At 37.9% G+C, this 144,179-nt stretch overlaps 2 protein-coding genes across 2 annotated transcripts in view; both read right to left on the reverse strand.

Moving 5' to 3' along the window:
- Positions 1 to 22,565: 22,565 nt before the first annotated feature.
- On the reverse strand, positions 22,566 to 61,688 carry Vsig4 (V-set and immunoglobulin domain containing 4). Its single transcript, XM_059251107.1, has 9 exons — positions 61,557 to 61,688; positions 58,770 to 59,126; positions 50,023 to 50,085; positions 48,901 to 49,050; positions 35,878 to 35,940; positions 34,726 to 34,875; positions 25,950 to 26,051; positions 23,604 to 23,625; positions 22,566 to 23,293 (listed from the first exon to the last, which is right to left on the reverse strand). Exons 1-9 carry the CDS (start codon positions 61,642 to 61,644, stop codon positions 23,059 to 23,061), a joined length of 1,230 nt encoding a protein of 409 aa, XP_059107090.1. The 5' UTR covers positions 61,645 to 61,688; the 3' UTR covers positions 22,566 to 23,058.
- A 22,933-nt stretch (positions 61,689 to 84,621) lies between these two features.
- Positions 84,622 to 144,179, reverse strand: part of LOC131899552 (heat shock factor protein 3-like) — a 66,707-nt gene continuing 7,149 nt past the window's right edge. The window contains exons 2-12 of the mRNA XM_059251042.1: positions 140,439 to 140,547; positions 114,004 to 114,128; positions 105,258 to 105,382; positions 98,895 to 98,970; positions 98,603 to 98,664; positions 96,628 to 96,712; positions 96,293 to 96,423; positions 91,810 to 92,028; positions 88,992 to 89,085; positions 85,903 to 85,963; positions 84,622 to 85,219 (exon numbers count right to left, since the gene is read on the reverse strand). Of these exons, the coding sequence (XP_059107025.1) occupies positions 84,909 to 85,219; positions 85,903 to 85,963; positions 88,992 to 89,085; positions 91,810 to 92,028; positions 96,293 to 96,423; positions 96,628 to 96,712; positions 98,603 to 98,664; positions 98,895 to 98,970; positions 105,258 to 105,382; positions 114,004 to 114,128; positions 140,439 to 140,547 (1,398 nt within the window). The 3' untranslated portion in view covers positions 84,622 to 84,908. The remainder of the gene's footprint in view (positions 85,220 to 85,902; positions 85,964 to 88,991; positions 89,086 to 91,809; positions 92,029 to 96,292; positions 96,424 to 96,627; positions 96,713 to 98,602; positions 98,665 to 98,894; positions 98,971 to 105,257; positions 105,383 to 114,003; positions 114,129 to 140,438; positions 140,548 to 144,179) is intronic.

Here is a 144,179-nt window from a genome sequence, read left to right on the forward strand (position 1 = left end):
ATTTCAAAGACCTTGAGGTAGGAAAGAGTTAATAATGTACATAGCTGAGGCATCAGCAGTGTGGAAGTAGCATGGTGTCCACAAAAACATTGGATACAGCCATACGCTAACCTGCTAAGAGTTCTTTAAGTGGAACTGAAGGGAAATGGAATTTATTGTTCATCTTTATGTACTAGTCTTGATCTAGTCATTTTACATTATAACCAGGAGTTCCTGACTTGATGTTTTCATAGATATATCGCTCTATCATGTTATTTGCTTTTTTATTTTCATTTTTTGCTTGCTATGTACTTAATGAATTCAATCATCCCAAAGCCAAAAACATGGTAGATTATTTTCCAAACTATATAGAACAGATGCTGAGGTGTTTTGGAAGATGAAATTCTTCTGCCACATGTTGTCTAATCAAGAAGCAGGGTTTTCAAGTCTTGCTGAATATAACTAGAATAGGATGAAGTGTACTAATCCCAACCAAAATTTAAGTGAACCATTGATTCTTTCCAGGAAGAAATTATAAAGTTATGGATGAGGGGGCTTTGTAAACACAGAGGGTGGACATTATCTGTTGATGCCTTTGACAGTATGATTGCTTCTTTAGCTGTAGAAAAGTTGTTCTTGGCAACTGATGTTTCTAGGAATAGTAGAGACTGCAGCGTAGAGTTGTGGCTAGATTGACCCTATTTTGTTGGGGACAAAGACCTTGGAGTAGGATTGAATATGAAGTCCAAATCTATGTGTCTTTCTAGGAGGAAACCTGATGTTTCAAATGTATTTCAATTTGTTTCCAATAGCCATCTTGCTACTCCTGATTATATTAAGCCTGCCTCACCTTTTACGTTTTCTTGTTTTTATATATTTAAAATTAGTGGAAGCTGTACCCAGTTATGACTCTAGGCTGAGGCTCAGACTCAGCCTAACACTCATGCTAATATTGAACTCGACTGAAAGAGAGGAAAGAAGAAGGTAAAGGAGAAGAGGAGAGAAAATGGAGAAACAAAAGGAGGACAAGGTAGCATAGCAGTGAATCGAAGAAATAAAGGAGAGAACTTGAAATCAGACGAAAGGAGAAGATAACCTCTCTTTTTGTCCAGTAAGCTCACCAATTTCACCTCACTATGGCATTTCTCTAGGGTCCAAAAAATTCTCCGTAGAATAGCATTTCAACTTGGCAAAAAATAAAAATCCAACAATGGGTAGCCAAGGTCATCAAATTAATTTGCTCATCTGAAAGCCTGCAACTTCTTTGAATCTTTCAGGACCTCAAAGCTAGAGGAGCCAACAGAACTCTTTGTACATGGGGCAGTGAGCAACTGAGATCATCCTTCGACCCATCACCCCCACCCACAGAAAAAGCTTCCCTGTGAGAGTTTAATCAGCAAAATCATCATATAATAACTTAGTCATCTGAAAAAGTCCTGAAAGAGATAGAAAGTCTCACTACTCAGAGCAGGAAAGAATAAGGCCTGGTTGATATCAGACATATAATTTAAGGTGGAATCTCTAGTTGTCTGATTGAATGTTAAAAAAATCATGGAAATATTGTTACTAAGATTGACTCAGCTGCAGAAAAAATATTAAGAAATGTGTGTAAGGTTTTGTATGAAGACTACAAAAAAAAATCCATGAACTAAAGTGGTCATTGTAAAAGACAAAAGACAAGTGATGCTGACCCCTTTTATCCCTTTTCAGTTGACATGGTTTAGAGATGAGAATTTGTTAAGCTCGCATAACCCCCACATTATCATCAAGCAACATTCCGATTCATTTGGCTTTCATAATACTTTTTTTCCACAACAAAAGAGAATTTGCTGTTTAGCCAACATAATCCCTGTCAGCTGTTAAAGGAATTTTTTTTTTTTAAAAAAGAAACCTCTCTAGATTATCTTTTTTTTTTTCCGTCTATGAATTTGACTTGCATGAGTCATCTCATGGAGTACGTTCATATCAGGCCCAGATGTCTTCTCAAAAGGACTTGAAGGTTGTGTAAAACTAAGTCTTGTGGTCTGTGGTTAGAGGTCTCTATTTGTGAAGTTCCATCTTTGCAGGGCATTTGTATCTCCAAGTTTTTGATGTCAAGAAGCCAAGCCTTTTACTTTTAGTTTTGGAAAATGAAGCCTAGAGAGTTTCCACAGTGGGTCAGTACAAAGCTCAGAGTTGTCCTGTATTTATCTTAGATAATTCTGTGACTAGACTCTAATCTGTCTTAGGTCCTGATTCAGAATCAGTAACTCTATGAGCTCTCTGAAAATTCCATGTTTGTTTACTTATTTATTTATTTTGGGGAGTTGGGGTAGGGTCTCATTATGTAATGTAGACAGGTATCAAAGTTGTTATCCTCTCGTTCCAGCTTTTCTAGTGCTGGGAATAGAGGCATGCAGGTAATAAATCAATTGAATTTAACTTTTCTAGCATCTTTCTAAGAGACTAAGGTATAATTGCAGCTTTGTTTTTTGACTTTAGATAATAGATTTCTTCTCTTCTGCCCACCCAGCTTTTTCTACTTTTTCTCTGGCTTTTATTTTGTTCTTTTCATCACTAAGGCTGATAAAAATTAACTCTGATTAAAGTTATATTTATATTTGTTTCTCATTGAAATGCATCTCACCATGTCCATGGGAAGAAAGCAGCGAGTTAGTTAGAAGACATCACTCATCAACATAGTTGCTGCACTAGTAGGTGAAAGTTCACTTCCAGCCTGATCTTAATTCTTGATCTTTCACTAAGAACTTCCTGTGTTCTATGTATGAAGTCTACAGAAAGAGACACTTGCTGTTTAAAGACTTTTCTACTAGGGTAGAATTGGAGCCACAGTCTTAACATTTTTACAAATTATTTGTGAGAGAGAAGAGCTAAAAATTTCCTAGATGAAAAGTAATTGAGAAGATAATTGAACTGAACTTGAAGAATAAACACAATATCATCTTATGACAAGATACATGTGAGGGGACCAGAAATCTCTCCAGATTCAGAGATGTGTGCATGAAAGTTAGATGTCTACTAATGTACATGGCATGTAGTAGTTAGAATATAGAATAAGTAGAGACAGATGAACATATAGTTTGTGGTAATAATGTGAAAAATCTTGATCACTTGACTGACAATTTCAGAATGGACAATGTAGAGCCATGGACTCTTTTAAAGCAGTGTAATTTGACCATTAGAATTGTGTTGTTTTAAAAGACCGCTCTGGCAATAAATGTGAAACATTAAGGATAAAGACTTTATTGGATGAAAATGCACATTATAAATCATGTTTTCCCCTTCATTTTCATCTTTGTTGTTAGAACCACATTGTCTTGCCCTTCCATAAAGCATCCTAGTACTAACGTCATCACCTCTTTTTAACATTTACTAAATAATTATTTTAGGTCAAACAAGATCTTTGTCCTTGAAGAAGCTGCAGGCTACTAATGAGGAAAGAGTGGGGACATAAAACATCACATGATAAGGTAAGCAAGAGTTACAATTGGAGAATCAAGATATTTAATGATGACCAAAGATAACATTTATAGTATGTATTCCTCCCATGTAGATAAGGCACACACGAGGATGAGTACGATTGTTTCAGAGGTGGTGATAAGGATTTGAGGACTTAGATACTTGGGGTATGGTCAATACTCAACTTGATCATTTTGATCAAGAGATAGAAGAGATAGGGACTCATGATTTGGGCATCAAAGGAATATTTCCCTGTCGATGTTTTGAAAAACATTCAGAAAAAGAAGGGAGTCAGTAAGCATTTAAAATATGAGAAACAAAAGGGCAAAAGTAAAGAATCATGTAAAATATCAGTATGTAGTAAGGAGATAGGGACAAAAATGGTTAGGGCAATAGGTGGATATGGTAAGTGTAGGTTCACAAATTTAAAGCTATTCTGCCTGAAATAAACTATTTTTTTTTGTCAAGGAATTGATGTTTACATTACATTCAAATGACACTCATTTGGCTTTTGATGACCAAATTGAGTCTGAAGAAAGGTGATGCTCTGTAAACATATTGGTGATTGTATTATTACATATTGTATATGTACACAAGTATCAAATTGTAACACTGTACACTATAATACATAAATTTTCAAAAGAAAGAAATAGTAGTTAATTGAGACATCAAGAGGAATTGAGACTCATAAAGTGGCTATTACCTTTCCTTATTAGGGGTATGTGATAATTCGATTATACTAGATTGAAAAGCAGTTCAGAAACGCAGATAGAGAACACATAATAACTAAATCATGGTATATTAGAAGGTGAGACAATGAGATAATATATAGAACTTGCTTTTTCTAAAATGATAGTAATACATTATCTGAAAAACGATATGAGTATTGTAAGGAAAGGAATTTTTAAATGTTGTCTATAGCTAGAGTATACTTATACTCTGAAATATCAACAGATGAAGGAGAAAACAGGATGATGTCTCAGAAGGGGCCTTTGTGTTGATAAAATTTGTGAGAACCCAGCCTGTGGAGTATTGAAATAAGATGAAAAGAGAATGGTGAATTCCAGTTCAGATACCCTTTTGATTCAATTAGGATGAACTGAAAGGTTCACAAGAGACACCAGAGTCTTAAGGCTGCAGCTTGCCACTCAGGGAAGAACATTTGGAGAAGTAGGATTAAGGGAGAGGAAATTGACTTAAACCGCAGCAGGCATGGTTCAGATAAGATGTGAGGATCAGCTTCCTGCCAGCAGAGCATGGCTCATGGAAAGAGAAGTGAGAGAATCTCATTATTTATGATCTCCACCCCCAAACTTAGAATCAATTCTGCTTTTGAAAAAAAGTTAAGGTCTCAAGTGGGGTTAGTGGAAAGGAATAGTGGTCCTCCCAAGTGGCATATGGTATGAAAGACAACAGGAGAGATGATTTGATATATAGCTCTGCTGACTATTAAAGGACTTGAAATGTGTCTTCATTTAGACGCTCTACAATTCAGTTTCATGATCTGTAAGAAGATCATAACAATACTCACCTCCTAGAGTGGCTTTAAAGATTGCAAAAGAGGATGTAAGTCAACCACACAGCAGGGTGCCTGACACGCAGCCATCTTTAGTTGTTGGCTCTCTTTTCCCATTTTGTCTCTCTACTTCTATCTACTCAGGGTCCTAAAACCTCTGGTTGCCCTTGGCCTCTGTCACCTCTTTTTCTATTTAAAAATTATTAATAGATAATGAAAAATTCATGGACTTATGGATTCTGGGGATTCATATTGTCTAGGAGCTCACTATCTCCAAGCTAGAGTCATGCTTGCCCCAAAGCCCTACAAAGCCTCTTATCTTTCCCATTCTGCAACTACTGCTAAGCTTTGAGGATACATCAGAAAACTTTCAAGATGCCCAGTAGCATCAGTGAATCACGGAAGTGGACCTAATGTGAAGTTAGAGGCTTTGCCAAACTCTGGAACTTAACTTTCCTTATTAGGGATATATGACTACTAAGTGCATGGTAGCTTCTCCTACAATTCCCATGTGGACACAGATTCAGGCTTAGGCCCAGCCACAAAGATCCCTTCAATGAGGGTCATAAATGGAGGACCCTAAACAAATCCAGATGTGTCCCAAGACATGGGATAAAATATCTGTTGCAATTGTGTAATCATCTTATAGCCTTGAGAACTTTTTCACAAATGTTACATAAGTGTGTAAAATAAGTAATGTTTATAGCCGGGCAGTGGTGGCGCAGGCCTTTAATCCCAGCACTTAGGAGGCAGAGCCAGGAGGATCTCTGTGAGTTCGAGGCCAGCCTGGGCTACCAAGTAAGTTCCAGGAAAGGCACAAAGCTACACAGAGAGACCCTGTCTTGAAAAACCAAAAAAAAAGTAATTTTTATAACTACTAATCATATAGAAAAGAAGTAATAATATTTATTATAATAACAAAATGAAGTAGCATGTAGGAGAAAAGACAAATGAATACATTTAATAATAATGTTTTATATGCATGTCATATTGCACACACATACAAGGTTTAGAGAAATTTACTTAGTCTGGCTCAATTTCAAGACTTAGGTTTTTTTGTTTTTTTTTTTTTTGGTTTTTCGAGACAGAGTTTCTCTGTATAGCTTTGCGCCTTTCCTGGAACTCGCTTTGGAGACCAGGCTGGCCTCGAACTCACAGAGATCCGCCTGGCTCTGCCTCCCGAGTGTTGGGATTAAAGGCGTGCGCCACCACCGCCTGGCCCAAGACTTAGTTTTAAATATTCTTTGGAAAAAGACTTTCCTAAACTCACACACTATATAAAATTCATTATCATTTTTTCTTATGATTGTAATTATTCTATATAACATATTTCTATTATGAGATTATTTGGTATCTGCTTCTTTTCCTCATTTAAATATGAATTCTAGGAGGCAGAATTCTGATTGTGCTTGTTGTCCTTGGTATCTATGTCACTCAGATCAGTTGACGAATCCATGGATTGGAGAGGAAGGCTCTGAAAATGTTTTAGTTAGGTCCATGTATAAGTGGGGATTCTGGTCCCAGAATAAAGAAGGGACTTTCCAAATTTCATGCCATAAGCCATGACATAGGTGAGCCTAGAACTCAGGCCTTCTGATACTCTATACTCAGTTGTTCTTAATGAAAAGGCCAAGATGGTATGAAAAGAGCTATCTAATGACTTACTGTTTGGAGGAGGAGCCGTTCAAATTCTTTAGTTCAGCTACTTCCCTGAGCCTTAGAGAAAGGGGGCTCTCCCACTATGTTTCAGGCTCCATGAGTGCAAGAATGGTGTCTGTTAAACTCAGCTTCCATTTGCAGTGTTAATTGCTTTTCCTTAACTGATTTTAGGGGTTCTTTGTTAAAGAGATGTTCTCATTGTGTGTAATACACACAAACATTTCCATCACCTTGTCATTTCCCTTTTGCTTTTACCTCTAGTTTTATACTTCTGTGTGTTATCTATGTCCCTTACTAAAATATAATATCAAGGGTGATGATTTTTAGTCTGTTTTTAAGATTATTTTCTTTTTAATTATGTGTATATATGCATATCTGTGTGTGGGTATGTGCATGTGAGTGGAGTTTTCTGAGGCTAGAGGTATAGGGTCCTCTGGAGCTTGAATGACAGGAGCTTGTGAGCCACCTGACATGGGTGCAGAGAATCAGCCTTGGATCCTCTGGAAGAGCAGCAAGAGCATCAAGAGCTCTTAAGACTGAACCATCTCTGCAGCCCCAGTGACTTTTAACTTATTAACAACAGTATGCCTTGTGCCTCCTACTGCTTTCCCTATGTTAGATGCTCAGTTAATATTTATTGGTGAAAAAGATTTTATTCAATTTCTTTGAAATCCCATTATGTTAGTTTGCTTTCTTTTGTTGTGATAAACAACATAACCAAAATCAACTTGGTGAGGAAGGAGTTTATTTTATCTTACACTTCCACATCACAGTTCATTATTGAGGTAAGTCAGGGTAGGAACTCAAGGTAGGAACCCGGAGACAGGAACTGAAGCAGAGACTGTGGTGGAAAGATTTTTACTGGCTTGCTACCCATGGCTTTCTCAGCCTGCTTTCTTACATGATTCAGGAATACCTACCTAGGGATGGCATTGTCACAGAGAGCTGTCCTCTCCCATATCAATAATTAATCAAGAAAATGCCTCACGGGCTTATTGTTATTATTACAGGAGAATTGCTGTGACAAACCTGACGAGTATTTTGGAAAGGATTATGGAAGGCTTTTCAGAGTTTGGATTAGAAAAGCTGTTGAGTGATCAGAGTCCAGTGGGCTATTCCGGGTGAGCTTAGAAGATAAGCATGCTGTGAGCAGTGCAGATGATGGAGACTTTGCTTGTGAAGTTCCAGAGGCAATGTCTGAGAGTCCCTTAAAGACTGTGTTGGGGCTATTGAATTATGAACTAATAAAGTGAAACCTCTGCTTTACTGAGACAATTGACATTGGTCAACTGAGGCTTAAGAATCAAGGAGAGACCAGCATAATTGAGGTAAAGCCTTCTGGGAAGTGTTACCTCAGAGTTAGCACACAGAAACTGTGTTCCAGAGGTGGCCAAGGCTGTACATCATGCTGGCAGCTGAACTTGGTAGTGTAAGATTCACCCAGGTTGTACTGTTTTTCTAAGCATGATGAGGTCATAAGGAACAGCTGAAGTTTGGCACTGTGTGTCAGGGTTGGAATCCATGAAGAGAGCCCAAGAGAAACCATTGGTGAAAATGTAGCCTTGGTTGCAGCAAAAGGTCCAGGATGGAAAATGTCATGGAGAGAAGCTGAGGCTTAGCATCATGTGGCAGGATTAGATTCCATTAAGAAAGCTTAGGAGAGGCTACTGGTGAAGGTATAGCCCCGATGAATTGGAGACCCTAGCATTTTGGAACTAAGAGTACCATAAGATGACCTTCAAAGACAGCAACAACTGTAGAGTAGAGTTGATCTGAGCCTAGGAGACAAGCTGAGCATACTGTGGTGGCTGTCTGTCCAAGCCCCTTGGAGGAGCCCAGAAGAGCATAAGTGAATCCTAGACCTTGATCACTGAGTTATTTACGCTGGTGGAGTTTGGTTTTCCTTTGTTCAGATTGTGATTGTGTCCTGGTTCTCTTTGGAATAATAAAGTTTTGAAATTATTTTGATTTTACAAGAACCCATAGTTGAGAGACTTTTGAGTTTTCAAGACTTTGGATATTTTACAAAGGCTTGAAATTAGAAAAAGACTTTGGATGATTAAAGATATAGAACTATTTTCTTTTGGCCGTAAACTAGTTTAATTAATTCTGACATATACAGACAAGGAATACAAGACAGCCATTTAAACCATGAGGTAGATTGACATGGATATACTGAGATGAATGGTATCCAATAAAATACATTGATAACCTAGGTGTGAGATGCACACCCATGATCCCAGCACTTAAGAGGTAGATGCAAGAGGGTTAGGAACTCAAAGTCATCCTCATCTATACAAGTTTGAGGCTAGTCTGGGCCATGTGAGACTATCTAAAAAACAAACCACACCAAAACAGAGAAGAAAAAACATTAATTGAATTTTTAAAAAAGCATCTTGGGCTTGAGATTAAACTTTTAAAGTGTTTGAATTTGTAAAGACTATGGGACTTCAAAATATTAGAATGTTTTAAACTGTGTTATTATTACTAAATATGAAATTTTGGGGATGAGCAAGAATGTAAAGGTTATGGTTCAACAGTAATGTGTTTGTGTGTTACATCAATTGTAGCTAGTTTTTATGAAAATGTAACACAAGCTGAATTTATTTTGGAAGAGGGAACCTCAATAGAGAAAATATCTTTTTCAGACTGGTCTGTGGGCAAACCTGTGGTACATTTTCTTGACTGTTGGTTGACGTGGGAGGAACCAGATCACTATGGGCAGTGGTACCTCTGGTCTGGTGATCCTGAGTGTAGAAGAAAATAGCCTGAGCAAGCCAGAAGTTAGCCAGCAAGTAGCAGTTCTCCATGGCCTCTGCGTCAGCTCTTACCCTGTTTGAGTTCCTGCCCTGACTTCCCTCAGCCATGGAGTGTGACCTCAGGATGTGCAATCTGAAATAAGCCCACTTTGCAAGTTGTTAATGGTCATGGTGTTTTGTTACAGCAATAGAAACTCTAAGACAGAGGTGTTTTACTCTGTTGAGGTTTTCTCTTTCCAGATGACCCTTGCTTGTATCCAATTGCAAAAAGTAACTGATACACTACTTATTTGGAATGGATTGCTTCCTAAATCAGTGTCAAACTGAGTTCTAGCAAATGGTTAGTTCCAGTCAAAATCCAAGGATGTGTTCTTTATTTTCATTCTGTTTCCTTAAAGGCACTACTTTTCCCTTCTTTCACTAAGAGGGAACACAAGAGAGATAAAATAGTTTGTATCAACTCAGTGATATGAGGAGCACTAACCCTCATCTGAATTAGTAAATACACATACATCTATGTGAGCTTTTATTGTAAATTCATAATTTTATGGATTTTGAGGATAAAGTAGTGTTATGATTTATGAAAAATCTGTAGAGTAATTGAATCATACTAATTCCCATGTTTATTACCCCAAATACTTACATTTGAGTATGTGATTTGACATTTGATCTTTGTAATTTTGAAATATGCAATATACTACATTTAAGTACATTTACACTCATTCCTTTGAGACTTTGCATATTTTGAATATTTTCTTCTGAACCCACATCCCCAGATTCTGTAAGTATCATTCTACTCTATGCTTCTGAATTCTACAGCTCTAGATTCTACTGGTAAGTGAGAATATAAAGTAGTTATCTTTTTGTGCCTGGCACATTTCACTTGGCATAATTTTTTACATTATGTGTTGGAAATAATGGAATTTTTTTATTTTTAAGGCTGAGTAGTAGCAGTATACATTTTAAAGTAATGCAATTTTCAAGGAGAAGAGAGACCCAAGAATTCTCACTCCTACACGTAAGAATAGGTAAGGAGCTATTGACCATTGATGGATGCTGGGAGAGGGAGAGTCAGGTGTTTTTTTTTTTTTTTTTAAGACCTTAGCCTCAGTTAGGTCTACTATGCTGTGGTGGATGCCCCTAGATCTATGAGACTGTGGGCAGCAGAAAATGGAATCTTTGGAGGGGTGACAGAGAGGGAGAGAAAGAGAGAGAGAGAGAGAGAGAGAGAGAGAGAGAGAGAGAGAGAGAGAGAGAGAGAGAGAGAGAGAGGAAATTGAGAGTGGGTGGGGTAGAGCTGGGGGGATCTGGGGCAGGAGTGGGTAGTAAATATGGTCAAAGTCCATTGTATGCATGCATGAAATTCTCAAAGAATTCACTGAAAACACTATATTAAGAAATAAATGCAATTTTCCCCTTCAAATATTTGTAATAGGTCATTGCATGTTGGTTTCTCCTTCCTTCCCTGATAAAGACCCTTTGGTGGGCCGCTGTAAGACACAGATAAGACTGTTTGGCTAGGACTCTGACCAAGAGCACAGTATGGGGAGAGAAGAGTGGAGTTAATTTGGCTTTCTGTTTTTAAACAGCTCTCTGGACCCCTTTTCTTTACCGTGCTGAGCATTGAACTCAGGGTTTTGCACATACTAGGCAAGTGCTCTAACGTTGAATTGTAACTACAGATCTTGAAATCCCATTTGATTTGCTTCATTTGTTTTGTCCTTTTAAGAATTAGGAAAAGTAAGCTTTAGCAAAGCTCCTAGACCAACAATCAGAAATTGAAAATTAGTGAGGTTCTCAGTATATGACTGCTCTTGTAAGATAAAAGGATAACTAACTAAAACTTAACGTTTCTCAGCTAGAGTTAATATTTTATATATTATCTATCTATCTATCTATCTATCTATCTATCTATCTATCTATCTATCTATTTTATTTACATTGCTGCAAGATTCAATTCATTCATGGATTTCCAGAAGCCACTGAAATCCTGCCTCTTCCATTTTCTAGTTGTGACATTACCTACATCATCTATTAAATAAGAATAGGGAGGTGGAGGTGGATCTGACAGGAGTTATAGGAAGGAGTGAATATGATCAAAATACATTGTATGAAATTCTCAACCAAATAATATATTTTAAAAGGATGATTACTATATCTTTTTCATTAGGCTATGGTAGGGATAGCATTAGACTAATATCTACACACACAGTTGAAACAGTGCCTCACAGTAACCTCACAAAAATTGTTTGTTATTGTGATTATAATTCAAAACATTTTTTGGCAGATCCAATGATTTACCTCATTATTCTAACACGTTTAGAGGTATCAGTAGCTCCATGGCCTTTTTCATCACTGCACTTTTTCCTTTTTGGTGCTTTGGCTGGAACCAAGAGTATTGGGTGTGTTAGATAAGCACTGAACTATGACCTTCAACCCTAACATGTATATTAAAAACAGTGTGTGATGGGGGTGTATGCCCTTACATTGCACAGCCTTAATCCCAGCATTTGGGAGTCAGAAGCAGGCAGATATCTGAGTTCAAGGCCAGCCTGGTCTATAGAGCAAGTTCCAGGGAAGCCAGGGATAGATACACAGAGAAACCCTGTCCAGAAAGAGAAGTGTGGTTATTAACATGTTGTGGCCACATTATATTTCTAGTAAATTATTGCCTGTTTTTACTGGTATACATTTATTTTTCCCTTGGTACCAAATGCAGAGCTTTGCATGCAGTTTGACACAACTTTACTGAATAAATTTCAGCTGTTGTTGATGAGTTAAATGCTGAAATTTATTTTATTGATAACACTGGCTGTGTATGGACCCTCAGTGAAACCTCTGTCCCCAGATTCAGGCGTAAAAGAAGTTCTTCAGTTTTGATCTCAGTGTGCCTTACACATTGCATCAGCCTGTAGGTTTCCTCTCACAGGAAGCCCAGTGCAATCCTGTGCAGAGCAATCATCAAGGTTGGGGTGGAATGTGTGGACATCAGCCATCTCTTGCACAGGAAGTGGCCATAGCTTTGCAATTGTCTTTGTGCTCTTTCTCTCTAAGGTTTCCCGAAAGAGGTGGAGGTGAATGACCAAGGAAATGAACTCAAAGTAAAAAGGTGCTTCCCTGGTTCCCACTTAAAGGTAAATAAGCTAAGGATCTTGGAGAGTAAAGGCCAGGAGGTCTTCTTATACATTTTGTCATTCATTTACTCACCTGATAGTCCTGGGGAAAACATTTAACCCCTTGCCTCGAGAAGACAGTGAAGGCTTAGAAATAGTCCTGACTTTGGGTTTCTAATAAAAATGGATACATGAGGACAGTAGGCTAACTACTGATTTTGCTTGAGGTTTTTAAAGAAGACTTTCTAGTAACAGACAGCATCATTTTTATCTCTCTATCTTTTAAGACATACCTAAAACCTTACTCTTCTGAGAATCTTTCTAACCTGTCAACTCTTCATCCCTCATCCTGGTAAAACTGTATATTTTAATCTATACTTCTGATGATACTTTATAGCTTTATCAAATATTTGCCACATTCTATAGAGTAGCACAGTTTCTTTCAGACATTTCTGTTTTCTTCTTTCCTGTAGCCTGAGCATCCTTGAATCAGATATGATGATTGAGGTTCAGCTAGTACATGATTATTTAAGGTCGTATAGTTAATGAATCACAGAGCTGAGTCGAAGGACTCTGTCTCAGTGTTCTTTCTCATCTAGTACTGAGTACATGAACATATATACAGAATGGGTCCCCACCGCTGCCTGCAATTTCTCCTTCTTACTCTTTTCTCCCCCCCCCCCCCCCCCCCCCGCCCGCATCTTCCTTTCTTCCCAAACACAGCTGTGGAAGACAGCGCCTCAAATAGGAAGTCTGTTTGACTTTCCGTTGCTCTAAAAAACAGCGTGGACAACAGCCATAGTAAAAGAGGCCCCCTTTGCTGGATGTGGTGACACATAACACAGAATCCTAGCACTTGTATGGCTGAGGCAGGGGGATTGCTTCAGTTTGAGTTTGGGGCTGGTCTGAGAAAGATCCTGAAAGTTCAGGATTTAAAGGGAGACTTTGTCTCAAAAATAAAAAAATAAAATGAACAGCCCCTTTGTGCTGTTGTTACCAACTTGTTGTGAGCTTGTGGGATAAAGAGGAACTCTCAGGTCTTCAGTACCCTTTGTCCTACTTTATATTCTCTTTACAGACGGCCTTTAAAAAAAAAACCTAGCTGATCCCTAATAGTCTCTTTCATGGACCTTGTATGTTGATGAAATGGACACCATTAATTATTCCTTTAGTGAAGTCATTGTCTCCAGAAGTATCTTGTTTTTTTTTTTTTCCGGTTTTTCGAGGCAGGGTTTCTCTGTGTAGCTTTGCGCCTTTCCTGGAACTCACTTGGTAGCCCAGGCTGGCCTCGAACTCACAGAGATCCGCCTGGCTCTGCCTCCCAAGTGCTGGGATTAAAGGCGTGTGCCACCACCGCCCGGCAGAGAAGTATCTTGTTTAGAAGCTAGTGGAGATGGCTGGGAACGTAGCCTCAAACCATTTGAGCACCTGTCTAGCATATGAGAAGCCATGATCTTAATCCCCCAAATCACACACATAAAAGAAAACAAAATAGCCAGTAAAATACCTTAACTGAGGGCACGCAAAAGGAATGACTTGCTGAACGTAAGTTTTCCAGAGTTAGTTGAGAGAACATAGTCCCTTCTTAGAAAAAGGCTTACTGCCTTGCTTCCCAGAAACTTAAAAGAAACACGAGTCAAATATGTCTAGAAGCCAAATCTGGAGACACTGTTCTCAGGGTCTAAGCTAATAAATTATTCTGGTGGAAGGAAGTTATTTGCAAGCTAGTGCTAATGTGAATGGATCCCTACTGTAGGCTATCCTCAGAGCCTTAGGCCCTGTAATCACATGAAAACACACAATAAATAAAGAGGATCAAGGATCGAGTCATTCATAAAGGAACATGGAATGTTTGAGTCAGAGAGGCTGAAAACAACAATGATTCCCGACTACGCCGTTTAGAGAAGGAACAGAGTTGAAACTAGGTCCTTACACTCCTAATTCTCAGGATATTTGCTTGAGTTTGAATGTTAAAAAAAACAACTTTATATGGCATGAACAGATTATTTACAGGAGCTTGAATCTTACCCAGAGCCTTATTTCTACTAGTTGAGGCTGAGGCGCTGCAACCATTGAAGCCTGTTTTAGGTAGATCTTGAAAACACGACAGGCTCTGTCCCCATCCTTTGTCCTCTGTGTCATTAGAATGTAAGGTGGAAGGTCCGAAATGAGTATCCGTCATCTTTCTGGTTGTGAATAATGACTTCCCAGGGCCTGCATACATGAGGCTTGAGCATACAACTCACTGTCTTCCCAGACTCTTTCGTTCCCCCTTTTCATCCTGAAGGTCACGTTGAACTTAAAGATGTAACATTATCTTTTATTTTATTTTAGCTACTTTTTTCTTCTTTGTGGTTAATACAATACATTTTAAAACATCCTAACATCTGGGGCAAATTCTGCCTTTGCCATTATTTCCTACTGTTGTTTACTTAGACACACTGTTTTATTTACAGTGTGTGGCAGAGAGTTACCAGCATATTCACTGCAATAGCTTGGTCAGAATATGGCTTGTCTCACTTGCTGTCTCTCTGGTGAGAATACAGACTCTCTGAGACTCACAAGGAGGGAGCAATATACTAGCAACACTTCTGAACACCTCAAGCCATGCCTGAAGTTCAGATCAAGCTGAACACTGGGAAGATATTCCAGGTGGTGGTGAGGTTCAGCTCTGATTTTGAACTCACTTTCACAGTGGAGAAATACTGAATTGCATGATTTGCAAGATGACCCAGTGGGTGCTGCCTTCTCAGGAGAACATCCCTTTGTGTTGTACTCACAGACCCCCAGGCCCCATGCAGCTGAGGCCTGGTAAAGCAGCCACCTCTACTTCCACAAAAGTGATGCTCTGAAGATGGAGCAAGTAGGTGCTGCCATTCCTGGAGACAAGGGGCCAGAAGTTTCTACATTCTCTATTTCTTAATCTTTTGTAAACTGTTCTATAATTTGGGATCTAGACTCACGGGAAGAACAGTCATGTCCAAAAGAGAACTAGCTTGTCTTTAAAAGGGGGTGGGGGTGACTCTGTCACTTATTTTGTGCTAGTCCTTGTAAATTGTGTAGCTGGTTCTGTCTGTTTACTTCAGGAAAGAAGTAAAGTGGTATTCCGGGGCTAGAAGGTCTTCTCACAGAATAAGATTGACATTATTTCAATGGAAGTGGTGTGGTGTCATATTTCAGATTTGACACAAATTTGGTTCAAATTTTAAGTTTTGACAATAGATTTCCATTAAATAATATCATAGCTCTGATATTTGAGGATTCCTTCAGTTGCTCTAAGGAAGCCGCATGGGCAGAGCGCAAAGGCAGCTTGTTAACTTCCTGCTTTCCCACTCGGTAGCATGGGAAGTCAGCGAGTGTCTTTCGAGGTTGGTTGAGAATGGGTGGAGACAGAGCAGTAGGGCGATTGCTGCATTAGCAACTCCTTTCACAACAGCTCTCTTTTGTCATTTTGTACCCAGATTTCCGTTGGTTAGCCTCAACTTTATCTTCCTCATTTCTGTTTCCTCTTCATGACACAGAGTCCTTCCGAACATGTGACCTTCCTGCTCACAACATAAAGCGCAGCTTTCCCTGATCTCTATAGTTCGGTTCATCACCTGTATCCCACGCCAATGACCACTTCAGGCATCACTTCAATGACAGGTATAGTATCCATTGTTTCACTTTGATTTCCATGCTGAGACAGTGCCTATAACAAGTAACAGTGATTTGGATATGCCTAACTGATTCTCAGATCATAGTTAGGGATGCAGGTCAAAGATGAGACAGGCGAAGTTCTCTATTGGCTGTCTATCCTAGAGCTTATGATTACTGAGAAGAGGAACAAGATAATTCCTAACAAATGATGGTGTTTAGAAGACAGTGGTGTAGAAGTTAAATGTTCTTCAGAGCTGGAAGTTAGGAGTTCTGAAGATCATGTTTTATTTTGTCCTTTGTCTATCACTTTTCTTTCAGTGAGTCGTTTCTGCATTCTAGCACTCAGTGTTGGAGTCTCTTTTTCAAAGAAGAGGAAGACAAAGATGGAGTGCTGTCTATGTCTTAGTCTCCATATCTCTTATTTTGAAGGTTATCAGCCCTCAGCTGGGAGCAGCAATGAGACTGAAGCTCGAACATGTACCTCTAAGCAGTGCTGAACACATCCTGGAAAGTTGGTGTTGATATGAATGGTAGGACTGAGGGATGAAAGTTTCTTTTCTAGTCTTCTACTTCATTACTCAAATTTGAGAATTTAAAAGTCACATAGAAGGAAGTTTGGAGTAGAAAGAGAACAAATATGTAAGTGAGGAACAGAGGTCTAGAGAGAAGAAAGAAGAAGGTAATTGCCCAAGGCTACACAGAACTTACCACAGCTCAGTCTAACCACAGGCCAGTGCTCTTTTGCCCTGCTGTAGGAGACTGAGATACCAAAAAGTAAGAGGTGCCCTGCAACTGAGGTAGGTGGATCTCCTTATATTGGAAGAAATCTGGATATTCGGGCATGTCCTGAGTACTTCTTTTTTAACTAATCTATTTCCTGATGTGTGGCTTATTCTGCGCACTTAGATCTTTTGGTAAAACCTCATACCTCTTTTAACAAGCTTATGCCCTCCATTTTCTTTCATGAAGACTGATCTATTCTTGGTCTCATTGAGAGCAGCCTTCTGGAGCTATCCAATGGAGGATTTTGCACTCTCATGGGGATAAATGATGCTATTTCGGATAATGACAAACAGAAGACTTTAAGAATTCTTCAATTAGCACCCCATGTAGTCATCTCTCTCTTCATTCCATGGGTCTGACTAACCTTTTTCAAATGAACTTGCTTTTCTTCTATGTACTCCTTTGAACAGGTGTGAACTAGAACATCAAGAGTGAAAATGAAACTGGCCTACATCCAGCTTAATGACTGACTCCTTCTATCAATACTGGGAAACAGTATTTATAATAATCTTTTAATTCAGTGTACTGACTCTTTAACCTCTCTCATACCTCTTTTTCAGGCTTCCTGGGGCGAATGGGGTCAGATAGGGCATTCAGGAGGCTATGGATACCTCTGGAGTGTCCAACTCTTCTTACAGCAGGTGACAGGCAGTGGAGATGATGACAGGAAATAACACCACCACCACCAGTCCATTACTCTTTTCTCTGCCCTTGTGAACTCAAACTCTCCTTAGAGTTTACTAGCTCCAGAGTCCGAAGCAAGGTCTCTTTAAGCACCTTTAGAAGAAGCTATAGAAATCTCATTAGACAATTTTCAACCACCTTGGCATGTAAGACTTCTGTCTCCATCTCTAGAGAAGACAAGTTGAAGCCTAAGAAAGACTTATCCCAGCTATGATTGGCTAGGATCAGTATCTAATTTTATCTAATTCTTTCCTCTGTACCACATGTGGCATGACAGCTGCTTTGCCAGAAAGCCACACTTCTGGGAGATGTAGGCTGGATTGGGAGACAGTGAGAAAAGTTAGGGAGTAGAAAAGACAGTTTGATCTTTAGCTTTTAAGTCATCAAATTGGAGTGATTGTTAACCTCTTACATTCAGCTAAGACTAGAAAAAACAGCATATTCTTACTGAAATACCATACAGGCAAGTTCTCCTTTCCTAGTAATCTTGAGATGTTTGCCACTTTTTGTGCCAGTGCTTAATACAGACCATCTATTTTTTTTCAAACCTACATTTAGATCTGGACAGGACAAATTTCGACACTGGCAAGCTGGCATTGTGAACAACAGGATTCATGTGATGCAAAAGACAATCTCCAACAAGTTCTAGGAGAGGCTCTCCTGGCAGCTTCCCTACTGCCCTAGTGGCTGTGAGTTCCAAGAGCCTAAGGCTGCCCTGCAAAATCCACCGCCCTCCTTTGCTCTTTGTTGCTCTTTTGCAGGGGTTATAAGAAAAAGACAGGAAAACGTGACAGTGAGGAAAGCTGAGGGACACAACTTACTGTATGACCTATAGCAAGTCTTTCCCCAAACTTCATTTTCTCATTGATAATCTTGAGTTGGTAAAACCAGATGACTTAGAAGGGAATTTTAATAGGATTTGTTCTTTACTATTTATGAGAAAGCTGGCTAAGGTCACAAGAAATTACTGTTTCAATTCTGTTAAACAAATTGTCAATCATTTAGTTCATGTTAATATTTATTTCATTTATTTATTTTAATTTTAAAAACACATTTTAGTCACTTTCTTTCTGTATAGGGGATCGAATACAGAGTTTTGTACATGTTAGTCAAATGTTCTGCCAATGAGTTTTATCCCTAGGCCTTTTGTTTGTTTGTTTGAGATAGGGTCATATTACATAGTCCAGGTTGGCCTCAAACCTGAAGTTTTCCTACCTCTGTCTATGAATGCTGATATTCAGGCATGTACTATCATAACTGGCTATAACCACAATTATGAGCATTTGCTACATAACAAGTACTAAGTTAATGACTTTAAATGCTTTATACATATTGTTACAATGACTTTATGCACATTCTTGTGGCTATAATTAAAAAAAAAAAACTAGGTGTCAGGGACATAAAATCATTTATCTAAGCTGTCCAGCTAGTTAACGGCAGAGCTAGAATTCAAGCCCATTTTTAAAAGTCAAAGTCTAGGTACATAACTGGGATAATGAAAACACAGCGTGAAGGAAGTCGATAGAAGGAAGGAACAAGGATATTGTCTTTGAGGCCTTTCAAATCAGGGAGGCAGGATGGCAACCAAACCATCCTGTTTTAGCTGAATAGAAGAGTTGACCGTGGCTTGGGCCACTGGAGTCTCCAGACAAACACTCAGGATCCCAGTTTTGTGATGGAGCCTTCGGCCTATTTTGCTCACTTACCATTTGCCTGGGGCTCAGAGGATAACTTAATGACCACATTCCTTCTCCTTCCAGGTGCACATCTTCCAGGATGCCCAGTGGAAGTTCCTGATCTGGCCTTCTGCAGTGTCACGCTCCGTGTATTTGACAAGCTGAGTTGGACACTCTGTGTGGTAGAGTGTCAGTTTGTCAAATACCCCAAGTGTGGCTCATGCCTGTCAGCTCCAGGCCCAGGACAGAAGAATAGCCAGCCTGCTGGCTATATATGAATGTTTATGAAACACCAAGCTCTCTCATGTTACTCTATGGTTTTTGAGGGAACTATAACATTTTGTCAGGGACCATAGGGGTAAGAATGATGCAGCTCTGGGGCCCAACAATCTGGGATATATCTATCTATTTACCTTGTGGGAATGCCATGGAATGCACAATGGTATTGAAAATACATAAGTGATGCCAGGAAGAAATGCTATTTGATTTATTATTAATGTCTTCTTTTACATTGCTCTTCTTGCAGCCTGAAGACCAGAATTTTCATACAAGTATCATGACATTTATAAGAAAGTAGGACATAGAAATCCACTTTCTTGCCCTTGGAGCACATCTTGACCTTACCTACATTTGATCTTTTTCTCTTTGCTTTTCTCCTTCTTAAAACACTCTTCCTGTTTCTCTTTGCACACCCAATTCTTCCACGTACTTTCAGACCATGCCAAATACCAATCTCTCTGGGCAGTTTTGAAAGTCCACCTAGACTTTTCCTTTACTCCTTGACTAGATACAGGTATGTGCTTCTACATTTCCTGCCACCCAACATATCCTCCTAAATTGTCAGTGAATTGTTCCAGGGTATATTCTTGAATTCCCCATTACATTGTAAGAGTCTAGAGCGTATTATATTTACTTGATTGCTGTCTTTCCTACCATTGTCCAACATTTTAATTTATTTAATAAAAGTTAACCAATTAATTGATGTCCTACTTGTCCATTGCCTTTGGGTATGTGGGTCAAATATCACCCAGGGTTTTGTGAAAAAAAAAATCAAGCTGTGGGTATTCGAATGCTATAGTGTATACAAGTAGTAACCAAATGGGATTTTTTTTTTCTGAGAAATAGGACTTAGGGCTGGAGAAGTAGCATAAGGAAAAAAATAGGCTCAGAGGGCAAATAAATTTTGGAATTATTTGTTTACATGGAACTTTTTAACAGAATTTTCTGAGCCTTTACTAATCTAATGCTGCACTGAGTGAACTTCTAATACAGAACTATAGAAAAGGATTTCTAATATCTATCTCCAGCGTCTAACATTTCATTATATATATATATATATATATATATATATATATATATATATACACACACACACACACACACACACACACACATATATATATATATATATATTTACATTTCATGATATATTGGCAAGTTTCTCTAGAGAAATCCCATACTTTCCCTCTGTTCTGGAGATACCTACCTTCACTCTAACTTTCCACTCACCGGCCAGCCACCTAAATGACAAGACCTGTCTTGTCACCCCATTTTTGCTTAGAAGAGCCTAAAGGCTGCCATTCTACATAGGAATGACTCACTGGTTTATCCCACATGGAAAAACATCTTAGTTTAGGGGCAAAGAGCATCTTCAGAAGACGTCTGCAGCAATGTATGCACACTGGTAAAAATCCATAGGTCTCAATTTCAGTCTCTGTCCTGCCCTTGGCTTGATGTATGTCACTCTGGACAAGTCATTGTTTCTCTCTGGCCCTCATTTCCCAATTTGTGATATGTGAATGCTCAGATCAGTAATCTTTAAGTTTTTTCAGATGAAAGACTAGGAGACATCCCTGGTGGTTCCTGTGTAGGGGCTTCCCTGAATTTGTGATTAATTTTACTAGGGCAATTTCAATAAAAATTCTCTCCTCAAGCCCAGTGGTTTTTTGTTTTTCAGCAGAATAAGATAAATGAGTGTTTTCAAAGGCTTGGGGGTCTGGACTCAGAGCTGTTTCATGAAGGAAGCTGAGGTTTCTACTGGGTGGGGCCCCTGTTGTGGAGGCTTGTAAGTGAAATGGAGAAGAAGAAGTTGTCCTTCTCACCAATTATGTATAGCTAGCATTCAGCAAAGAGGAAAATGCTGAGGTTTTAATCATTGACTTGGTAGCATCAGTGGGGGTGAAATGGGGAGGACTCTTACTTGTTCTTTTTGTGTACTATTTTGACTTTTGTAATCATCTTAAAGTGGGAGCAGCTCTTGTTGAAACCTGATCTGATCCTGTGCTTATGCAGAAAACATAGGCAACATAGTAATTCTCACGAATAGTAAGGAAGTTGATTTGGCATGAAATACATGGTGGGAAGGAAACAGTGCAAACTTGGCCCCAAACAATTTCTTTACAAGGGAGTTTGATTCAAAGGTACATAAATATATAGTCCTTCCCTTCCCTCCTCTTCGCCTCCCCTTCCCTCCACCTTCCTCTCCCCTCTCTTCCCCCTCCCTTCCTCTCCCTTCCCTTCTCTTTCCTAAAAAGAAAAAAGAATCTGTTACTCTTAACCCTTTCCACATTGTAAGAAGAGTTCAGGAGTTAGAAAAGATGACCAATGAATATTGTAACTAACTCAAAGATTTTACTGGTACTACACACATACTTTGAAAAGAAGAGAACTACTTCATATCTACATTCATAGTTCTGTGAGAAAGAAGTGGGGCTTCTTGCCAAACTTCCTGTTGCCCTGAAAAGAGTCACCAAGCAGAGCTCAAAGAAAGATGGAGTTGGGGATGGATGTTATGTAGAATACTATTTAAAAAAGATTGATTTGCTTTCGATAGGACTATCCATGGTGTGAGAAGGGAAGTGGCAATGAGTTCGGAGGTGAAAGACCAGGTAATCAAGAAACAACTGACAGCAACAAAAGGCAAAGGTATAGTTCAGCAGCCCTCTAATCCCAGCTATGTGGAAGTCTAAGGCAGCTGGCAAGCTCAAAGCCTAGAGAGGAAAATAAAGGCAACCCTGGGCAAGTTAATGAGAGCTCATATAAATAAAAAGTAAAGAGTACAAGAATATAGCTCAGTAGTAGAGAACTTGGTTAACTCAGGTTAAATTTAAATTTAAATCATTTAAATTTCTTGTAAAACACACACACACACACACACACATACACTTTCTTATAAAACACACATACACACAGAGCAGAAAGGTGTGTGATCTATATTTCTAGGGGTGCTTACCATCTTATTTAGTCTCATTTTAGGTAGGTTTTATTGTGTCTTGAGAGAAGACAAACACAACTGAAGTTGCTGTCATGATTAAACATTTATTAACACCAAAAAGAATACAAGGGCATTAGATTCTCAGTGTAGGAACAGATCTGTACCTTGGCCTGTGATTTGGCAATATTAACCAAAAGTCCTCTGGCTCTAGAGAAAGGGATTTAATCATGGACACAGATGGTTGCCTGAGTTGGTAGGACTGAACCTCGTCTGATTTTCTGGTGATGCCTTGAGGCATAAAGAAGAACCTCTAGTGCTGTGGGGATTTTTCTGGTGTTTGCAGAGGAGTTGTAGAGGCCCCAGGCAGAACATAGAAGGGCCCAGGGCCAAATCCAGAAGCTAGCTTTCTTGAGGTGCATATGGTAAATTCTTAGCCAAACCAAGATTTCCTTCCCAGTGGCCCCGACATTGGCAGAGTTGATACTTTAGGTTGTGTAGGAAGAAAGGAAGCAAGTAAGAAAGCTATGCTAAGGGCAAGAACTGAGGAAGTCAGTAGACCTTGACTTAGAGGGCCATTTTAGCAGATGTTGTCTTCAGTAGCAAGAACTTCATAGTTTCTGGGAGCTGTGTGAAACAGGCATGAATAATCATTGTTGATCTGGGTGATTATTTGGTACTCTTGGTCCAGGCAAGGCTCATCAGAATAGTCATTGATCAGAGCATGAGAATCTGCTTCATGACTGAAGTGTCCACTTGAGAAGGTAGTCACCCTTGTGGTTTCTTCAGAGTTGCTTGTCTCCCTGGCACACACCCTATGGATCAAGACCCAATTACTCAAGAGAAAGATTTGGGGCTTAGATCCTGCTTTCTAGCATCCTGCCTCCCAAGTTCTTATCCACTGACTCCTAGGATCATGTCAGATAGGGATTGTGAGGACAGAAAGTTGGTATACCTAAATCATCTTGTGCATTCATGGATACAGGATACAACATGAGAACATTCATCTGAGGGGATAAACCCTGAGGAACTCTGTTAGGACTAGTCTCCAGGTTTTCTGCCAATGATCAACAGAATTTAGGGCATGGAATGGTTAATAAGTTAGAAAAGGAGAGGGTATCTTACCTGGTCACTTCATAGACGTGCTCTAGAAAGCAAGGAAGAATCAGGTTAGAAATTTATATGTAGAATAGACAAGGGCCAATGAAACCTCAGTACCAGTCCAAAAACGGGGGAAGGAAACAGAAGAGAATTCAAGGTACCAGCTTTCTAATATTGAGAGATATTGTCACGAGTTGATATCCAGGGATATAGATTTGTCAGAGAAATGGAAGGTACACATGCTTGATCTCCTTCCCCTTTGCCATTTCTGACTTAGAACATCAGGCTGAAGATATTGCTCGGTGTGGTTAAAGGGAGAACACGCCAGACTGTTCTTCACCCAGGATTCTCATCAAAGAGTCTCAGAAAATTCTGTTGGGAACTTGATTGCCCAGCTACAGCCCAGGAAAAATGCACTGAATTTGGTTCCATGTCAGAGACCATAACCCAGTCCGTTTTCAAGTGTGCTGATGCTGATATTACTCAAGAAAGGGCTCAGTTGTGTGTGTGTGTGTGTGTGTGTGTGTGTGTGTGTGTGTGTGTGTGTGTGTGTGTGTGATTTATATCATATATTGGAAAAGTTGGTATTTCATTTAATTAATGAAATATATAATTACTTAAAAACCCTAAAACTAAAAGGGACCCAACTAGATAATCATTGCCTCCTAGTGTCTGTGGAGGAGAACTGTTCTCTATTGCAGAGGATTAAATTGGCACAAAGATGGATATTTCTTGATACAGCCCTCTTCCCTCTAGGTGCTTATGCTAGTTCAGGGTAGCAACTGGAAATTCATGTACTAAATTATAAGAAAGATAACAATGTAAATTATGGGAGTTTTGTTTTGTAGAGACCCACATTTCCATGCTTTATTTCCCCCGACTGGACTGGACTGGAAGCTTCTGTACTTCCAAGTCCGGTTTTTTTTTTTTTTTTGTCTTTATATACTCAGTATCTGGAATACAAACTATGCTCAGTAGCTACAGACTAAATTGAATTACTACTCTGAAGCTGTCTCTCTTAAAGTGAAACAGAAAGCAGGAATTCTGGGAAGGCAAACTAAGAAGGGTAAAAAAATAAAACACAAAGACACATTGTGTAAGCTTTAGTTGCTTGTTTGAATTCAGTGACTAGAAATAAGAATAAGTAAAAGTGACTACTGGATGGGAGGAAAATAGGGCTACACCCACATCATAGAAGGTCTTATTCCCTTGAGCTACGAGGAACTATGAAATATTTGGGGATATTTTAAGAGGCAAATAATCAGTAGTTACTCTCTTAACCTTAATAAGACTATGGTGAATGGTTTCCTTCAAATGGAGCTAGTATTTGTAGCCATTTGAGGAATTTCTACTCGCAAGATCATCCTGATGAATCACAGTCATGGTAACTGGCCAACATCATAGGTTCTACTTGAGACCCTGAGGAAGGAGATAGACAAGGCTCACTTCTATTTGATTAAAGTGATCCACAGCCAAAAAAGGTGTTTATGAGTGGAAGATGCTACAGAAAAGTAGACAAGATAATTCTAGGCAAAATGACTAGTGCAGGGGTACTGAATTATAACTTTTTCTTAGAAACAAACAATTCAATGCCCCTCAACTTTGGGTTTTCCATACTCATTAAATAGCTCTGACAATGCTGTCTTCATCATACTACTTCCCTGATCAAAACAATTGGGTTAATCTTAGGGCCATGGCAAGGACTAGTAAAGAAATTCTTTAGGCTGGAATTCAAAACCTGTTATGATTAGAAAGGAACCTTCACTCTCCCCTGTATTTCACTATCACTTAACTAAATGAATTTCCTTTTGTGATGATCCACATGCATTTGAAGTTTAGGCCTTTATACTTCTGTTCACTTGTTTTCACGTTCCTGGAATACTGTCCCTTCAAATATTGTCTTCATTCAGTATGACCTAGTTCCAGTTACACTTTTTGAAAGGCTTTGTTTATTATTCCAGCTCTGACTCTCTTCTACACTATTTGTTCAATATCATCTTCTCTACATTTTGAATCATTAATCTGTCTGCAATGTATGCTATTGGTAAATTCTATGCTTCAACTTTGAAATCCTCACATAAATTGCAAGCAACTTGAGGGCAGCTTCTCTTCTATGTTTATAAGATGATTCATTACAAAGATAGTTGTACTTGGCTGGGTACCCTAGATTTTTATATTCTGTGTCACGAGTCTTACATCATTATTTGCAAAGACAGTGAATACCTGTCTCTTTTTATTTCTGCCATTACTCTAAAACTAGTATTCAAGATCGTTGGAATGTTAGGCATACTGCCTCATATAGAATGTAGATGAATATACCATCAGAAAGAATGAATGAACAGAAGCCAACCGTCCCTACTTATCACTCACCTTGTTGGAATTTCCTGCGGCAGAACATGATATAAGCTATGGTGATAACCACTACGCAGCCAAGTGAGATGATGAAGATGATGACAATTGGCAGGCCCCTTCCTAAAAGACAAAATAAGACTAAGTGGTATTTGGTTAACGATGAGGTCAGTCAAAGGCCTTACCCATTGTTGGACCTTGTGCATAACAAAACATATCAGGCAAGATGTGCCCATGGTGTGATAGTAGCAAGACTAGTGTAGGATAACTAAGAGGTTTCTGATCGGAACTGAGGACTGCTCCACAGGAGGGAATATCATGCCTGGCACTATAATCCTGGTCAAAAGTCCATGTCCGGGGTGGGGGGAGGTGTGCCATGGGCTCTAGAGTAGAACTTGCTTTTTTAATTTTTGTAAATATTCCATTTGCTACCTGAACATTACACCCATAAACTTAGGCTTCTCTCAGTATTGGACTAAGAAGCTTATTTTGCATTTGATAGCAATCCATGCAGAGATGCATAACTGGTGAAAGTGCCGAGAAGAGACTAAGTGCTCATTTCTAGTTTTATTTTATGTACATTGGTGTTTTGCCTGCACGCATATCTGTGTGATGGTGTCATATCCCCTGGAACTGGTGTAACAGACAGTTGTGAACTGCCATGTGGATGCTGGGAATTGAATCTGGGTGCTCTGGAAGAGCAGCCAGTGCGCTTAATACTGAGCCATCTCTCCAGCCCAAGTGCTCACTTCTAAATGGCACATTTTTATCACACCCACCCACCCACACACATGGGGGTGTGCTCAAAGAACATCATGAAAGAGATTAAGAGCCAGACAATGAGGAAAAGTGCTGGGAAATGTTGTTTTCTGAGCATGACAGGGCTATTGCATTCATGAATTTATAGTAGTATGGTAGCTAGGGTTTTCTGCTAAGACTGATGTAAGATCAAGCCAAAAGTCCTGCATAGATAGTACACATGTTCTTCAGGCCCTACTCCTTACTGAAGATAGCTTCTGGAGGAGGAGACTCATTCTTTTTTCAGTATGTTCCCACCGAGGGCTTTCCCATACTCCAGTGGATGGACCCAAACTCATGCATATCTAGGTGGTACTGATCAGATTTAGTGGGTTATCTAAAGTGAAGACATGAAGTTAGCAGGGGTCATTTTGCAGAGTATATGGTGGAGCTGGAAGAGAGAAATGAGAGATGGGTATGATCGTATTTCATTTTATACATGTATAAAATTATTCAGAATCAAGAAGTTATAATGAAAGTATTGAATGTTTATATAACATTCTTTTAAAAAGACAAGATTGGGTGGGAATGGTGGTGTGTACTTTAATCCTGGCATTTGGGAGGCAGAGGCAGACAGATCTTTGTGAGTCTGGGGTCGGCCTGTTATACATACTTGGCTCCTGGATGGCCAGTGCTACATTTGTCAATAATGCAATATTGCTTATCCAAGAATTATTAGTAATGATCCAAATTGGAAGTTTTTTAGTTAACATTCAAGAATAAAATAAATAAATTCGTTGTTAAACACACACACACACACACACACACACACATATATATATATATATATATATATATATACATACTAACCAATTATCTAGCAATGGAAATATATTTGTATATAGCATACATGTATATATTCATATGAAACCACCACTGACTCTGATAAAAATACTGAGTAAAAGAAACCAGCTACAAAAATACATTATTTTATTCCTTTATAAGAGTACAAAATAGCTTAAAATAATACATGTCAATAGTGATTAGGAAAATAAATCATTTGGTGGGGGTTAGACAACAGGTAATGTGGTTGTGAAGCATGCCCTTTTTTAGATTTTTAAATATTAATTTACCTATACATTATTCATGTACTATGCTTCAGTAAAAAGTTTGCTAAATTTTTAAAAAGCAGACAAATAAACAAAAATCAGCCTTGGGAAAAAAGATCAAATCAGAAACTCTAAGTATCAGCCTAGAGCATCTTGCCATTCTGAGCTAGCCAGAGAGACAAACAAAATCCCACATTCTTCAGAAAGTCTTGATAAATGTCAGAGATACAATGTCAAAACCAATTCTCTAAGTCCCACTGGTTGATTGCTTTTTTGGCCACAGCCAGATTTCCATTCTTTCCATGGGGCCAAGACAGGAGGCTTTCATTTTGCCTTAAGAAAAAGAAAGTGGTGTTGTGACTCATCAGCTTTTCAGAAATGCTATATTCATGAGATTCTGGCAAGTTATGTTAAGCCATAAAGACTCTCTTCACTATAGTACTCTTTGCTCAAGTTCCCTGCTTCTTCTTTTCTCAAAAAACTATTTCCACTCAGACATCTAGGGAACTTTGAGAGTTAATACTGTCAACCTGAAAAGATCTAGATGCTTCTAGGAGACAAGCCTCTCGGCATTGCCTTAACTGTGGGCATCATTCTTCTATGGGTTGGCATCATGGACAGAATAAACAAGAGCATTCTCTGCTTTCTGGTTGTAGATCTGGTGTGATTATCAGTCATGACTTCCTTGCCATGCTAGACCATCCCCTTGAGCTGTGAGCCTGAATAAAGCTTTCCTTTCTTAAGTTGCCTTTGTCAGGTGTTTCATTGCAGAAATGAGGTAAGTAACTAATACAGGCACTAATACAGTTGAAGGAATATACTGTACAAAGATTCCAGTCTGAAGTCTTATTTACTTTTTGTGTGGCCATATTGGCTAGATAATGGGCCTTCCTCCAAAGATGTTTGCATTCAGATTTCTAGAATTATATGTAATCCAAAGAAGAATAAATGGTAAAGGCATAATTAAGGCTGATAGTTATCTACGGCTAAAATAGGGAAATTATCATTAATGTTACTGATGGGCTCAATATAATCCAAAGTACTGATTTAATGGTGAAGGTAGGAGATATGAGAGAAGGTAAGAATCAGAGCGAGATCTGAACGTATTACATTACCAATTTATAGATGGAATAGATGAAAGAAGTCATGAGCTAAGGAATGTAGTAGCTTCTACAGAGAGGAAAGTATCAGGGAATGGATTCTCTTACAAAGCTTCCAGAAGGACTGTAACACTACTGGCACCTGATTTTAGTACACTAATAATTATGCCAGACTTTTGATAAACATAAGTATGAGGTAACATATTTATGTCATTTTAATATAGAAAATTTGAGGCACATTTTTATATCAGTCACAGAAAAGTTGATATGGTGAAGCTAGTCCAATCATTAACTGTTGCTGGACTTTAGTTTCCTCATAACTTCAATGACACATCTGAGTGATATTCAATGCCTTTCTTTTATTTACTTTCATTTATGACAATCAGCATTCAGAATAACATATTCATCGTACTTTGTTTTGATTGATTTTTCTCTCCACCTGCCTTCTTGCCACTTGTAGCCTGTCCCAGTGGTTACCATTTCATGTCACATGTGTTGTACTTCCCTCCTCACCTCCTTCCTTAAAACTAGTTCTGTTTGTTTGTTTGTTTGTTTGTTTGTTTGTTTGTTTGTTTTGGAGGGATGGTTAGGCAGATGAGTCAGTGGTTAACATATTTTGTGTGTAAGCAAAACCAGAGTTCACATCCCATTACCCACATAAAAATCAGACATAGTCATGAGAATCTGTAACCACAGTGTTCAGGGACAGAGACAAGTGAATTCTCTGTTCTAGTTGGCAAGTTAGTCTAGCCAAGATAGTGAGCTCTAGGCCAGTGAGAGACTCTGTCTCAAAATAAATAAGGGGGTGAGCTGGAGAGATGGCTCAGCAGTTAAGAGCACTGGCTGCTCTTCCAGAGGACTTGGGTTCAATTCCCAGCACCCACATGGCAGCTGACAACTGTCTGTACCTCCTGTTCCAGAGGATCTGACACCCTCACACAGACATACATGTGAGCAAAACATCTAGATACATAAAATACAAATAAATAAATTATAAAAAAAATAAGGTAGAGAACAATAGAAGAAGCATCTAAAGAAGAGCTCTGGTCTCCACATGAGCAGACACAGGCAAGCATGTGCACACACATGTATGTTATACCAAACACACACACACACACACACACACACACACACACACACACACACACACACTACTGCGTTTTCCTTCTCATCAGCTTCTTTTTAGTTTCATGGCTTATACCTCACTCATTCTTACAAAAATACACATGCATGAAAACTAGGAGCTCGAATTGACATATAAGAAAAAACATTTACCATTTATGTTATTGAACCTAGGTTACCCCAGTTAACATATTTTCCAGTTCCATACATAATCTTGACATTTGATGTTTTTCTTTATGATTGAATAAAATTATTTTGCCATATATAACGTGTTTTCCTTGTCCATTCATCTGTGGTGGCTACTTAGGCTGATCTTATTTCTTGTTGTGAACAAAACAACAGTAAACATGGATGTGCAAATATGTCCATGGTAGGATATAAAGTCTTAGTATATGCCCAGAAGTGTGAATGGGATGTTTTTTCTCATTTTGTGTTCAGCAAGTTCATTGTTGTATATGTGAAAATATTGATTTTATATGGTCATTATGTATCCTGAAACTTTATTATGAACACTGTATTTAATAAAACTGAAGGTGACACACACCTTTACCTCATTTCATATTTTAGAATGGCTAAGTTTTTCAACTTAGTATAGTGTTGGCTTCAGACTTTTCATACGTAGCATTTAATTGTGTTGAGATATGTCCCTTATATTCCTACTTTCTTCTGAACTTTTATTAAGAAGCTGTGTTGAACTTTATAAAATGCCTTCTTTGTGTCTATAGAGATAATCAGGTTAAGTTGATAATCATACTTGGCAGGTGCTGCTGTCCACATGGAACTGACTTTGGAGGAATGAAGGATGCAAAAGTTAGTGGGTCCTGAATTCTTCCCCCGTGGTTTCAAATAGCCACTAAGGTCAGCCAAAGTGTGGCAAGGAAGTTCATCCATGAAGGTTCTGAGAGGTCAAGTGGCCCTGAACGGCCACTGTAAAAAGGGAGTGGGAAGAGCCTGACAGGGAATGGTGCTGTGGGCAGCAAAATCAGAGGGGTAGAGCCATATGAGCCCTCTGACATCAGACATGGAGCTATGGAGCTATAGGATTTTGGAATTTGTCCTTCTGGGTTTCAATCTTCCTTCGGTCTAGTATTTCTTTACTATGCCCCATTTCTTACTTGTATAATGGTAATGCATATAATGTGCTATTGTGTGTTAGATATAATTACTTTTTTTACAGTGTATTACAACTAAGAAATTGCCTTGATTATAATGCTTCTGATGGGCTCAATGTAATCATAAGGATCAATTTAATCTGAGGAGACTTTGGATTTTAAATATTATTCTGACTGTGCAAGACTATGGGGACTCTGGAAGTTGAACTAAATAAATTTTGCTTTATGATGTGGGCATTAAGGCTAGGGAGTAGAATGTGGTTAATTGAGTGAGGTGTCCCCCATGAGTCTTGGGATTTAGAATACTTGGTCCCCAGTTGGTTGCTGTTTGAGGAGTATTAGGAGGGTGGAGGAGGTATGTTAGTGGGGGTGGGCTTTGAGGTTTCAAAAGCCATGTGCTACTCCCAGTTTGTTCTCTTGGCTTCTTGTTTGTGGTTGGACTTATGTCCTTTCAACTGCCTGATGCCTGCCGCCTGCTTTCATCACCATCAAGGACTGTAGCCCTTTAAATCTGTAATCTCAGTATACCCTTCCTTCTGTAAGTTACCTTGGTCATGGTGTTTCATCATAGAATAGAAAAGTAGCTAATACACACTTCAAGGCTCTAAGGAGAAAAGACGTCAATCCCAAAGCCAGTACATAATGAGACACAATAAAGATTAGGGATTGAAATAAATAAAACACATATTGAAAGAATAATACACGATATTAACCAAATAGTTGGTTATTTAAATAAATCAAGATGAACAAACTCCATAGCTAAAATAATCCAAAGAAAGAGAAAGAAGCCTCAAATGAGTGAAATTAAAGATAAAAAGGGCTTTGTTAGACTTCAATGAAATTAGGATTATTAGAAAACACTTTAAAAATTATAAAGAACTTGGAAAACTGTAAGAAATAGATTAGTCTCTAAACACATATGCCTTATTGTAGTAGTTCCTTTTCTGCTGCTGTGAGAAAACACCATGACCAAAGGCAGCTTAAAGGACAAGGAATTTATGGTTCCAGATGAATAAGTGTCTGTCATGGCAGGGAAGCACGGTAGCAAGCATGGGCTTGGCAGCAGAAGCAGGAAGCTGAGAGCTCAATCACATTCTTCAACATCAAACACAATGCAGAGAAAGGAATCTGGAACTGGGGTGAGGCTATAAACTCTCAAAGAGCAATCCCAGTGATGTACTTTCTTCACAAAGACCATGCCATGCTACATAGTACCACCACATGGGGACCAAATACTCAATGAACCTATAGGGGACATTGACATTCAAGCCACTCTTTGACCCTGAGAGGTTTATGATTGTAGAGAGCTGTGCACGGCCGTGCCTCAAAGATGGTGCAGCATCTGGCTTCTGCCTTCCCGATGGCAGGTGCTCCTTATTTGGCTAAGGCTAGGATCTGGCTTGCTTCTGCACACCTGGACCTAATCTGGCTTGCTTGCACGTGTCTGACCCTAGCGGCACTGTTCACGTGGCACCACGGGGTTGATTTGCCCAGTGGCTATAAAAGGGCGTGGGCTGGCTTTCTTGGGAGTGATTGTGAGAGTGACTGTGGGGGTGACTGTGAGAGTGAGAGAGGAGAGTGAGAGAGTGAGAGTGAGAGAGAGAGAGAAGAAGAAAAAGACTATCCCCGGGGTCAGAAGATTGTTCAAGGTTCCTGAATAAACTGTTTAGAGAAGAGTCTGGCGTCGCGTCATCCTTGCTGGTCGAGGCGGACGCGACATATGATCACATCACAATACAAAATGTGCTTAGTCAAACTTTAAAAGTCCTCACAATCTGTGACAGTCTCAAAACTATTTAAATGTCCAATGTCTCTTCTGAGACCCAAATAAATGTCTTATCTATAGCCTCCTGTAACATCAAAAATCAGATCACATACTTCCAACATAAAATGGCACAGAATACACATTACCATTCCAAAAGGCAGAAATGGGGGGATAGTAAGGAAGTAATGGAATGAAGAGAGACTAAAATCTAGCAGGGCAGAAATCAAATCATGTAGCCTCATAATTCTGGTGACACAGGGGTTATAGTACTCTGCCACTCCTGACTTGCTGCCTGCAACAGGCATTTCGTTCTTGGGCTGCTACCACTCCCTATCTGCAGTTCTCCTTGGCAGATGTTTCATGACTCTAGCATCATCAACATCTTGGGATATCCAACACAATTCAGGCTTCATTTTCACAGCATAACGCAATGTGCTCTAGGGCATCTTGCCCTCTCAGGCTGTTCATATAGGGACTGCCCCTGTCACCCATTTCCGGGTTTCAGTGGCTCCTATTCTCAATCAATTCTAAGATATACATTTGCTGATGATACCAATCTCAGTTGACATTGATTATTTTCAGAGCTGGAAATATGTCATTCTCTGTTTTCCTGGATTTTAGTGCTGCTGATGAGAGATCTGATGTTATGAGGAAATTCATGCTTCTGCCTCTGAGTTGGCATTTTCCCTGTACAATTTTAGTTAGTACTTTATTTGGATGTATATTTCTTTCTCTAGATTTGGAAGATTCTTGGCTATAATTTCATTGAATATATTGTCTAAGCATTTTGACTTGATCTCTGCTCCTTCTTCTGCATATGGACTATTAGGTTAGGATTGGTCTCCGGATATGTATCCATGACTTCTCAAATATTTCAGTTGTGTTCATTAATGTTTTCTTTATGTATTTCCTTATATATTATTTTCTTTACCTTGTCGCTCATCCTTGAAATTCATTCTTCTGCCTGATCTTATCTGTTCATGATGATTTCTGCTGTGCTTTTCATTTTTTTTCTTAGTAGAGCATTTATCTAGCATGTTTGAGACCACTGGTTCAATTCCCAGTATCATATGCCTTCAATGATACAACACCAGAGTGTGACACAATGAGTAATATTTATCAAACTATTTCACACTGAATAATCAAAATAGATACTTGATGTGTACCTGGAGTTATACATGTTCTGTGGTTTATCTGGAATTAACAACTGCTTGCACAACCATGAAATAATCTGGAGAGTTCTGATGGATGGTCTACAGCAGCACAAGTGAAAATGGGAATCTCATTGTTTAAGAGTAGCACCTAAACATTAATGTCAAAAAAGTTCATTATTTTAAGAATCAATTTAGGCACATTAGTGCGTATTAGCTGACTAGAAGCTTGTGATGAAATAATACAGAGTATTTTTTCTTTGAGATTTTAATCCCTGAGGTCCTGATTTGGGGATCTGTGAGACTTTTGGGGAATAAAAATTAGCTGTGAGCTATTACAAAAGCCCTTTGTCAAGAATTAAAGTAGTGGAGGACTGCTTTGATCTTTAGCTATTCCATCTCCTGTCTCCTTAGGATAGAAGGAAGAGTTCATGGTCTTAATCCTACTTTTTTTACAGTGTTTGAGAAGTATATTGCTATGGCAATAGAAAACAAACTAAGAACACATTTATCACTTTCTCTAACCACAATCTGACTTTTTTATTTTTGTATCTTTAACTTTCCCTTTCTATCTTACCTACCCAGTTTAGCTTCTGGACTCTTCCTTAATTGTGGTGTTTAATTTTGCATTAAAAACTTATAAGGAGTCACAAAGTTCAGAGTCAAACAAGAATGATAGAATTCCTAATGTTACTCTTACCTTTGTCAGCAATGGTCTTCTCATGGTTTTTATTCTCTGGGCCAGCAGTGGTCCCATCATGTTTTCCATTCACTGGGCCAGCAATGGACTCTTTAAGTTTTCCGTTCCCCTTAGTGGTCCAGTCAAAGTTTGAATTCACTGTAGTTGTTGCTGTGAGAAGAGAGAATCCAGGTCAGAGATCTCTCTTTCACTGAAGAGATGTGAGGATCAGGGACGACAGAAAAGGCTTGATGTCTTTGCTGGAGATCTCTTCTGGGCTTCCAGGGTGTCTAGTCATTGTTGTTTTTCTGTTGGCTTAGTGGCTACACCTGAATCCACTGATATTTTAACTACTTTCTGCAGCTCTGCTACTGCATAGTCAGCACTCCTCTGCTCATGCCACACATGGCTTGGTGGGATTTCTGGTCCTGCCAGCATTGGCTCTGTTGCTGCTACCAAATACAGTTTTTAACTAAGTGTCTATTGTTCTATCTACCAATAAAGATTTGGGAGTCAGATGTTGGGGTGAAAACCTGTTAGCTCAGAGTGCTGAGAAACAACCAGCTGACCTTCCTTTTGGGTGGAGACCCAGCAAGAGAACATCTCTCCATTTGTCCCTAACTAAAAAGACCATGAATCTCTAAGTCCCTCCCTACTCCTTCCTGTGCATCACTCTACCTGTCTTCCTGGGTCCTCTGTACTCTGTATGGATAATTCTTGTCAAATAGTCACTGGCTTTGCTCCCTGATCCAAGGTTGATTTTATTAACAAAGTCTAGGGGTTTCAGAGTGCAACCAAATATCCTGCAACAAGCCATATCATTAGTCTATATTGTACTATGACGTGAAATATCTGTTGTTTTTTGTCTATAAGGGGTTGCCAGTGGAAACAAGACATGCAAAGAAGAAGTAGTCTCAAAGTCACATAGTAAATCAGGTTAGGAAAAATGTAACATAATGCATTCTTCTTGCTTGTTTTCACAAAGAAAATTGTATATTCATGATTCAACTTCTCCACTACCCTTTGCTACATTTCTTTTGTATTCATTCATTTACTACCATGACATCTCTGAGTAATACAGTGATCTCTTTGCCCAAAGTTAATGGAATTGCATATCCTTGGTTTCCAAACATTTTTTAAATAATCCTGTAACAAAGCCCTAGGAAAACTTACCTTCCAAAGAGGACCGCATGGTTGTAGGTGATTCAGTATTGATTATACGTGGATTAGAGGAGTCTGCAAGGATAAAAGGAGCCTGGTTTAGGAATCTGATACCCTTAGATAATCAATTGAAGATACTAGTAAAATTAGGAATTAGCTTAGCTTGGACTTCTTTAACCCTTCCCTCATGATGCTGGCAACTTCTATTGCCTGTTTATTATTCCTCACACACCATTCTAAGGTAAAGTTCATAAGTCAAGTTTCAAAGACTTTCTGTGAATCTGTATCTAGAGTTTAGGGGTTCTGAAAACTTGGTTGAGGAAATGTATTTTAATAATCACTAACTTTTAACTGAAATATAATGATTTATTCTTGAGAAAGGTTTCAGAAGTATAACAAAGAAGGTGTTAGTCGGTGACTTCAATGAAAATGGTCAAGTAATGGCTACTGAAAATTTACCCCCTCACAGAAATAAAGGCATAGCTGAAATATTTTGATATTGTCATTTTCCCCAGAATTTTGGAAATTGGTTCACAGGAACTTATGGTGTTTTTGGAAGAAAAACAGTCCAGTTTTAGTAATAACATGAAGCTTTGTGGCATTTCAACTTAACTCAGAGGTAATAAAAATTAATACCCTATTCCAGGTGCAAGAGAAATCAGTTCATTCGAGAAATATTACCTTTATTTGACCTATCAAATGATTTCTTGAAAAATGTGACTTCAAATGCTTGTTTTATTTAGCATCTGTACTAAAAGTCTCTCTCCACGGCTAGGAGGAAATTTGTCACACAGTTTGGGGAAAGAAGGGAGTAACCAATAATTTTAAAAGGAAATGCTCACAAATTAGATATCTCCAGGAAGTGTGAAAAGTTTAACAATTTCACAGAGTCAAGGATATGATATCCTTTCTTAAAGTCTTGTGTATATTCAGAAAAAATATAAGTTCACGCATATGGTTAGCCTTTGAAGTTTCACATTAACATAAAATAAATAATGTGCCATAATTGTAAACTGGATGCATATTGATATCATTGCTAAACAAGCAACATAGTTCTCTGGTAAATAATACATGATTCATTTCGCCTGACAGTTAAGAAGATCTCTACCCAATGATTAGCTGACTTCTAAGCTAATCAAATAGTGAATTCAGTGGCTATCTCATGCCAATGAATACACAAGACTATACAAAATTAGTTTTTAAAAATCACCAACAAAAGTCCTGACCAAACAAACAATCAAATAAATAAAAAAGAAATAAGAAGAGTCAGCATGTGCTTGTAGTCCCAACTACAAGTATAAATTTAGTTGTCAGCATAGAGAACTCCCATCTAAAACATAAACAACCCCCAAATGAAAGGGAAGGAGAAACCAAGACATTTTCCAGATAAATAATGATTGTGAGTTCCTCCAGTAGATAGGATCCATAAGAAATGTCCAAATGCACTCTTCAAGCTAAAATAAAGGGACAGTGGATCATATCCAAAACTAATATTAAGAAATGTAAAAGCACCCATAGAGGTAACTATATAGGTAAATATCGAGTATAAACATGCTTTTTCCAACGTGACTTAAAAACAAAAAACTTTACAAAACAATACTATTTTTGGTTGTGAGCTTAGCCTTTAACAGCTGAGCCATCTCTTTAGCCCTGCAAAACAATAATTCTAAATCAATGCTCATATCATTATAATATACTAAGATGTAATTTGCAGTAATGATAGAATTAAATGATAAGAAATTGAGCTGTACACAAACAGCATTTTGTATACTATGAAATTAAATTGGAATAAATCCAATAAATTAGGAATTGATGATATCCTACAGACAGAAATAATGAAAACACTTAGTAAATGCCTTAGTTAAGATTCTATGGTTGTGATAAAACACCATGATCCAAAGCAACTTGAGGAAAAAAGAATTTATTTCAGCTTACAAACCTCAGGTCATGCTCTGTCACTTAGAGAAGTCATGGCAGGGACTCATGGTAGGAACCTAGAGGCAGGAACTTCAGAAGCAGAAGCCATGGAGTAATGTTGCTTATTGGATTTCTGCCCATGGCTTACTCAGCCTGCTTTCGTATAGCACCCAGGACCACCAACCCAGTACTGCCTGTGGTGAATTGGGCCCTCTCGCATCAATCCTTGGCCATGAAAATATACCACAGGCTTGCTCAAAGGCCAGTCTAGTGGGGACATTTTCTCAGTTGAGGTTTTCTCATCCAAAATGACTCTAGCTTCTATGAAATTGACATAAAACTAGCCAACACAGTAAACTAAACAATATTTGAAGTATATAATGCACTAGAAATGATCAATTAAACATCAAAGGTAGAAGTAATGGACAAATATAGAAAGAAGTACAAAGGATAAAGATTATAAATAGAAAATTGGGTATAAATCTTTTATCAATAACTAGATTACACATAAGTAGAAAAGTTCAAATTGAAAGGCACAGAGCCTCAGAGTATCACATCTAACTATATAAATAAATAAATTTTAAAAAGGAAATGTTAACTTCTAAAGATGAACCAGGAAACTTCAAATTATGGAATGTAAACAGGTAAAAATTATTGGACTGCTAGTTAAACAGCTCTTAAGAAAAAAAAGATCAAGCCTAAGCTGCTTCACTATTTAGTTCTACCAGACCTTATGCAAGTTAAGGGTTGCTGGGTGCAGCAGGACATGCTATAAAAACACAAGTATTAAGATAAAAAATAGGCTAGTGTAAAGGGTGTTGTTTCTCTGATTTCCTTCTCAGCCCATTTATCATTTGTATATTGGATGGCTACTGTTTTTTTTTAAGTTAATCTTGCATCTCCCCACATTACTGAAGGTGTTTATCAGCTGTGGAAGTTCCCTGGTAGAAATTTTGGGGTCACTTATGTATACTATCATATCGTCTGCAAATAGTGAAAGTTTGACTTCTTCTTTTCCAATTTGTATCCCCTTGATCGCCTTTTGTTGTCTTATTGCTCTAGATAGAACTTGGAGTACTATATTGAATAGATAAGTGGAGAGTGGACAGCCTTGTCTTGTTCCTGATTTTAGTGGAATCGCTTTGAGTTTCTATTTAATTTGATGGTGGCTTGTTGGCTTGCTGCATATTGCTTTATGTTTAGGTATGTTCCTTGTATTCCTGATCTCTCCAAGACCTTTATCATGAAGGGGTGTTGGATTTTTTCAAAGGCCTTTTCTGCCTCTAATGAGATGATTATATGTTTTTTCTTTCAGTTTGTTTGTATGGTGGATTATACTGAAAGATTTTCATATGTTGAACCATCCCTGCATCTCTGGGATGAAGCCTACTTAATCATAGTGGATGATATTGTTGATGTGTTCTTGGATTCAGTTTGAGTGTATTTTATTGAGTATTTTTGCATCAGTGTTCATGAGGGAGGTTGGTCTGTATTTCTCTTTCTTTGTTGTATCTCGCGTGATTTGGGTATCAGGGTAACTGTAGCCTAATAAAAAGAGTTTGGTTATGTTCCTTAACAACTGCTTCTATTTCCTTAGGGGTTATATGTCTATTTAAATTGTTTATCTGGTCTTGGATTAATTCTGGTATGTGGTACCTATCCAGAAAATCGTCCATTTCTTTTAGATTTTTTAATTTTGTGGAGTACAGGGTTTTGAAGTATGACCTATCAATTCCCTGGATTTCTTTGGTGTCTGTTATGTCCCCCTTTTAGTTTCTGATTTTGTTGATTTGGATATTCTTTCTCTGCCTTTTGGTTAGTTTGGATAAGGTTTTATCTATCTTGTCTATTTTCTCAAAGAATCAAGTCCAAGTGGATCAAAGACCTCAACATAAATGCAGTTACACTGAACCTGATAGAAGAGAAAGTGGGCAGTACCACAGAAGACTACTTCCTGAATATAACACTGGTAGCACAGACACTGAGTTCAACAATTAATTAATGGGACTTCCTGAAACTGAAAAGCTTCTGTAAGGCAAAGGACACTGTCAATAAGACAAAATGGCAGCCTGCAGAATGGGAAAATGACTTCACCAATTTCACATCTGACAGAAGGCTGATATCCAAAATATATAAAGAACTCAAGAAGCTAGATATCAAAATACCAAATAATCTAATTAAAAATAGGGTACAGATTTAAACAGAGACTTCTCAACAGAAGAATTTCAAATGTGTGAGATGCACTTAAGGAATTGCTCAACATCCTTAATCATGAGGTAAATGCAAATCAAAATAACTCTGATATACCATCTTAACATCTGTCAGAATGGCTAAGATCAAAGACACTAATGGCAGCTTATGTTGAAGAGGATGTGGAGTAAGAGGAACACTCCCCCACTGTTGGTGGCAGTGCAAACTCGTACAGTCACTTTGAAAATCAATATGGCAGTTTCACAGAAAATTGAGAATCAATCTACCTCAAGACCCAGCTATACCAATCTTGGGCATATACTGGAAGGATGCTCTACCATACCACAAGGACGCTTGCTCAATTGTGTTCATAGCAGCATTATTCATAATAGCCAGAGCCTGGAAATAACCTAGATGCCCCTCAATCAACGAATGGATAAAGAAAATGTGGTACATTAAACACATGGGGTATTACAGAGTGGTAAAAAAACAATAACATCATGAAATTTGCAGGCAAATGGATGGAGCTAGGAAAAATCTTCCTAAGTGAGTTAACTCAGACCCAGAGAGACAAACACGGTATGTACTCACTCATAGGTGGATATTATATGTAAGGCAAAGGATAACCAGGCTGTAATCCACAGCCCCAGAGAAGCTAGTTAACAAGGGGGACCCTAAGAGGGATGCATTGATTGTTCTGGGAAGGGAAAATAGAAGAGATCTCCTGGGTAAATTGGGGGTGAGGGTCATAAAGGGGCGGGGATTGGGGATGTGAGCATGAGGAAGTGGGATTGTCGAGTTGGGGGAGGGACAGAGAGGGGGAGTAATGAAGAAGATATCTTGATAGAGGGAGCCATTATGGGGTTAGGGAGAAACCTGGTACCAGTGAAACTCTCAGGAACCCATAAGGATGACCCAAGCTAAGACTTTTAGTAATAGTGGGTAGGGTACCTGAATTGGCCTTTTCATGTAATCAGATTGGTGACTACCCTAATTGTCATCATAGAGCCTTCATCCAGTAACTGATGGAAGCAGATGCAGAGATCCACATACAAGCACTGAGTTGAGCTCCAGGAGTCCAGTGGAAGAGGGGGAGATGGGGTTATATGAACTGGGGGGGTCAGGATCATGATGGGGAAACCCACAGAGACAGCTGACCCAAGCTTGAGGGAGCTCAAGGACTAGGGAGCCTGTGTGGGACTGACCTAGGCCCTCTGCATGTGGGTGACAGTTGTATAGCTTGGTATGTTTGTGGGGCCCCTAGCTGTGGGACCAGAATCTTTCCCTGGCACATGAGCTGGCTTATGGAACCTATTCTTTATGGTGTGATTCCTTGCTAAGCCTTGATCCAGGGGGGAGGAGCTTGGTGCTGCCCCAACTTGATATGCTATGCTTTGTTGACTTCCATAGGAGGCCTTATTCTTTCTGAGGAGTGGATGGGAGGTGGGTAGAAAAGAGCTTGTGGGAGGGAACAAGAGGATAGGAAGGAGGGGAATCTGTAGTTGGTATGTAAAATAAATAAAAAACTTAATAAAAAAAGATAAATAGACTAGACTTCAGCAAAACTAAAAACTTTGGGATCTTCAAGGTTACTATCTTTAAAGTAGAGGGACAACATGTTGGGTTGGAGAGATGGCTTAACAGTTAAGAGCACTGGCTGCTGTTGCAGAGGACCTGGGTTTGGTTTTCAGCACCCACATGATGACCTACTAACATCTATAACTCCAGTTCTAGAGCATCTGATCCCTCTTCTGACCTCTACAGGCACCATACATGCACATGGTGCATGGGCATACACGCAGGCAAAGCACTAGCCTATAACTACATCTCAAAAACTGTAAAAGACAACATGAAGAATGGAGGGAAATACTTGTGAATATTGTATTTCATAAGACTAACCAGCCACATAACCTTCAACCTACAGTTTGTCCTGCCTACAAGATGTTCTGCATTTAATGTGGTGCAGAAATTGTGAGAGTGGACAACCAATGATTGGTCCAGTCTGAGACCCATGCCATAAGAGGGAGCCCACCTCTGACACTGCCTAGAGTGCCAGAGCTCTGAGGTGAATAGCCAAGAGATCTAGGATAAAACCAAACATGTCTGGAAAAAAAGTCAATGAAATGATTCCTAATGCTATATTGCTATATTCATAGATTGGTGTCTAGCCCAATGGTGGTCGGAGAGGCTTCACCCAGCAGCTAATGGAAACAGATGCAGAGACCCACAGACAAACATTAGGCAGAGCTCAGGCAATTCTGTGGAAGAGGGGAAGGAAGGGCTGTAGGAGTGAGACAGGTCAAGGGCACCACAAGAAAAGCCACAGGATCAACTAACCTGGGATCATAGGGGCTTACAGAGACTGAACATACAACCAGGGTGCCTGCATGGGACTGGCCTAGACCTTCTGCATATATGTGATAGTTGTGTAGCTTAGTCCTCTTGTGGGACTCCTAACAGTGGGGTTGGGGCTGTCTTCAACTCTTTTGCTGTCTTTGGGACCTATTTCTCATAATGGATTGCCTTGCCCAGACTTAATACAAGGGGAAGTGCCATGCTTGGTTGATATCCATGGAGGCCTGCCCTTTTCTGAATAGAAACAGAGGAGGAATGGATTGAAGGGGGCTAGGTGGGGGGAGGGACTGGAAGAAGACAAGGGAGGGGAAAATGCCATCAGGATGTAAATAATGATAATAATAATAATAATAATAATAATAATAATAATAATAATAATGATGATAATAATAATGATAATCATTTAAAAATGCTCTAGTATTTCAAATAAATAAATTATACTCACAACTCAAGAATAATTAGGCAAATGTAATTTTCAAATGACTAAAGTATTTGGATACATCGTTCTCATAGAATGCTGTAGTCATTACAATATATGATTTGGGGACATATCACTGAAGTCTAATTACCAAAACCAGATCAATATGGCTATACAAAGACACATAGGTCAGTAAAACAGAGTAGACATCCCAGAAATAAACTGATATGTCTGAAACCAACTAATTACTTGTAAATGGAAAAAATCTCATCAGAGAAACAATATTCTTTTTAATAAATAGTGCTGGGAAAAGTGGGTATCACCAAGATATAAACCTGACTTCCGTTAATTACCCTGTGGAAAAATCTACTGAAGTGGATGAAAGACACAAGTATAAGATTAGGAACTCTGAATCTATTAGAAGCCAACATAAAAAAAAAAAACTACAACACTTCAAGATATGAGTAGAGGCAATGATTTTTTGGTTACAACCTCTAAAACAGACAGAGAAAAAAAATCATTACATTCCCATGGTATTCCATCCAACTAAAAAGTATCTGCACTAGAAAAGAAATACTCAAAGAATGAAGAGAAAGACAACCTGTATACTGGAAGATTAGAAATGAAAATATTCAAGCTTAGTGAAGTGAATAAAGTCCTCTACTCTAGGTATACAACAGCAGTTAATGGTGAAGGTAGGAGATATGAGAGAAGGTAAGAGTCAGAGAGAGATCTGAACATATTACATTACCAATTTATAGATGGAATAGATGAAAGAAGTCATGAGCTAAGGAATGTAGTAGCTTCTACAGAGAGGAAAGTATCAGGGAATGGATTCTCTTACAAAGCTTCCAGAAGGACTGTAACACTACTGGCACCTGATTTTAGTACACTAATAATTATGCCAGACTTTTGATAAACATAAGTATGAGGTAACATATTTATGTCATTTTAATATAGAAAATTTGAGGTACATTTTTATATCAGTCACAGAAAAGTTAATATGGTGAAGCTAGTCCAATCATTAACTGTTGCTGGACTTTAGTTTCTTCATAACTTCAATGACACATCTGAGTGATATTCAATGCCTTTCTTTTATTTACTTTCATTTATGACAATCAGCATTCAGAATAACACATTCATCATACTTTGTTTTGATTGATTTTTCTCTCCACCACTGCATCCTGCCTTCTTGCCACATCCAGCCTGTCCCAGTGGTTACCATTTCATGTCACATGTGTTGTACTTCCCTCCTCACCTCCTTCCTTAAAACTAGTTCTGTTTGTTTGTTTGTTTGTTTGTTTGTTTGTTTTGGAGGGATGGTTAGGCAGATGAGTCAGTGGTTAACATATTTTGTGTGTAAGCAAAACCAGAGTTCACATCCCATTACCCACATAAAAATCAGACATAGTCATGAGAATCTGTAACCACAGTGTTCAGGGACAGAGACAAGTGAATTCTCTGTTCTAGTTGGCAAGCTAGTCTAGCCAAGATAGTGAGCTCTAGGCCAGTGAGAGACTCTGTCTCAAAATAAATAAGGGGGTGAGCTGGAGAGATGGCTCAGCAGTTAAGAGTACTGGCTGCTCTTCCAGAGGACCTGGGTTCAATTCCCAGCACCCACATGGCAGCTGACAACTGTCTGTACCTCCTGTTCCAGAGGATCTGACACCCTCACACAGGCATACATGTGAGCAAAACATCTAGATACATAAAATACAAATAAATAAATTATAAAAAAATAAGGTAGAGAACAATAGAAGAAGCATCTAAAGAAGAGCTCTGGTCTCCACATGAGCAGACACAGGCAAGCATGTGCACACACATGTACGTTATACCAAACACACACACACACACACACACACACACACACACACACACACACTACTGCGTTTTCCTTCTCATCAGCTTCTTTTTAGTTTCATGGCTTATACCTCACTCATTCTTACAAAAATACACATGCATGAAAACTAGGAGCTCGAATTGACATATAAGAAAAAACATTTACCATTTATGTTATTGAACCTAGGTTACCCCAGTTAACATATTTTCCAGTTCCATACATTTTCTTGACATTTCATGTTTTTCTTTATGATTGAATAAAATTATTTTGCCATATATAATGTGTTTTCCTTGTCCATTCATCTGTGGTGGCTACTTAGGCTGATTTAATTTCCTGTTGTGGACAGAACAGCAGTAAACATGGATGTGCAAATATGTCCATGGTAGGATATAAAGTCTTAGTATATGCCCAGAAGTGTGAATGGGATATTATTTCTCATTTTGTGTTCAGCAAGTTCATTGTTGTATATGTGAAAATATTGATTTTATATGGTCATTATGTATCCTGAAACTTTATTATGAACACTGTATTTAATAAAACTGAAGGTGATACACACCTTTACCTCATTTCATATTTTAGAACGCTCTAAGTTTTTCAACTTTGTATAGTATTGGCTTCAGACTTTTCATACGTAGCATTTAATTGTGTTGAGGTATGTCCCTTATATTCCTACTTTCTTCTGAACTTTTAATAAGAAGCTGTGTTGAACTTTATAAAATGCCTTCTCTGTGTCTATAGAGATAATCAGGTTAAGTTGATAATCATACTTGGCAGGTGCTGCTGTCCACATGGAACTGACTTTGGAGGAATGAAGGATGCAAAAGTTAGTGGGTCCTGAATTCTTCCCCCGTGGTTTCAAATAGCCACTAAGGTCAGCCAAAGTGTGGCAAGGAAGTTCATCCATGAAGGTTCTGAGAGGTCAAGTGGCCCTGAACGGCCACTGTAAAAAGGGAGTGGGAAGAGCCTGACAGGGAATGGTGCTGTGGGCAGCAAAATCAGAGGGGTAGAGCCATATGAGCCCTCTGACATCAGACATGGAGCTATGGAGCTATAGGATTTTGGAATTTGTCCTTCTGGGTTTCAATCTTCCTTCGGTCTAGTATTTCTTTACTATGCCCCATTTCTTATTTGTATAATGGTAATGCATATAATGTGCTATTGTATGTTAGATATAATTACTTTTTTTACAGTGTATTACAACTAAGAAATTGCCTTGATTATAATGCTTCTGATGGGCTCAATGTAATCATAAGGATCAATTTAATCTGAGGAGACTTTGGATTTTAAATATTATTCTGACTGTGCAAGACTGTGGGGACTCTGGAAGTTGAACTAAATGAATTTTGCTTTATGATGTGGGCATTAAGGCTAGGGAGTAGAATGTGGTAGATTGAGTGAGATGTCCCCCATGAGTCTTGGGATTTAGAATACTTAGTCCCCAGTTGGTTGCTGTTTGAGGAGTATTAGGAGGGTGGAGGAAGTATGTTAGTGGGGGTGGTTTTGAGGTTTCAAAAGCCATGTGCTACTCCCAGTTTGTTCTCTTGGCTTCTTGTTTGTGGTTGGACTTATGTCCTTTCAACTGCCTGATGCCTGCCGCCTGCTTTCATTACCATCAAGGACTGTAGCCCTTTAAATCTGTAATCTCAGTATACCCTTCCTTCTGTAAGTTACCTTGGTCATGGTGTTTCATCATAGAATAGAAAAGTAGCTAATACACACTTCAAGGCTCTAAGGAGAAAAGACGTCAATCCCAAAGCCAGTACATAATGAGACACAATAAAGATTAGGGATTGAAATAAATAAAACACATATTGAAAGAATAATACACGATATTAACCAAATAGTTGGTTATTTAAATAGATCAAGATGAACAAACTCCATAGCTAAAATAATCCAAAGAAAGAGAAAGAAGCCTCAAATGAGTGAAATTAAAGATGAAAAGGGCTTTGTTAGACTTCAGTGAAATTAGGATTATTAGATACACTTTAAAAATTATAAAGAACTTGGAAAACTGTAAGAAACAGATTAGTCTCTAAACACATATGCCTTATTGTAGTAGTTCCTTTTCTGCTGCTGTGAGAAAACACCATGACCAAAGGCAGCTTAAAGGACAAGGAATTTATGGTTCCAGATGAATAAGCGTCTGTCATGGCAGGGAAGCACGGTAGCAAGCATGGGCTTGGCAGCAGAAGCAGGAAGCTGAGAGCTCAATCACATTCTTCAACATCAAACACAATGCAGAGAAAGGAATCTGGAACTGGGGTGAGGCTATAAACTCTCAAAGGGCAACCCCAGTGATGTACTTTCTTCACAAAGACCATGCCATGCTACATAGTACCACCACATGGGTACCAAATACTCAATGAACCTATAGGGGACATTGACATTCAAGCCATTACATTCCACTCTTTGACCCTGAGAGGTTTATAATCACATCACAATACAAAATGTACTTAGTCAAACTTTAAAAGTCCTCACAATCTGTACAGTCTCAAAACTATTTAAAAGTCCAATGTCTCTTCTGAGACCCAAATAAATGTCTATAATCTATAGCCTCCTGTAACATCAAAAAGCAGATCACATACTTCCAACATAAAAATGGCACAGAATACACATTACCATTCCAAAAGGCAGAGATGGGAGGATAGTAAGGAAATAATGGAATGAAGAGAGACTAAAATCTAGCAGGGCAGAAATCAAATCATGTAGCCTCATTTCTGGTGACACAGGGGTTTTAGGACTCTGCCACTCCTGACTTGCTGCCTGCAACAGGCATTTCGTTCTTGGGCTGCTACCACTCCCTATCTGCAGTTCTCCTTGGCAGATGTTTCATGACTCTAGCATCATCAACATCTTGGGATATCCAACACAATTCAGGCTTCATTTTCACAGCATAACACAATGTGCTCTAGGGCATCTTGCCCTCTCAGGCTGTTCATATAGGGACTGCCCCTGTCACCCATTTCCGGGTTTCAGTGGCTCCTATTCTCAATCAATTCTAAGATATACATTTGCTGATGATACCAATCTCAGTTGACATTGATTATTTTCAGAGCTGGAAATATGTCATTCTCTGTTTTCCTGGATTTTAGTGCTGCTGATGAGAGATCTGATGTTATGAGGAAATTCATGCTTCTGCCTCTGAGTTGGCATTTTCCCTGTACAACTTTTAGTTAGTACTTTATTTGGATGTATATTTCTTTCTCTATGTTTGGAAGATTCTTGGCTATAATTTCATTGACTATATTGTCTAAGCATTTTGACTTGATCTCTGCTCCTTCTTCTGCATATGGACTATTAGGTTTGGTCTCCTGAATGTATACATGACTTCTCAAATATTTCAGTTGTGTTCATTAATGTTTTCTTTATATATTTCCTTATATATTATTTTCTTTACCTTGTCGCTCATCCTTGAAATTCATTCTTCTGCCTGATCTTATCTGTTCATGATGATTTCTGCTGTGCTTTTCATTTTATTTCTTAGTAGAGCATTTATCTAGCATGTTTGAGACCACTGGTTCAATTCCCAGTATCATATGCCTTCAATGATACAACACCAGAGTGTGACACAATGAGTAATAGTTATCAAACTATTTCACACTGAATAATCAAAACAGATACTTGATGGGTACCTGGAGTTATACATGTTCTGTGGTTTATCTGGAATTAACAACTGCTTGCACAACCATGAAATAATCTGGAGAGTTCTGATGGATGGTCTACAGCAGCACAAGTGAAAATGGGAATCTATTGTTTAAGAGTAGCAGCTAAACATTAATGTCAAAAAAGTTCATATTTTAAGAATCAATTTAGGCACATTAGTGCGTATTAGCTGACTAGAAGCTTGTGATGAAATAATACAGAGTATTTTTTCTTTGAGATTTTAATCCCTGAGGTCCTGATTTGGGGATCTGTGAGACTTTTGGGGAATAAAAATTAGCTGTGAGCTATTACAAAAGCCCTTTGTCAAGAATTAAAGTAGTGGAGGACTGCTTTGATCTTTAGCTATTCCATCTCCTGTCTCCTTAGGATAGAAGGAAGAGTTCATGGTCTTAATCCTACTTTTTTTACAGTGTTTGAGAAGTATATTGCTATAGCAATAGAAAACAAACTAAGAACACATTTATCACTTTCTCTAACCACAATCTGACTTTTTTATTTTTGTATCTTTAACTTTCCCTTTCTATCTTACCTACCCAGTTTAGCTTCTGGACTCTTCCTTAATTGTGGTGTTTAATTTTGCATTAAAAACTTATAAGGAGTCACAAAGTTCAGAGTCAAACAAGAATGATAGAATTCCTAATGTTACTCTTACCTTTGTCAGCAATGGTCTTCTCATGGTTTTTATTCTCTGGGCCAGCAGTGGTCCCATCATGTTTTCCATTCACTGGGCCAGCAATGGACTCTTTAAGTTTTCCATTCCCCTTAGTGGTCCAGTCAAAGTTTGAATTCACTGTAGTTGTTGCTGTGAGAAGAGAGAATCCAGGTCAGAGATCTCTCTTTCACTGGAGAGATGTGAGGGTCAGGGACGACAGAAAAGGCTTGATGTCTTTGCTGGAGATCTCTTCTGGGCTTCCAGGGTGTCTAGTCATTGTTGTTTTTCTGTTGGCTTAGTGGCTACACCTGAATCCACTGATATTTTAACTACTTTCTGCAGCTCTGCTACTGCATAGTCAGCACTCCTCTGCTCATGCCACACATGGCTTGGTGGGATTTCTGGTCCTGCCAGCATTGGCTCTGTTGCTGCTACCAAATACAGTTTTTAACTAAGTGTCTATTGTTCTATCTACCAATAAAGATTTGGGAGTCAGAGTGCTGAGAAACAACCAGCTGACCTTCCTTTTGGGTGGAAAACCAGCAAGAGAACATCTCTCCATTTGTCTCCAACTAAAAAGACCATGAATCTCTAAGTCCCTCCCTACTCCTTCCTGTGCATCACTCTACCTGTCTTCCTGGGTCCTCTGTACTCTCTATGGCTAATTCTTGTCAACTAGTCACTGTCTTTGCTCCCTGATCCAAGGTTGATTTTATTAACAAAGTCTAGGGGTTTCAGAGTGCAACCAAATATCCTGCAACAAGCCATATCATTAGTCTATATTGTACTATGATGTGAAATATCTGTTTTTTTTTCTATAAGGGGTTGCCAGTGGAAACAAGACATGCAAAGAAGAAGTCGTCTCAAAGTCACATAGTAAATCAGGTTAGGAAAAATGTAACATAATGCATTCTTCTTGCTTGTTTTCACAAAGAAAATTGTATATTCATGATTCAACTTCTCCACTACCCTTTGCTACGTTTCTTTTGTATTCATTCATTTACTACCATGACATCTCTGAGTAATACAGTGATCTCTTTGCCCAAAGTTAATGGAATTGCATATCCTTGGTTTCCAAACATTTTTTAAATAATTCTGTAACAAAGCCCTAGTAAAACTTACCTTCCAAAGAGGACCGCATGGTTGTAGGTGATTCAGTATTGATTATACGTGGATTAGAGGAGTCTGCAAGGTTAAAAGGAGCCTGGTTTAGGAATCTGATACCCTTAGATAAACAATTGAAGATACTAGTAAAATTAGGAATTAACTTGGACCTCTTAACCCTTCCCTCATGATGCTGGCAACTTCTATTGCCTGTTTATTATTCCTCACATACCATTCTAAGGTAAAGTTCATAAGTCAAGGTTCAAAGACTTTCAATGAATCTGTATCTAGAGTTTAGGGATTCTGAAAACTTGGTTGAGGAAATGTATTTTAATAATCACTAACTTTTAACTGAAATATAATGATTTATTCTTGAGAAAGGTTTCAGAAGTATAACAATGAAGGTGTTAGTCGGTGACTTCAATGAAAATGGTCAAGTAATGGCTACTAAAAATTTACCCCCTCACAGAAATAAAGGCATAGCTGAAATATTTTGATATTGTCATTTTCCCCAGAATTTTGGAAATTGGTTCATAGGAACTCATGGTGTTTATGGAAGAAAAACAGTCCAGTTTTAGTAATAACATGAAGCTTTGTGGCATTTCAACTTAACTCAGAGGTAATAAAAATTAATACCCTATTCCAGGTGCGAGAGAAATCAGTTCATTCGAGAAATATTACCTTTATTTGACCTATCTAATGATTTCTTGAAAAATGTGACTTCAAATGCTTGTTTTATTTAGCATCTGTACTAAAAGTCTCTCTCCATGGCTAGGAGGAAATTTGTCACACAGTTTTTGGGAAAGAAGAGAGTAACCAATAATTTTAAAAGGAAACGCTCACAAATTAGATATCTCCAGGAAGTATGAAAAGTTTGACATTTCCCAGAGTCAAGGATGTGATATCCTTTCTTAAAGTCTTGTGTATATTCAGAAAAAATATAAGTTCACGCATATGGTTAGCCTTTGAAGTTTCACATTAACATAAAATAAATAATGTGCCATAATTGTAAACTGGATGCATATTGATATCATTGCTAAACAAGCAACATAGTTCTCTGGTAAATAATACATGATTCATTTCACCTGACAGTTAAGAAGATCTCTACCCAGTGATTAGCTGACTTCTAAGCTAATCAAATAGTGAATTCAGTGGCTATCTCATGCCAATGAATACACAAGACTATACAAAATTAGTTTTTAAAAATCACCAACAAAAGTCCTGAGCAAACAAACAATCAAATAAATAAAAAAGAAATAAGAAGAGTCAGCATGTGCTTGTAGTCCCAACTACAAGTATAAATTTAGTTTGTACAGCATAGAGAACTCCCATCTAAAACATAAACAACCCCCAAATGAAAGGGAAGGAGAAACCAAGACATTTTCCAGATAAATAATGATTGTGAGTTTCTCCAGTAGATAGGATCCATAAGAAATGTCCAAAGGCACTCTTCAAGCTAAAATAAAGGGACAGTGGATCATATCCAAAACTAATATTAAGAAATGTAAAAGCACCCATAGAGGTAACTATATAGGTAAATATCGAGTATAAACATGCTTTTTCCAACGTGACTTAAAAACAAAAAACTTTACAAAACAATACTATTTTTGGTTGTGTGCTTAGCCTTTAACAGCTGAGCCATCTCTTTAGCCTTGCAAAACAATAATTCTAAATCAATGCTCATATCATTATAATATACTAAGATGTAATTTGCAGTAATGATAGAATTAAATGATAAGAAATTGAGCTGTACACAAACAGCATTTTGTATACTATGAAATTAAATTGGAATAAATCCAATAAATTAGGAATTGATGATATCCTACAGACAGAAATAATGAAAACACTTAGTAAATGCCTTAGTTAAGATTCTATGGTTGTAATAAAACACCATGACCCAAAGCAACTTGAGAAAAAAAGAATTTATTTCAGCTTACAAACCTCAGGTCATGCTCTGTCACTTAGAGAAGTCATGGCAGGGACTCATGGTAGGAACCTAGAGGCAGGAACTTCAGAAGCAGAAGCCATGGAGGAACGTTGCTTATTGGATTTCTGCCCATGGCTTACTCAGCCTGCTTTCGTATAGCACCCAGGACCACCAACCCAGTACTGCCTGTGGTGAATTGGGCCCTCTCGCATCAATCATTGGCCAAGAAAGTATACCACAGGCTTGCTCAAAGGCCAGTCTAGTGGGGACATTTTCTCAGTTGAGGTTTTCTCATCCAAAATGACTCTAGCTTCTATGAAATTGACATAAAACTAGCCAACACAGTAAACTAAACAATATTTGAAGTATATAATGCACTAGAAATGATCAATTAAACATCAAAGGTAGAAGCAATGGACAAATATAGAAAGAAGTACAAAGGATAAAGATTATAAATAGAAAATTGGGTATAAATCTTTTATCAACAATTAGATTAAACATAAGTAGAAAAGTTCAGATTGAAAGGCAGAGAGCCTCAGATTATCACATCTAACTATATATGTAAATAAATTGTAAAAAGGAAATGTTAACTTCTAAAGATGAACCAGGAAACTTCAAATTATGGAATGTAAACAAGTAAAAATTATTGGACTGCTAGTTAAACAGCTCCTAAGAAAAAAAGATCAAGTCTAAGTGGCTTCACTATTCAGTTCTACCAGACCTTAAGCAAGTTAAGGATTGCTGGGTCTAGCGGGACATGCTATAAAAACACAAGTATTAAGATAAAAAATAGGCTAGTGTAAAGGGTGTTGTTTCTCTGATTTCTTTCTCAGCCCATTTATCATTTGTATATAGGATGGCTACTGTTGTGGTAGTATTGTGTTCCCCAAAATATTGTGCACCCTAATAAACTTAACTGGGGTCAGAGACAGAACAGCCACTAGATACAAAGGCCAGAAAATGGTGGCATTCACACCTTTAATCCTAGCATTCCAGAGGCAGAAATCCATCTGTTCAAGGATACAGCTAAGCATGGTGACTCACGCCTTTAATCCCAGGGAGTGATGGTAGAAAGCAGAAAGGAATATAAGGCGTGAGGACCAGAAACTAGAAGTATTTGGTTGATTAAGCTTTTGGCTGGTTAAGCATTCAGGCTTTCGAGAAGCAGTTCAGCTGAGATTCATTCTGAATGAGGACCCAGAGACATCCAGTCTGAGGAAACATAATCAGCTGAGAAGTTGGCCAGGTGAGGTTAGCTGTGGCTTGTTCTGTCTCTCTAATCTTCCAGTGTTCACCCCAATACTTGGCTCCGGGTTTGTTTTTATTAATAAGATCTTTTAAGATTCATGCTACATACTGTTTTTTTTTTGAGTTAATCTTGCATCTCCCCATGATACTGAAGGTGTTTATCAGCTGTGGGAGTTCTCTGGTAGAAATTTTGGGCTCACTTATGTATACTATCATATCATCTGCAAATAGTGGAAGTTTGACTCCTTCTTTTCCAATTTGTATTCCCTTGGTCTCCTTTTGTTGTCTTATTGCTCTAGCTAGAACTTGGAGTATTATATTGAATACATAAGGGGAGAGTGGACAGCCTTGTCTTGTTCCTGATTTTAGTGGAATCGCTTTGAGTTTCTCTCCATTTAATTTGATGGTGGCTGTTGGCTTGCTGCATATTGCTTTATGTTTAGGTATGTTCCTTGTATTCCTGATCTCTCCAAGACCTTTATCATGAAGGGGTGTTGGATTTTTTCAAAGGCCTTTTCTGCATCTAATGAGATGATTATATGGTTTTTTCTTTCAGTTTGTTTGTATGGTGGATTACATTGAAAGATTTTCGTATGTTGAACCATCCCTGCATCTCTGGGATGAAGCCTACTTAATCATTATGGATGATATTGTCGATGTGTTCTTGGATTCAGTTTGACAGTATTTTATTGAGTATTTTTGCATCAGTGTTCATGAGGGAGATTGGTCTATATTTCTCTTTCTTTGTTGTATCTCGCGTGATTTGGGTATCAGGGTAACTGTAGCCTAATAAAAAGAATTTGGCAATGTTCCTTAACAACTCCTTCTATTTCCTTGGGGGTTATAGGTCTGTTTAAATTGTTTATCTGGTCTTGGATTAATTTTGGTATGTGGTACCTATCCAGAAAATTGTCCATTTCTTTTAGATTTTTAATTTTGTGGAGTACAGGGTTTTGAAGTATGACCTATCAATTCCCTGGATTTCTTTGGTGTCTGTTATGTCTCCCTTTTAGTTTCTGATTTTGTTGATTTGGATATTCTTTCTCTGCCTTTGGTTAGTTTGGATAAGGTTTTATCTATCTTGTCTATTTTCTCAAAGAATCAAGTCCAAGTGGATCAAAGACCTCAACATAAATGCAGTTACACTGAACCTGATAGAAGAGAAAGTGGGCAGTACCACAGAAGACTACTTCCTGAATATAACACTGGTAGCACAGACACTGAGTTCAACAATTAATTAATGGGACTTCCTGAAACTGAAAAGCTTCTGTAAGGCAAAGGACACTGTCAATAAGACAAAATGGCAGCCTGCAGAATGGGAAAATAACTTCACCAATTTCACATCTGACAGAAGGCTGATATCCAAAATATATAAAGAACTCAAGAAGCTAGATATCAAAATACCAAATAATCTAATTAAAAATAGGGTACAGATTTAAACAGAGACTTTTCAACAGAAGAATTTCAAATGTGTGAGATGCACTTAAGGAATTGCTCAACATCCTTAATCATGAGGGAAATGCAAATCAAAATAACTCTGATATACCATCTTAACATCTGTCAGAATGGCTAAGATTAAAGACACTAATGGCAGCTTATGTTGAAGAGGATGTGGAGTAAGAGGAACACTCCCCCACTGTTGGTGGCAGTGCAAACTTGTACAGTCACTTTGAAAATCAATATGGCAGTTTCACAGAAAATTGAGAATCAATCTACCTCAAGACCCAGCTATACCAATCCTGGGTATATACTGGAAGGATGCTCTACCATACCACAAGGACGCTTGCTCAATTGTGTTCATAACAGCATTATTCATAATAGCCAGAGCCTGGAAATAACCTAGATGCCCTTAATCAACAAATGGATAAAGAAAATGTGGTACATTAAACACATGGGGTATTACAGAGTGGTAAAAAAACAATGACATCATGAAATTTGCAGGCAAATGGATGGAGCTAGGAAAAATCTTCCTGAGTGAGTTAACTCAGACCCAGAGAGACAAACATGGTATGTACTCACTCATAGGTGGATATTATATATAAGGCAAAGGATAACCAGGCTGTAATCCACAGCCCCAGAGAAGCTAGGTAACAAGGAGGACCCTAAGAAGGATGCATAGATTTTTCTGGGAAGGGAAAATAGAAGAGATCTCCTGGGTAAACTGGGGGTGAGGGGGGTAAAGGGGCGGGGATTGGGGATGTGAGCATGAGGAAGTGGGATTGTTGAGTTTGGCGGGGGACAGAGAGGGGGAGTAATGAAGAAGATATCTTGATAGAAGGAGCCATTATGGGGTTAGGGAGAAACCTAGTACCAGTGAAACTCTCAGGAACCCATAAGGATGACCCAAGCTAAGACTTTTAGTAATAGTGGGTAGGGTACCTGAATTGGCCTTTTCATGTAATCAGATTGTTGACTACCCTAACTGTCATCATAGAACCTTCATCCAGTAACTGATGGAAGCAGATGCAGAGATCCACATACAAGCACTGAGTTGAGCTCCAGGAGTCTAGTGGAAGAGGGGAAGATGGGGTTATATGAGCTGGGGGGGGGGGTCAGGATCATGATGGGGAAACCCACAGAGACAGCTGACCCAAGCTTGAGGAAGCTCAAGGACTAGGGAGCCTGTGTGGGACTGACCTAGGCCCTCTGCATGTAGGTGACAGTTGTGTGGCTTTGTTTGTTTGTGGAGCCCCTAGCTGTGGGACCAGAATCTGTCCCTGGCACATGAGCTGGCTTATGGAACCTATTCCTTATGGTGTGATGCCTTGCTAAGCCTTGATCCAGGGGGGAGGAGCTTGGTGCTGCCCCAACTTAATATGCTATGCTTTGTTGACTTCCATAGGAGGCCTTATCCTTTCTGAGGAGTGGATGGGAGATGGATAGAAAAGAGCTTGGGGGAGGGAAGAGGAGGAGAGGAAGAAGGGAATCTGTAGTTGGTATGTAAAATAAATAAAAAACTTAATAAAATGATACATAGACTAGACTTCAACAAAACTAAAAACTTTGGGGTCTTCAAGGTTACTATCTTTAAAGTAAAGGGACAACATGTTGGGTTGGAGAGATGGCTTAACAGTTAAGAGCACTGGCTGCTGTTGCAGAGGACCTGGGTTTGGTTTTCAGCACCCACATGATGACCTACTAACATCTATAACTCCAGTTCTAGAGCATCTGATCCCTCTTCTGACCTCTACAGGCACCATACATGCACATGGTGCATGGGCATACACGCAGGCAAAGCACTAGCCTATAACTACATCTCAAAAACTGTAAAAGACAACATGAAGAATGGAGGGAAATACTTGTGAATATTGTATTTCATAAGACTAACCAGCCACATAACCTTCAACCTACAGTTTGTCCTGCCTACAAGATGTGCTGGGTTAAATGTGGTGCAGAAATTGTGAGAGTGGACAACCAATGATTGGTCCAGTCTGAGACCCATGCCATAAGAGGGAGCCCACCTCTGACACTGCCTAGAGTGCCAGGGCTCTGAGGTGAATAGCCAAGAGATCTAGGATAAAACCAAACATGACTGGAAAAAAAAGTCAATGAAATGATTTCTAATGCTATATTGCTATACTCATAGATTGATGCATAGCCCAATGGTCGTTGGAGCGGCTTCACCCAGCAACTGATGGAAACAGATGCAGAGACCCACAGACAAACATTAGGCAGAGCTCAGGCAATTCTGTGGAAGAGGGGAAGGAAGGGCTGTTGGAGTGAGACGGGTCAAGGGCACCACAAGAAAGGCCACAGGATCAACTATCCTGGGATCATAGGGGCTTACAGAGACTGAACATACAACCAGGGTGCCTGCATGGGACTGGCCTAGACCTTCTGCATATATGTGATGGTTGTGTAGCTTAGTCCTCTTGTGGGACTCCTAACAGTGGGGTTGGGGCTGTCTTCAACTCTTTTGCTGTCTTTGGGACCTATTTCTCATAATGGATTGCCTTGCCCAGACTTAATACAAGGGGAAGTGTCTAGTCTTACTGCAACTTGATATGCCATGCTTGGTTGATATCCATGGAGGCCTGCCCTTTTCTGAATAGAAACAGAGGAGGAATGGATTGAGGGGAGCATGGTGGGGAAGCAGGGGAGTGACTGGAAGAAGACGAGGGAGGGGAAAATGCAGTCAGGATATAAATAATAATAATAATAATAATAATAATAATAATAATGATAAGCATTTAAAAAATGCTCTAGTATTTCAAATAAATAAATTATACTCACAACTCAAGAATAATTAGGCAAATGTAATTTTCAAATGACTAAAGTATTTGGATACATCGTTCTCATAGAATGCTGGAGTTAGCCGGGCGGGCGGTGGTGGCGCACGCCTTTAATCCCAGCACTCGGGAGGCAGAGCCAGGCGGATCTCTGTGAGTTCGAGGCCAGCCTGGACTACCAAGTGAGTTCCAGGAAAGGCACAAATCTACACAGAGAAACCCTGTCTCAAAAAAAAAAAAAAAAAAAGAATGCTGGAGTCATTACAATATCTGATTTGGGGACATATCACTGAAGTCTAATTACTAAAACAGATCAATATGGCTATACAAAGACATATAGGTCAGTAAAACAGAGTAGACATCCCAGAAATAAACTGATATGTCTGAAACCAACTAATTACTTGTAAATGGACAAAATCTCATCAGAGAAACAATATCTTTTTCAATAAATAGTACTGGGAAAAGTGGGTATCACTAAGATGGAAACCTGACTTCTGTTAATTACCCTGTGGAAAAATCTACTGAAGTGGATGAAAGACACCAATGTAAGATTGGGAACCCCGAATCTATTAGAAGCCAACATTAAAAAAAAAAACACTTTAAGATATGAGTAGAGGCAATGATTTTCTGGTTACAACCTCTAAAACACACAGAGAAAAAACATTACATTCCCATTGTATTCCATCCAACTGAAAAGTATCTGTACTGGAAAAGGAATATTCAAAGAGTGAAGAGAGAGACAACCTGTATACTAGAAGATTAGAAATGAAAATATTCAAGCTTAGTGAAGTGAATAAAGTCCTCTGCTCTAGGTATACAACAGCAGTAATATAAACTTAGAGAACTTAACTTAAAATAGTGAATAGAAGAACCAGCAAATAATCTAGGAAGAATCACTCTGAGAAATGGTGGAAAAGCCAAGTAAAAGTGGTTAAAAGGAGGTAGAAGCATGGCAGCAGGGTGTACTGCTGCAGAGAATTTTATATGGTTGGATGTGAGTGGATAAAGTTTGTGCTTTTGTTATGGAGAGGACAATGCTGATTTCAGTTTGCAAAGTTTTGTGGTAAACTGGGAAGTGCAGCTAATGTGGAACCACCTCCTTCAGAAAGACTTTTGTAAATGTAGGAGAGAAGGAGTGGCAGAAGGAGAGATTTTTAAAAGTAATGCATTTGTATTTCCCAACACAATTAAGTTTTCAAATGGGGTAATGACCTTGAGGATCCTGTGATTAGCACATAGAATTAGAGAGAACCTAAGAACATATAAACCAAGGACTCTTAATTCCTCAGAGGTGTCTAGGATTACAGTACTCTATTGTGTCTTTGTTTACCAATGCATTTCTAATCTTTACAGTGACTTACATTTCTGGACACGGAGCTCAATAATCTTATCCCTCGTCACTTTGTTTCCATCAGGGGTCTGCCAGGTAACCTCACATGTGTAGTGACTACTGTCATCCATGTGTAGGGCATTCAGTTGGAGAGACACATCCCCTGGAACTTTGTGGCTCACTTTCAGGCGGTCTCTGTATTTTGCCTGTTGGATATGGTCGCCTGAGGAGTCACGTAGGAAGATGGTGACTGGGTCAGAGCCACGTTGTACCAGCCATTTCACCAAAACTTGATTGTAGCCTCTCGTGGGAACATAGATGCACTGAAATGTCACGTCCCCTTTCCAGGTCCCTGTCACACTGTCTGGTGCTTTTAGGATGGGATGGCCTAAAGACAGGGAACAAAGTAAAATGAGCAAACACAGATGACATGTTCACCTGATTGAGGGTGTGAATGACAGGCTCAATAGCTTTGTAAGAAACCCTTTCCCTCAAACATACTTTCATCATCCCTGGCATATTGTTAGCTTTCTCATGAATCCAAGGGAGTTTGGGGGATTAAGTCCTTAACACTCTTTAGCTATAGTGCTTTCAGGTCCTTTTATGTCACTGTCTTGCTAGGAGGTGACTCTAAGTAAATTGAAGGACCAATGTTTTCTCCCAAGTAGTATGTGGAGATTTAGGGTAGACTAGCCTTTAGGGATTCTATGATATTTTACCCATCCACAATTCTTCTTTCACTACCTTCAAATGAGATGTAGGAAGAAAGGAGAAGGGCGAAGAGTTGAAACTGAAGTAGTCTATTTTGTGTAGATCCATGCTTGAAACAGCCCTCTGCTCTACTATCTCTTTTTCTCACTCAAGAGAAAAGGCTCAGTGGTTGGGACACAAATTCAAGTTCTTTTCTGGAAGATAATCAATAGGAGAATCTAAAAGTGAACCAAAAAGTCTGGATGCAGATTCCTATTTAACCAAACCATTAGCTATTAGGCTTGAAACTTGTACTTTGCAAGTAAGCCTAGCTGATTTTTTTTGTCCTTATTCCTCGTTTTCCTTTCTTTCCTTTTTTCATTTCTTTTAGTTATTACCAAAAATATTAGAAAATTATATCCTGATGGGGGAAAAGATTTCATCTATGCTTGGTCTGGAAAAGAAATGAACCTGAGTAATCTCTAGAGCTGGTTGAAAAAAATAGCAAATAAGCATAATTCAGTATTGCTAGATACTTGACATTATGATTGATCTGGTCTTGCCCTCTAGGAAGATGAACAATGCAGAAGTTCAGCAAGAGTCCGGTTCCCCGTCCTGAGTCTTACTTAGTTCTTCCTAGCACTTAGTTCCCTAAAAGGCATTTCATTTCCTTGAGTTATAAATGAGTGTGTGGCCTGGGCAGGCATCTCCATGACGGGTAAGGTGACCTGCTGACGTCCCACGCAACATAAGTCAGAAGCTCATTTTTTAGTAAAAGGGGGACCTGTAGGTCCCTGGCCCCTGTTTTGGGTAACTTTTACCTTGCTTGCTGACCTTGACCTTGATATCCTCCCTATGCTAATTCCCTGCTGGGTTCCACCCTCCTGAATTCCTAAGGGAAGATCCTTGTCTGTGTATCCTGCATAATGGGCGTTAACAACTTAGATGCAAGATTGTAAAACATCCTTAGTGAACTTCTGCCCTCCGGGGTTCTCCCATTGTGCTGTAAGCCTGTATTTAAGACCTCCTCCCTCCTTCAATAAACGGCATTCAGCATTAAATAAATTTTAAAAATGTAAAAAAAAATAATAATAAATGAGTGTGGATTAAGATTCAGAGAATGATCCCCTGAGCTAGCCCAGCCACTGCTGGGCCGTGTCTCTGAATTAGGTCCCCACAACACACCCTACAACTGGGTTACTGTGTCCAGACAGAAGTGAGCTATCTCAGCAGCAAGTCCTTTAGTTGAAGAAGCTAGAGATGTTTAGCTTGGAGAAGAGGAGAGCTAAAGGGATATAGTTTCTTCCTTTCTTCAGACATTTTAAGTGCTGGCATGGAAAAATGAAGGATGTGTGTTCTGGCTTGATAGTGAGAAGCCCTTGGACAGAAACAACAGAGAAGTGGATTTAGTACAACACAAGTAATATTTGGAAATGCTCCTGATCAGAGTCTGGTGGAGATCAGTAAATGTCTGTGCTCTGCAAGTGTATGAACAGCAAATGCTAAGCACTTGTAAGTAATTCTAATTGATGGCGCGTGTTGCTTTTATTTATTTATTTAAAAATTGAGCCTCACCATGTAGCCTAAGATAGCCTGGAGCTTTCTATAAAGACCAACGTGTCCTTGAACTCCCAAAGATCAATCAGAGTGCCTCTGCTTTCCAAGTGGTAGGATGAAATGTGTGCCCCACCATCCCTGACTATAGGTTACTTCGAAGGTCTCACTTACTTCTTAAACATTTATTCATTGGGGGAAGTATATTGTAGCAAGAATCAAAGACTGGAAATGAGAAGTTAGTTATTATTGTAGAATTTCAAGGGAAAAGAAGAAGAATATAGGAGGTTTGGGTGACTTTGAAGTCTTCTGACATCCCTGAAATACTGGAAAAATCATGCAGATACTTTCTAAGAGAAGAACCTTTTCAATTTCTACCCAAGGCAGCTTCTGGAACTTTTACCCAATTCCAATGATTCCCTCCCTTCTGCCAAAAGTTCAGAAAGCTTACAGAACTGCTTGTAACTCTGACTGACCATTAGGAACAAGCTTTTCTCAGTAAACACTCAACATCAACACCCACATCCTCTGCCAGAGGTAGAAGTGGTAGTCAGGCATACGTGTGCTACCTTACCGTAGGTGAGCACTCTTAGGTGGCCCAGGAGCAGCAGGGCCAACAAGATCTCCATCCTATGTGAAGATACTTCTTTTCTTTCTTCCATCCTCCTGCTGCTGAAGAGATTGGTAATTCGGGTGGCTGCCAGTTTCTGCTTTACTTCTCTATATTTTTTTCCAAAATGCTAGTCTTACTATATACACCCCCTCTTTCCGTATTTCAGAATAATCACATGGGGATCTTGCCTTTCACCCTGCCTAAGGTTGGAGATTTGAAAGAGTTCCTCATTCTGCTGGGACTGGACTTCCTCTGAGGCCAGTGCTATTCTCTGGTCTTTCATATGCCAGCTTTTTGAGTCTGCTTATTCCAGTGCAGGGATGCTTTCCTTTCTGGTAGATCCAGGAAAGATAAATAAACTGTTCTTGCATATGTAATCTTCATCAGTTATACTATTAACCCACACTCCTCACTATAAATGAACAATGTGGGAGGTGGGACATCTGAATGCTTCACAATATGAGTTTAGTGTGTTAGGAGACTTTCTACACAGAAATTTTTTTTCTTTTTTTTTAAATTTTCTTTATTAAGAAAATTTCTACTCACTCCACATACCATCCACAGATTCCCCGCCCTCCCTCCTCGCACCCCCAGCCCTCTTTCTCAAGCCACCCCACATCCCCACATCCCCCCAATCGAGGTCTCCCATGGGGAGTCAGCAGAGCCCAGCACACTGAGCCTAGGCAGATCCAAGTCCCTTCCCACTGCACCAAGGCTGCGCAAGGCATCACACCATAGGCACCGGATTTCCAGAAGCCTGCCCATATACCAGGGACAGATCCCGATCCCCCTGCCTGGGTGCCCCCCAAACAGTTAGAGCCAAACAACTGTCTTCCTTATCCAGAGGGCCTAGTCCAGTCCCATAGGGGCTCCCCAGCCACCAGTCCACAGTTCATGGGCTTCCTCTAGTGTGGCCGGTCATCTCTGCCCGTCATCCCATCATGATCTCGACGTCCCTCACCAGCAGAATCCCTCTTCTCTCTCATCAATTGGATTCCCGGAGCTTAGCCTGGTGTCTGGACATGGATCTCTGCATTTGCCTCCATCAGTCACTGGACAAAGGCTCCATGATGAGAGCTAGGTTATTTGTTAGGCCAGTCACCAGAGTAGACCAGTCCAGGCACCTTCTGGACCACTGCCAGCAGACCAAGGTGGGGTCATCCTTGTGGATTCCTGAGAGCCTCCCCAGCACCCTGCCTCTTCCTATTCCTATGATGTCCTCATCTATCATGGTATCTTCCTCCCTGCCCTCCCACTCTGTTCCTGTTCCAGCTTGACCCTCCCATTTTCCTCTTCGCCCTCTGCCACACCCATTTTCCTCTTCGCCCTCTGCCACCCCCCCCCAAATCCAGTCTGCTCATGTAGATCTCATCCACTTCTCCTTTGCAGAATCATCCATGTGTTCCTCCTAGGGTCTTTCTCTGTTAGCTAGCCTCTCTGGAGTTGTGGGTTGCAGTCTGGCCATCCCTTCCCTCACATCTAGTATTCACTTATGAGAGAGTACATACTATGTTTGTCCTTCTGAGTCTGGGTTACCTCACTCAAGATGATATTTTCTAGCTCCATCCATTTGCCTACAAATTTCATGATATCATTGATTTTTACTGCTGAGTAGTACTCCATTGTGTATATGTGCCACATTTTCTTAATCCATTCTTCAGTTAAGGGGCATCTAGGTTGTTTCCAGGTTCTGACTATTATAAATAATGCTGACATGAACATAGTTGAGCATGTGTCCTTGTGGTAAGATTGAGCATTCCTTGGGCATATGCTCAAGAGTGGTATAACTGGGTCTTGAGGAAGACTTATTCCCAGTTTTCTGAGAAACCACCATACTGATTTCCAGAATGGCTGTACAAGTTTGCATTCCCACCAACAGTGGAGGAGTGTTCCCTTTGCTCCACATCCTCTCTAACATAAGCTGTCTTCAGTGTTTTTGATCTTAGCCATTCTGATAGGTGTAAGATGGTATCTCAGAGTTTTTTTGATTTGTATTTCCCTGATGACTAAGGATGTTGAGCAATTCCTTAAATGTCTTTCAGCCATTTGAGATTCTTCTGTTGAGAATTCTCTGTTAAGCTCTGTAGCCCATTTTTTAATTGGATTGTTCAGTATTTTGAAGTCTAGCTTTTTGAGTTCTTTATATATTTTGGAGATCAGCCCTCGGTCACATGTGGGGTTGGTGAAGATCTTTTCCCATTCTGTAGGCTGTCGTTTTGTTTTATTGACCATGTCCTTTGCTCTACAAAAGCTTCTCAGTTTCAGGAGGTCTTATTTATTAATTGTCGCTCTCAGTGTCTGTTCTACTGGTGTTATATTTAGGAAGTGGTCTCCAGTGCCAATGCGTTCCAGAATACTTCCTACTTTCTCTTCTATCAAGTTCAGTGTAACTGGATTTATGACCTCAACATAAATCCAGTTACACAGAAAAGTTTTATTAATTGTCAAGCCTAGGGGCACAGTTGTTATGGAAGGGTGTTCCATATCTCATAGTGGGAAAGTTTCTTGACTGACTTTTGTTGGTACCCCTATCTCTGATGGCAAGAATGATTCATTTTAATTAATACTCTTCATGATGCTTTTGTAAAGGCATCTATTTTTCATTTAAGAGAAAGACAAGCCCTATTTGTAGTTTGCTAGACTTAGTAGGGGTATGCTGTATTAGGTTGAAAATTTTAATTTATTTCACATTGCTGCAAGACAATGAAGAGATGCTCCCTAACTAAATGTAGTTGCTCTAAATATTGCACCTTTTCACAGACCCTAGAGTAACAGTAATTTCATTCATAGTCTAATTACAGGTTTATCATGACCTTCAATCAACTAACTTTGAAAATGTAAGCAATTCCAAAAACAGAAATTAATTCTTCACTGTGTGTAATGTCTCACATTTGTTTTCCTTTTTTTTCTAGATGTAAGAAGTCATGGATAGAGACTTGTGCAGAGAAGAAGAATGAGAGTCCATGGAGAGATGTGCTTGCTAAGGGATAGTTGCATATAGATGATATGCAAAGGATAGGAGGAGACCTTGTTATATGGAATTCTTTCAAGCTTGTGTTCATCCAGAACTAATCCCCTTGGCTGGTTGAACTTCATGCTATGGCTACTTCATTCAGTCTACCTCACTAGGATTTTAAGGTTTTCTTCCCATTCAGTCTTCACTTAGGGAATTCTGACTTTCAAAGAAACTTCTTTCTAATTTACAACCACTACTCTACCAGGTCTACCATCACACACACACACACACACACACACACACACACACACACACACACACACACGCATGCACACGCACAGGCACATGCACACTTCTCCACTATAACTTTCATTGTCATAAACTGGAAGCCCATTGGACTGTGACCAATCTCTACATGACTCTATCTAACTCATGATAGTCATATTTCAGCTCCAATGCTGGACTTACAAGCTTACATCAGATTGTCTGCTTGTAATTGTGTATCTTTTGTGTGCATCCTAAATCTTTTTAGGTGGTTTTGGATCTAAAGATAAAGAAATTTCCTGGGGAACATACATAGGATTTCCAGCCATGTAATGAATTCATCAGTCTGTTGATCATAACAAAAATAGTTGGGAAGTCAATAAATATGAAGATGGATCTATACCACTTGATTTCCAGATCTTGAAAAAGTCAAATCCATCTGAATATTAATTAGTTTTCTCAATTACAACATGAACATGAGACTTGATCATTGTATATTCTAAATTAAAAAAAATCAAACCACATTATTCATATAATGACAGCTGTAGCAATTACAACTGGTACTTTCTTCATTTTTTTTACTCATCCAGACACTGTACTAAGATGAATATTAATGTACTTACTCCTGTATCTTTATATGTTTCATCTATTCTATCACATTGCTTCTCTTTTCTTTGTGGTGCTTGTACTTGATATATACTGACTCTCTCATTTGTCACTTTACATTCTGAATTAAATAAATTTCCATTCTAAACATAAGCTCTTGGATATCCTTTGCTGGTAGAGGAAATTTATATAGAGATGCACCATGAAACCTACACACAATCAAATGTAATGAGCAAAAGGGAGTTTTTTCTCTCAAATTTGGCCTGATCTCAAGGATTGTATCCTTTTTCTTCAAAATCACAGGGTAGTGCTTGAGCTAAGTAAGAAAGGATGGGTTTTTTGAGTAGGAGACGGGAGGGATATGAAAAGTTACTTTAATCCAGAGAATTTACTTTTTCGTTTTCAACTCTAGTGCTTCCAGGGATAATGATGCATATGTTGTAAGAACTCACATATTGTGGGTGAGCAGCAGAAAAAAATACGTATTTTTTCAAGCCTAATATTCAGAGATGACATGGTTTAAGTTTACCAGAATATGACTTTCATATTCTGGCTTCTTTTGCTTAACATGATTTCAAGTTGTATCCATTTTCCTACAAATAGCATGGTTTTGGGTCAGGGAAGGTGATTTAGATAAGAGAGTAATAAGACACAGGTGCTATGAAAGGAGAAATGGGAAAATGGGGGATAGCTTTATTTGGGGAGAGCTGGTGAGGCCAATGCTGATGCTAATGGACAGGGAAGTAGGAGGGATAAAGACACTAAGGATGGTTCAAAAAGTCATAGGGAAACAGTTTATATTTACTTAAAAATATGTACATGATATACATGTATATGTGTATACATACATAAAAGTTTTTAGATTTAAATTTTTTCCTGTTTTTCTTTTTTATTCATCTATTTATTTTATACTCCAGCTGCAGCCTCTCCCATCCTCCCCTCCCAGTCTCCTCCTCCCATTCTCCCTGCTCTCACCCCCCAATCCCCTTCTCCATCTCCATCAGGAAAGGGCAGGTCTCCCATGAGTATGAACAAAACATATATCAAGCTGCAGTAAGACTAAGTACCTCCCCAGTTATTCAGACTGGGCAAGACGACACAGTATGAGGAGTAGAGTCCCAAAAGCCAATAAAAGAGTCAGAGATAGCCCCTGTTCCATTGTTAGGAGTCCCACAAGAGCACCAAGCTACACAATTGCAATATATATGCAGAGTGCCTAAGTCAGACCCATGTAGGCTCCTTGGTTGTTGTTCAGTCTCTGTGAGCCCCTATGAACCAATGTTAGTTGATTCTGTGGGTTTTCTTATGCTGTTCTTGACCTTTCTGGCTCCTACCTACACTTCTTTCTCCTCCTCCTCCTCACCAGGATTCCTGAACTCTGCCTAATGTTTGGCTGTGAGTATTTGAATCTGCCTCCATTAGTTGCTGGATGACACCTTTCTGATGATAATTGGGCCAGGCACCAATCTGGTCACAGGAGGCAGTAAATTCAGGCTACTTACCCACTACTGCTAGGAGTCTAAGCTGGGGTCCTCCCTGTTGACTCCTGGGAGATTCCAGACCAGGCTTTCAGCCCACCCAAAATGCTCCCCCTCCAGCAGTACCCCTCAGCACTCTCCTTCTCCATGCCACCCCCAAACTGATCGTTTGTATCCCTATCTCCACCTACCTTCAGTCCATTCATGAAATCTTCATTTCCCCTTTCCAGGGTATCCCCCCATGAACCATTTTTGTTACCTTGTCTTTCTAGGTCTGTGGATTGTAGCATAGTTATCCTTTATTTTACAACTATTATCCACTTATGAGTGAGTACATACCATGTTTGTCTTTCTGGGTCTGGGTTACATCACTCAGGATGATTTTATCTAATTCCATCCATTTGCCTGCAAATTTCATGATGTCATTGTTTCTCTGCTGAGTAATAACCCATTGTGTAGATGTACCACATTTTCTTTATCCATAATTTGGTTGGGGGACATCTAGATTGTTTCCAGGTTCTGGCTATTACAAACAAAGCTACTATGAACGTAGTAGAACAAGTGTCCTTGTGGTATGATTGAGCATGCTTTGGGTGTATGCCCAAGAGAGATATAGCTTCGTCTTGTGGCAGGTTGATCCCAGTTTTCTGAGAAACTGCCACACTGACTTCCAAAGTGATTGTACAACTTTGCACTCCCACCAGCAATAGAGGCATATTTCTCTTGCTCCACATCCTCTCCAACATAAGCTGTCATCAGTGTTTTTGATCTTAGCCATTCTGAGATGGTGTCTCAGAGTCATTTTGATTCGCATTTCCCTGATGACTAAGGATGTTGAATAATTCCTTAAACGTCTTTTGGCCATTTGAGATTCTTCTGTTGAGAATTCTCCGTTTAGATCTGTACCCCATTTTTAATTGGATTATTTGGTTTGTTGATGTCTAGTTTCTTGAGTTCTTTATATGTTTTGGAAATCAGCCCTCTGTCAGATGTGGGGTTGATGAAGATCTTTTCCCATTCTGTAGGCTGCTGTTTTTTCTTATTGACAGTGTCTTTTGTCTTACAGAAACTTTTCAATTTCATGAGGTCCCATTTATTAATTGTCAATCTTAGTGCATGTGTTATTGCTGTTCTGTTCAGGGAGTTGTCTCCTGTACCAATGCGTTCAAGACTATTTCTCACTTTGTCTTCTATTAGGTTCAGTGTATGTGGACTTATGTTGAGGTCCCAGAGTGGATTTGGGCTTGGTTTTGCACAGGGTGATAAATATTGATCAATTTACATTCTTCTACATGCCAACATTCAGTTATGCCAGCACCATTTGTTGAAGTTGCTTTCTTTTTTCCATTGTATCATTTTGATTTCTTTGTTGAAAATTAGATATCCATAGGTGTATGGATTTACATCTGGGTCTTCGTTTTGATTACATTGAACTACCTGTCTGCTTTTATGCTAATACCATGGGGTTTTATTACTGTAGCTCTGTAGTATAGCTTAAAATCAAGGATAGTGATACCTTTAGAAGTTCTTTCATTGTACAGGATTGTTTTAACTATCCTGGGTTTTTGTATTTTCATATGAAGTTGAGTATTGTTCTTTCAAGACCCTGTAAAGAATTGTGTTGAGATTTTAATGGTGATTGCATTGAATCTGTAGATTGCTTTTGGGTAGGACGGCCATTTTTACTACTACATTAATTCTGCTGATCCATGAGCATGGACAATCTTTCCATCTTCTGATACATTCTTCAATTTCTTTCTTTAAAGACTTGAAGTTCAGCCGGGTGGTGGTGGCGCACGCCTTTAATCCCAGCACTCGGGAGGCAGAGCCAGGCGGATCTCTGTGAGTTCGAGGCCAGACTTGAAGTTCTTGTCATACAGGTCTTTCGCTTGCTTGATTAGAATTCCACCAAGATATTTTATATTTTTTGAGGCCTTTGTAAAGGTTGTTGATTCTCTGATTTCTTTCTCAGCCCATTCATTATTTGTATATAAGAGGGCTACTGATTTTTTTGAGTTAATATTGTATTCAGCCACTTGACTAAAGGTGTTTATCAGCTGTAGGAGTTCCCTGGTAGAGTTTTTGGGGTCGCTTATGTATACTATCATATCACCTGTGAATGATGACACTTTGACTTCTTCCTTTCCAATTTGTATCCTCTGATTTCTTTTTGTTGTCTTATTGAACTTCAAGTACTATATTGAACAAGTATGGAGAGAGTGGACAGACAACCTTGCCTTGTTCCTGATTTTAGTGGAACTGCTTTGAGTTTCTCTCCATTTAATTTGATGGTGGCTGTTGGCTTGCTGTATATTGCTTTTACTATGTTTATGTATATCCCTTATATTCCTGATCTCTCCAAGATTTTTATCATGAAAGGGTGTTGGATTTTGTCAAAGGCTTTTTCAGCATCTAACAAGATGATCATGTGTATTTTTTCTTCTAGTTTGTTTTTATGGTGTATTACATTGACAGATTTTCATATGTTGAACAATCTGTACATTTTTTGGATCAAGCCTACTTGGTCTTGGTGAATGATCTTTTTTATGTGTTCTTGGATTCAGTTTGCCAGTATTTTATTGAGTACTTTTGCGTCAATGTTCATTAGTGAAATTGGTCTGTGATTCTTTATTTGTTGGATCTTTGTGTGGTTTGGTTATTGGGGTGACTGTGGCCTCATAGAAAGAATTTGGCAATGTTCCTTCTGTTTCTATTTTGTGGAGTAATTTGAGGAGTATTGGTCTTAGTGCTACTTTGAAAGTCTGGTAGAATTCTTCACTAAATCTGTCTGACCCTTGGCTTTTTTTGGTTGGGAGACTTTTAATAACTGCTTCTATTTCCTTAGGGTTATTGGTCTATTTACATTGTTTATCTGATCTTGACTTAACTTAGGTAAATGGTATCTATCAAGAAAATTTTCCATTTCTTTTCGATTTCCCAATTTTGTGGAGTATAGGTTTTTGAAGTATGACCTAACGGTTCTCTGAATTTCCTCAGTGTCTGTTGTTATGCCCCCCTTTTAGTTCTAATTTTGTTGATTTGGATATTGTCTCTCTGCCTTTTGGCTAGTTTGGATAAGGGTTTATCTATTTCATTGATTTGCTCAAAGAACAAACTTTGTTTCATTGATTCTTTGTACCATTCTCTTTGTTTCTATTTTATTGATTTCAGCCCTTAGTTTGATTATTTCCTGCTGTTTACTCCTCTTAAGTGTGTCTGCTTCTTTTTATTCTAGAGCTTTCAGATGTGCTGTTAAGTCACTAGTATGAGATCTCTCCAAATTCTTCATGAAGGCCCTTCATGCTATGAACTTTCCTCTTAGCACCGCTTTCATTGTGTCCCATAAGTTTGAGTATGTTTTGCATTCGTTTTCATTAAATTCTAGGAAGTCTTTAAATTCTTTCTTTATTCCTTCTTTGACCCAGTGGTAACTCAGTAGAGAGTTATTCAGTATCCATGAGTTTTTAGGCTTTCTGTAGTTTCTGTTGTTGTTGAAATCCAGCTTTAATCCCTGGTGGTCTAATAACATACAAGGGGTTATTTCAATTTCTTTGGATCTGTTGAGACTTGCTTTGTGGCTGAGTATATGATCAATTTTGGGGAAGGTTCCATGAGGTGCTGAGAAGAAAGTGTATTCTTTTGTGTTTGGGTGAAATGTTCTGTATACATCTGTTATGTCCATTTGAATCATAATGTCTGATAGTTCCTTTATTCCTGTTTAGTTTGTGTCTGGATGACCTGTCCGTCCTTTGGTGGGAGTGTGGTGTTAAGGATTCCCACTACTATTGTATGGGGTTCAATGTGTAGTTTAAGCTTTAGTAATGTTTCTTTTACAAATGTGTGTGCCCTTACATTTGGGGCATAGATGCTCAGAATTGAGATATCTGATCTTGGTGCATTTTTCTTTGAAATGCCCTTTTCCATCTCTTTTGATTAATTTTGGTTAGAAGTCTATTTTGTTAGATATTAGGATAGCTAGACCAGCTTGTTTCTTAGATACATTTGATTGAAAAACCTTTGCCAACCCTTTACTCTAAGGTAATGTCTCTCTTTGATGTTGAGGTGTGTTTCTTGTATGCAGCAGAATGATGGATCTTGTTTTCTTAGCCAATTCATTAGCCTGTGTCATTTTATTGGCGAATTGAATCCATTGAGAGGTATTAATGGCCAATGATTGTTAATTCCTGTTATTTTGCTGTTGTTGTTGGTAGTGGTGTGTGTGTGTGTGTGTGTGTGTGTGTGTGTGTGTGTGTGTGTGTGTGTATGCTCATGCATGTGCATGTGAGCACCTGTCTGGATGTGTTTCCCTTCTTTGGGTTTTGCTGGTGTGAAATTATTTATTGCCTGTGTTTTTGTGGGTGTAGCTATCTTCCTAGAATTGTTGTTTTTCTTCTATTACCTTCTGTAGGGCTGTGTTTGTAGATAGATATTGTTTAAATTTGACTTTGTCATGAAATACCTTGTTTTCTCCATCTATGGTAATTGACAGTTTTGCTGGGTATAGTAGTTGACTTATTAAGTTGAACCAACCCTGCATTTCTAGGATAAGGCCAACTTGATTGTGGTGATTATCTCCTTGATATGTGTTTGCATTTGGTTTACTAGTGTTTGTTGATGGTTTTTGGTTCTAGATTCCTCAGGGATATTATTTTGTAGCTTTTTGTTGTTCTTGTATTGTCTTTGTGTGGTTTGGGTATTAGCGTACTACTGGCTTCATAGAACAAGATTGGGAGTGAGTCTTTAGTTTTTATCCTTCCTTTTCTTCTTTTTAAAAAAGTAGTTTAAGAAGGATTGGTTGTAGTTCTTCTTTAAAAATCTTGTAGAATCTTTCTAATCCTGGACCTTGTTTTTAGTCAGAAAGCTTTTTATTGTTTCAATATCTTCCTTTGTTATGGGTCTGCATGCCTCTAATCCCAGCACTAGGAGGTGGAGACAGAAATATAAGGCAGGTGGAGACAGGATCTCGGCCCCCTATTTGGTCTGAGGATTCATAGCGTTAAGAAGCTTCTAGTGGTTGCTGCTCTGCTTCTCTGACCTTTCAGCTTTCACTCTCATGACCTTTAAGTCATTACCCATCTGACTCTGGGGTTTTTTATTGTTAAGACTAATTAGAATCACACTTCACTTTCCACTCCCTCCCAAGTTCATAACTTCTTTAGTTGTTATTGTTACATACAGAAATACTTATATACACAAATACTTCATATAAATTTTACATACTAATTCCAGTTCTCCCTCCTCCCCTTCTGCTGCCCTCCCCACCTCCCCCAATCCCACCTCTCAATCCACTCCTCAGAGAGGGTAAGGCTTCCCTTGGGGAATCAACAAATTCTGGCATACTAAATTGAGACAAGACCAACTCTCCACCACCACCACCCCCGCCCCCGTGTCAAGGCTGAGCAAGGTATTCTATCCTAGAGAATGTGTTCCAAAAGCCATTTCATGCACCCATGATAAATCCTGGTCTTATTTCCAGGGCTCCCCAAACAGATCTAGCCACATAACTGTTGCCCACATTCAGAGGGTCTAGTTTGGTCCCATGCATGTTCCCCAGCTGACAGGCCAGAGTCCATGAGCTCCCACCAGCTTGGTTCAGCTATCTCTGTGGTTTTCCTCATGATCTTGACCTCACTTGCCCCTGTGATCCCTCCTCCCTCTCTTTTACTGAAGCCTAGGAGCTCAGCCCAGTGCTTGGTTGTGGATCACTGTATCTGCTTCCATTAGTTACTGGATGTAGGTTCTATGATGACAACTAGGGTAGTCACTAATCTGATTATAGGAAAAGCTAAGTTCAGGCACCCTCTCCAATATTGCTAGGAGTCTTAGTTGATATCACCCTTGTGGATTCCTGGGGATTTCCCTAGTACCAGGTTTCTCCTTATCCCCCTAATGGTTCCCTCTACCAAGAATTATTCACATAGATGAGGAAGAATAATTCCAAGTCAGTGGCAAAGACTAGATTTTCAACATAGTAAAAAACAACTTCCTCATATTATGGAATAATACACCCATACAGCTACAAAGAAGCAAAGAGCACCAAGTAGATAAGATTAGAAATAAAAATCCCCATAGTATACCATAGTTAAAAAATTAAGTGTACAGTAAAAGAGTATTGAAAATGCAAGAGGAAAAAAATAAGTTACATATAAAGGAAAATCTGTTTAAATAGCTGATTCTCAATGGAAAATCTGAAAGCTAGAAGAGGCTGGAACAATACATTCCAAGCCTTAAAAGAACATGAAGGCCAACACAGACAAATATACCCAGAAAAATTATCTACCATAGTTGAAGGAGAAAAACTTTCCACAATATAAACAGCCTTAAATATTTTATACCCAACACACTAAATGTAAAGAAAATATAGGAAGCAATATTTTGGGCTGAATAGAGTAATGAGCATATCTAAGAGACTGTGGAATGAGATGTAAAACTATAATTACAAAACCACAAAGTACCACTGAGACGCAAATAACAACACCAAAAATCAGTAACATAATGACTAGAATCAATGTATAACTTTCAATAATAATGACAAATACTAACAGCCTCAGTTCTCCAATCAAAAGTCATGGTTGGATAAATGGATCAAGAAACAAAATCTACTTATTTCTTGTCTACAAGAAACACTTCTTAGCTTTAATGATCAACATTACTGTAGAGTAAAAGAATGGACAAAAACAGTGACAAGGAAGCAAGCAGGTATCACTGTCCCAATAGTAACTTCCTATTGTTGTAGACAGTATGTACTTTGGATACAGGATTTGAATGAATGGAGATAGATATGATCTCAAAACTTCCTCCTTCAGGACTTGCTTTCATATTACTTGAAGCTGTCAAGGAAGGGATGCAATCAATAGTCTTAATCAGTTGTGATGCTAATGAACCGCAATAATGACCAACATGACAATATATCCCTTAAGGTGTGACAGTGACGCTCATGTATTGGCAGTAACAAAGAGCTGTCTAATTGGACTTAAGGCCCACTTAACAGGGGTCTCTTTGCAACAGACAGAGATCATTGCAGAAAACCACAGCTGGTCAAAATGCAGAGAACATATGATACTGGTGTGCTCAGCCCCAATTCATACAACTACAATAGAATTTTTGCACCTAAGGTTCAGGGACTATTATGGAATGGGGTGGGAGCAGTGTGCAGAAAGACTGTGAGAGCCAGAGGATCAGGAAATCTGTATGAAGGTAGTGTCTTCTAGGAATGACAAGAAAGCTGTATTCCTGATATCTCAAGGACATGGCTGCCTAAATAAGATCTGAAGAAAGACAGCATCAAGCAACATGTTAATGTAGAAAGGAGAAATCTAATGGTGTCCTACACAAAAAGGAAGAGCAATTATCAAGTGGTGAGAGAGCGAGAATTAGTCTTCCAGAGGTTGAGTCACCTAGTAGCTATTTAATACTAAGTGGTTAGCCCTAAAATATATGCATACAGGCAAAAGACCTAGCAAGTTTTATTTATGTATTTTTGTGTTTATATACATACAATAATAATTAAAGTAAAAGAGTCAATAAACTTGAAAGGGATTACAAGGGATATAGAAAGGGTTAAATGAAGGAAAGAAGGAAAGAATGATATTATGTTGTCAAAAATAAGAGCATAAAAATTGCAAAAAACCACATAAAAAGTCTTAAAAGAACTCAAAGTGGAAATATCAATTATTAAAAAGTCAATGGGTTGCACACTGGAAGGAGGAAGATGTAGATGACAAGGAAGGAAGAAGAAAGAAAGAAAAATAAAAGAAAGTAAGGGAGGAAGAAAGGAAGGGGAAGGCAAGAAAGGAAAGAAACAAACTGAGACTCTGCAGTCAGCTGAACATCACATGTAAGTAGAACCAGGAATCTTACTTGGTTCTGTGTGATTCCACATTCATGTTCTTTCATGTCACACACACTGCCCAGAGTTATTTAAATGGAAGATAATTAAAATCTCCTAATATATCCCATAGCCACTTCCAAAGTCATTATCTTTCATATATAACCAGACTATCTCTTGGCTTTAAAGACTAGAAAGTACAAATGGAATTACACTTCTGGGCTAACTACAGATGTTGAGAACTCTTAAGCAAACCTAGTTCTTACATCTCACTTGTTTGGGAGAAAAGGAGAATTGGAAAAAGCTGACAATGTCAAGGGATGTCAAAATGACACAAGATGTCTTTATGAATGTGACAGTACGAGTATTCTAAATTTATTCCAGTTTTTATGTAAATACACTCTGCTGTATTATGTTTCTTTCTGAAAATATATAGTCTTCCCTCACCTTTGCTTACATCTTTCAGGTGCCTCATTGTGTTGATCTCTCTTCTTCAGCTTTATAGTCAAATTTCTCATTGAGGTTATGTGCAGCTCATAACTAGACAATTTCTTCTCATGGTCCTAACTATCTCAAATTTAGACTTAAATTTATCCCAAATAATATTTTGATAATGCTTTATGTTTTCTCAATTTCACTAACAATTACTCCTCCTAACCCAGATTTGCAGTCTAAGAACTTAAATATCAACTGAAATATCTCAGAATTCTCATAGAAGATCAGGTATGATTGGGAAATATAATTTACTTCCCTTTTAATATTTGGTGCTAGAGCTTGAACCCAGGACCATGAGAATGCTGAAACGTGCTCTACCACCAAACTACATCCTCAGCCCCATAGTTTGCATCTGATTTTTATTGGGTGATAGACTGTATTTGCTATGATGGGGTGATTTTTACATGTTTTGATATGTCCTAAGCGTTAAGAATGGTGCTTTGCTGACAGCTCAATAATTTATTAAACGAATGACTGGGTGACCACCTTTATATTTTGTATGTAACTTACTTTTTTTTGTAGTATTTAATTAGGATTTTAAACTGTCATTTTAATGTTTATAGGATATACATTCTAAGGAATAAGACACCATGAATTTTATGTGTGTATGTGGGGAAGTGTGTTCATGTCTGTATGGGTGCACAGGTATGAGAGTGTACACATACATGTGCACACACATGTGAAGGCCAAAAGTCAACATCTACTGTCTTTGTTCAGATGCTATCCCCCATGTTTTACTATTGTCATTTTGAGGCAGGGCCTTTCATTAACCTGGAACTCACTGAGTAGTAGGAAGGACCGGCTGGCCAGTGAGCTTCATAAATCCTCTATTTCTGCCTCACTAGGGCTGGAGTTACAAGTCTACACCATCACAACCAGCTTTTTTTCATGGATTCTGTGGATGAATCTTGGGTCCTCATGCTTGTACCACATGCACTTTACTGATACAGATGGCCCTATAGTTTTTCATCCAAATCTTTTCTGGTTTCTAAAACTGCTGACTAAAAAATGTACTCTACACAAATATGAATACAACATATCCCTACTATGGGGAAACCCAGAATCCAGAATAAACATATAAAATGAACCAGACTTCTTGGTGCATATATATTAATTGTTATGTAATATATACTAAGTAATCCAGAAGTACGAAAGAGGGAGATCATCAATTCTGCTATTAGAAGAGAAATGTGGGTCTGACACAGTACTTCATGCCTCTAATCTTACCAGTTGAGAAGCTGAGGCAGGAAGATCATGAGTTTTAGGTTTCAGCTATAGAGGAAAGTTAATTAAATTTGGGTCATGAGTCAAGATCCCATCAGAAACAAATAAAATGACAAAAAGAATAGAGGAAAGGAAGAAGGGAGAGAGGGTGGGAGTAAGAGGAGGAAGGAAAATGAAAAGGAATCAGGTAAAATATATGTTTATTTAGCAGCTTAAGCCCACAGAAATCTTAACAGAGAATAGTTTAGTTGCTTTTGGCCCAATTTCCAAGCTTTACATATTGACAGCAAGATACTTTTCTATTTCCCCCATCTTTTCTTCTGTTTTATATGTAAAACTTTAGTTCTATTAGCCTTAACTTCACAAATCATGGTCTCGTGGTTTCATGCACTTCAGGGTAGTTAATTTATTTATTTTTGTTAATAATTATATTCTAGTAAGATATGGCAGTGAAACTCATGACAGAGTTGTTGGGAAATTCAAGCACACCCAGATAATATGCTGACTAAACTGGAAAAATGGTCTTGTTGACAAAATAGTAAAACCATAATTGCATGAAAAAATGAAGCAACTATGAAAGTACCCCAAGAGGAAGAAAATTGGGGTTCAGAAAGGGCAAGTGAAAAAAAGCAAATTAATAACCAACAAAGACTTAATAGGGTCATCAGAGTGCCTGAGGTTTAGAAGTCACCAGCACTTTTGTTCCTGATGGTTTAGTTCCTGTCTTAGGGTTTCTATTGCTGTGATGAAACATCATGGCCATGAGCAATATGGGGAGGAAAGGGTTTGTTTTAGCTTACACTTCCAGGTAACACTCCATCACTGAGGAAAGTCAGGGAAGGAACTCAAATAGGCAGGAACCTGGAGGCAGGGGCTAATGCAGAGGCCATAGAGGGATGCTGCTTACTGACTTGCACCCCATGGCTTGCTCAGCCTGCTTTCTTATAGAACTCAGGACCACCAGCCTGGGGATGGTACACCACCACAATGGGTTAAATGTTAAAAAGGCATTTTCTCAATTGAGGTTCCCTCCCTTCAGATAACTCTAGCTTTTGTCAAGTTGACATAAAACTAGCTTGCATAATTACCAAGATAAAAAATGGTAGTCTTAAACTCATTACTACTTTTTCATTGCTGAGGTGTTTTGGCTGGCATTCATGAGGATGAAGCATGAATAAACAACTCTGAAATCCAAGACATCTGTGACAAAACTGGCTGGCTGCTGAGCCATGTGAGGAGGTAAAATCTTATAGCAGATGGTTTTCTAATATATATGACTCATATAACAACTAAAATCTAGCTGTTGCCTGTTTCTACTTTGGAAGCCAATGAAAGAAATAATTTTATCAAAGTCTTTTAGTTAATATTTCCACTGAGCTACTTTTTAAGTTGTTATAATCCTTCCAAGTGTGAGTTTTGAGATGTAAATAAATAAATGCATCTTCAAGAACACATTTTTTTTGGTGACTGGGTGTTTATGTTTCTCTTTTGATAGTGTACAGAGTATCTTCCTTACTAAAGTCTAGAATGTAGGGGTGAAGGCTCTATGTAGGTACCAATTTAACTTCTCCATGTTTAATGAGTTTTGTAGGTGTTGTCTTCAGCAACAGGGTCTTGTCATCAGTTTGTAGAGGGCAATACACAGTCTTGGCAACAGCCTGGGTCGTTTAGGGATTCTCATGGGACCCCTTTGGCCAACAACATAATTAGATGTAACCCAATCCTGGTACTGGAAGCTTCATTTGGTGACAAGAGATGGCCAGCTGGGCTCGGATTCTGCCATTATTGGGTAATTTTATTTAAATCACCTTACATATGTATATATTGTAGGATGCTTCAACTGTATCAGGTTTCCCTATTACCCCTCAAATGGCACTTACTTTTAGCTGTCTTAGCTTATGTTCTCTTTTGGTCCCATTCTCCCTTCCCCTCCCCACTTGATCCTCTCTCCACCCATCCACTCACCATTCATAGCTCTCTATGATATTTCCCTTTCCTAGGGAGTTCTATCTGTAATCCCTGGTCCTTTAGTCCACACATAACCTCTGTGGTTCTTCAGATTGCAGCTTGGTTATCATAGAGTTAAAAGCTAACATCCACATATAAGTGAAAACATATTTGTCTTTTTAGATCTGTAATACCTCTCTCAGGATAATATGTTTCATCCATTTATCTGTGAATTTTATTTTTTCACAGCTGAGTAATATTTAACTTTCTTTATCCATTCTTCTGTTGAGGGACATCTGGGTTGTTAACAATTTCTGGATATTATAAATAGAGGATCAACGAACATGTTTGAGTAAGTGTCTCTGTGATTGGATGACACATCCTTTGTGTATATGCCCAAGAGTGAAGAGTGTTGTAGCTGGATCTTTTTTTTTTTTTTTTGGTTTTTTGAGACAGGGTTTCACTGTGTAGCTTTGTGCCTTTCCTGTAACTCACTTGGTAACCCAGGCTGGCCTCGAACTCACAGAGATCAGCCTGCCTCTGCCTCCTGAGTGCTGAGATTAAAGGTGTGTGCCACTACCACCTGGCTATAGCTGGATCTTAAGGTAGATTTATTTTTATCTTCCCAAGGAACCACCATACTGATTTCCATAGTGGCTGTCTAAGTTTGCATTTCCAACAGCAACCTTACTCCACATCCTTGCCACTGTGACCTGTTACCTGTTTTATTGAAGTTAACCATTCTGATGGGTGTAAAATGAAATCTCAAAACAGTTTTGATTTGCACTTCCCTCATGACTTAGATTGCTGAACATTTCTTTAAGTGAAGAACACTTTTTAAAGACTTGATAAACATTGTAATCTTGTACATTCATGTTTATTGCTACAGTATTCATAATACTTAAGCCATAGATTCAACCTAGATGTCCATGAACAAATAAAAGGATTTGTAGTTCAGTACCTTAATTAAATGTAGACTCAGAAAAGACAAAACCACATTTTCTATATCATATGCAATCTCTCTCTGTCTTTGTGTCTCTGTTTTTCAGATTATCTATCTGTCTATCTATCTATCTATCTATCTATCTATCTATCTGTCTATCTATCTATCTATCTATCTATCTATCTATCTATCTATCTATCTATCTATCTACCTACCTACCTACCTACATATCTATCATGTCTCAAGTAAGGAGACAGTGAGAAAAAAGTGAATATCAGAATAAATGTGACATAAAAGTAGATTGAGGGACTATTTGAGGGAGGAGAATATCAGGAAGACAATGGCCTTGATGATAAGTGACGTCAGTGAGTGAGGGAGATGAATAAGAAGAGAGTAAAACAATGTATGTACATAATATGTATGAATGAAAATATTTTATATGGAAAATTAAAATAAAAACAATGTTAGTGCATATATATATATATATATAAAATTATGTGGTTTAAGATACATATGTTTTTCATTTGTGGGAAGTTTTGGCTCTTTGTGTAATTGAATTTCTTTCCCATAAGAACTTTTCAGCCTTCCTTAACCACACATCTGAAAAAGGATTAGTGTCTAGAACATATATGAGTAGTGTCTAGATTGTATATATATATCCACCCTCAAAACCTAAGAATCAAGGAAACAGCCCTACTAAAAGATGTAATACTTAACTGAAGAGAGATAGCGAAGACTACTGAACAGTTTAAAAGGTGCTAAATGTCCTTAGCTACATAACAATCGGAATGTCTAAGGTCATGAAAGTAACCAAAAACAAATTTTGGAGAGGATGTGAGGAAATGGGAACTCTCATCCACCATTAATACAACTATTAACTGGTGCAGCCACTCTGCAAATCAGTGTGGAGAATCCCCCAAAAAACTAAAAATAAATCTACCATATGACCTAGGTATACCACTCCTTGACATGTGCCTACAGGATTTGACATCCTACTCTACAGATACTTGCTCAGGCATGTTCATTGCTGCTCTATTCACATTTAGGGAGAAGGAAACAACCTAAATGTCCTTCAACTGAAAAATAGATAATGAAAATGTGGTACATATACACAATACAATAGTATTAAGCTATAAATAAAAATGAACTCGTGAAATTTGCTGGTAAATGTATGTAACTAGAAATGACCATATTGAGTGAGGTTAACCCAGAAAAAGAACTGCACGTGATCTCTCTTATTTGTGAGCTATAGTTCTAAATGTATAGATCTGAGTATATAACATGGAGTAATCACAGAAAATACAGTAAAAAGGAACCATAGGTGATGGTGGAAGGAGTTCTAAACACGGGGAGCATAGACACAGGTTCTCTGAATTGGGAAACAAGAAAAACATGTGGTGGGGAGGTGTCTATCTGAGGAGGGGAATGCAGGAAAGAAGGAATAAGGATGGACAAAGAACACTAAAGATATTTGAAAAAGCCATAGGGAAGCATTATTTTGTTTTCTTAAAATATGTGTGTGTATGTGTGTGTGATATAAGTGTATGTACACACACAAATGTACTTAATGAAATCACACCACTGGAAGTGATACTGCTCCCCCCAAGTTCCACAGACTATCCAAACAAAACCCCCAGAGCCAGGCATGGGAAGTCTCTCTTTGAGTAGTCATTAGAGGAGTTCAAGAGCCTCCCCCAAATACTACAGGCTATTGCTGTTACCCTTGGCTGCCTTCCAAAACTTGAAAGTAAGCCCCTATTGCTAAAGACACCACACACTTCAGATAGAGGACTTGTAAGAATGGAGCTAGAACTGACCTGGAAACTCCTCCATTAGCACGAGGTATCAGTACTGGAAAGTGCTATGTAAGTAAGCTGCCATGTTAGAAAAGAAGTAAATAGTCCTACCCAACTATAAAGCCTATAAACCACAGCAATGACCCACAGTGCAAGTTATACCCAAGGGTACAATAGTGGCACTTATAGCTCATAGGATTCCCAACAGTTGTCTAATTAGACTTAAGGACTACTCGGTAAGAGGGAATTCATGTGTGCAATTGCCAACCTAGCCAACTAACCACGGCTGCTGTGTTCATGGTCCCCAGAGGTGAACCTACTGCTGTCAGCTTCCTAAACCAGTCTAATTTCTAACCATTCCTAAATACCTATCCTTATACTCACAGATAAATGTAATTCTTACCCCTCATTTTTTAGAAAAAAGATAAGCTCCTTTTTGAGGCAGACAGAGACCATTATTGAAATCCATAACAGTACAGAGCAGAGAATAACTGACTGTAGGCTATTCATCCCCCGTTGATACACCAACAATGTAGTTCTCACATCTAGGTTACAGAGAAGGAAGTGGGAAGATTGTAAGAACCAGAGGACAAGGATATCTACTGTCAGTGTTTTGTTTTGTTTTCATGACAGGGAAGCAGAACCCAAGGAGTCTTAACAATACGGCTTTCTAAATGAGAACTGCACAATGACACCAGTTTGACACTCCAATGTGGATGGGGGAAATTTCACAAGACCCATAGATGAAGATCTATAGGTAACTAATGACTGCTGAGAGGGGGAGAATTAATTTTCTTGGGTTCCTTGATAGATTAGGCAACACCAAGTCACCAAGTGGTCATTCTTAAACACATATCATAAATACTAAATAAACTCAGTAGGATATACATACATACATACATACACACGTACACACACACACACACACACACATATATCTGAAATAATATATGTGAAATAATAATATATATAATAATTAAAGAAAATGAGGTCATATATTTGAGAGGGAGTAGAGTGGGCATGGGAGGATTTGGAGGGTAGAGGAAGTTGGTAGAAATGATGTAAATACAGAACTTGGGTCTAAAATGATAAAACTTAATTGATTAAATAAATAAATGTAAACAAAGAAAAACTACTTTGAGATTCCATTTCACCCTGGTCAGAATTGCCATTGTTAGGAATACAAATGACAGCAAGTACGGGCATGCATGTGGGAAGGCAAACCCTTACACATTGTTAGTGAGAGTGCCAACTAGTGAAGCCACTTTGAAAACCAGTATGTAGGTTTCTCAAAAATAGTACCACCATATGACCAAGTGACACCATTCCTGGGCATGTAGCCAATGTATTTTATATCCCTCCACTACAGATATATATGTACATCCATGTTCATTGCTGCTTTTTTACAAAAACTCAAAAATGGAATTAGCCCAGATGTCTATCATTTAACTAATAGATAAGAAAAATGTGGCACATATACACAATGTAGTATTACTCAGTGATAAAACAAAGATAAAATCATGACATTTTCAGGTTAATGGCTGAAACTGGAAAAATTACACTGAGAGAGTTAATGCAGGTCCAGAAAAAAAAGCACCATACAGTCCCTTTCATATGTGGATCCTAGCTTCCAACCTTTTGTGTTATATAATTAACTTAATGAATAAGTGGACAGCAAGAAACTAGAAAGGGGCAATTGTGGGAGAGCTGACAGTAGATTATAGGTAAGAAAAACAGAGAGGTAGATTTCCCTAAGTGGAAAGGCTTAACCCAGCAGGGGCACTGAAGCATGAAGGGAGTTAGGAAGAACAAAGGGGGAGAAACTAATATCAAAAGAAGGGGGTATGAAAATTCATTTGAAAGCTTACTATATCACGATATAGCTAAAGCCAATTAATTGGAGGAATTGTAGGATATCCAATATGTAAAATGTCGGAAGAGGGAGTTAAAGAATTAAACAGAGATAGGGTCCCAGTTATTATGGGGGAAAGGAGTAGTGAGTGGCTAAACCAATACTCAGGATGCATTAAAAAGCCTTATGGAAGTTCATTTGTTTGTAAGCTAATTTCAAAATATGATAAAAATGGAGTTAGAGGCCGGGCGGTGGTGGCGCACGCCTTTAATCCCAGCACTCGGGAGGCAGAGCCAGGCGGATCTCTGTGAGTTCGAGGCCAGCCTGGACTACCAAGTGAGTTCCAGGAAAGGCGCAAAGCTACACAGAGAAACCCTGTCTCGAAAAACCAAAAAAAAAAAAAAATGGAGTTGGAATGGATATACTGTGCATGGTGGGGATTTGCTCCAGAAGACGTGAATTATTAAGTCAAAATCACGAGTTTCTTTGAAGTTAAAGTAACACAAACACAAATTTATGTACGTGTGTAATACATTCTCCTAACTACACATACAATCATCCTAGAAGTTTCAATCCTTTTGTCACAGGTCCTGGTGCACACCAAAGAAAAACGATACTGTGAAAAGTATGCTCAGCTCTTTATTGACTTACAGAACATTACAGTGACAAGATATTTTTCAATTTTTGAAATATGTTGTTTCACCCCTGCATATCAAAAGCTCAGCCATAGCTACATGAGATCTGGACTTTCCTTAAGACTTTTCAAAATTAAACAAACTATTTTATTTAAACAAACACACACTTTTTAAAATTAGAGACCGAAAACACTGAGCTATTTTCCCTTTCTTGTAAAGCTGACTTCATTGTTGTGAGTTTAGCAGGTGGACTCAAGTGGTAGGAAAGTGTCACAGACTGAAGCCCTTAAAAACTTGATGTTTTAGCATTCAGTGTACTAACAGAAAGCCTTCAACATGTTCTTTGGTGCTTCCTCAAGTAAACAGATAATCCTGGACTCTAAGTGCCATGATGCTCAATGTTTAGGCGTGTATGAATGCCGCTGTTGGAATAGTTTGTATGAAAACTGCTCCAGGGTTATGGAAAACCATACTATTTTTGAAACATGACATTATATCAAATAATTACATATGAGTCAAAGAATACTGATAAAGCTAAAGATTCATTTGAAAATGAGAGGTAGAATTGAGAAATGGCTGGCTGTGAATTTTTTACTTCAATTTCTAATAAGTCATTTGTTTTGGGGTTTCTGTATGCTTTAAGTAAAAACTTTGCTAAAGTTTGATTCTTGGATTTCTTGTCCAAGGTTTTAGGTGAATTTGACTGTCTATGCTGATGGCCATTATACAGAAAAATACCATTTTCTGCTTAAATTTTAACTTTTTTAGGAATTAAACATTATGTAAGACTGTAACAAAGTGGATAACTATAGAATAACTTTACCTGTAAAATCTAGGAGTAACATTAACTGTATCATATTCATTAACTCAAAATCTTGCTTTTAAACATGAGATTTGTTTCAGTAAACTTTGGAATAACTGTTTCTTTACTATAAACAAAAGTTAGCTACATTAATTTGCTAATTAGAAAAATGTGATAATACTAATCTCTGTTGTAGTCACAAATAAGGTATTAGAATATTATTGGTTTAAAAGTAAAAACTAAATTTTTGTTATTTCAAAATTTAAATATATTCCTTATCTTTCTGTGGTTTGAATTTCATCCTAGTTGTCAAAGCTTGTCTTGATACTGGGAGATAGTAATTTTAACATATTTTTAAGTTACAGAAGTTACAAGATGGAAACAGATACAGTAGCCAACATCCATGGCATATCTATCTCCCAGCAGAAAGTGAGATTCACTGAAACTCAAAACAAATTCTAATAGAAGATTAAGTTTAACATGCTCTTCAAAAACTATTAGTAACAGGATTGAGAAAGAGAAACGAGAATGCACTGGCTTCCCCACTGGCTTCTGCAGATAACTGGGGAACAACATTTTCAATATTTTCAGTAGTATTTGCAGTTTCTTCTGGTGTAGTAGAAATATTGAAGGCTACATAATCATGATCACATAAGGCTGATAAGACATTTGATGGATTCTTCAGATTATCCAAAAGGAGGTCATTAGAATCTTGAGGATTTTCTCCAAAACCACATATTGGTGTACCATCTAATAGTAAAAGCTGGGGTTTTTCCATGCATTGTTTCACATGTTTGTCTGTGGAAAGACAGTGCTTTGTTACATGTGATGTAGGAGGAAAACAAAGTATAATTCACAAGTCTTAACACTGTTAAATGCTTCGTGGAAGATATTAAGTGTTATCTGTCTACTCTTCTGAGTTACACTCTTTAAATTGGTTATATTAGCCAAGAAAAATGTATTGTTAAAAGTTACTATCAGCCTTTCCTACTATACTTATAGGTGATTCATTTTTTTTTTTGTATTGAAAAAGAGATCTAGTTATATCCAAATATGTGTTTGGAATTAAGGAGGTACTAACCACTAGACATAAACTTGGCAGACTACACCAACCATAAAATAGAAAGCTGACTGTGAATGACTAGGCTTACTAAACAATAAAGGATTTATTTTCTGAAAAAGAACTTTTAATGTCATGTGAGGAACACAAAATTATACCACATACTTTTAATGTTTGGTCATGGTTTTTGTCTTAAAATCAGTCACATATATACTGTCCCTGAAGTTTATAGAGTCATTATCAGGGCTCTTTCATATGTATAATCTTATTTAAAATAGCTTATGAAATAAGAAAAGTAGTTCACACAAGCATTGACTAGGACTTTCAAATGTTAAATCATTTGCCGAATGTCATGTGGATAGTTGTGAGCCTGGGTCTTGGGTATACATTTTCTGATCATTCTACAAATTTTCTTTTATACCTTTTTCCCCACTGGCTTCAAGCAGACTTCTTTCTCCTTCGTTTTCCATTAGACTTACACTCTGGGTACAAAGAGAAAATACTGAAGTCCTTATCAATACGTCATTTTCAGTGATAAAGTTAAATAACTGAGATCAAATCTTTCCCTTGAGGCTGTAACTGTGTAGTGTGTTTTGCAAACACGAGGCCACAGTTTCAATTCTCTGCACCCAAAGAAGCATATTTCTTGAGAGATTAACAAAGTTAAGAAAGGTACATTTCCATTTATCTTGTTTTCTAAAAGTATAGTTTTCTAACTGCTGTTTAGACAGAAGAACAAAACTAATTCACAGTACATCCAGAGCCAACTGTACCATGCAGGTCTATTTTCCATTTAACATGAACTAATATCTACCAATATTTATTGGACCAGACAGAAGCGAACACAGTAGGCACTGTTTTCAAACATGTGTGTTTGAATGTGAATAATAAGACTCATCAAATGTGCCTGCTATGCCTGGCAAAAAGGAAACAATACTTCTTTCCGATCATTCCTGGTTAAACAATATAACAAGAATGAATTCCCTCAAGTTCTAGACCCATTGCTTATCAGCAGGGAAAAAGAATGATTTCCCCCTATACAGCTTTCCTAATTGGAGAAATCATTCTGAGAGAATAGGGGTTTGTTTTGTCTTAAAACAACAACAACCATAAGATCTTACTAAGCTAAGAGAATGACCTGTAAATAGACTTTTAAAGACAGTTGTCTAGGAGGAATTGTTTTCTCTTACTATTTGTAGGCAAGTGAGAAAGATTTTTTAAAATTTATTTTATTTTATACACTTTAATTAATATATAATTGCATCATTTACCTTCCTCCAGTCCCTCCCAGCTTCCACGCCTCTAACTCCTTCCATGCACCCACTCTCACTCAGCAAGGAAGATTTTTGTTTGTTTGTTTTCAGAAAAGGTCTCTCTATGTAGTCCTGCCTGTCCTGGAACTCACTCTGTAGATCAGGCTGGCCTAGAACTCACAGAGATGCTTCTGTCTCTACCTCCCAAGCGCTGGGATTAAAGGTGTATATCACCACCTCTGGCCAAGAAAGATTTTAATAAAGACATTTTCAAAAACTGGCTGTCTTATTCTTTTCTATTTCTATTTTAATTTCTAGTAATAACTATGGGCATTTCATAACCCAATTAATTCCAGTCAAAATTGAAGGTTTCCTTGATAAAATTGGGGTAACTATCCAATAATAATACAGTAGTACATTCAATATTCAGATATTTGGCCATGTCAGAGACTAAAATGCAGATTTTCCCTTTGTGAAATATTTTCACCCATAATTATAAAGTCATGGCATAAGAGAAAGGGGGTGGTACTCTATAGTAACTTTTTAAAAAAATGGGTGGAAGATGAGTAATGTGGTGATACTAACGCTAAGTCTGTCATACTAACTCAGTTGCCCTCCCCCATGGTTGACACATGTCTTAGCAATTTACCAATTTATTCATAAAGAATAATTAAATTTATAGGACAACACATGTATTAAGCAAAGTAGCCTAAGCCCAGAAAATCAAATACCACGTGATCTTTCTCTTATGTGGATAGTAATCTCTAACTGTTAAATATATGTATCATAGTAGAAGTAAATAATGGTAAAGGTGAAGAAACTCGAAAAGGGTACATTAGAATGGCAAAGAAGTGGGATCAGGATGGAGAAAACAACAGAGCAAAGTAGAAGAGGAATACTAGAGGCATATAGGGTACAGCAGAGAAAAAGAGACGGAGGGAAATAAAAGGGGAGTGTGGCAGGGAGACTCAACCAAAATGAAATGTGTGTGAAAATACCTTATAGAAGCCTGCTGCTATGATAGCGTATGAAAAAAATATTAGCAAATATATTACTTTACTCTTATACTTCCCTTTGACACTTGAGGAAAATTCACAAGAAAAGTATGTTATTTCAGGGTATCTATAGCATAAAAGCCCATTAAATTGAACATACAGTCCCAATTATGATCCTATAGTTTGGAATATAATAAGAGTCTTCTTTGTGTAATTTATAAAGAAAGCAATTGCCAAGGAAAACAGCAATTTGTTTAAAAGCATATGTCAAAAAATTTTGAGATAAGTTCTCACTATATTGTCTAGGCTGACCTTGAACTCCTGGACTCAAGAGATTCTCCTGCATCAACATCCCAATTAGCTGGAACTATATGTGTATGTACTATAAGTATTTGTGATACTGTATAAAGCTTGCCAATTATTTATTATCAGTACTTATTTTGTAAATGTGTGAACAAAGAATTTGTATTTGAATAAATGGATTTTTAATGTTATAAGTACCCCAAAGTATTAAAATCTTAAAAACACATTATGCTGGACAACCTTTGTAATTAATCAGTATTAAGGCACTTGAGAAAAAATGTGAATCAGTCAATGAGAGATTATAAATATAAGCCATCTTATATCATTCACTTAACTGAAAAAAAATTTCTGCTAAATCTACTATGGAAATATTCACCAGTAAATTACAAACAGATGATGTATAAAAAGTAATAAAGAGATGAGACATCGATCTTACATTGGTTTCTACCACAATATCCATATTGAGTAAATTTTTAGATTTGTTTGCCATCAAAACAGGAAGTTCATAACAGGCTGACTGAAAAGAAATTACAAGGAAAATCCTCTAAATGTACTGACATTATAAATAAACATCTAAATATCTAGCTATCATGGAAAAGGGGGAGTTTGTATAGCACCGAAAGACACTGTGAAAAGAAGGGGAACTTTGAATACATAAAATCACTAAAAACAAAACATCATATCATGGACTACTTTAATGTTTAATATTTTAAGTTACTGGAGAAAGGAAAACTTCATGTAAAGACAAATTGTGATGTTGCTATAAGGAAGAGAGACATAATGATTTCAGAAAACTAGGCAAATATGAAATATACTAAATTGGAAAAGCCAAGGTAAAAGCACAAGTATTCTTGAGTCCCAGGCCTGATGTTATTGGTGCTAATTCTCATATATCATTCTACTTTTTGAGCAATAAATATAAATGCAAGAAAGTCACAAATTTGAGTTGATGAGCTTACCTCACTGAAATGATCAAAGTCATAATTCACTGCCTTCCTAGATAATAATGAATTTAGCTCTACCAAGTTTCCTTCAGTATGATGCATTTTATTCCTTCAATGAGAAACATAGAGATAGGGAGTAAAGGTAGATGCAGACCATGATATTCTTACTTCTAAGAAATAATCTTTGAGAAATCCAGAGGACAGTAAGTTGAAAAGATTATGCTGGGTTCTCAGCTAAGAAACCATAAACTAATATTGCACTTTTCAGTTACAGATATCTCACTTGAAGAGTATAAAGCCTACTGCTGTAATATTTCAGCCCACTTCTCAGTAAAATTCCAGAGTTTTCAACCCGATGAACTCCAGAAAAGGATGGGAGAAAAAGACCACGTTAGTCTCTTCCTAAATAGGAAGTACTTTTCAACCTGAGAAAGATGTCAATAGCCACAGACAATAGTTTTTGCACATCTGGTACAAAATAAAGATGACAAATTGCTGTCTCAGAAGAGTAAGATCTGAGGAACCACAACTCATAACTAGCTGACCAAAAATGACCAGGAGATCTTTACACTTATGAGATTGTATATATTCAAATTTCGGTTTAGAAATGACTTGATTCCTCTCAGTGAAGAACACCTAGTCTAAATCTCATCAAAAGATGAGTCGCCGGTTGGTGGTGGCACACACCTTTAATCCCAGCACTCAGTAGGTACAGGCAGGTGATCTCTGAGTTTGAGGACAGCCTAGTCTAAAGAACGAGTTCAAGACCAGCCAGAGCTGTTACACAGAGAAACCCTGTCTCACAAAAACAAAAACAAAAACAAAAACAAAACAACAACAAAAAAAAGAGTCACAGACTTGAGTGAGTGGGACACACATATCAGCTGGTAAGCAAAAGTATTACACATTTTTTTTTAACTTTCTGTCAGGAGCTCTGAGGCTCTTGACTTCATTTTGTCATTAATTAGGAAAACTAGGAGTTCTGAGAAACATTTGCATTACTATCAAGTATTATCACCAGTATTTCTACTCAACTTGACTTCAAGAAGCTATTAAATTCTTGTAGGCGGATATCATAGGAATCCTTTGGTTCTCCCTATATCTTTCTTTCTTTTTTTTTTTATTTAAAAGTTTTTTCCACTCTACATACCAGTCACAGTTTCTTCTCCCTCCCCTCCTCACTCCCCACCTCCCACTCCTCTTCATCTCTTCCTCCCCCCACCCACATCCACTCCTCAGAGAGGGTAAGGCCTCCCATGGAGAATCAACAAAGCCTGGCATATCAAGTTTAGGCAGGACCAAGCCCCTCCTCCCTGCATCAAGGCTGAGTAAGGTATCCCTCCATAGGGAATGGGCTCCAAAAAGCTAGTTCATGCCCTAGGGATAAATCTGGTCCCACTGTCAGGGGCTCCACAAAGTGCCCAAGCCACACAACTGTCAACCACATCCAGAGGGTCTCCCTAGCTGTCGGTCCAGAGTCCGTGAGCTTTCACTAGATCGGGTCAGGTGTCTCTGTGGGTTCCCCCATCATGATCTTGACACCCCCCCCCCGGATATAATCCCTTCTCCCTCTCTTGGACTGGACTCCAGGAGCTTGGCCCAGTGCTTAGCTAGGGATCTCTGCATCTGCTTCCCTCAGTTACAAGATGAAGGTTCTATGACAACTATTAGGGTATTCACCAATCTGATTACAGACATGCATGGATCGCCCTATATCTTTCTTTCTTTCTTTCTTTCTTTCTTTCTTTCTTTCTTTCTTTCTTTCTTTCTTTCTTCCTTCCTTCCTTCCTTCCTTCCTTCCTTCCTTCCTTCCTTTCTTTCTTTCTTTCCTTCTTTCTTTCTTTTTTTTGGTTTTTCGAGACAGGGTTTCTCTGTGTAGCTTTGCGCCTTTCCTGGAACTCACTTGGTAGCCCAGGCTGGCCTTGAACTTACAGAGATCCGCCTGGCTCTGCCTCCCGAGTGCTGGGATTAAAGGTGTGTGCCACCACCACCCGGTGCCCTATATCTTTCTTAATCTAGTAGATCTTGGACTCAGCTCTGATGGCCAAGTCCATCAATGTTAAAACAACGCAAAATAATCATCCCAATAGACACTGTTGTTGTCATGGTTAGCTATGGTTCTGGTGAGAATCAGTGCCCTAAAAGATAGATTATTTTATTGTCTAGAGTTGTTGTTTTATGCACATGTCTAAGAGTCTACACTGAAGTTTGGGATCAAGCTGAGGAAGCTCCTTTGGGGTGTGTATGTTAAGAGGATATTTATATATCAGGCCTACCAAGGACTAAATGTGGTCTTTGTCCCTCTGAGATTGGGCAATAAATGTGAGCCAGTAATGAGGAATAATGCAAATGTAAGATGATAATGCATGCAAACAGACAATTGTAAGCACTGCTGATGAAGGTGAAACTCAGGCAGACATCCTCAGGACAGAGATGTGCTGACAATGGTGCCTTTGTGGCTCCAATCGAGTAGTATTTTTGCTGAAGCATACACAACCTTCAAGTTTCAGGAAATGAAGACATTTCTCCTTTTTTTCTTATAGTTCTGTTCCATGCAGGAAGTTTCACTCTGATTTCAGAGCTAATATTGGGTATAGAATTGAGTATTTTACAATAACAGTGTTGGGTTCTCATTTTCATTCTAGAGGAGAAATACTAAATGCATCATCAGAGTGTATCTGTAATACATGAGAAGCAATGATAATGTCAGGAATTGAGGTACTCAGGGGAAATGTTGCTTTAATCACATCTCGCTTCTCTCAGCATACTATTAAACAGTTTTTCAAAACCATGTATATGTACATCTAAATTAAAGATGGAAGACACCAAATACCTGTTCATTATACTGTTACACAGAGTGTCTGATTGTTCTGCAATCAAAATTGAATCCAGAGGAGAAAGCTCTAATTCCAAAGAAAAATCCTTTGGGTCCTGTACAAAGCATTCTTCAGTTATTTGTTCTTGGAAAAATGGTATGGTCAAATCCAACTGAATGGGCAGTGAATCTTCTTCATTCATAGGTATGTCCGGAACTGGCACGTTAGGGTCTTTTCTGAAAAATAATGCAGAAAAATATTAACTCAACATGTTTCAAGAGTTCAAATCACATGGGCTATAGTATATCTATTTATATTGTATAAGCAGATTTTCAATACTCAAAGAATTTATATAGTGCCAATATGCTCTCCTTTAATTTCATTTATGTAACATATGATACAATGCTCAAACATACTGACAGATCAAATGATTATTTGGCAATAAAAATAATTAAACTATTAATCATCAATGAAACATAAATGAACCTTGGAAATATGCTAAGAGAAATAAACCAAACACAAAAGATTACTTGTATGATATTATTTATATGAAGTGTCCAGAATAATCAAATTTAAATTTTAGAGACAGAAAGTAGGTCTTATAAGTGGGAATGAAAAATCATATTGGAGTAATGAAAATACTCTAATAAAGAATTATGATAGCCAATTAACAACCCAGCAACTGCACTATAAATAGCTGAAATAGAAAATTTAAATGTAGAAATTTTATAACTTATATACACACATATAACTTACATTTAATACATTTCAATTAACCAGTCAGTAGATAAGTAAAATGTATTTACAGACAATAGAATATTATTTATGAATAAATTCTAGTACTAAACTGTGTCACCTCAATTTTAATTGAGAAAAAAAGTATGGGGATTATTTTCATGTCATTTAAAAGAGGAAATATGAAGGTGAAAATAGTTCTTTGATGATTATATTATATAACACATTATATTTAAGCTTATATCAAGGGAAAGATACAAAAGCTACACTACAAGTTAAAATTGCCACTGATGAGTGTATCACTATAGCAGAGGTTAATTTCATCATAGGATTAGTGATTTGTTTCCAGTAGAATAATCAGTGGATGGAGGGATGAATCACTGCTTAACAGCACTGGCTGTTAACCTCTTCTTCCAGAAGAGCTGGGTTCAATTCCCAGCACCGATATGTTGGTTCACAATGGTCTGTAACTCTACTTCTATGCAATCCAAGGCCTTCTTCTGTTATCCATGGGCACCAGGCACACAATTGGTGAGCAGACACACATGCAGGGAAATGCCCATACATATAAATTTTATAAAAATTCTCATACAGAATAATCAAATTGTATTAGTAGCCATATTTTCCTTATTTTTTTCTGAATTGACAAGCAGAAAGTTCTCAAATATTTGAACACCTACACATTGAACTGAAGAAGATAAATTATCAGTTCAACTTTCAGGCAAATTTGTACAGTTATAGATATTTGAGAACTTTCTAATTGTTCTCTAGAGGCCATAAAGTTTGAGATACATTTGCTTCTTTCTTTAGTAGTGCTTTTCAGTATACTTTGATTTTGAGATGTGCCTACCTTTAGGAATATTTACCCCTATTTATTTGGCACACATGACATTCACTATCCAGAAGGCTTTCATACTGTTGGCTTTAAGATGATCTATCTACCTACCTATGTATGTATCTACCTATGTATGTATGTATGTATGTATGTATGTATGTATGTATGTATGTATCTATCTATCTATCTATCTATCTATCTATCTATCTATCTATCTACAAATAAATAATCTCTGTACAAAAATTTCATTCAAGGACTATTGTTCTAAATTCTTCCTATAAAAATACGACCTTCTCATTATTTTTCCCTTTAAACACATTTGTTAGATGCAGGTAATTTAGCAGCTTGCTAATATCCTTTGTATTCCTAGGTCTAGGATTCCCATGTTCACAGCTATAATGACCTTTGCCTCAAATATTCCACCCCCACCAAAATATTTTATCCCTTGGGTTTCCTTTTGATATTGCCTTAAGATAGTTTATAAATATCTGCCTCCAAATGTTCACTAGAAGGCTTTTCCTTCCCTAGTCTCCTTGCTAGACATTCTTTTATAAAACTCTTTTCTTCCTGTACCAGACTTGTAAAACTCCATCTGACCTTCCATTTATCTAAATAGGCATCTTTAAATGTCTAAAAAATGTCTAGGCATGGTGGAACATGCCTCTAATCCAAATATTTGAAAGGAAGAAGCAGGCAGATTTCTATGAGTTTTAGGCCAGCCTGATATATATAGTGAATTCCAGGACAGTCAAGGGTACATGGTTGTCTCAACAATCAACCAACAAACAAAAAGTCTAAACAAATGTCTAAGCATTTCATGTTTTAAATGTTTAAACAAAAATTAATATTTACCATCAATAAAACAGTCTTAAGAATAGCATACGCAAAACCTCACAAATAATACAATTAAATATTGGTTTAAAAATCTGATACTTTTACAAAGAACTCATAGAAAAGTATGCATGTAACAAAAAATGCTCCAAGTCATAGTGGCATGCACATTTTTGTGATAACTAAAAGGAGTCTGATTGGACTTAGTGCCTGCTCAACAGTAAAGAAATCGTGCCTGGAACTGGAAACTTAGCCAACTACCAGGCTAGAGAAGTCATGAATCATAAAGAAGAGCCTCATAAGCACCAGTTTACTGAGACAGCATAATTCCTAACTATATATTGAATACGTAATACCCAGAATATGTATAGTGCTCACCCCTCATCAAAGAAACTTCCCTTTGCAACAGAAGGAGACCATTACAAAGAACTCACAAAGCATCAACATGCAAAGAACAACTGAGTGTGGGGTGTCCAGCCCCAATGGATACATTTACAACACAGAGTCTTCATCTGCTCAGGGGACATTGGGAAAGAAGGGGCAGAAAGATAGTAGGAGCCAGTGGACCAGGAAAAGTTCTGCGAGACTGTGTCTCCTAGAAATGACAGGGAAGCTATACTCATTATACCTCAACAATATGACTACCTAAACAAGACCTGAATAAGACCACCAGCAATAGACTTGCTAACGAAGAAGGAGGAAATCTCACAGGCTCAGCTTTGTCAAGAACAACAGCCACCTAATGGCTTTTGACAGTGGGAGGATTAGTTTTCCCCAGGATGAGCCCATGAATTGATTATCCAATACTAAGTTGTCAGACTTGAAACCATATACATACAAACCATACAAACAACACTAAACTGACTCAGAGGGTTGTATTTATATATTAATGGGTGTATATATATATATATATATATATATATATATATATATATTCATTTTATCATATATACATTTTCTCATATTATATATGAGGCCATAAATACTAGAGTGAGAGTGGGAATGTGGGAGGGGCTAAAGGGAGGAATGGTGAGGGGAGGAATTATGTAATTATATTTAAATTTTTAGCATGAGTACAAACTCTAAAAACAATTCAGTGGGTATGTGGTATATGCATGTATATGCATGTATGCTTACCTGAGGATATGAATGTAGTGGGTAGATGTCTAAATAGGATGTGTTTATTTTCCTCTGCCTTGATTTTTGGGGATAGTGTCTCTCCATTCAACATGGAGCTCACTATTTAGACTATACTAAGTGGTCAGTGAGCATGCAAGATCTAGCCATTTCTTTCTGTCAATGCTACGGTTATAGAATTTGGTCTCCCCAGGCGGTGGTGGTGCATGCCTTTAATCCTAGCACTTGGGAGGCAGAGGCAGGCAGATCTCTGTGAGTTCGAGGCCAGCCTGGGCTACAGAGTGAGTTCCAGGACAGACTCCAAAGCTACACAGAGAAACTCTGTCTCAAAAAACAAACAAATAAATAAAAAAAAAGAATTTGGTCTCTATGCCCAGCTTTTATGTGGGTGCTGGGGATCCAAACCCAGGTCTTTAGACTTGCACAGCAAACACTTTACCCACTGAACCATCTCCCTAGTCCTGAACCATCTCCCTAGTTCCTGAAAATCTCAACTTTTTTGCCCTTTTTTTTTAAAAATAAAGTGCTTATTACATTTATTAAATTTGTAATATGCTCTGATTTATTTTTTGTATCGCTGAGTCATTCAACCTAGGTAATTCCATGTGGGGAGAATTACTTTACCAATGAGCATTGTCTTAAGCCCTTTAACATTTCTTTTTTATAAATGAAAATTTTTTACAAGAATTTCAAATATATATATATGTATATATGTACACACACACACACACACACACACACACACACATATATATATATATATCCTGTTGTGATTATGCTGTTCTGCAATAATAAAATCCAGCTCAAACTGCTTTGTATTTTTGTTGTTTATGAAGGGGAGTAAGCATTTAAATGAATTCAGGTACTACTATATAATAAATACGTACAAATGAATAATGTATTGCTAATGTATCACCAGTATAATGTTTCATTACCAATATATTGCCCACAAATCTGCTTACCCATCATCTCCACTTGGCTGGTCTACAGATGAAATTAAGTTTTTGGATTCTTTCAAAATTGGTAAAACTCTATCAAGGAGACTTTTACATTTGTCTTCAACAAGTTCGTAACCATCTTTTACTATCTCCATCTAAATAAAAAGTTTAGAGAAAATGAGAGTTGGCTACGCTCCTTGAATGTATCTACTATTTCTTGGATCATAATTGATGCAATTCCCATTCAAATTATTTAACAATTATATAAAAAATAACAGGAACTAGAATTAGCAAATTTACTGACAACAAATATTTGTTTTTAAGCCATCCACCACCACCATTTTACTTCAAAATCTTACAGCTTCTTTCTTCTTGTCATCTGGAATATGTAAATACTGATGATCCCATTCAGAATCTGAAGCTCCAGGTATAAATGATAATGACCTGCAATGAGATCTACAAATTTAATATCTTAAGATATATTAATGTTGCAGTGGTCAACCAGCTGTGTTGAACAGAAACTAAGTTTTAGTCATCCTTTGACATAATGATTCCCGTTAGAAATTAGTGCTATAGGTCTTAGTATCAGAGGTAAAGGGCACTTCACATTTAAGTCACTTAAGAGAGTCAATGGTCATTTGGAATTATATCTCTGTATATTAGCCATCTCCCAAAATGTCTAAATCTTTTAGTACATCTTGTAATCTAAAACTAAATAAAGCACAGAGTAAAAGCTTCTTGAATTATACCTGATCCTAGAGCTGGGGAAGGCAAAAGACAGATAAGCCTGGGACATTTTACTATGTTCAAAGTAAGTATTCACCATAACGGTGTCTGGATATATTTATTAATGGATCCATTTTAGTAAGGATTAAAATCCTTCAAATAAATGATGAATATATGATTCTATACTGAAATCATTAACTGAATATAATCAGGAAAAAGGAAATATTCTTTATATGTAACAATAAAACCATCACCATACACCACAATAGTATTATAAGATTCAACTATAAATCTTCAATTAGAGACTTCAGCCCCACTGTCAGCCTTCCAGTGAGGTGAGAGTGCAAGCTGAGACTTCCATCTTTGAGGCGGATCTCTACTCAGCCCTCAGTTTTCCTTCTTTAAATAATATTCAGGGAAATATAGCAGACCAGCTTGGTCTAGCCCTGCTCATATCTTATATTCCTCTCACCCACTCATTTCTTTATACACTTGCATCCTTCTTTTGCCTCTCCCAAAGAATATAGACTAACTTGGTTTACATGGTCTCAAGGGCTCAACCTCCTGGGAAAGGAGACTGTTATACATTATTTGAGTGCATATTTATATTCTTTTTTCACTTCGTTTTTAACCAAGACTCCCACATCCTCCCTTTTCATTCTTTTTTCTTCTATCATTCCCCCTTCTGTACATGTTCCATTCTTTTATTGCCTGCACAGCAACCTAGCGCTAATCACTAGTCCCAGTGTGACTTCTTGCTTGTTTTTATTTCTACTCATATTCACAATACAATAACTAATATATTAGTTCGCACATTTACTTCAGAAAACAATTGGTTCTTAAGGAGAAAGGATTGAGTGAATGTTTTATAGTTAACAGGTATTTTATTTTCATAGTGGGCGTGGTGTTTTGACTAGGAATGGCCCCCATAGACTCATGTGTTTGAATGCTTGGCCATAGGGAGTGACAATATTAGGAGGTGTGGCCTTGTTGGAGTAGGTGTGGCCTTGTTGGAGGAAGTGTGTCACTGTGGAGGTGGGATTTGAGGTCTTATATGCTCAGGCTATGTACAGTGTGGCAAATAGTTTTTCCTTCTGCTGCCTGCAGATCAAGATGTAAGACTCTCAGCTCCTTCATGTAGGTAAACATAAATAAAAATTATGGGTTAATTTAAATGTAAGAGCTAGTCAGTAAAAAGCTTAAACTAATGGCCAAACAGTTTTAATTAATATAAGCTTCTGAGTGATTATTTTATAAATGGCTGTGGGCTCCTTGGTGCTGGGCGAGCACAGAAAACCTTCAGCTACACCTTCTCTAGCACTATGTCTGCCTGCATGTTGCCATGTATCACCATGATGAAAATGGACTAAGTCTTTGAAACTGTAAGCTAGTCCCAATCAAATGTTTTCTGTTATAAGTGTTTCTGTGGTCATGGTGTCTCTTCACAGCAATAGAAACTCTGACTAGGACAGTGGATTTACTATGGGTAATGATATGTCTTGCTTTTCTTAGCAGGTACTTTTTTCTTTGCTGGCAACACTTAATCCATGCATTCTGACTTGTTCAGAAATAGACAAGAGAATAAAGGCGCCTCTGTAGAATACTCACCTTTTCCTCTTTTTTAGGCCTGTATGGTTTCCACTTATCAAATCCAAGATACACTGGAGTACCTGAAAATAACAGACTGTTTTAACTATGACACCATTCTCAATATTTAGGGAAATCAATAGTAAAACAGGAAGGTTGTGAGAGGTTCTAGAAAGTACAACTATAACTTTGCATAATCATTTGGTTTTTCACATGACTTTATATTGTACTTTATATTTATGCACAAAGTGCCATCAAATAATATTTCCAAGAAAATAAAAACAAAGTCTCCTTTAAAAAAAACAACTTATACCTGTGTTAACAGCTGCTGTTGCTCACAGTACTTTTTCCTTAGGTTTGTGATTTCGAGACATAGGTCTGAATAGTCCCTGAAACATAAATAGATTACTTAAATAAAGATATTAGTGTTCCTTAAAAATCTGAAAATAAAATATTCAAAAATACTTTGAATTACCTCAACTAATAGTATCCATTATGTTCTTCCGCAAAATTATACCCATTATCGTCCTAGTGGAATATTACTGCCTTTTTGTTTAAAATCGTTGCCTTTACTAGTTAGTAAGTTCACACAGATTTTAGAGCAATGAGTTTTCACTGATGTTGATAATAATCTAGAGCATTGCACATGTTAAGAAATCATTCTACCACTAAGTTGCATGCCCAAACCCATACATTTATATTTTTGAAAGCTCAGATTAACTTGATATTTTGAACTTCAGAGATCAATCGAATGACAGATGTCATACTTAGATTTCTCACAATCCTACCTTAATACTTCTCTAGAAACTTCAGAAAAAAGAACAATAAATTTCTTCTTAATTAACTTCTATCACTGGAGGAGGAAAAGATTTTGTAGAAGTATATGAGAACAAACAAATCTCCAAGTTATCTTTATACAAAACTATCACATTCAGACTTCTATTAAATAATACAAGAGACACATGCTATCAACTTGTATTTCTAATACTGAACTTGTTTTTATACACAAATTTTCATTGAGTTTTGGGTTTTAAGAATAAACTGCATTCTAAACAATGTTGAATGTATGTGCTTACAGATATGCTCCCTCTGATACTTTTCAATTATTAGAGAGGCACTGCTTGAAATGCACAATGTTTGAACATGTCTAATTATCTTTGTTCAAAGATAACAGTAATGTTACAATTAGAAACATGAACACAAAACCTGGAAAGTGTTAGCAGAATTAGTGGAATAGGATACCAGAATTGATTCACTGTCCTTAACTTCTTTCTGATCCCTTACTTTTACGTGTAAAGACTACCATTTCACTCCTATTGTGTTAAGCAAAGAACACCATACTTAGTACCATTCACAGGGTGGGGATTCCAACATAGACTGATGATCAGCAGCTCTTCAGTAATCCTCCAGGACTCCAGCACCAGATTAGGACTGCTTCGACATTCAGCCTCGTCAACTAACTACCGAAGTCTCCATTTCTCCAATGTGAGATAGCCATTGTTGCACAACCCAGACTACGTCTTGTAAACCAGTTTAGTAAATACCTCCTTTTAACATATTAGTTCTGTACCTTTAGAGAACCCTGACTAATTAATACAGATTGTTGTAGCAGTGGAGTACTGCTGTAACAGGCCTGATTAGGTTGTTTGGGGGAGGATTGTGAAAGATTTGGGAACTCTGGGCTGGAAACATCATTTAATATTTGGAGCTTAATGACCTATTGTTGTTACTTAAATTATAACACTGACAGTAATACAGGAGAGGGAGGTCTGGCTTGTGAAGTTTCAGAAAGAAGAAAAGACACAATCATGGCTATTCCTGTGATATTTTTTGGATGAGAAATCTTTGGACGTGAAACATTTGCTTTGCTGCCATAATTGATTCTGGAAATCTGGGACTGAGAAATCAGCTGTGGTTAAGAAGGGATCAGCATTATTGAAGTGAAATCTGGGCATATTTCCTCAGAACAGCACACAGAAGCTGTGGCCCAGAAAGTACTAAGGCTCCTTCTAATGCCAGGAACTGGCAACAAACATTCTTTATTAGCTAAATCAAATAGACGAGGGTCAGGTTTTAAATAGGAGGACTACTCAAATGGCAGTATGTTCATTTCAATAGGAGTGGTTATAGGTAGCATAAATTTAAAAAAGCCTTTTTGGTATTTGTAAGTTGAAAGTCCTGATATAAATGTATATTGTTTTAAAGATAGCACTTGTTGGTTGCTTTGCATATATAAATTTATATGCTTTTAGCTCTGTCAGCATGTACATAGCATTTAGAGAATGTTCAGACACACAGCTCTATGCAGAGGGTGATAAAAGTACAAAGGTTCGGGGTCCACCAGGTTGATCTCAGTCTGTGGGGAAGGCTTTGCCCTGGAGGAGATTGGAATGGGGGGCGGGCTGGGGGGAAGGTGAGGGGGGGAGGGAATCTGTGGCTGATATGTAGAACTGAAGTGTATTGCAAAATAAAAATTAAAAAAAAAAGTACAAAGGTTGCCTTAGAAAATAACTTCTTATAAAGTGGGCATTTAACAGACTAACATGAAGACACTTAAATAAACCTTGAATCATTAAAACTTAGTTTTTTAAATAACCAAATGACTGGCAAAGTCAAGAGACCAAAAAGCCATTATCTTGATAAAATATAAAATCTTATCCTCTTAACCAATTCTCTTTTTCAGGAGTTACTAAGAGCAGAACAATATTTTTAAGAAAGCCTTGTTGCTTTAGACAAAGAATTAGGTTCTGCTTCTATAGCAGTAAAATAAAATTGGCTTCCTAAAATCCTAAGGTAAATTCACGTCTTGATTTTCTGCAAACAGAATCTCATGTTAACTGAGATTTTAATACTTAAAAATCTTACTCTTAGTAGAGATTCAAACAATAATATCCTTACTCTCTTTCTTTATATATCAGTGATTTGTGAAAACATATGTGTATATATACTGAGAAAGAGTAGTGAAATATACTTTTATACTAAATATAAAAATATATTTAGAATAGAATAAAATGTATTAAGGACAATTTATGACAGAACAAAGTAGTTTATGATCATCTGTCCACATGGTTAAACATCAAGATGCCTTTGGCAAGCCTATAAACAGACAAGATCTATGCTTTATGTGATTTTTTTCCCTTCAATCCCAAATTCTAGAGTTAACTCTCTTTTGTTTATTTTTGAGATTGTAATTTAAGTACAACTTTTATCTCTTTCCTTTACTTCCTCCAAAGTCTCCCATATATCTCTCCCTGCTTTTTCAAATTCATGGCCTCTTTCTTTTCATTAATTGTTGTTATATATATATTCCCAAATATAGCCTGTTGAGTCCATATAATGTTACTTGTATGTATGTTTTCAAGGCTGATCACTTGGCACTGGATAACCAATTGGTGTGTTCTTCTAATGAGGAGAACTACCTCTCTTGCTGCCAAGATTTTTCAGTTACTTATAGCTCTTTGTGCAGGGTTGAGTTCTGCTGGGCTTTTCCCCATCAACTTTGGCATGCCCACTAGTTCATTCTTGTTCACCTCATGTTTGAGTGGTCATGTTGGTGAGACTTTCTGAATATAGCTTCTGCTGTTACTAGAAAACACAATCTCACAGCGAATTCCCTGATCTTATTCTTACAGTCTTTCTGCCCTCTCTTCTACAATGTTTCCCGAGCATTAGGTATGGTAGTGTTTTTTAGATGTATCCACTGGGGCTGGGTGCCACAACTCTGCATTTTGATTGATTGTAGTTTTTTTGTAGTGGCCTCCATCTGTTGCAACGATACGTTTCCTTGATGAGGAGTCAAGACTACACTGATCTGTGTGTATAAAGGGCAAACGTTTATAGATGATTGTTAGGGAATACGCTGGTTTAGTAAATTAGTTGTTGTGGGTTCTCCTCCAATAACCATGATTTCACTAGCTCTAAGTAGTTAGCTAGGTTTCCAATACCTGGCATGATATCCTTGTTGAATGGGTCATTGAGTCCAAATAGAAAGCTGTTGGTTACCACTAAAGTATAGGTGCCACTACTGCATCCTTAAGATTATCCTGCCATTTTGTTCATTGATATGGTTCATAGGCTCCACTGTTGGGTAGGGCTGTTGATTGCCTCCCTCCTTTGGAAGTTTGTATGGCACCTTCTCGTACCATGTAAGCTAGTCCTCAGGGAAGGGGTATTCAGGTCAGCTACAGCTCAGAGGTCTCTGGGTCCTGTTTTTGTAGTGCATGGTGTCTTCAGCAACAGGGATTTACTTCATACCTTTAGGGGGTAACCAAGAGCAACAGCAATAAGCTCCATATTTTGGGAGTCTCTTCAACAGCCCTGGTCAACATCTCAAAAGGGGGCTTCTCATGTCTGGTATCGGGGTTAGGTGGTCTTTAGCTCTCAGAGGGAGCACCATCAGCACAGATGATTACCCCCATATCATTCCATGTATTATAGGGGTAATTTTTGTTGTAAAAAGTTAATAGTATTATTCCTTATGTTTTTTTTCAGATATACTTATTGTTATTTTCGCCACATCCATCTTTCTTCTGAGTTTACCTCCCCACATCCCACTAAGGAGTAAGCTCCTTTCTCATTTCCCTGATCAGATCACTTGTACTCTGCTATTTCCCCTATATTCCTCTCCACTCCCAACCCCCATGCTGGATATGGTTCTGTTTTACTTTCCTGATTTCTGTAGTTATTACAGGCTATGTACCCACATCTGAAGATTTAGAGCCAGGAGCCTCCAATATGAGAGAACAAGTGAAGTTTGTCTTTCTGGGGCTAGGTTACCTCATTCAATGTGATCTTTTCTAGTTCCACTCATTTACCTGCAAAGCTCATTATTTTATTTTTCTTTACAGCTAAATAGTATTCCATAGTGTATATGTATTATATTTTCATTCCATTAGTCGGTTTTAAGGAATTTAGGTTGTGTCCATTCCTTAGCTATTGTGAATAGAGCTGCAATGAACATGGCCTAGCAAGTATCTGTAAAGTATGATGTCAAGTCCTTTGGGCACATGCCATGGAGTGGTATAGTTGGGCTATATGGTAGATTAACTTTTACCTTTTTGAGAATTCTCCACACTGATTTCCATAGTGGTATCAGCAGTTTACATTCCCATCAACAGTGAATGAGGGTTCCCTTTTCCCCACATCACCTCCCAGCATTTGTTGTAAGTTATTCTATTGATCTTTGACATTCTGACTGCGAAAAGCCAGTGGATCTGGGAGCTTGCTGTGAGATTGTGTCTCCTAGTAACATCAGAGGCTACTCCCATAAAGTCTCACCAACATGACTGCCCAAATATGATCAGCATTATACAGACTAAACAGGTTATATTTAGGAATCTTTGTATGTGAATATACATATATGGATGTAATAAAAATTAATAAAAAAGAATAAAAAGAATGAGGATGAATATATGGGAGAGTTTGGAAAGAGGAAAAGGAAAGGAGACATGTAATTAAATTATAATCTCAAGTAAGAGGAGCAGATGAATGGGTCCAGTGACAGCTTCTAAGAACTAGTTATTTTTGTTCTTGAATTCAGCATATAGTTCTGACAGCTTCAGTTTTTATTGTGGGCATCTAAATTCTCCCAGGAATTAGTTCTAAATATTATATAAAATAATGAAAACTTTACAATGGGAAAGTATCACAAATATTTGCTTAGAAGGAACCTCAGAAGGCTCCTTTGTTCACTATTTAGGAGTAGTGTTTTGACTTGTTTGCATATAAAACCAACCAGAACTCACTGGAACAGTATCACCCATATGATGTATACATATACAGTGGTTAACATTCAACAACAGACTGACATCCAAAATTAACATGGACTGGCTCATGCTCAATTTCAATGAAAATCTTGGTTTCTTTTCAATGTTGATGAAAAATGCTTCTATCTTCTCCACTCCTTCTCTCCTTTCTCTGCTGCTGTATATGAAAAGCTTAATTTACTAAGACAAATACAAAAGATAGACTCATGAAATTAAAGGTTCATTTGCATGTCACAGAAAGATTTTCAGAAAAATTCAATTTTAGTTTGAATACTGATGAATATTTGCTAAAACATGCCCACACATATCCTCTAATGTAAATAATGGATTACAATATTTCCTCAAAGGTATTACTGTGCAAATATCTAGCTAGTTAAAATTTGCCTTATAATATTATTGCCTGGGTAAAAGTCTTACTGTCAGAGACATTGCATGGTATATTATGGACTCTGATTCCTTATAAAACACTGAACAATATTTTAAAGAATTTATTTTACAGGCCAAACTTAAAAAAAAAAAGACTGAAGCAAGAATCAGTAAATGCATTAGGCATGTATGTCAGAGTATTTAAATACAGAATGTATACATTTAGCAACCTTTTATAGTTTTCTTTCTCAGTTAAAATGGAAATTTCCATCTAGCTTAGTACTCATATTTCTGTTGTTGTCTTATATCCTGGTAATTTTACTTCTGATTTGTGCAATGGTATGCTCGGCAATCTCAGTTATAGTTGAGCTACTGACTCATTAATAGCAATTCAAGAATTAAAAAAGTTGATTCAGTGTTATGTTTTAACTTAAAAGACATCACACTAAAATATTTCATGTAAAGTAAGAGTAGAGTTTCACCATTCTGCAGTAATCACACTTGAAACCCTGGAAACAGGTGCTAGAGAATAGATTAATACCCACTGTTTCATTTGTGCATATCTGGCATCCATGTTGCTCTGTATGTTTCTAATCTCTTGCATCTCAGTCAGAATTTTCTGAAACTCATTAGAGTAGAGGCTGGTATCTTCATTTTTTATTGTTGATACCTAAAGTGGGAACAGTACCGTCAGGCTGGTTAAAATTTGGCAAATCATTAACAATCCATTATGAGCACTAATGAGAAAGAAAAAAAAGCATGACTAATGGGAAAAAGTACGACCAATTTTGTAAATGTACCTTGATTATAGTACTACACTATGCACACTTCATATTATAGTTATTATATACATTATTATGCTTCCACTAACTTGAAAGCTCCTGGAAGATTAGGAGGCTAGAGAGATGGCTCAGCAGTTCATAGTGCTAGCTGCTCATCTAGAGGACCCAAGTCTCAGGGGATATGACACCCTCTTCTGGCCTCTGCATGGTAGATAGACATGCAGGCAAAATACCCACACACATAAAAATTAGATAAGAAATGAGAATATTATAGTTTCTGACTATAATTCTTCCTGATTTTTTTTTTTTTTTTTGGTTTTTCGAGACAGGGTTTCTCTGTGTAGCTTTGCGCCTTTCCTGGAACTCACTTGGTAGTCCAGGCTGGCCTCGAACTCACAGAGATCCGCCTGGCTCTGCCTCCCGAGTGCTGGGATTAAAGGCGTGCGCCACCACCGCCCGGCTAATTCTTCCTGATTTTAAGAGCAATACATTACACATAGACTTTCAATAAACCCAGAATATATGTACACATATGTACTATATATTACACACACATTACATACGTTTATGTACACATGCATATATATGTGTGTATATATATATATATATATCATAATTATATTGGCACACATCTATAATGTCAGCACTCTGGAGGCTGAAGAAGGGTGAAGGGAGATCATAAGTTTGAAGCTGAAAATGCCTCACCCCCCTCCACCAAAAAGAAAAGAAAAGAAAAGAAAAGTGAAAATTCTAGTTGAGTATGGCAGAATTTCTATCCCTAATGAAATGACAATAGCTTACAGGGACGGCAAAATACAGTTTATAGTAAGTACTGTAACATAACCAAACACAGTATATATCATTATATGTAACTTTGACACACTATATTAATTTAGAAACATTCTGTCATATATATATATATACACATCTCATTTCGTTTAGAGCTGAACTCTGAACCTTTCCCTCCTTTTCCTGTTGGGAGTGATTATGAGAATAATCGGGGAGTAGTTTTATCTCGTGAATAATTCACAATATGGTTACCTCTCAGAAATAATCCACAGTAGACTATAGATTCATTTTTGGCTTGCTGAGTTGTGAGCATATTAAAATATGTTTTTTTATTAAATGAAACACCATACTATGCTTAGACATCTTAATGTATAATAATGCCTATAATAATGTGAAAATTAATTTTGTAGGTGGTGCTTTAATGATTTGACTATGCTTTAATGATTTGACTATGTATTGTTTCCAAAGGTCTAAATGCATTATCACCATAGTCAATAGAACTTTTAAAAGTTTCATTCATTCATAATCTCATAGTATGGGCATAATAAAAGCTTATTAAAACTTTTTAATACAGAGGAGAGAAGCAATAAAAAATAAAAATTTAACAGAATGAAACATTATCAATTATTCTAAATTGAAGCTTTATATCATATCACTACTACGAATAGGAACTAGAGGCTCCTGGTCTCTCAAAGGAAAACTTCAAAATTGTGAATAGAAACTGCCACCTTGTTTTATATGCTGTAAATGTGTCGGAAGAATATGCTGATCTGTGAAACACTGCTGTATAATTCACAGACCGGAGAGGAAGTGGATACTTAGACTTAAAAGCGATGGCCATGAAAAGCCGTATGTAGTAAACTGCGAAGGAACAGTGCACATAATGTATTTTATCAGGACTAAGAAGAAGGAGCAATTATACTAGCAATGAGCCCGTTCTCCCCTTTGATTCCGTGATGAAAAACAAATTAAAATAAAAATATGGTATCTCTTTTATATATTATTACTTTCACTAACTAATGAGATGTGAGAATCACTGTTCCCCATGCAGAAGTTTTAATCTCAAATTAAATACTCCTCAGGTCATATGTCTTAAAATTATTCTTAATTAGACCAAGAAGATTAAGTGTTCAGTAGAATCAGCAATGTCTGAACATGACTCTCTTTTCAGTGGGATTGAAAAATACTTCTGTGAAGCATTGTTTCTCATTTTTCTACCCCTTAGAATAGAAATTGTCATTCCAAAACCACCATGACTAAAATGAAAGCTGTTTCATTTTGGCATAAGAAAAATAAAATTTGCTACTTTAACAGTCCATTTTTCTTATGACCACTTCATACTCTTCATTTTGGGGAGGAGTACCAAAAATATTTTCTTTATATGGGTTATGTTAACGTCTACTATATAAAAACTTAAAATTGATCTCTATGGCTATGGAGGATATAATATGGTGAGGCTTTTTGATGATGTGGCTATTTTGGGTGTCATCCATGGTCCTGGAACATGCTTTAATTTTTTTATAAGGTAGATCCAATAATAACAAATCTATTCACTCTCTCTCTGAAAGCTTTATTTCTTTTGCACTTCTGAAGGATAATTTTGCTGAACACAATTCTCCTTGTGTACATTTTTTTCTTCAAAATTTAGTATCAAAGGAACACCTGTGTTTGCAGTACAGAGAAACAGGTCTTGTGGAACCGGGACACACAGTTCCCGGGGTTCATGGGTCTGAGAGGTAAGTAGTGGTGCTAAAGCATACCAGTGCCTCCAAATGAGTCTGTGCAGTGTCAAATGGTTATTGGAGTGTTAGAAGCAGTCTCAGCCCAGAACAGCTGCATAATGCTATTTCAAAAAGACCTCTGTGGAGGTAGTGCCATGGCCACTGTGACCTTATGTGAATTGTACCCCTCCCCCCAGGAAGCTCAGAGTAAATGACACATGACTACGTATTGAATTTGGTCTAAGAGAATTCTGCCAGACTATAGGGAGAAGTCTTTGAGTCAGAAATCAGAAAGGCAGAAACTAAATTGGAGCCAAAGTTTGACGGTGAACGGTATAGGTCCTAAGCCGCTCACCAGATAATAGAAGCAACCTCCCCTCAGAGATGAGACCAACATTAATAACCTGATACCTAACAACTGCTCAGAAATGTGACCAGTATCTGAGCCTCCACCTGGGAAACACTCCCCACTGACCAGAATAACCTGACCTCCAGGAAGAAGCAATAACAAGATGGCTAGTGAAAGTCAGACTTCTGGGAGGCAAGTAACAAACAGGCTAGATAGAATGCATTCAGGCCCTCTGTCCCATATTTATCTTCATTCATATTCGTTCTCTCTCCCCATCCTTCCTTCCCTAGTCTTCCTTTTTAGATTTTCCTTTCCCAAAGAACATAGGCTGGCAAGGTTTGCATATGTCTCCTTCTTCAATTAACCTTTAGTAAGACTGTTTCATAATTCCCTTCTCATTTCCCCTACTTCTTGTTCCTTTTGTACATATTTTTTCTCCTCCACTTTTTCTCAGTCAAGCTAATATCAAACACTACTACTTTTACCCTGAATTCTTTCTGTTGCTGTTACTGTTGCTATTTGTTTATTTTTTCTTTCCACTCATATCAAAAGCACCTAATATATTAGTGCACACACTAATATCTATGTCCCTTTAGTTCTTAAAATGATTGTTGCATATAGGAATGAATAACTTTTTTATTGGGTTAATACTGGACTGCTATTGAGAACTTATTCTTTGATAGTGTTTTTTTTTTTCAGACAATACTGTAACTTCAGGGGAATACTAATCATCAAATTTGGTGTCCTCATTAGCAGTCTTGCAGATGAAAACAATACCTCAACCCTACAACAACGTAGTTCTACTTGTAAAGACCGAAAAGTTCCCTTGAAATAGTAAGGGTGATTTGAAATTAATTAGTTAATCATAATGAAATTAAAAAAAATAAATTTAACCAACAGCTAAACTCCAGATATATGAGACCCAAAATGGAAAGCCATAATTTAAAAAACCAAAGCAATATTAGTCCTCCAAAAATTACTCATCCCCAGGCCAAGCTCCAGGAGTCCAGTCGAAGAGAGAGAAGAGGGATTCTATGAGCAAGGGGGGGCGGTCAAGATCATGATGGGTAAACTTACAGAGACAACCAAACCAAACTAGTGGAACAAATAGCTGTGGAGCCTCCATGGGACTGGACTAGGCCCTCTGCATAAGTGAGACAGTTGTGTAGCTTTATATGCTTAAGGGGTCCCCTGTCAGTAGGATCAGAATCCATCCCTGGTGCATGAGCTGGGTTTTTGGAGCCCACTACCTATGGTGGAACACCTCGCATAGCCTTGAGGTAGAGGGAGGGGTTTGGACCTGTCTCTACTGAATGAACCAGGCTCTGCTGACTCCCCATGGGAGGCCATACCTTCTTGGAAGAGGGAATGGGGAATGGGTTGATGGGGGAGGTTGGAGGGATGGGAGGAGGGAAGAAGGAGATCTATGATTGGTATGTAGAATGAACAAAAAATTTCTTAATAAAAAATACTAATCCTACAAAACTAGGCTCTAGTAAGAATTAGTTACATGAAATTTTGTTAGGTGACTCAAAAACATGATTATAATATGTTCAAAGAAATTAAGGAAGACAAATAAACTGAAGGAATTCTAAGAACTCAGACAAATAGTTCAAGGAAACAATAAAGCAAATATAATGTATGAAAGAAGAATCCAAATATAGCAACATTGAAGAAAAACCAAACTGAAATTCTGGAAAAGAAAAAATGCAAATGAAATGAAGATGTCTGTAGAATGACAACAGTAGACTGTTTCAAGAGCACAATATAGTACTTGTGCTTGAAGTTACGACGGAGTAATCAGAATGTTTCAAAAAGGCCTCAGATGAATTCATCCCAAAGTATGACTGATAGATTCAGAGTACACATCATGCTATGATAATACCAAATCTGAGAATCGTTGGTATAGTAAATGTTTTCAGCAAAATCATTGCCGAAAAACTTCCAGAGCTATGAAAAGAGATGCCAAGCTAGATATAGGAAGCATTTAGAACACAAATAGAAAATAAACATGAAAGAACTTCCCTTCAACTAAATCACTAACTAGAGAGACCAAAAAAAGTATATTGAAAGGAACACAAGCGACATTACCTACAAAAGCACGCTTGTGAGAGTAACAGTAACGAAGGGAAAAGATCTAAAAACCAGGTGATGCTATATTTTAAGTTCTGAAAGACATCTACCATTACAAAAATATTAATTAATGCAATAAAACTATTTTTAAGGGAAAACTTTTTCATGATAAAAACAGGCTAAAGGCATTCGTGACCACTAAGCCAGCTCTATGGAAGATACTTGAAGGAGTCCTTTGGAATAAAAAGGAAGACATCCATAAGGGCCAGAGAAATAAGAAAAGCCCCAAACCACAAAACAATAAAACATCAGGAATTAATATACATCTTTCAATAATAACTCTGATTATGAAGGGTATTAATTCCCTAGGCAAAAGACAAAGACAAAAAGACTAGGTTAAAAGCAAGATTTATTCATTGGTGTCTCCAAACAAATGACGGTTCTTATGGTGAAAGGATGGGGTTTTTTTCTAAGCAAATGGAGCAGAAAAAAAAACCTTCTACCATTGGTTTTATATATAATTATTAAAACAGCGAATATACAGAACAAAAAGAAGGCACAGAAAGCATCAAGAGAAAAGCGATGCATCACCCACAAAGAGAATCCATCAGAGTAACAGTTGATTTCTCAATGGAAACTTTGAAAGCCACAAATGTTGAAACAATGTAATCCAAGTTCGGAAAAAAAAAAAAAACCACAGACACCAACTCAGACTACGTTCAGGACACATTAGAAGAAGTCATATGAGGGAAACTTATACCTCTAAGTGACTGTATTAAAAAAATCAGAAAAAGCACAAATAATTGACTTAATGATGCAACTCAAAAATTTGGAAAAGTAAGGACAAACCAAATTCAAATTTAGGCAATGGCAAGAAATAAAAATAAAAATTAGAGGAAAGATTAATGAAATAGATACAAAGAAAACAAAACAAAGAATCAATAAATTCAAGAGCTGATTCCTTGAGAAGATAAGTAAACAAAATTGACAGACCTCTGACCCAACTAACCAAAAGACCGAAAGGTACCTAGCTCAAACCCATGGCCTCTGTTGAACCCTCTTTGTGTGAAAACTACATTTCCTGGATAAGTCTCATCTTCTCTTTCTCTACTTCCCCTAAACATCTGCCATCTGCAAACTGATGGGCCTATTTCTAGACCTGTGGCCATGAACTCTTCATTCATTAGTTCCCCTTGCCTGACAACTCAGACGCATAGTATTTTTTGGCACCATAGAAGCTAGATGGAAATGAAGGAGGCTTTTGAATGAGTGATAACCAACAGTTGCCTAATTGGACTTAAGTTCTGTTCAACAAGAGGGAAGTCATGCCTGGTACTAGAAATCTAATGAACTTTCTGGGCTAGTGTGGTCATGGACTTTAGAAAAGAATCTACTACTTGTACTTTGCAAGACCAGCTTAAATCCTTATTATATTTTAAATCTTACCCTTATATCCACAACTATTACCCTTTTCTCTACAGAAAATAGGAGCTTTTCTCTACAGAAAATAGAAAGCATCACCGAAAATGGACACAATGCAGAGATCAATGGGTTGTGGGAAAAGCAGCCCCAAAGCATACCTTTACATCACAGCTACTGTATCTATAGTTCAGGGAACATCACAGAAGAGGTTGCAGGAAGATTTTTTAAGAACCAGAATATCAGAAGTCTGCTGTGAAACAGTCTCTCCAAATAAACAACTAACAAACAACAACAAAACAAAACAAAACTCCAAAACAGCTCCATATAAAAGATAAGAACAATGGTAATAGACGTACCAATGTAGAAGGAGGAACTTTCATGGGGCCCCACCCCTAGACAAAGAACTATAGGTACCTAGTGACTACTGAGAGAGAGAAAAAATTACCCTCTCCCAGCAATGAGGCACCTAATTGGTTATCTCATATGAAGTGGTCAGCACTGAAATCATATACACAGAAACAACAAAATGGATTCAGAATGTTGTAGTTATATATTTGTGCATACATATGCACATGTGTATAACAATAATAAATAAAAGGTTATCAATTTGAGAGGGAGCAGAGGACCATGGAAGAAGACATTAGAGAGAGGGAACCTGGAAGGGTCTGGAAGGAGGAAAGGGATGTGTAAGAAATGTACTACCATTTTAATTTAAAATGTATAAAATAAAATTTTAAAATCCAAAAAATGAACATTAAGTGAAAAAAATCAATCACTGTGATTTATCTAAAGTCAACATATCACAAAGATACCTGTTCACAAATGTTATTTTCAGCCCTATTCATAATAGCTAAGTTATGGAACCAAACTAGGTGTGCAACCACAGAATATAGATAAAGAAACTGTTGCACATATACATGATGGAAGTTCTTTTCAACTGTAAAGATGAGTGAAGTTTTGTTGTTTGTAGAAAGATGTATGCAACTAGAAACAATCATATTTAAAGAATAAAATAAGCCGGGCGGTGGTAAAGCAGGCCTTTATTCCCAGCACTTGAGAGGCAGAGGCAGGTGGATCACTGTGAGTTTGAGGCCAGCCTGGTCTACAGAGAGAGTTCCAGGACAGCCAGGACTACATAGTAAGACCCTGTCTCAGAAAAATATAAGAATGAAATGAATGAAACTAATTTCAGAGAGACAAATGTTCTCTATATTCTCTCATTTGTGGTTCCTAGATTTTATATGGTCACAAAATTTATATTTTCTCCATATAAAAATATGTAGAAAATTAATGTGGAGGTGAACATTTCTAGTGAAACAAAGAAAAATAATAAATAGAGGGAGAAAAAAAGAGATGACACTGGGCAAACAGGCTCAGTATGTGTGTATTCTTGTAAGGAAATGTTTACCTAATTAATAACATTTGAATTGACAAAAATATAATTATTAATTTATTTCAAGCTATAATACTGTGCACATTGCACATTAAAATTGGAATACTTATTTAATCAAACACGCATTCCTAAAAACATTGAACTGTAATCATGAGAGACTAAAGATGGAAAAATTATTTCTATAGATTTTTTATGAAAATAGATCTGTCATAGTTCTGCAAAAAATGTCTTAAGACTCCTAGAGACTTAAAAAAATATGTATTGAGAACCAATATTCTTACTGACATTCTAAATTTTCTTTCTCTGTTTGTTTTTGGTCTGGAACTTCTAGTATATAAAAGTTCACATGAATTTACAACATACACAGACATCTTGCAAGTGAAAAATTGTTTAACTACTATATATTTGATTTGTCATCAGATATGGGTGTATGTAGAGAGAATCTATACTTACTTTCCTCAGTACTCAACAGTCATGTTACTATTTCATAATCTATCCTAGCCCCCTCTGCTTATTTTCTAAAATATTATGATCTCTACATAGTAAAACGACACACAAAAATAAAATAGAGCACAAAAAATAGCTTACCCAAAAATTACATAAAGGTCATGTTTACTGCAACCCAAAAAAGTACCTAGCAACCAGTTCCTAATTACAGCAGCTTCATGCTAAGACTTAGGGAAATCATGAAATGTTTAAAGTAAGGACTGAATGCTACCCTAAATTCCGCAGAAATGTATAAGACAGGGGTCCCCTTCCTACCTTTCGCTTAATATTTTCAAGAAGACAGGCTCCTCCTTTTTTGAAGAGTGGATGCTGAAATTCCAGAGATAATTTCTTCTCACTAGTCTTTTCACCCTGTGGTGTAATCACTTTTCGGAAACCATCTAGTGCAAAGAATGAAAATTAAAATTAGACAATAACAATGTTATATAATAGATTCTAACAAGAAATTTGGAAGGATCAGAACAGGTAAGTAATGTTCAAAATGTTTGATGGTCATAAAAGACAAATTGGTATACTCTAATAGCTTAATTTCAATCTTGGGTACTACTACCTCTTCTTGTTGTTCTTTGTGTCTGTGACTTGTGTGTGTGTGTGTGTGTGTGTGTGTGTGTGTGTGTGTGTGTGTGTACAAGCATCTGAGCTAGTGTGGTCTCCTGTGTAGGAGCATGTACAGACCAGAGGTTGATACCATGATGTCTTCTTCAATCTCCTATCTACCATATTTTTTGAGGCATCTCTCATTGAACTTGGAATTTGCTGTTATGTCTAAACTGGCTGGCCAAGTGAATTCCTTGGATCTACCTTTCTCTGTCCTCTTTCCCTCAGTGCTGGGATTTAAGATGTGCAACATCCACCTGACTTTTATGTTGGTCAAGAGAGTCTGAACCCATTTCCTCACACTTGTACAAGGACTTTACCAACTGAGCTGTCTTCCTGGTTCCAGAATTTGAGATCTACTGGTTTAATTTAAATTGCTTATACACAACTTGGCAGTGACTCTAGAGTCTAAATAAATAAGGATGAGTTACATATATATTTATATATAATATTCAAGCCTCACTTTAACCAACAGATTCCAATCTTTCCAACCACTGACTAAATGCCAAGATGCCACAATATCTCATGTATTTCCAAATGGGGGTAACACTATATGATCTGGGTTTTATCTCCTTTTGTTGCCATGTTAATCATTTGGAAAAATACTGAAAAAGAAAACAGTATGAAAAAGGAAGAAAAAATATATGGAATCACACACACACAAAAAAAAAAAAAAAAAAAAAACAAAAAACAAAAAACAAAAAAACACCACAACAAGCAAAACTAAAACAGGATTGCTAAAACAATCCTGAATAATAAAAGAACTGCTGGAGGTATGACCATCACAGATTTCAAGTTGTACTACAGAGCTATAGTAATAAAAACAGCATGGTGTTGCACAGAAACAGACTTGTTGATCAATGAAATTGAATTGAAGACCTAGACAAAAATCCACACACTTACAGGCACCCGCTTTTTTGATAAATAAACCAAAAATAGACACTGGAAAAAAGGCAGCATCTTCAACAAATGTTGCTGGTAAAACTGGATGTCTTCATGTAGAAAAAGGTAAATAGATACATATCTATCACCCTCTACAAAACTCAAGTCCAAGTGGATCAAAGACCTCAACATAAAACCAGACACATTGAATGTGATAGAAGAGAAAGTGGGGAGCAGCCTTGAACTCATTGGTACAGGAGACAACTTCCTGAACAGAAAGCTAATAGTGCAGGCACTAAGACTAACAATTAATAAATGGAACCTTATGAGCTGAAAAGCTTCCATAAAGCAAAGGACATTGTCAATAGGACAAAACAGCAGCATACAGAATGAAAAAAAAGTCTTTTTTTTCCAATTCCACTTCCAAAATACATAAAGAACTCAAGAAATTTGGTATCAAAAATCCAAATAACCCAGTTAAAAGATGTAAATGGAAAATTCTCAATAGAGGAGTCTCAAATGGCCAAGAAACAAAGAAATGTTCAACATCTTTAGCCAGCAGGGAAATGCAAATCTAACCTACCTTGAGATTCCATCTAACACTTCTCAGAATGTCTAAGATCAATAATAAAATTGATAGCTCATGCTGTCAAGGATGTGGAACTAGGACAGTACTCCTCCGTTGCTGGTGGGATTACAAACTTGTACAGACACTTTGGAAATCAATATGACAATTTCTCAGAAAGATGAAAATCAATCAACTTCAAGATCCAGTTATACAACTCTTGGACATATACTTAAAGGACACTTGATTTTACTACAAGGACAGTTGCTCAACCATGTCCGTTGTTGCTCTATTTATAATATCCAGAAACTGGAAACAACCTAGATGCTCCTCAATAGAAGAATGGATAAAGAAAATGTGGCACACTTACACAGTAGAGTATATTCAGCTGCTAAAAAAAATTGATATCATAAATTTTTCAGGCAACTGGATGGAACTAGAAAAAATAATCCCGAGTGAGATAATCCAGACCCAGAAAGATAAATATGTTATGTATTTGCTTATATGTGGATATTAGCCATTAAGTAAATGAAAACTGAGCTAAAATCCATACACCCAGAGAAGTTAGGTATAAAGAAAGGGACTAGCTGTAATATAGGGATCTTTCTACAAGGCAAAAATAGAATAGATTTTTGTGGGACTGGGTATGGGGAGCTGGAATGGGAGGAATATATGGGGAGTGTGAGCGGAGATAGGGTTGAGGGAGGGAATGCAGGGAGAGACAGCTGGATTTGAGGGGCATTTGCGGGGTGGTATGAAAACCAGTGCAGTGGAAGCTTCCTAAAATATATGAAGGTGATCTATTAGGAGTATTTAAATAATTCATTATAATATGATTCATTAGAAGTATCCAAATAATGAGGGAGATGGAGTCCCGACTGGCCATCTCTTGTCACCAAATGAAGCTTCCAGTACCAAGACTTGGTTACATCCAATTGAGTTGTTGGCCAAAGGGGTTCTATGGAAATTCCCAAACAACCTGGGCTGTTGCAAAGATAATAGGTTTGTCTCTCCAAACTGATGGCAAGGCCCCATTGCTGAAGACAACAATACAACTCATTGAACATGGAGATGTTGACCTAGTGCCTACACATCTTCACCCCTATGTTATAGTGTCTGGCGTGGGAAGGTACTCTGCAGGGTACCAAAAGAGAAATGTAAACACCAACCCAGCTGCAAAACCTTTCATCTACAGTCTGTCTTTCCTGTAAAATATGCTAGAACAATGGTGGCACAAACCAATGTCTGATTTGACTTAAGGCCTGCTCCATGAGATGGAACCCATACCCTACACTGCTTGGTTGACAGAAAACCAGAGACTAGATACACCAGAGACCTAGGGTGAAATCAAATACTACTGATCTAAAAAAAAAATAACAAAAATTGATTACTAGTAATATTCTGCTATACTCATAGATCAGTGCCTTCCTCAGCCAGCATCAGAGAAGTTTCCTCTTGCAGCAGATGGGAAAAAATACGAGACCAAAAGTAGGCATTAAGCAGAGAGAACATACAGCTTATGTTGTAACATACAGCTCTAAATGGAATGTCTCCATCAAATCCCTCTTCTCAGAACTCAGAAAACCCATCAGAAAAAGATTGAAAGAATTTAAGAACCAGAGGAGATGGAGGACAAAGCTCATTTTATCTCACAAAGACTAAAACAGTAAGCATAGGGCCCGCATGGGTCTGCGCCAAGTCCTCTGTGGATATATTATAGCTTTCAGTTTAGTATTTTTATTGGACATCTGAGTTTGTGAATGTGTGGTCTCTGATTCTTGTGCCTTCTCTTGGGCCTCTTTTCCTTATGTGCCTTGTCCAACTTCAATATGATAATATTTTTAATGTTTTATTCTGTCCTGTTTGCTTGTTGCCTCTTAGAAGCCTGCTCTCTTCTAATAAGAGAAAAAGAGAGTGCAGCTGTATGGGAGGAGTAGGAGGAGAGGAAACTATAGTCAAGATATAGTGTATGAGAAAATGTATCTTTAATAAGAGGGGGAAATACATAAATAAGTAAATAAACAATTTTAAAAAAGAAAAAGGAAGAAAAACTAAAGGATGTGGAGATATGACAAACTAGGCCATCTAATCCCAAGCAATAACAACAATTAACCAAATTAATATATATATATATATATAATATATATAAATATCTGAATAAAGATTTCTCAAAAGAACATTGTGTGTGTGTGTGTGTGTGTGTGTGTGTGTGTGTGTGTGTGTGTGTAAAAGTCCCTGGCTAGACAAAGAAATCTTGAGAAAAAAAGGATAATGCTAGAGTGACTATCATATCTCTTCTCAGGTGATATTGCAGATGCACAGTAGTTAAAAAAGCATAGCGCTGGCAGGAAATTGGGCCAATGGAATAGAATTGAAGAACAGATACATGTCCATGTAATTATTACTGCCTGGTTTTCTACAAAAATGCCAAAAATACTCACTGGAGGAAAGACAGATTCTTCCATAAATGGTCTAGGGAAACTCAATGTCCACATACAGAATGAAATTAGACCCATTTCTAGCACCCTGCCCAAAAGTCAACTTGAAGTAGATCAAAGACATTAATGTGAAATCTAACTCCTTAAAGTGCCAGAAAAGTTAAGATGTACTCTAAATGGAACTCCATTCTTTCAACAGCATTTTACAGATTCAATAAAACTGCAATCAGAATCCCCATGAATTAATGCCAACAATAGGCAAATGGAACACTGTGAAACTAAAAAGCTTCTTTATATGTTGATTTTATATCCTGCAACTTTGTGGAAAGTGCAGTAAGTTCTAGGAATTTTCTGGCAGAGTCCTTGGCATCTTTGATAGTATCACATCATCTCCAAATAGTGACAATTTGACTGCTTCTTTTCCTATTTGTATCCTTTTGTTTCAATTCTCTTGTTTTATGCTCTAGCTAGAACTTTGAGCATTATTTTAAACAGGAATAAAGATAGTTAGCAGTGTTTTGTTCCTGATTTTAATAAGGTTGATTCAAGTTTTTCTCCATTTAAAGGTGATTTGGCTGTGAATTTGTTATATTTTGAGGAATGTTCCTTCCAGTTCTATTTCCTCTAGCACTTTCGCCATGAAAAGGATGTTGGATTTTTGTCAAAGGCCTTTTGGCCTCTATTGAGATAAGCATGAGATTTCTGTCTTTAACACATTTGTCAATTTGAATATGTTCTGCAGTGTTAAGGAATAACCTGTAGATGTCTGCTAGGTCCATTTGGTCTCTGATATTTAACTCTGATACTTTCCTTTCTTTTTTTTTCTTTCTGGATGTCCTGTCCATTGGTGAATGTATGGTGCCAAAGTCATCTACTCTTACCATGCTGATGTTACACTGTAGCTTGGTATCTACCATTGTTTCTCTTTGTTCTAAAATATTCCTTTCAATAATCTTTGTAAGGCTTGTATGGTGGTCATACATACTTTGAGTCTGTTTTTATCATGGAATATTTTTGATTCCTCATCAATTATGATTGATAATTTTTCTTAGTGAAGTAATCTGTTGGAAATGTGTCCCTTACAAGGACTTCTTGAATGGTTACAGAGAGTTCTGAGGTGGGGGCAGTGATCTGGGCAACTTTAGTGATTCACAAAGGTGAAGAGCTCAGAGAAGGAGATCTCTTTCTCAGAGAGCTAGGAGGTAAGAAGGAATGGGGCCTAACTTGAGGTAAGATGGTGTGGGATCCCAAGGCACTTTCTCCACTCTTACTTATTGTAGTATTGAAATTCTTAGCAAAAGCAATAAGACAAAAGAAGCAAATGAAAAGAAGACATAAATATGAAATCCTTATTTACAGATGATATAATTCTATGCATAAGACACAGTAAATATTCCACCCAGAACTTGAACAGATGAACACTTTCAGCCAAATGGCAAGATAAAAAACTAACCCAATGCTATAATTCTATACATAAGACATGGTAAACATTCCACTCAAAACTGAACTGATAAACACCTTCATCAAAATGGCAGGATATGAAACTAATCTGCCCATTGGTAGTAAGCATTGCTACATACCTATAACAAATATGCTGAATAAATTAGAGAAACAATCTCATTCATAATTGTGACAAAGCCCTGCTCCAATCCTGAAATAGACCTAACCAGGGTAATGAAAGACTTGTATAATGAAAATTTGAAATTCTCAAGATAAAAGGAAAGAAGACACTAAAAGATGTAAATGCCTTTCATACTTATGGATTAGAAGAATAAATACTGTGAAAATGGCCATTGTATCAAATGTGATTTACAGAATACAATCCCTATCAAGATTCTAATATCATTCTTCATGGAAGTAGAAAAAAGGTCTTAAAACTGATTTTAGTGCCCTTAAGTCCTCAGATACAGAAAACAACACTTATCAAAAGAGTAATGATGAAGGTACTGCTATACCTAATTTTAAGTAATAATACACAGAAGCAGTAACAAAACCAACATAGTCCTGGGACAAAGACCAATAAATCAATGGAAAATAATAGAAGATCCAGATAGATATTTTTATTTAGAATAAAACCCACAAAATCTAGACAACCAGTGTTGTCTATCTTGAAAATTAATTCATAGCAAGAATAAATGCACTTGTGAATAAATGCAGATAGATAGAAGTCAAAATATGAATGTATATGAGTGACTGCATATATCAGACTCTACATTTGTGAATATGCAACTATCTGCATAGAGAGAATCTGAATGTTTGCCCAGGAGGGTGACCACATAGAGACAGGCTCTGCATCTGCATCCATGCAAGTGAGAACATACAGAAAACTCTTGCCTTGAGCCAAGACTAGAGACCACAAATGGACAGATTTCGCATCTGAAGTCAAGTAAGTGATCACTTAGAAATAGATGCTGTACACTGTCCAGTTGTCTTTTCATTACTGTCTTCATTTTTTATATTTATTTATCATGTAGGTTCATGCATTCTATACCATATATGTGGAGGTCAGAAGACAGCTTGTGGGAGTTCTCTCTCCACCATGTAGGTTCCAGGAGTTGAACTCAGGTGACCAGGCTTGGGGGCAAGTACCTTTATTCACCTTCACTTTTATACTTATTTGAAATGTAACTTCAATTGTGTGAGCTAGCTTTGTCCTGTCCTATTCTCTTTCTTTCCCCAACCTCACTTTCTTTGTACTCTTTCCTCCCACTCTCTTTTCCTTCATTTCTTTTCCTTCTCTCCTCTTCTTTCCTTTTCTTGTTTCTTCCCTCCCTCTTTTTTTGTGAAGGTTTATTTATTTTTTGTATATGAGTATCTTGCCCATGTGTAGGTTTATGTCCATGTGTGAGCAGTGCCCAAGGAGACCAGAAGAGGGAGTCAGAATCCCCTAGGACTGGAATTAGAAACAGCCACCCTGTGGGCGCTAGGAACCAAACATGGATTGTCTAGAAGAGCAGTCAGTGTTTAATGTCTGAGCCATTTCTCCAGTAACCTTGACCTCTTTCTTTATTGCTTGCTTGCTTGCATTTCTTTAGGGTTGTCTTTGAGGCTGAAGGCATCTTTCTGCCTTCACATCTCAAGTCCTGAAATTGTTTTAAGTTGTCTCCATTTTTTTTCCTTTCTGTTTTTATTGTATCTTCAGGTAGTGCTTCCTTATGTCCTACCATTATTTGCTCATTTCTATTTACGTTTTCCCCTTCCATTCTCCTTTTTCTGTTGCTAAATTTCTGGGGTACTGTGGTTTCTCCATCTGAGAGCCCAGATAACCTGATACCAGCATTTCTGTCTGTGTCCACATGTCTATCTGCTTGTCTTTGTTACCCAACTGTTCCAGTCAAGTCCATTCCTAGAGCCATGCTAGAAATGGCAGGAAAACAACTCTGATGAGCAGATACTAGAAATGAAAAAGCATTTGAGGAAGGAAAGCATTTGATGTAAAGAAAATATGATTAAGAAAGTCATTGATATAGGAAAGTGCATGACAGTTCTACACAAAGTGTGGCCCAGGGACTGTTGCTATTCCTTTTGTTTGTTTGTAATCCTGTTGTTATTAATTGACTATCATAATCAAGTATTGTGTACATCTATTTTTATATTTCTCAAAGTATTTAAGATAAATTTGGTGTCTTTTGATGTTTTAAGTTTAGCTAAAATATAATTAGATCACTTCTCCCTTCCCTTTCCTACCTCCAGCCCCTTTCATATTTACCCCTTCTTTTCCTCCCAAATTCATTGCTTGGTTTTCTTAAACTATTGTTGGTACATATATGTAAATACACAGATACATAAATAAAACCTGCTGAGTCTGCTTACTATTGCTTGTGTGTATGTGATTTTCAGGTTGACCACTTGGTATTGGGCTCAACTATTAAGAGGCTCAACTATGGGGAAGACTATTTCTTCTACTCTCAGTAGTCTGTAAGTTGCCTGTATTTCTTTCTCTAGGGATGGAGTCTTGTGAGATTTCCCCTTTCCACCTAAGTATGTCTACTGGGGCTGTCCCTGTTCAGGTCTGGTTTAGGCTACCATGTACTTAAAGTATCATAGGTGAAGCTTCCCTATTATTTCTAGGAGACACAATCTTGTACAGACTTCCTGGGCCTCTGGCTCTTACAATCTTTCCATTCCCCTTTTCGACATGTTGTGTTGTGGATTTATCCATTGTGGCTGGGAGCAGCTCCTCCACCACACCACCCATTGGACCCTGTAATCTCTAAGACCCACTCTGTGGCCCAAACCCACCAAGCCCATCATCCTCCCCCTGGCCAACCATCCCCCACAAAGTCAGCAGCCCCTAGAGGCACAAACACCACCTGCACCAACTGGAATAAGAACTCCCCATGAGCAGCCTTCTCCACCAATATCAGCAGATACTATAGGCACAAGTGCCACTCATACCAGCTGGAAGAACAGGCACAAGCAAAACCCACACCAGGTGGAAAAAAAGACTCCACAGGCCCAGGCACAACTCACACCAGTTGGAAGAACAGACCCCATAGGCATAAGTAAAGCCCACACCAGCCAGAAGAACTGGACAACATGCTAGATCTAGGCACCCAAACCCGCACAAACCTCAGCTGAGAGAATCCTACTGGACCTGACAACCAGCCAATTACCAGAACCCTTGACCATTCAGGGCAAAAGACAATAAAGGAAATAGACAATAAAGGAACAAAAGACCCATCCAACAAAGGGATCACAAGAATCAGGGGTAATGAAGGGCAAGGGTCGAGGGAAAGAGAGCTTAGGGGAGTGGGAGATCCCAGCTGGATCAAGAATAGAGAGGGAGAACAAGAAATAAGAGACCATGATAAATGAAGACAACATGAGAATAGGAAGAAGCAAAGTGCTAGAGAGGTCCCCAGAAATCCACAAAGATACCTCCACAATAGACTACTGGCAATGGGTGAGAGAAAGCCCGAACTGACCTACTCTGGTGATAGGATGGCCAAACACCCTAAGTGTCGTGCTAGAAATCTCATCCAATGACTGAGGGAACTGGATACAGAGATCCACGGCCAGGCCCCAGGTGGAGCTCCAGGAGTCCAATTGGCAAGAAAGAGGAGGGTTTGTATGAGTGAGAATTGTTGAGACCAAGATTGAAAAAAGCACAGGGACAAATAGCCAAACGAATGGAAACACACGAACTATGAACCAATAGCTGAGGAGACCCCAACTGGATCAGGCCTTCTGGATAAGTGAGACAGTTGATTAGCTTGAACTGTTTGGGAGGCATCCAGGCAGTGGGACTGGGACCTGTCCTCAGTGCATGAGCTGGCTGTTTGGAACCTGGGGCTTATGCAGGGACACTTAGCTCCGACTGGGAGGAGGGGACTGGACCTGCCTGAACTGAATCTACCAGGTTGAACTCAATCACCAGGGGAGTCTTTGCCCTGGAGGAGATGGGAATGGGGGGTGGGCTGGGGGAAGGCTGGGGCGGAGAAGGGAGGGAGAAGGACAAGGGAATCCGGGGCTGATATGTAAAATTAAATTAAATTATAAAATTTAAAAAAATGAAAAAAAAAGAAAAAAAAGAAAAGGGATGAGGAAAGGGAAGAAAAACTGTAATCAGGATATATTATATAAGAAAAAAATCTATTTTCAATAAAAGGGGTAAAAGTTTAAAAAAAGGAATCACAAGAATCAACACCTGTTCCTATAATTATCCCAAACCCAGATGGGTAGACAGCAGTGTGAGAACACATTCAACAACATAAAGAGCAATATGGCACCACCAGAACCTAGTGATTCTACAGCAGCAAGACCTGAACATCCCAAAGCAGATGAAGCAGAAGAAAATGACCTTAAAAATAACTTTATGCCGATAATAGAGGCCTTTAAAGAGGAAATAAAAAATTCCCTTAAAGAAATGAAGGAAAAGAAAAACAAAAAATTGAAAGAAATCAATAAATACTTGAAAGAAAGCCAAGAAGATCAAGAAAAAAAAAACAATCAAACAGGTGAAGAAAACAGTTCAAGATTTGAAAATTGATACAGAGATAATAAAGAAAACACAAACTGGGGGAATTTTGAAAATGGTAAATCTGGGTAAATGAACAGGAACTACAGATGCAAGCATAGCCAACAGAATATAAGAGATGGAAAAGAAAATCTCAGGTGTTGAAGATATGATAGAGGAAATAGATTCATTGGTCTAAGCAAATGTTAAATCCAACAAATGCTTAACACAAAAAATCCAGGAAATCTGGGACACCATGAAAAGACAAAACATAAGAATAATAGGGATAGAAGGAGAAGAATTCCAGCTAAAAGGCACAGAAAATATATTCAACAAAATCATAGAAGAAAACTTTCCCAATCTAAAGAAGGCTATGCCTATGAAAACATAAGAGGATTATAGAACAGCAAATAGACTGGACCAAAAAAAGGCCCCTGGCCACATAATAACCAAAACACAAAACATACAGAATAAAGAAAGAATATTAAGAGCTGCAAAGTAAAAAGGCCAACTAACATATAAAAGCAGGCTTATCAGAATTATATATACCCGACTTCTCAGTGGAGACCCTGAAAGCCAGAAGGTCCTGGACAGATGTTTTGTAGACACTAAGAGACTACAAATGCCATCCCAGACTACTATACCCAGCAAAACGTTCAATCACCATAGACAGAATAAACAAGACATTCCATGACAAGACAATATTTAAACAATGCCTGTTCACAAATCCAGATCTACAGAAAGTACTAGAAGGAAAACTACAACCCAAGGAAGTTAGCTGCACCCACGGAAACACAGCCAATAAATAATCTCATACCAGCAAATCCCAAAGAAGTGAAACACACACACACACACACACACACACACACACACACACACACACACACTACCACCAGCAGCAGCAACAAAACAAAACAAAAAAACAGGAATTAGTAATCACTGGTCATTAATATCTCTTATCATCAATGGTCTCAATTTGTCTACAAAAAACCACAGACTAATAGACTGGATACAAAAACAGGATCCATCCTTCTGCTGAATACAAGAAATATACCTCAACTTCAAAGACAGACATTACCACAGAGTAAAGGATTGGGAAAAGATTTTTCCAATCAAATGGACCCAAGAAACAAGCTGGTGTAGCTATCCTAATCTCTAACAAAATAGACTTCAAACTAAAATTATCAAAAGAGATGGAGAAGGACATTTCATATTCATCACAGGAAAAATCCATCAAGATGAAATCTCAGTTCTGAACATTTATGCCCCAAATACAAGGGCACCCACATTTTTAAAATGCAGGGGGCTGTGGGAATGTACAGCAATGACAATTAGTATTTAACAAGTTGACCCACCACATGCATGATTCTCTGTTGGTGGGGCCCACTTGGCAAAGCCGTGGGGTTACTGACTGTGAATGACTGGTTGTTTTCTGTCCATAACTTTCTTGAGTGCCAGTGCTATGCCTCTCTAATAAGAACATTTGTGATGTTCTTTCCACAGCCCTTTGGTAGTATGTCTTATACTTACTGGGCACACATATAGCTGTGAATGTTCTGGAAGATGATTTCTGCTTAGGATGTATAATTCTGATTTATAGAAATAATACTAGGATACTTTACATTACTCAGACTGACATCAGATTCTCAGTCACAAAAACAGCCTTTTACACAGAGAGCTAATTTTGGACTTCAGAACAAATTCAAAACAGACTAGCTGCCCTTGCAGAAAATACACAAAGACTAATTTCCAGGTGTTGTTTACTGCTAAATCAAGGCCAGACTGTTTACAATGAGATATAGCTCCCTGCAGTAGTTCTCTTTCTGTGTATACCCTGACCACTCAAGGTTCAGCCAATTGTTTACTGTCTGGGATCCCTCACCAACATAGAGCTACTTGCATTGGCAGTGTGACATTACTAGCCTAAGAGAAACTACATGACTTATGTTATGAGTATGGGTAGGACCCTAAAAATGTAACTTACAATTGTCCAGAGTTTGGCTGTGAGATAGCAGTGGTGGTGTGAAGAGAGACAGCTGTAGAGCTATGTGGGAGCTGCTGCAGAATGTGAGTGAAGTGTGTGTGCGTGTGCGTGTGTGTGTGTGTGTGTGTGTGTGTGTGTGTGTGTGTGTGTGTACTGAGTGAGAGATGAAGAAGAAGCATGAGAGAAGTGGGAGTGAGTGAGTGGGTGAAAGAGTGAGTGACTGAGTAAAGAGTGAATGAATAATGTAAAAGAAGAGAGCTGTGTAAAAAAGCTGCTGCTACATAGAGGAGCCGTGCTTAGGAATCATGTAAAGTGCTGTATGGTGAGAGAGCTATGTAAATGAGATGTTTAGCTGTGGCAGTGTGGAGATTTGTAACTGTGTGGAGGCAAAGAAGAAGAAGCTATATAGAAAAGAGATGTAGAAGAGAAATATATGTAAAAGAAAGCTGTGTAACCATGTGAAAAGATGTATGTAAAGATATGTAGCAGTGTGGAGATATGTAGTTGTGTGGAAACAGAGTCAGAAGCCACTTTTAAGATGAAGTAAAAGAGAAAGTTACAATCAGAAAACATGTGTTACCTTATTTTACCAGTCAGATAGATAGAAACTTATTTATAAATACGCTCAGATAGAAAAAGTCTAGCCTCTAGACAGAAAAGAATTTTTTCTTAATCCATAGCTACTCTGAGGTCTTCTATTCAGAACCCTGGAGCAGTTTGGGGGAGCTGGCTTCCCACAGTCTGTGACAGTAAAAGAAACATTACTAAAGCTTTAAATCACACATCAAACCCCACACAATAATGGCAGGAGACTTTAACACCCCACTCTCACCAATGTCTGCCAGACAGAAACTTAACAGAGAAATAAGGGAACTAACAGATGTTATGACTCAAATGGACTTAACAGACATCTATAGAACATTTCACCCAAACACAAAAGAATATACCTTCTTCTCAGTACCTCATAGAACCTCTAAAATTGACCACATACTCAGCCACAAAGCAAATCTCAACAGATACAAAAAAATTGGAATAATCCCCTGTATCTTATTGGATAACCATGGCTTAAAGTTAGAATTAAACAACAACACAAATTACAGAAAGCCTACAAACTCATGGAAACTGAACAATGCTCAATTGAATTACCACTGGGTCAAGGAAGAAATAAAGAAATTAAAGATTTCCTAGAATTCAATGAAAATTAATGCACAACATACCCAAATTTATGGGACACTATGAAAGCAGTACTAAGGAGAAAGTTCATAGCACTGTGTCCACATAAAGAAGTAGAGAAATCTCACACTAGCAACTTAAGAGCACACCTGAAAGCTCTAGAAGAAAAAGAAGCAAAATCACGCAAGGGGAACATACAGTAGGAATAATCAAATAGAGGGCCGAAATCAATAAAATAGAAACAAAGAGAACAATATAAAGAATCAATGAAACAAAGAGTTTGTTCTTTGAGAAAATCAACAAGATTTGGACAAACATTTATTCAAACCAGCCAAAAGACATAGAGAGAATATCCAAATCAACAAAATCAGACATGAAAAGGGGGACATAATAACAGACACCGAGGAAATATGAGAATCATTAGGTCATACTTCAAAAACCTGTATTCTACAAAATTGGAAAATCTAAAAGAAACAGACAATTTTCTGGATAGGTACCAGATACCAAATTAAACCACGACCACATAAACAATTTAAATAGACCTATAACCACTAAGGAAACAGAAGCAGTCATTAAAAGTCTCCCACCCAGCCCCCCTCCGCTCAAAAAAAGGCCCAGGGCCAGATGGTTTCAGCGCAGAATTCTACCAGAATTTCAAAGAAGATCTAATACTAATACTCCTCAAATTTTTCCACACAATAGAAACAGAAGGAACATTGCCAAACTGTTTTATTAGGCTACAGTTACCCTGATACCCAAACCACACAGAGATGCAACAAAGAAAGAGAACTATAGACCAATCTCCCTCATGAACACTGATGCAAAATACTCAATAAAATACTGGCAAACTGAATCAAAGAACATATTTTAAAAAATGATCCACCAGTGATGCAGGTGTGGTTCAACATATGAGAATCTGTCAATGTAATCCACCATATAAAGAAACTGAAAGGAAAAAAACACATGATCCTTTCATTAGATGCTGAAAAACCCTTTCACAAAATCCAATACCCCTTCATGATAAAGGTCTTTAAGAGATCAGGGATACAAGGAACATACCTAAACACAATAAAAGCAACATACATCAAGCCAACAGCCAACATCAATTAAATGGAGAGAAACTCAAAGCGATTCCACTAAAATTAGGAACAAGACAAGGCTGTCCACTTTCTTCATATCTATTCAATATAGTACTCAAAGTTCTAGCTAGAGCAATAAGACAACAAAAGGAGAACAAGGGGATACAAATTGGAAAGGAAGAAGTCAAACTTTCACTATTTGCAGATGACATGATAGTATACATAAATGACCCCAAAATTCTACCAGGGAACACTAATCATTGATAAAAACCTTCAGTAATGTGGCAGGATACAAGATTAACTCAAAAAATTCAGTAGCCCTCCTATACACAAATGATAAATGGGCTGAGAAAGAAATCAGAGAAATATCATCCTTTACAATTGCCACAAATAAAATAAAATATCTTGGGGTAACTCTAACCAAACAAGTGAAAGACCTGTATGACAAGAACTTTAAGTCTTTGAAGAAAGAAATTGAAGAAGATATCAGAAAATGGAAAGCTCTCCCTTGCTTTTGGATAAGTAGGATTAACATAGTAAAAATGGCAATCTTACTAAAAGCAATCTACAGATTCAATGTAATCCCCATCAAAATCCCAATACAATTCTTCACAGACCTTGAAAGAACAATACTCAACTTCATATGGAAAAATAAAAAAACCGAGGATAGCTAAAATAATCCTGTACAACAAAGGAACTTCCAGAAGCATAACCATTCCTGACTTCAAGCTCTACTATAAAGCTATAGTAATAAAAACAACTTGATATTGGCATGAAAACAAACATGTGAATCAATGGAATAGAATTGAAGACCCTGATACAAATCCACACAACTATGAAAACCTAAGTTTTGACAAAGAAACCAAAACTGTACAAATGGAAAAAAGAAAGCATCTTCAGCAAATGGTGCTGGCATAACTGGATGTCAACATGTAGAAGAATGCAAATAGATCCATATCTATTGTCCTGCACAAAACTCAAGTCGAAGTAGATCAAAGACCTCAACATAAATCCAGTCTGACTGAACATGATAGAAGAGGAAGTGGGAAGTAGCCTTGAACAAATTAGCAGGGGAGACTAATTCCTGAATATAACACCAGTAGCACAGACACTGAGATCAACAATTAATAAATGGGATGTCTTGAAACTGAAAAGCTTCTGTAAGGCAAAGGACACTGTCAATAAGACAAAACATCAGGCAAAGGACACTGTCAATAAGACAAAACATCAGCCTACAGAATGGGAAAAGATCTTCACCAACCCCACATCTGACAGAGGGCTGATCTCCAAAAATATATAAAGAACTGAAAAAATTAGACATCAAAATACCAAATAATCCAATTAAAAATGGCATATAGATCTAAACAGAGAATTCTCAACATAAGAATCTCAAATGGCTAAAAGGCATTTAAGGAATTGCTCAACACCCTTAGTCATCAGGGAAATGCAAATCAAAATGACTCTGAGATACCATCTTACACCTGTCAGAATGGCTAAGATCAAAAACACTGATGACAGCTTATGTTGGAGAGGGTGTGGAGTAAGGGGAACACTGCTGGTGGGAGTGTAAACTTGTACAGCCACTTTGGAATTCAGTACGGCAGTTTGTCAGAAAATTGTGAATCAATCTACCTCAATACCCAGCAATACCACTCTTGGGCACATACCCAAAGGATGCTCGATCATACCACAAGGACACTTACTCAACTATGTTCATAGCAGCATTATTTGTAGTAGCCAGAACCCAGAAACAACCTAAATGCCCCTCAACTGAAGAATGGATAAAGAAAATGTGGTACATTTATACGTGGAGTATTATTCAGTGGTTAAAAAAATGACATCATGAAATTTGCAGGTAAATGGATGGAACTAGAAAAAAATCATCCTGAGTGAGGTAACACAGACACAGAAAGACAAACATGGTATGCCCTCACTTGTAAATGGATATTAGATGTAAAGCAAAGGATAATCAGGCTACAATCTACACCCAGAGAAGCTAGGTAACAAGGAGGACCCTAAGAGGGATGCATAGATTGCCCTGGGGAGGGGAAATAGAAGAGACCTCCTGGGTAAACTGGGGGCAAAGGAGGTTGAGGGGAGGGGATGTAGGATGGAAACATGAAGGGTCAGAATGATCAAATTGGGAGAGGGACAGAGAGGGAGAGAAATAAAAGAGATATATTGATAGAGGGGGCCATTATGCAGTTAAGGTAAAACCTTGTGACAGGGAAAATCCCAGAAATCCACAAGGATGACCCTAGCTAAGACTCCTAGCAATAGTGGAGAGGGTTCCTGAACTGGCCTTCTCCTCTAGTCAGATTGGTGACTACCCTAATTGTCATTATAGAACCTTCATCCAGTAACTGATGGAAGCAGATGCAGAGATCCACAGTCAAGCATCAGGCCGAGTCCTGGAGTCCAGTCGAAGAGAGGGAGGAGAAGTTGTACAAGATAGAATGGGGGTCAAGATCATGATGGGGAAACCTACAGAGACAGCTGGCCCATGCTCGTGCGACCACAGAGACCCTATACCCATAGCTAGTGAGCCTGCATGGGACCAACCTAGGTCCTCTGCAGGTGAGTGACAGTTGTGTAGCTTGGTCTGTTTGTAAGGCCCCTAACAGTGGAACCAGAATCTGTCCCTGGTGCATGAGCTGGCTTTTTGGAACCTATTCCCTATGGTGGGATGCCTTGCACAGCCTTGATGCAGGGGGAGGGAGCTTATTCCTGCAGCAACTTGATATGCCATGTGTTGTTGACTGCCATGGGAGACCTTACCCTTTCTGTGGAGTAGATGGGGGTTGTGGAAAGGAGATGACAGAAGGGAATGGGAGAAAAAGAGGGAGGGGAAACTGTGGTTGGTATGTAAAATAAATTTTTAAAATTTAATAATAATAAAAAAGAATGTACAGTGCAATATACGCATGTTAATTTGGAAGAATTGTATTCAGGGGAGTAATTAAGTATAAACCTCCATTATACAAACAACCATATTACTTTGCTAGAAATTTAGTAGAACAACATGAACCCAAGATGTTTGTAGACCTAGTATAAGGTGATAGTGAGTTGTAGGGCTGCTAAAATCTACCTGAGCATTCAATGCCCGGTGGCATAGATACCAATGAGAAAAATTATATTTGAATAGGAGTCATTTATCTCCCTAATAAAGCTTGTAAAATTCTGGAAAAGAAAGAGTAATTATCCTGTAAAGTGGAAATACATACATATATTCCAATCACTTGCCTGGGAGATCCTTTCCCAATCTACAATTTCTATTTCGGTAAAGGCAAAGGATACTGTTTCTGCTTCTCAAAGTAGAAAAATGGCTAAGAAATACCTAAAAATATTCATTTTTCCTAGAAACTTTGGAAATGTAAATCAGAACAACTTTGAGACTTCATCTTACCCCAGTTATAATGGCAAAGATCAACGAAATAACCAACAACAAATGCTGGAGCAGGTTCGAGGAAAAGGGAACCCTTCTTTACTCCTGATGGGATTGCAAACTGGTGCAGACACTCTGGAAATTAGTGTGTGGAATTCTTACAAGGCTAAAAACTAATCTGCCATATGACCCAGCTATACCACTCTATGCCATATGCCTAAAGGACTCAACATCCTATTCCACAGGTATTTGCTCAGCTGATGTTATATTCACAATAGCTAGGAAACAGAAGCAGCCTGAATGGCCTTTAACCAATGAATGGATCATGAAAATGTGTTACCTGTATGCTATGGAATAGTATTCAGCTGTAAAAGAAATGACATCATAAACTTTTCAGGTAAATGGACTAAACTAGAAAACATCATATTGAGTGTGGTAACCCAGACCAAGAAAACTAAGTATTGCTTGTTCTCTCTCATCTCAGGTTTTTAGCATCAAATCTTGAGATGAGAGCATAGATCCTGGAGTAAGTTCAAAGACCAGGAAAGTAAAAAGGAACCATTGCTAGGGAGGAGGTGGGAGAGAAAAGGGAATAGCAAGGCACAAGTGCTTTGACTGGGGAAATGGGAAAATACAGGCTCTAAATAGGAAGTTGGAGGGAGATAAATAAGAGAGTAAAATAACAACAAAGATATATGGCATAATACAAGTAATAAGGAATCATACTACCAACTCTGTACCTTCAAAAAGTCATGTAAGCCTCTGGGCTGAAAATGCTCCCTCCGAGAGCCAAAACCCATCTATCAAAAACCCTAACAGCAGATGGGAGGTTCCCTCTTTTGAGTTATTTGTCAGGGTTATCCAAGAGGCTCCCAAAATGTTATAGGCTATTGCTATTGAGCCTGGCTACCCCTTATATGTGGAAGATAATTCTCTATTGCGGAAAACCCCATACATTTTGGGCCCAGAAGCCCTTGAGTTGAAAGTTACCTGAATGCCTCAGGGAGGCCTGAGGACTTGCTTTCATGGTACCAGAAGGTGAAATGGAAGCTTCCAAAACAGGAAAGCAACCAACCATCTTATCCAGCTATGAGGTCTATTAACTATAAAGACCAAAATTAACCCTATGGGTACAGTAGTGGCATGCACAGCTTGGCACTAACCAACAGCTCTCTAATTGGACTTAAGACCCTCTCAACATGAGGAAAATCGTACCTGACACTGGAAATCTAGCAAACTAGCCAGGGCTAGTGAAGTCATGGATCTTGAAGGAAAATCAATAACCACCACTCTACTAAACCAAAACAATCTCTAATTACATTCTAAATATTTGTCCTCATTCCCTCAGATAAGTGTAGTTCTCATGCCTCATCAAGGAAACTTCTCCTTACAACAGATAGAAATCATTATGGAAAACCACAACCAATCAAAATGCAGAATTATGGAGTGCATTCCCAACTGACATATCCATAAAACACTTCTGAACCCAAGTTTCAGGGAACATTACAGAAGAAGTGGCAGAAAGCTGTAAAAGATAGAGGAGCCGGGTGGTGGTGGCGCGTTAATTCCAGCATTTGGGAGGCAGAGGCCAGCCTGGGCTACAGAATGAGTTCCAGGAAAGGTTATTTGGCTCGAACTGTTTGGGGGGCACCGAGGCAAGGGGATTGGGATCCGTCCCTGGTATATGGGCAGGCTTCTGGAAATCCGGTGCCTGTGGTGTGACGCCTTGTGCAGCCTTGGTGCAGTGGAAAGGGGCTTGGACCTGCCTAGGCTCAGTGTGCTGGGGGCTCTTCTGACTCCCTATGGGAGACCTCGATTTGGGGGATGTGGAGACGTGGAGTGACTTGGGAGGGAGGGCTGAAGGGTGTAAAGAGGGAGGAGGTGGGATCTGTGGGTGATATGTAGAGTGAGTAGAAATTTTCTTAATAAAGAAAAATAAAAAAAAGAAAATTGTGCTTCCTAGTAACGTCAGAAACTACACCCATATTCTCAGTAACATGACTACCTAAATATGAGCTGAACAAGGTTAGCAACAATAGACATTCTAAGGTAGACGGGAGAAAACCCAGAAGGCTTCAAGCCTACACAAAGAATTACAGGCAACTGAGGGATGTTGAGAGCAGGGGGGATACTCCTGCCTAGGGAAGAGCACCTCTTTGGTTATCCAATAGCAAATAATTAACCCTGAAGAAATATGTAAGAATACACATATATTCATACATGTTTTCATAAAAATGTGAATTATGAATGTGAATGTTATTAATATAACATATAGACTGAACAGGTTGTATCTAGGTATACAGGAATATGTATGCATATACATATATGTATATATCAACAATTAGTGAAAAAAGAGCCCATGAATTTGAACGAAAGAAAGGCTGAGTATATAGGAAAGTTTGGAGGGAGGAAAGAGAAGGAGGGAAATGATGTAATTATAATCTCAAAATATTTTAAAAAAATAAAATGCCCAATAAACACTTTAAAGATATTTGACATCCTTAGCTATCAGGGAAATGAAGATTAAAATGGCTTTAAGATTCTGTCTCATCAGACAGAATGGCCATCATAAGCAATGCAATTAACAATAAATGACAGTGTGGATGTGGGGGAAAGGGAGAACTTATATATTGTTTTTAGGAGTGTAGTGTAAGCTACTGCAGCCACTTTGAAAATTGGGCTGATGATTTCTAAAAAAAAAAAAAAAACTGAAGTAAGGGACTCAAAGATACTGAAGTAACAATCATGGCACCTGCATGGATTTGTGCTAGGTCCTCTGCATATATGTTATGGTTGTATAGCTTGGTGTTCTTGTGGGACTCCTAGTAGTAGAAGTGGGGTGTGTCTCTGACTCTTTTGCCTGTTCATGAGACCCTTTTCCTCCTACTGGGTTGTCTTGTCCAGCCTTTATATGAAGATATGTGTCTAGTCTTATTGTAACTTGTTACACCATGTTCAGTTGATATCCTTGGGAGGCCTGCCATTTTCTGAAGGGAAATGGAGGAGTAGTAGATCTGGGGGGGTGGAGTGGAGGTGGAGGAGGGAAACTGGGAGGTATTGATGGAGGGGAAACTGTGGTCAGGACATATTTTATGAGAAAAGAATAAAACTAAAACTAAAACATAAACCCTGAAGTTATATCTACCACATGATCCAGCTATATCACTAATAGGTATATACTGAAATACTCTGTACCTTACTCCTGGGATACTTATACATCTATCTTCATTGCTATTTTAATTATAATAATTCATTTTCTAATTATTAATTAAGAAATGAAGATGGAATCAAGCTAGATGTTCATCAACTGATGAATGGATAAAGAAAATGTAGTAGATATGCACAATAGAATTTCTTCACTACAAAGAAAAATAAAATTTGCAGGTGAATGGATAGGACTGGACTGCATTCTACTGAGTGAAATTACCCAGTCCCAGAAAGACAAACACCACATGGTTTCCCTCAAATGTGGATCCTAGGTTAGTAAAATACAGGTAAAATGAAAGTTAAAAGAGAATATTGGAGGCAGAAAGGTTCAAAGAAGTATGGTGGAGAAATTGGGGAAAAGAAATAGAGGAAGGATTAACCAAAATGAAGAGCATATGAAAAATCTATGTGGAAACCTATAATCTTGCATGCAAGTAAAAAATGTAATAAGAAGCTACAGTTGAGCATATATGACCTGAAAAAAATGAGGTTGCTACTGAGGGTTAAAGGCTTAAGAGGGAAAGGGGATAGAGATGGGGAAAAGGAGGGAGTGGAGTGGAGGGATAGCCAAATCTACAGATGTAAAATCCCACTAAATTGTAAGCTAATTAAATGTATTGTTTTGTAAAAGAGTATAATAAACAGTTACCCTTCATGAGTGCATAATGCTGCCCCTAGAAGAAGTGGGTTATTAAATGAAAATCTTAGTACCAGGCATAGTTTACTTTCTTATGAATTATTGGCCTGGGAGGCCCCATGGCACCCCAAAGAGCAAAGAGTATTGTCATTGCTCTTGGTTGCCCACCATAACTAGATGTGAAGACCTACTGCTGAAGACACCACACATTTTGGTTGTAGGACATAGAGAAATTAGTCTCAAACTGACAGGAAACTTTCACAGTTCCAGGAGGTGCTATTCAGGCTGCTGGAAGAGAAAAGGCATGGATCATCTTAATCTAGTCTTGAACTCTGCATCCTACAATAGTGACATGTCAACAAAATGTGCCTACTTATGCGTAGGTATTATGTGGGCAAACAACTTGGACATTTGAGAACATTTCCATAGGGGGGAAGTCATGCCTGGTACTATAAACCTAATCAGTAGTTCATGTCTGGGGAGGTCACTATCCCTATGGGAAAACTCTATTGTTGTCATTTTGCTAAGTGGTCATGTTATCAAACTGCCATCATATAAATATTTTTTGTTTATACCTATAGATTAATGATGCTCTCAATTTGATCAGAGAACCTTCTTTTCCTTCTTTTCTCACATTTGTATTGATTAATCTAGAGACTCATAATTCATCAAAGTGATAAGAAAGAGTGAGCATGAGTTCACAGCCAGAAATCAGCATCTATATCAAAGCTCAGAGGACAGCAAGAAAGAGGGAGAAAAGAGGCTATAAGAGCCGGGGATGGACAGAAGTGCTGTAAGATGTTTTGGACATGACATGGATGATGCACAAAAGAACACACAGAAGCTGTGGTTACCTGCACAAGACTTGCAGAAGATCAAGTAAGTTAAAAATCCATCATGAGGGGTTGGGGATTTAGCTCAGTGGTAGAGTGCTTGCCTAGCAAGTGCAAGGCCCTGGGTTCGGTCCTCAGCTCCGAAAAAAAAAAAATCCATCATGAATGGAGGAAGGACTTCGGTATCCCACCCCTGGCAGTTGATAGCTCCTGAGAAGAGCAAGTCACTTGGGGGTGTGGCCACTGGTAAGTTTATCATGCCCCACAGGATGGCCTCACACCCATGTTCATATGGGCAGCAGTAATAAGATTCAATATGCTAGGGAAAAATACACGAAGGAATTTGTGGGGTGGAGTTGGAGATAGGCAGGAAAGGTGGCTAGGATCAATATGCATTGTGCATATGAATGACATTTTCAAAGAATAAATAAATAATATTATTTTTAAAAAGGAAAGTAAAATGTTCATACATATGCGCTTCAGTACACAGAAAAATCAAGGTGTAACTGAGCTAACAGCTTCCTCTGCTAGTGTCAGAAGGTGCTATGTACGGTGCTGGGGACCACAAGAGCTACAGTAATGTTCTGCATGGCAAGATGTGCCCATTAGTGCAAAGGTGTCATGACAACTATGGGAGCAAGCAACCTTTCTTTTATTTTTATGAATATGTGGCCCACTCCACAGAAGGGACCTCATGCTTGGTACTGTTAATCTGATCGAGAACCCTCAGCTGAGTAGGTCCTATGCCTTAGAGAAGTTGTTACTGCTATTTTGTTAAAAGGAGATCATATCAAACTGCCTTTTATAATGTATGTTTGTATCCAGAGATTAGTGTTATTCTCAGCTTCTTTTGTAATGGGGGGCACTTAGTGCATAGACTCACAGCTGTTCAAAGTGCAGAAAATAAATGATTACAGAATGATCTACCGTACGTGGGTTATCTATTATTACCTGATCCATGGCTCAGGTAACATCACTGAAGAGGAGGCACAAAGAATGCAAGAGCCAAAGGTTGAAGTGGAATGCTGAGAAGCAGTATCTTCTGGAATGGACACGGCAATTACACTCATAGGCTCACTACAGCTGTGCTTACCAGAACAAAACTTGCATCACCATATCAGCATGCAGAGGAGAGGGGCTCATGAAACCTAATGTGTCACCGAAGGACTGTGGGTGGGGATGTAATGCCAGTTTCTTTGGTGCTGTTGTCACTTGGTAAGTTGTCCTTGCTCAAGTAAATAACCTCCTACCTATACTTGGGCAAGAAATTCTAATTACATCGAGTGGATCATTCATATTAAAACCCATCAGAGGAAGATTTATTGAGAAGTAGTATTTCCATGGGCGAGGGAGAAGCATGAAAAAAATGGTAATGGGTATGAAAATGACCCCTTAAAAGTCAGTACATATGGGTATGGAATTGTCTAAGAATAAAAAGTGACACTTCTGATTTTTCAAGAAAGAAGGAGGAGAATGAAAGAAAGAAGGGGAGGGAGGGAAGAAAGAGAAGAGAGAGAGGAGGGGATGAAAAAAATAAAGCTGTATAGCAAGTAGTCAAATTAATTTTGAAGAAAACAAAGCTGGAGGAATCACAGTATCAAGCTTTAAAATGTGGACAGTCCACACACAATGGGATAAAAATCTTTGTCAACTATACATGGAAGACAATATACAAATATAAAATAACTTAAAAATAAAAAAACTGTCAAGTAATAGATGAGCCAATAAACTGAAGATATAGCCCTCAAAGGAAAAATACAAATGGCCAATAAATGTTCTGTAAAGTGCTCTCTATCCTTAACTCTTAGGAAAACGCAAATTAAAACTACTTTGAGATTCCGTCTTACCATAGTTGAAGTGAGTCTCATCAATAAAGCAGATGAAAACAAATGCTGCTGGAGAATGGCAAGCCCTGACACTGTTTATAAGAATGAAAACTTGTGTAGCTACTATAGAAATTAATGTGGATGTTTCTCAAAAGGTAAGTAAAATATATTTTGTGAATAATTCAGCATTCCTGGGCAAATACATACTTATATTTATTATCACTCTATTCATAACAAGGAAATAAATTCAACCTAGATTTCTAACAACACATGAATGGAAAAAGAAAACGACATATGACACATACACAATGAAATTTTATTCGGCCATAAAGAAAAATAAAATTTGCAGAAAAAGTAGAACTAGAAAATATTATTATTAAATGAAGTAATTCAGGCTCTGAAAGCAAAATACTACATGTTCCCACTATGAGTGATCCTGGCTTCTGATTTTTTTATATATTGGAGGGAATGAGGATAGAGCAGCTGCAAGAGCTGACAAAAGTAAAAAGACTTAAGAGAATAGTTTCTTTCCTCGGTAAGTGTGAAAATAAATCATGTCAGTAGTTAAAGTAAGATTGCTTACATAGTAATGCCATAATGCTGAAAGATAAAGAGAATCAATAGGCCAAAATAACTATATATATTAACTTGAGAGCTAATAAAGAAATCTTTATATTTACTTCTTACTATGCCTACAGCTGTGGTTGGTATATTTAAAATATTTAAGTGAAATTTTGTATGTTGTTAATAAACATGAAGTTTCTGTGCTTGTTACCCTGGATGATTTAAAGCACCACATCATAAACTACTTCTCACAGTTTTAGGCCTTGAAAGTAGGCAGTGATTGGTCAGTGAATGCACCAAAGAGGAAGTCATTGGTTAATTACAAAATGGATTCAGTATGGCCATGGAAGCTTTTGCCCTAATTGTGATGAAGTGAGGAGAGACTGGGAATAACAACTGTAAACATCAAGTCAGTCCCTCAGAAAAATTTTACTACCAAAAAGAAATTTGGTAGTATTTTAAAGATATTTATAATATTAGTACACAATTTTCACTATAAAATAATAAATGTTCATTAAGAAAATTTTGAGAGAAATAAAAACAAATAACTTTTTAAAAGTATCTAAAATGAAAACAGCCTTAATAATGGTATTACATAAAATGATAGCACATTTTAAATGTGGGAAATGTTTAAAAAACACTAGATTAAAAATATTAAAGACACAAAATTTAAGCACTATTGTTTTCATAAATATACATTGTTTGTCTATACCTTTTGTTCTTATAATTTTCCATACTAGTAACACAAAAAATGATGTTGAAAATATCAGGCCTAGGAACAGTATAATTCATATTTGTGCTATGCAAGATTTTCAGAACTTTAAAGATTAGAAATAGGAAAACTAAAATATAATTAATGAAGGTAATGAATTGCCTAGCTGTACACTCTGGATCAAGTATACTTAATTTCTTTAGTTCCCATTCTTTAGCACCAGCACAGTAAGATTAAACTAGATAAATCTTTAGTCCCATTCAGCTGTATGATTCAGAACTCAAAAATTTAAATCAGATCTTTCCAGAAGGGAAATTTTTATGTTTGAAAACTTCAGTGGTTCACAGGAGAAAGGCCACCATAGGTACATATATTTGAATACTTGCTCCCTAGTTGGTAAAACAGTTTGGGAAGGATTAGAAGATGTGGCCTTTTTGGAAGAGGTGTGTCACTGGGGTAGGCTTTGGGCATTTGAAGGCCCACACCATTACCAGTAGGCTCTCTCTGCCTTGTGGTTGTGTTTCAGTATGTGTGCTCTCAGCTTCTGCTCCACTGCCATGCTTGCTTGCCTGCTGCATGATCTCACCATGATGATCATGCACTCTACACCCCAGGAACTATAAGGTCCAAATTAAATGCTTTCTATTATAAGTTGCCTTGGTCATGGTGTTTTATCACATCAATAGAAAAGTAAGAAAGAACTTCAGTCAATTAAAAAAACTATGCAGAATTTAAACAATACACTATATTAAGAACTTTCACTCAATTTGGACTTGTATTTATGCATTGAAAATAAAATGGATATTTTCATGACAAATGTTAATACTTGTACAATTAAATCATACTTACACATGTTGAGCTGTCGTATAAAGCTGGATATTTTGTTATGCTTGAAGTATTTTGGCAGTATTTCTTTGGAAAAGTTTTCTTCATTCACAATCTCAAAGCTGTGACCATCCTTGTAATAAAGAAAGATCAAAACAATCATTAAAGAAAAAAGTAAGGTTTCACTCAAGTAACAATTCAAAATAATGCCTCATGAACCCCAAACCTGTGAAAATTTAATGTCCAAATTAAAAAATTCTTCACACTGGAAGTATAGCTCACTAGTGGAGTACATTCATAGCATGCATAAGGATATGGTTTCAATACTTTATCATGGAGGAACATATATCATAAAGATATAGAATATGAGCAAAAGAAATACCATGAAGAAAAATGTAATGGATTGACCATGAAAGCATGTGTCACCAAATCTCACAAATTAAATGTAAACAGGCAAAACTAGGCGTGGTAGAGCATATCTGTTACTTCAGCACTTGGAAAGCAAAAAGCAGGAAGACTAAGGGTTAAAGTCAGTCTGGATCATACCAGGAAACTTTATTTTCACAGACTTGGGCAAAAAATGCATGAAGTAGTAATACAAAGAATTAGCCTAGCTGGGCATGGTGACCCATGCCTTTAATCTCAGAAATTGGGAGGCAGAGGCAGGCGGATCTCTGTGAGCTTGAGGCCAGCCTGATCTACAAATCGAGTTCCAGGACAGCCAGGACTGTTACACAGAGAAACCCTGTCTGGAAAAACAAAACAAAACAAAAACAAAAACAACAACAAAAAGAATTAGCCAATTGTAATGTTTAGTTGTCAACTAGACAAAATATGAATCACCTGGGAGACAAACTTCTAAGCATGCCTATAGGGGATTAAATTGACTGTGCTAATTGATGTGGGAAGACCTCTCTTATCTGCAGATAGGACCAATCCCTGAGCCAGGGAGCATGGACTATACAAGTAGAGAGAAGGTGCTGAGAAGCATGTTACATTGACTCCTTACTCTCTGCTTCTTTATTGTGGGTGCAATAAAAATAGCTTCTTCAAGCTCTGGCCACTGTGACTTCCTCCATCACAATGGACTGTGACTTTGCACTATGCATTGAAATAAACACTTCCCCCTTTAAGCTGCCTGGGTCAAGATATTTTATCACAGCAACAGAAAACTAAGAGACCAATTAAGTTTTCCAGAAAAGTTTTCAAAATTTAAATTACAACAATGAGATATAATCTTTTGCCTACCAAATTGACAAAGACTAAAGAAAATATTAATCTTCAGTGTTTGCAAATTAGCAAGAGTACAGATAAACAGGTTCTCATACTGTCAGAATTTAAATTGTCTTAATATTGCTAACAGTAAGTATTCAAAGTCCCCAAACACTCAGTCTTTGGCTTAGAAATTCTAATTCCAGATTGTATAGAGAATAATTACTGATATGTGGTAAGATTTAATAATGAACAGTTACATAAGTATTTGTACATAATATTGAAAATTATAAACTACCATAACACTAATATGATAACTAAATCTACACAAATGAATATTATACAGTGATGAAAATGAAGCTATAGAAGTATATTTACTGAATGAAAATCCTCATGATATATTTCAAGTGAAAAAGACAAATTTTCAAAAGGTGTAAAATGCATCATTTCATAAATGATAGAGATATGTGATAATAATACAGATCAATGACAGACTACCTAAATTTGATCCCTAGCATCCCTGCTCCCCTCAAAAGATATTTAGACAAACAAAACAATATTACACAAACTGATAACAGTAGTTATCAGTTGATGACACTATAACTATTTTACTTACTTTCCAAAAAGTAGACTGCAAGAAAAAGTATTTTAAAGTAGGCAAAGGTGATAATATTCTTACATGCTGCTCATTGTCTTAAAATATAAATTTAAATTTGAATGAAATTATAAAATAATGAATTAAGTTCAATGTCATCTTTTTAAACTTGATTCCGTACTTCAATTAAGAATTAGGAAAAAAACCCTGCTCATCTATTATTTACCTATTAGATTCCACAGATAGTTTTGTTTTTAGAGGTTTCATGGCTCATTATAAACCCCCAAACCGACAAAAAGCAGCTCCAGTGAACTCGGAGCTCTCTCTCTTGGTACAGACCCAGCTTAGCTCTTCTCCTGCCGACTCTCTTGTAGCCCATCTCCATTCCATGATGTCAGCCACCAATAGCCAGAAACACTTTCCACCAGAGGTCCCCAGGACACACTGGGCTGGGACTCAGGTGGTCTTCACCATTTTTCCTGTCCTCGTTATGACCTCTCTAGACTTACTCTCAGTCCTGTAGCAGCTTACAGGAACCCCTCCTTCCACCTTACCTCCATTTCCTGGGGACTCTGCCCCTTAGTGCAGACCCCAGCCCCACCTCCAGCTCTTTCCTGGAGCCCCTCTCCATCTTTCTTCCTAGCCCATCTCCATTCCTTTCTGTCACCTGCTGTGGGATAATGCTTTTGTACACTGGTTTAATAAAACGCTGATTGGCCAGTAGCCAGGCAGGAAGTATAGGCAGGACAAGCAGACAAGGAGAATTCTGAGAAGAGGAAGGCTGAGTCAGGAGACACCAGCCCACAGTCCAGGGAGCAGCACGTAATGGCACACAGGTAAAGCCACTGAACACATGGTGACATATAGATTAACAGAAATGGGCTGAGTTTAGTTATAAGAGCTAGTCAGTAGTTAGCCTGAGCTAATGGCCAAGCAGCTATAAATAATAGTAAGCCTCTGTGTGATTATTTTATAAGCAGGCCATGGACTGCAGGGCCCAGGCAGGACTGGAGAGACTTCTAGCTACAGTCACCTACTGACCCAGGCCCTCTGAATAGGTGAGACAGTTGATTGGCTTGATCTGTTTGGGAGGCATCCAGGCAGTGGGACTGGGTCCTGTGCTCAGTGCATGAGTCGGCTGTTTGAAACCTGGGGCTTATGCAGGGACACTTGGCTCAGCCTGGGAGGAGGGGACTGGACCTGCCTGGACTGAGTCTACTAGGTTGATCTCAATCCTTGGGGGAGTCTTTGCCCTGGAGGAGATGGGAATGGGGGATGGGTTGGGGGGGAGGCAGGAGAACAAGGGAATCTGTGGCTGATATGTAGAATTAAATTATATTGTAAAATAAAAAATATAAAGTAAAAAATTTCTCTTTCTGACAAATCATTATTGATATAAATAAATGCATAGAAATGATAAAAAAATAAACCCCCAAACCACCAAGTGTGTGTGTGTGTGTGTGTGTGTGTGTGTGTGTGTGTGTGTGTGTGTGTGTTTATAGGTGTATGTGCCTGTGTATGCATGCATGTGCTTCTGGAATCTAGAAGAGGACATTAGGTGCCTTGCTCTATTTCTCTACCTCATTTCCTTGAGCCAAGCTTTCTTACTGAACCTGGTACTAGGTAGGTAGCCAAAAAGCCCCAGTGATACTCCTGTATTACACACACACACACACACACACACACACACACACACACACACACACACATTGTTACCTGAATTTTAGGATCTGAACTCAGGTCCTCTGCTTGTGCACTAAGCACTTTTACCCACTGAGTCATTTCTCCAGCCCTGGAGCCAAGGATTGTCATTCATTCTAGTCTAGCCATTAGCAGGGTCCCTGAATAACTTTAATAAAAGGTGTGTGTATTTTAGGAGGATGGGGTTATCTTTAGTTGGCTTTGCTTATCAAGACTATTCATAAACTAACTTATTGTAAGACCAGAATCCATACCAC

Source organism: Peromyscus eremicus, chromosome X, assembly GCF_949786415.1.
Source record: "Peromyscus eremicus chromosome X, PerEre_H2_v1, whole genome shotgun sequence".
NCBI lineage: Eukaryota > Metazoa > Chordata > Mammalia > Rodentia > Cricetidae > Peromyscus > Peromyscus eremicus.

Coding starts and splice junctions, on each gene's coding strand:
- Vsig4 (XM_059251107.1), bottom strand. CDS start 61,644: ATGGAAGAAAGAAAAGAAGTATCTTCACATAGGATGGAGATCTTGTTG. Junction 49,051..50,022: donor CATGCGGTCCTCTTTGGAAG/GTAAGTTTTACT, acceptor CTCTTCTCACAG/CAACAACTACAGTGAATTCA. Junction 26,052..34,725: donor GAAGACCATTGCTGACAAAG/GTAAGAGTAACA, acceptor TTTGTCTTTTAG/GAAGGGGCCTGCCAATTGTC.